At 39.5% G+C, this 144,179-nt stretch overlaps 2 protein-coding genes across 4 annotated transcripts; both read right to left on the reverse strand.

Annotated features, from left to right (window-relative positions):
* Positions 1–53,192: 53,192 nt before the first annotated feature.
* POU4F1 (POU class 4 homeobox 1) lies at positions 53,193–58,231 on the reverse strand. The gene is made up of 2 exons (XM_024231008.2): positions 57,990–58,231; positions 53,193–57,331 (listed from the first exon to the last, which is right to left on the reverse strand). Exons 1-2 carry the CDS (start codon positions 58,110–58,112, stop codon positions 56,183–56,185), a joined length of 1,272 nt encoding a protein of 423 aa, XP_024086776.2. The 5' UTR covers positions 58,113–58,231; the 3' UTR covers positions 53,193–56,182.
* An 8,870-nt stretch (positions 58,232–67,101) lies between these two features.
* OBI1 (ORC ubiquitin ligase 1) lies at positions 67,102–112,909 on the reverse strand. 3 transcript variants are annotated; one of them, NM_001131643.1, is given in 6 exon segments: positions 67,102–71,914; positions 89,548–89,636; positions 93,243–93,491; positions 95,839–95,930; positions 98,567–98,702; positions 112,775–112,862. In NM_001131643.1, coding segments are annotated over 6 exon segments (2,181 nt in total). In that variant the 5' UTR covers positions 112,847–112,862; the 3' UTR covers positions 67,102–70,371.
* Positions 112,910–144,179: the final 31,270 nt, after the last annotated feature.

A 144,179-nucleotide genomic window follows, 5' to 3' on the forward strand; every position in this document is an offset into this window, starting at 1 on the left:
ACACCATAAATATTTTTATGTGTCAAAAACTAACAACATAAAAATAATAACAAGAACAACAACTACAAAAACGAAAACACACAAAATGAATAGAGTTTAAGGTGTGTGTCCAGGATGACTAAAAATAAAGCTGTAAAGATAAGTCATGATGACATTGTGAAGGACCTTATTTGCAGTTCTAAAGAGTTCAGGCTTTATCCTGGAGGCACAGCTAGCCAAAAATTAAAATTTAAAAGTTTTTAAATGGGAAAATGACATGGCCACATTAAATCTTTGAAGAGAAAACTCTGGTGGTAGAAGAAAACACATTGGTGTGGAATGTCAATGACAGCAAGAAGACCACTTGGGAGGCTGAAGCAATAGTCCAAGCTAAAGATGGTTCAGCTCTAGGCCACTGCAGGGTGGAAAAGGCAGAACAGTTTCAGGAGATATTTAGAAGAAGATTTTTTTAATCGATCAGAGGTAGAAGCTGAGAGGGCAAAAGGAGTAGAGAATAATTTTTGTGTTACAGAGATACGGGAATCAAGAGGAGGGCCAGGTTTGAGAAGAAAGACAAGGAATTCAGTACGTGGTGTTTGATTTGGCTGGAGAATGTACAGTTATACAGGAGGTTGTCCAGTAGGCAATTGGAAGTAAGAATCTGGGCTCAAGGTAAAGGTATGCTGAATAACTAACTTAGTCCACCTTTCCCTGAAAAAAATCCCAGCTATTCATAGTCCTTTGAAAAACAGGAGCTGATTCTTTTTCTCTTCTATCACCCTGTGTTCACATCCCACTCTCTTCCAAAGATTTGCTCACTCTGTATATTAGACGATAATTGGTGTGATTAGAATATTTTTATGAATATTGTACAGTAGTGGCAGACTGGGCATTTTAAACATCTTTGTAATTTCAATATTGTATGAGAGGAATGACTGTCTTTCAATACTCCATGTGTAAACAACTCTATTCATTTAAAAGATATGTTTCTGAGTGACTGTTATACACGAGTCACTGTGTTAGGCAGTAGGAATATAATAGTAAGCAAAAATATCAATGCAGTTCAAATAACTCTCCAGGCAGTGGAAGGAGACAGCCCTGACTCAAATAACCACCCAGATGAGATTTGGTGCCCTGAGAGGAATAATACAGTCCATAGTGCTATGAGCACACAGAAGAAAATAAACTGTCCTAAAGAAGACTTCTTTCTAGTCTTCTAAGAGGATATCATAAGATAATGCTAGAGAAGTGGCCAGGAGTTGTAGATCTTATAAAAGTTATTTTTTAAGCCAAGAGTAATAGGAAGCCTGTGAAGGGTTTGAGCAGTGAGATGACATAATCCGATTTGCATTTTAGGAAATAGTCTGTTGAAAATACAAAGAACAGATTTCCTCCCTGTTTGCCGTGGTTAGAAAGTTACCCTGTGCTGCTCTTTGCCCAAATGTAATTTCATTTTTGCAGAATGCTTAGAACCAGAGTTGGATCAAGTTAGGGCAAACCCGAAAATGACTTGCATGAACTCTTGTATGTTCATATAAGAGTCAGGCTGGCATCCTCCTGGTATTGGAGACAGCTTTGTGAGAGTTGTTCAAGTGACAGTGGTGAAAGGGTTGACCACTTAGAAATCCGTGCTTAATGGAGAGTGTGCATTATTAACAAATAATGAAGTCAAACACCTATACATTTCCATAGGCAAAGAAAAACATGTTGATACAATGAAATTCACGTCTCTAGATTCTACATTAGAGCATGTGGACATGTACTCTAAAATTAATTTCATTTGCCTTTTATTTTTAATCTACCACTTAAAATTGGACTCATTATATGTGGAACTGCACACACACTCAAATTTACTTCTCTCTTTATTAGCTAGTATAAATACATTCAAATTTGTCTTTGGGCTCTTAAAAATCTTGAAAAGGTATACTGTTTTCTTTCCATGTAAACCAGGTATGCAAATGATTATCAGACAGGATTGTTGGTAATTTTTTTTAGGATCTCAAATCCATAAGGAATATGTAGCTTATTTAAGCTTTATTGTATTAAATTGTAGAATACACCATAAAATACTGATAGCATAACTTGCTTCAAACAAGTAAACATTTGTTATGGGGACAGTAAAATTTACTTTTCACAAAAGGAGCCTACAGTAATAATGCATTCAATTCTATTTCCCAGAATGCTTCTTAAGTATGTTAATAAAGTCTTTATTGTGTCTGCTTATAAAAGTCGCCACCATTTCCCATTAGAAAGTCTCTGTTTATTCATCAAACATTTACTGACAGTGACTGCTGGGAGCAGCCTCAGATTTCCACTCCATTACACATTTGTGGCATAAAGCACATTAATTATAGATATATTACAATATTCAACTCATTGAGGAAAAATTAGATGATCAAGGCTCATTTTCCTTGACAATAAGCAAGTTAATGAAAATACTAATTACCTGATGATGAAGTGGAGCCTTCAGGACTGAATGCTTAGCATCTGTAAAAGAGTTCTGTGAATCTAGCACAGAATATTAAAGCCAGAAGCATCGGAAACCTATGAGATGGCCCTTGCAATTGTCCAGTGCCCTTTATTCAGAGAGAAAATGATATTCAGAGGTGAGGCAGAGTTTTATAAACCATTTGGGGGAAGTCATTGAAAAGTTGGACTCTTTACCTGAAATTTTCAATCAAAAGTTGCACTCGTTACCTAAAATTTTTAATTAATATTATCTGGAACACAAATCAACTTCATTGTAAATAATTATACAAAGAATAGGCTCTTGTCAGTAAGGACATTGCCATCTACTATTTATTTTGTAATAATGCCAGAACTATTTTCAGCCATTTTAAAATTGTAAGAGAGAAAACATTTATTTAAAAATTTCCTTCTTTCAATTTCTAGAAGTTTAGACTGAATAAACTCCCAGCATAGAAAGTGAATTCATACCAGGTAAGGGTGTTATGGATTCTTAAAAATAGGCCCTTTCCAAATAAGCATAAGAAAAGGTACTTAATATCTTATGTTATTAGGGAAATGTGAATTAAAACCATAATGTGATGCCACTACACACCTTTTAGAATGGCAATTAAAAAAAAACTGACAATACCAATTGCTGGCTAAGATGTGAGACAACAAGAACTTTCATTCATAACTGATGGGGAAACAAAATGGCACATTCACTTTGGAAGATAGTCCAGCAGTTTCTTATAACATTAAACATAGTCTTAATATATAATCCAGCAATCATGCTCCTCGGTAAATACCCAACTGATCTGAAAACTTATGTTTACATAGAAACCTACACATAAATGTTTATATTAGCTTTTTTATAATCACCCAAAACTAAAAGCAACAAAGATTTCTTTTTCAATAGATGAATAAGTTAAAAAAAAACTGTGGTATGTCCTTATAATGGAATACTATTTGGCAAAAATAAAGTAATAAGCTATCAAGCCACATAAAGGCATATATGAATATAAAATGCATATTACTAACTAAAACAAGCCAGTCTGAAAGAGCTACACACTGTATGGTTCCAATTATATGACATTCTAAAAAAGGCAAAACTATAGAGATGGTAAAGCCATCAGTGGTTGCCAAGGAATGGGGGACAGTGAGGATTGAATAGGTTAAACTATTCAGCCAGTAAGGCAGTAAACTATTCTGTATGGTATTGTAATGATTAACTCATGACACTATGCATTTGTCAAGACCCACAGAACTTTTCAGCACTAAGAATGCCTTAATTGTGCAACTTTAAAAAAAATCATTTAGGAGACGGGACGCCAGGATAAAATGCAGAATGTGATAAAAGAATCTAAATGTATACTGATGTATGAAATAATTGAACTGAAGGTAATGGTAGACAGAAGCTGCTAACTTAAGTAACTTTGGAAATGATTAGTGTCCATAAGACTAAAGGCAAAAAAACACCATACATGAGCACAGTATTCTAGTTGATAAAGTTGCTCCCCACAAGAGATAAATGATGGATAGTGGGAGCCAAATTGTTACTGTTGGAATGGAAGTTTACAGATAAGCAAGGAGAAGAAGCTAAAATGATCCATATGGTAATTAATTAGAGTAGGTACATCAATTATAGTAGGTACATATGCTTAGCTTAAGTATTGATACATACAGTTCCACATATATACCACACAAAATTGTGTGTGTGTATATATATATATATATATATATACACACATATATATGTATATTATATATTTATAAAACCAAAACCACAATGATGGGAGTATGTGAAAGAAACACAGGAGTCAATTGAAAGTACTCCCAATGACCAAAGCTGGAACAATTTGAGCAAAAAAAATAAGGTAGTATTGGATTATAACCCAGAGTGTAAAATAATGATCTATGAGTCCACAATAAATACATAAACAAATAACCAATCTCTCAGGCAGAGATGCAGTGCTCCCTTATTGTGCCACTGTACTCCAACCTCGGCAACAGAGTGAGACACTGTCTCAAAACAAAACAAAACAAAACAACAACAACAACAACAACAAAAACTGAAACAAAGCAAAACAAAAATCCCAAAAATGTATGTAGCTACTCCACCCTCAAGGAAATGGCCCGTAACTGCACATAAAGATTTCCTTCTGAAGAGTATAGTATGGAAAGAAGAGAAAAGAGTAACTTTACAGCAAAGGAATCTGACAAACATTCCCTCAACCAGAAGACCCAGGTTAACATCAGTAGTAATAAGTCATATTGATAATATGTACCCTTGATCTATGACGACAGAACTTTACCAGTAGTCTTCCTGTCACTTTACCTCTGTGGTCTTCATTCCAAAAACACAAGGCTCCAGTCTAATCATGAAAAATCCCAATTCAGGGACATTCTACCAAATATATGTCCAGTGGTCCTCGAAACTGTCAAGGTCATCAGAAACAAGGAAAATCTGAAAAGCTTCCACACCCAAGAGGAGCCTAAGAAGAAATGACAATTAATGTAATGTGGTGTCCTGGAGGGAATCCTGGATCAGACAAATGACATTAGGTAAAAACTAAGGAAATTAGAATAAAATGGGGATGTTAGTTAATAACAGTGTATCAATATTGGCTTATTGATTGTGACAAATATACCATAATAATATAGACTGTTGATAATGGGGGAGATTGGTGTGGGGTATAAGGTAATTCTATGTAGTATAGTTGCAATTTTTCTGTAGATCTAAAAGTGTTCTGAAAAAAAAAGATTTTTAAATATAAGCCCTTTCCATGCATGCCTAAAGTATTTCTCCCATTTCTCAAACTGGCAGTCTAAATTAGAATAAGCAAACTGCTGAGTATATCTTCTGATTTCATTCCAGCATCAATTTGTATTTCCCATGCTCTTTTGAATTCAACTAATAGCTCTGCACAGCCTCTCCCTTTTCCTGTGCATTATCCATTGAATGAATTCCAAATGACTCTGCTGTGGAATGACCAAAGACCCCATTTGATGGATGGTCATTTTACACACCTGTTTTTTGGGTCTTTGATTAATGTGCTGGCATACATCTTATATAACTTCTCCTAATAGGGAAGTGAGGAAAACATACATTTGTACAAGCTGCAGTCCAGTGTGCTCCTCATCCAAAAGGCTTAATTTAGAAATAGTTACTTAATAATTCAACATGGACAATTCCTTGATTCCCGTTGACTTTCAATTCAATCAGTAAAGCTGCCTCTTGGATTTTCCATTATTATGAAGACTGATGTATTTTATAAGAGCAAACAGCTGCTCTGGCAGATTAATGTTCCTTCTTGTCACCCTGCAGTGAAAGCTTACTTGGAATTCTTTTCTTGTGAAAAGCAGTTTGGATCCAAAGAATTTAATCGGCTGACCACCAATGATGTTAACATAGCCCTCTGCCCCTGGGTTGGTTCTTATAACCCTTGCCCACCAAAGTACAACAAGATCTTCAGATAGATAGCTCTCCTGAATTAAAGGCCACATATAGTGAGATGCCCGAGGACTTGGAGTTGAGAGAACTGGGCTCTCTCATTTCAGACTTCTCATTTACTCTGGACAAGTCACTTAACCTCTGCAGGCTTTATTTTCCCTCCATTAAATGGGAACAATAATACTTGCCTGGATTTTCCCACAGACATAGGCAAGGATCATGGATTTATTCAATAAATATTTCTGGAGTACCTACTATATTTAGGTCAATGTGGAAAATCCTGAGGATGTAACAGGCAAAGAAAATTGCTGATCTTGTGGAACTTGCATCTAGTAGAAAGACACAGAGAGTAAAAACTAAAATATATGGTACTTTGATGGTTATAAGTAAAATAAAAAAAAAATAGGTAGAGAGATGGAACTCTTTGGGAGGAGGCGAGGTCATTTGTTTGTTTTGTTTTTAGTTTGTTTGCTTGTTTTGAGATGAAGTCTAGCTCTTGTTCCCCAGGCTGGAGTGCAATGGCGCGATCTCGGATCACTGCAACTTCCGCCTCCCAGGTTCAAGTGTTTCTCCTGCCTCAGCCTCCCAAGTAGCTGGGATTACAGGCACCTGTCACCACGCCTGGCTAATTTTTGTATTTTTAGTAGAGACGGGGTTTCACCATGTTGGCCAGGCTGGTCTCGAACTCCTGACCTCAGGTGATCCGCCCGCCTCAGCCTCCCAAAGTGCTGGGATTACAGGGGTGAGCCACCATGCCTGGCCTTTTTTTTTTTTTTTTTTTTTTTGAGACAGAGTTTTGCTCTTGTTGCCCAGGCTGAAGTGCAATGGCACAACCTCCACTCACTGCAAATTCTGTCGCTCAGGTTCAAGTGATTCTGTTGTCTCAGCCTCCCAAGTAGCTGGGATTACAAGTGCCCACTACCACACCTGGCTAAGTTTTGTTTGTTTGTTTGTTTTTTGTAGAGACGGAGTTTCGCCATGTTGGCCAGGCTGGTCTCGAACTCCTGGCCTCAAGTGATCCACCCGCCTCAGCCTCCCAAAGTGCTGGGATTACAAGCATCAGCCACCACACCCGGCCGAGGAGAGGCCATTTTAAATATGGTGATCAAAATAGGCCTCACTGAGAAGTGACATTTGAGCAAATACCTGAAGGAGATGAGGGAGCCAGCCATGAGGCTGTCTGAAAAAAGGACATTTTGGGAAAAGGAAACAGCAAGTGAAGAGTAGGCTAGTATGTTCAAAGAATGGTAAGAAAGGTCTGTGTGGCTGGAACAGAGGGAGCTGTGTGAAGAATAGTAAGAGATGAGGTTAGATAGCTAACGGAGAGGACAGTCCAATTAGGTAGAGCCTTGTTCGCGATTGTCAGGACTCTTGGATTCTACTTGGGGTGAGATGGGGAGCCATTGAAGATGGGGAGCCATTTTGAACAGGGCAGTGACATGATCAGTTCTATGCTTTAACAAGATCCCTGTAGGTGGGAAATACATGATGGGCAAAAGTAAAGCAGTGAGGTTGAAAAGCAACTAGATTCTAGCTATAATTGATGGTATAGTCAATCAAATTTTCTGAAAGATTAGATGTAAGATATGAGAGAAAAAGAGGCATCTCTTTCCAAAATTCTTGTCCTGAACAATTGAAAAGACAAAGTTACATTAAATGGCACAGGTAATACAGTGTGAGAAAGAATTTTGGGGGACAGGGACGAGCAGAAGCTCAGTTTGGGAAATATTATGTTTAACGTGCCTGTTACATATCCAGATGAAGTTTAGAAGTAGATAACTAGACATATGGGTCCAGAGTTTGGAGGAGTAGTTCAAACGGGAGATAGAAAATGTGTAAGTCATCAGTTGATAGATGGTATTTAAAGCAATGAGATGTATTGGTCACCAAGTGAGCCAGGATCGTAGAAAAATAGAAAAGCTGCTCCAAGCATTCAGCTCTTAGAGATTCCAGTGTTAAAAAGTCAAAAGAGGCCATGCGCGGTGGCTCACGCCTGTAATCCCAGCACTTTGGCAGGCTGAGGCAGGCAGATCACCTGAGGTCAGGAGTTCCAGACCAGTCCGGCCAACATGGCAAAACCCCGTCGTTACTAAAAATACAAAAACTAGCCAGGCGTGGTGACACGGGCCTGTAGTCCTAGCTACTCAGGAGGCTGAGGCAGGAGAATCACTTGAACCCGGGAGGTGGAGGTTACAGTGAGCTGAGGTTGTGCCACAGCACTGCAGCCTGGGCAACAGAACAAGACTCTGTCTCAAAAAAAAAGAAAAAAGAAAAAAGAAAAAGAAAAAAAGTCAAAAGCTAGAGAGGAACCAGCAGAGACCACTGATCAGAGGCAATGGTTGAGAATGGAGCCAAAGGAGAGTGTAGTGGTAGTGACCTGCAATCTAAGAGAAGTGTGGTAAGGAGGAGGGAGTTCCCAACCACATGAAAAGCTGTTGGTAGGTCAAATAAGATAAGGTCTGAGAACTGACCTTTGGATTTAGTAATGTGGAGAAATTGTGACCTTGTTTGGAGTCAAGAAAGAATATAATTGCAGTGGGTTCAAGAGTAAATGAAAGTTCATAGTTTTGATGATTGTGTTACAGTTACATAAAATGTTAACATTAAGGAAAGCTAAGTAAATGGCATATGGGAATTCTCTGTATATTTTTGCAACTTTTCTGTAAATCTAAAATTGATTCAGAATGAAAAAGTGGAAAAAGTACGTAGGAAGAAAGCAAGTGGAGACAGTGCTGTAGGCAACTTTTTCATGAAGTTTTCTTAAAGAGGTAAGAAAAAATGGATGACAGCTTGAGAAAATTGGGTCAAAGAAAGGCTTTTTTTGTGTTTGGCTTAGTCTTTTTTGTTTGTTTATCTTAAGCTAAGGACAACAACATGTTTGTATGCCTATTGGAATCATCTGGTAGAAAGATAAAAAAGTGATGATCCAAGAAATAGATGAATATCACTGAAGCAATGTCCTTGAATAGAGCAGATGCAAGCTAGAGTTCCTGTGGGGATGCTGGCCATAGCCATGAGGGCGGGTGGAAGGGTACAGATGCCATTTGCAAGTAGATGTGCGAATCCTGTCTGATTGTTTCACGTTTCTCACCAAAGGGGGAAGTAAGTTCACACATGAGAGTAGGGATGGTGGAAGAAATGCAAGAGTGTTCAAGTTTTAAAGGGAGAGGAAAAGGAGTGAAATAGTCACCTCTAGAGAGTGGGAGAACCAGTGATAGCATTCGAGATACTAGAAAGTGATTAGCATGCATATAAGAAAGAAACACTGGGACCTGGGTGTGCAGGGGTGAACTGGTTGATATTCCACTCTCCTGTCTTCTGATCATTATCAATAGTGGTAATTTGAATTGAAAGACAGGCCATGCCAAGGAAAGTTCTTGAGGCAATGGCAAAGCCCACCTTAAGACTTTATAAAAATCGTCACACACCCGATATTGAACAACTTTCCTCTCAATTGCTAAGAGGCAGAATTAAGATAATATCACACATTCCTCTGTTGGAACTGACCAAGTTACACCTCACAGATAACATGCATTTAATCATATACGCTTATAAATATATAGGTTTTTAAAGCAGTGACTTAATTCATCAATAGAAAATCCAAAAAGAGAGTCCAAAAAGAAATTGAATAAGTTCTATCTTCAGCAAACCAAGTTCTGCCCTGTGATATTAAGTGTCCCTGATAATTTCAGAGGAAGAATATGTTTCCCCAACTACCAGCTTTATCTTAGAAGTAGGGTTGGAAAAGAGAAGCATCCCAGGAGAATTGTCTCTCTCTGCTCAGCAGTCCAGGGGAAGACTCCTAATTGAGTGACATTTCAACCAAGAGTCAAGGGAAATTGTTACCGCCTACCTAATAAAGCTTCTTGTTCTGCAAGCTGGTTCCCTGATCCTTGGGGGACAGAGGAGAAATGTTTGTCTTAAGTTCCCTGAGCTAGTGGCTACATTTGTCTCCGCGGAAGAGAACAGATGAATAACCAAGAATAAAACATCCCAAGATGAGATGGAGAACCTAAACAACTATTTTTGCAGGGCATGGTGGCTCACATCTGTAATCTCAGCACTTTGAGAGGTCAAGTCAGGAGGATTGCTTGAGAATAGGACTTTGAGACCAGTCTCGGCAACATAGCAAGACCCTGTCTCTATAAAAAACTTAAAAATTAGCTGGGGCTTGTGGCAGATGCTGGAAGTCCCAGTTACTTGTGAGGCTGAGGTAGGAGAATCCCTTGAGCCCAGTAGCTCAAGGCGACAGTGAGGTATGGTCCTACTTCTGCACTCTAGCCTGGGTGACATAGAGAAACCATGTCTCTTAAAATATATATACATAATATACTTTGGCCTAAACATACCTGTTTGTGGAGGAAAAAGGAAGTTTGAAGTTTTATGGAGCTCTCAGAGGGAATCAAATTTCCAGATAATTGCAAATTGTTCATGTCAATGCCACTGAAGTAACACGTTTTCCTCAGAAATCCAGATTAAACTGGGTGAAGTTTCTACCCCAGAGATTACTTTATCTCCCACCCCCACTGGCACATAACAGCCTCTAGGAGCCTAGGTTCTTTCTGCAGACAACACAACATAATTGTGTTTCTCACAAGTGTGCTTGTGAAAAGGGAAACCTTTCTTTTTTTTGGGTTGTTTAACTTCTAATTCCTATCAAATTCTATCAGGGCTAGTGGCTGGCCCTAGATATTTGCTAATGTCCTGATTTTTACCTGAGCATTTTTGTATAATTTTATCCCTTAAGCATGGTATGTTGTGGTTAAGTTAAAAAAAAAAAAAAACACTTTGGAACTATTAGAAAGAAATTACAGAGCTGGAATCTCAAGTACCTTCCCAACTGTTACAAGGAGCTAGCTGGCCAAGAAGCCGTAATGCCCCCATTAATAAAGCTATTAATTTTGAAAAGCTTTGACAGCTATAACATCTTTTTTAAGAAAGCAAAAATACTTTTCCTTTATCTTCAAAATGCCTTCTTCTTTGTATGGAGCAGCTGCCTCAAGCCCCCTTCCACTGCCTGTTTTAATTTGTCTTTAATATCAGATGTGCCTTATCGATTTCTTCTGTGTATATTTTCATTCTGAATAATTCAGAGGCAAGATTTTTTTTCCTATTATGGTCAATAGCAGGGGCAAATTTTGAGGATAATCAATTGAGCCCTGACTGACGATTCCTGCTGTTGGTAACCCCAGAAGTGAAGAAGGGGGAACAGCAGGGGATAATACGATCCAACAGTCAATCACAGCTATCAGCAAAGGAGCCAATGCGGGTTTGTGTGAGGAATAGAGATCCATACCACAGGCCCAAAAGGCTTGCTAATAGTGTGCTCTTTTTACTTTTCAACCAACAGCACTCCAGCTGTGCTGGGGAGAGTTATGGTCCATTCTCATATACGTTTTCCTTTCTACTAATGTTTAAAAGCCATGTTTTAAAGGGGTCATCTTTTGTGTGAATATGTACATCTTCCATGCATCAATTCTTAATGATTTGTTCATATTTTAGCCAAGTTCTTTTCAAAATAGGGTAGAAAATTTGGAAAGCTTCCAGGAAATCAGTACAGGGAATAAATAATTGTCACTTTTAAATTTAGATAATATGGTTGAAAATTAATTATCATAGGCCTGACAGAAATAATACAAGTTTGCCTAGTCTCCCCTCACCTGCAGTAGGAACACATTTTCTGTACCTGTTTTGACACTGGCCCTTGTCCAAGTCTTTGACACACTCAATTTACTACAAAATTGGCAACCCTCTGTCTCATAAAGGTAACCAAGTGTAACAATAAATATTGGTCTCCATACACACTATGATTAACATAAGTCAGAGTAGACTTAATCAGTATCAAATTATTTGGCTTCCATAATTTTAGTATTTTATATTTTCATCTCTTTCTTAAGACATTTTTATAAAATCCTGATTTAACAAGATGTGCTAGAGGTAGCCGGGTTTTTGCATTCTCTTAGGGATGTGGAGATCGGACCCAAGTGAGGAAAAGGGATGCTCAAGTTAACACAAGCAGTTCAATTTCAATTATGTGGAGTAAATGGTCTTTTTCAGGTCTGATGATTTTTGAAAACTATTTGAAGGTCTGCTGTGATTTACATGCAGTTTGCCTTGATCTGCTAAAAGAAGGGCTTTCATATTACTTGACTCAAGTATTTGAATGTAATTATGAAATATCTCCTTGCCATAAACAGATATTCCTAAGGAAATATTTAACAACCAACCAATCCCTAAAGAATTGTCGGATATAAAATAAAGGCTACAGAATTAATATCTTCTACAAAAGTTACCTGGTTTTGCTTATCTCCAGAGGAGATTCATAAAATTGCAAAAACATCTCTAGTTAATTCCTAAATAGCTTATAGTTAAATAATAGCACAATGTATGCAAAGTAAAAGAGGAAATTAGAAGTCCTGGCTTAGTTTACCGTAGATAACTTATTTATAAATCTCTGTAATTTATTATTAATATCCTTATACAATAATCGCTCATGCATATAAACACAGTTAACCTTAAAAAATTTTTTCTGATTCCTGTTTCTTTACAAAAAAGGTATTTTGGCTGTAGAACTCATTAGTTTTAAAGGTTTTTGAAGACATTTTAAAAGTATGCTACCATTTAGTTTATGGGGAAAAATAGTGATTCTTTGTTCATGACCTTATTTTATTCATCAATAAATTTCATGGAGGAAAAAATTACTCTTATTAAAAAGTATGGTTTTGTTGGTATTAATTTTGGAGTTAAAGCTTATATCTCAGAAAAAGTAAATAACACATTATTTGTAAAGTTAGGGTTTATTTTGTAAATATCAACAGTGCTTTCATACTACAAATTATAATATCAGTACTCATATGCTCCAATTGCGGTCTTTGAAACAGGTCATCTGACTTGTTCTTGTTCTTGAAGGGTAAAATACAATTTGGAGGTGACAGACTCTTAGAGAATTAGGTGGTGGATTGAGCTGACATGTTGCCTTAAAATGAAGAATAAAACGAACAAAACTGATTTTTTTTTTTTTTGGTAAATGGTTGGTAACATATATAGCAGCAAGCATTTGCTAGCATTGATTATTGATTAAATGCTGATCTTTAGCTAAAATATGTCATCAATAGAAAACTGGCAAACAGCCTCTTCTAAAGCCACAACTAGAGATATTTAACACAGCCAAAATTAGTAATATAATGCTTTCAGCTGGTTTTTCCTGGTCAGCTATAAATGTTAACAGGCTGATATTAAAAGTTGATATCAATGTTGATATCAAAAGTATAGATCTGCCTTACATTAAAATAAAAAGGAAAAAGAATTAGTCTGAGTAAGAAGATCTGGGTTCTAGTGCCATGCTAGGAGTGCTACAAACTTGCTGTATAATTTTAATTGGACTAATACATAACAACAATAGTAGGAGTTTTGTTTGAACCAGAGATCACCTCATTTAATCCTCACCTATGAAGTAGGTATCACTATTATTTCCATTTTGCAGATGAGGAACTCAGGGCATACGGAGGTAAATAATTTGCCTGAAGTCATACATTTAGTAAGTGGTAGAGTCGAGGGCACCAAAACTCAGATCTCGCCCACTCTTAACTACCATGAACAGGTGTTGTCTCTACAAATGTTGAGGGGAAACCAAGTGGTCACGCTATACTTTTAAAATCTCTCATTCCTCCATTTTATATGCATTCTCAAGCAAAGGATTCCCTGATTGATTGATTGATTGATTGATTGATTGATTTTTATTTCCTTCCTTCCTTTCCTTTCCTCTCCTTTCCCTTCTTTCTTTTCTTTCTTTCTTTCTTCTTTCTCTTTCTTTCTTTTCTTTCTTTCCTTTTCTTTCTTTCTTTTCTTTCTTTCTCTTTCTTTCTTTCTTTCTTTCTCTCTTTCTTTTCTTTTCTTTTCTTTCTGAAAGAGACTTACGGTTTCCCATATGCTTCCTGTCACTATGGGGAGGGAAAGAGCAGAGATCCTTCTTAAGAAAGTCACTGAAATGAGGAAGGGGCACCATGGCCAGCTCACTGCCCTCCCCTCAAGAATCTTGGCAAATCAAGAAAGAGGGTCTTGGCAGCAGCTGATGATAATGATCTTGCCATAGCTTGAACATCCTACCTGGACCTTGCTAAAGAGATGCAGGACCGTGACAAGAAAAAACAGCATATGGCAAATAAATAGCTGGAGGACATGCTTTCTTTCCAGCATTGTTCTTGGGTCAAGATAACTCATAGCCCAGGCAGGCTTTAGGCATTGTAAGACTCAATAAATAACACCCTATATAATGCATTTCTGTTCAAAGCAACGTCACTTCTTCAAGAATTAACAGGGAAAGCTCAGGAGACCTAATAGCTTGATCTCAGGCAGAATTGTAAAGTCAGGAAATATATATGGTGGGACAAGCATAAGTTTAGGTCAAACCTTTTTTCCATATCCATATCTTAGGTAATTTATATAAGTTCTCTGAGCTCTGGTTTTCTCACCTAGAAATAAAGTGTAACAAAATCTGTCTCATGGGTACGTCATTAAAATGCATATCAACATAGGGTGGTCATGAGAAATCAGCAAAATAATGGGTATACAGTCCCTGTTACAAAGCAGGAGTTTAATCAGTTATCACATTTTGTATTATCGTGACAGACAGATGTTTCTCTTACTATATCATCAAAGGAAGATACCACCTTGAAAATTCACTCCAAAGTTGAACATCCCTTACAGAGCAGGAAGCTAGTATCAAAGATCTTGGATTGAGAAATGTCAGGAAAAGGAAAAGATGAGATCAAGATTCCCATCAGGTGCCTTAGTTTTCTATTCATTTGTCTGAGCTAGACCTGGAAGCCCAAGCTCAGTCTAAACTGCACTAAAGGAGAGCACGGTACCATGGTCATGTGCCCTGGCCCCCGTCTTAAGGGCCCCATGGACCTATCTCCATATGCCCAATAGGATACATTTGTGTCTGTATATTTCAGTTTATAGTCCTTTAGTAGCCTAGAAATATATTGAAGCATTATGGATAAAATTTCAACAAAGTAAATGACAGATTTTTGTATGTGCATTCAAGAAAGAAAAATGCGTCTCTCATGCAGGCCATAATTGTAGAACTTACGCTAATTGAAATCATTGTAACACTTTATTCATGAGGGTCATTTATAAATGATGTATGAATGTCCATAAATGTCTCTCTTATTTGCTATTAATAGTTAGGAATGCTATTATTTTTACATAAGCCAAGTGTGATTCCTTTCAAGTGGAAACAACAATAGGTATAATGTGTTGGAATGAGTCTACAAATAAAATAAGCATATTTTTGCCTGGTTGTTAACTACAATAAAGTATTTCCACATGGGTTATTTAAGGTTTTATTTAGATTTCATCTTTAATTTGGGAAAACCTCAGGGTGCTGTTTTCAATGAAATGTATCAATCATAACACTTGGAACCCAATTATTAAACTTCAGCTAAATTACTTACTGTGATCTTACCAGTTAAAGTACACTTCAAAACCACAAGTGAGTTGTCATAAAAAGATTTTCTTTTTCTCAGACTCTTTTTTTTTATTATTACTAATAATATTCTTTAATCAAATTTGTTTAAGGGCAAGGCACCATCTCATGCTGACATTACCTGGCACAGTGAGGAGAATATAAAACCCACAGTTACTGGTCTTTTGGTTTGGCCTTTCCAGAAAAGGATCAAACAGGACAGAGTCAAATCCTAACTTGCCCTCTTCTCTACAGAGAGGAAGGATGGGCTGTGAGTAGAAGTGGATGTTCTTGAAAGGTCTGTTGGAAGTTGGCATATCTTGTAAAATGCTCCATTGATAGAATGTCATAAAATGGTTTGTTTCTGTTTAAGAAGAAAAGGTAAATGCTCTGCAGGGTGATTTATCTAAACATGGTTCAGTCAGTATTTTGCACAAAGAGTCATTCACAGGTAGCATTAGCAGCATTCATTCTGCTTTTCTAATTTAGTGCACCCACCAAATGTGGAAGTGCAGGCTTGGGAGGGTCAGGGGCTACAGCCAGTCTTTGGAAATTGGCAGATGAGTCTCAAAGGGAGGGAAGAACCACCTAAATCCTAGCTCAGGATTAAACTGTACCATGCCACACGAGGTGGGAGAGTAGAGAGACAAGAAAGGAGAAAGAGCATGACTTCCTCCTTTTTCTACTTGTCCTAGCTTCTTTGACAATTTATTCTGTCCCTCTGTTCAAAAGGCTGGACTTCAGGTGGGTCCAGAGAAGAGGCTTCCCTGCCCTGCAGATCATCACCAAGCTGAAATTTCCTTTAACTTAAGCCTTTGATGTCCATTTTTAAATGCACAGTACTACAAAAAACAGACACGGATGTTTATAGCAGCTTTATTCATAATCGCCAAAACATGTATGCAACCAAACTTCAGTAGCTGAATGAATAAATACATCCAGACAATGGAATATTATTCAGCAATAAAAAGAAATGAGCTATCAAATTATGAAGACATAGAGGAACTTTAAATGCATATTGCCAAGTGAAAGAAGCCAATCTGAAAAGGCTACACACTGTACTATTCCAACTACATCACACTGTGGAAAAGGTAAAACTGTAGAGATGGTAAGAAGATAGTTATTGCCAAGGGTTAGGAGGGAGAAAGGCATAAATAGGTTGAGCCCAGAGGATTTTCAGAGCAGCAAAACTTCCTTGTATGATACCGTAATGATAGGTGCATGTCATTATATGTTTGTCCAAACTCATGGAATGTACAACACCAAGAGAGAACCCTAATGGAAACTATGCATTCTGGGTGACGATGATGTCAATGCAGGTTCATCACTTGTAACAACTGTACCACTCTGGTGAAGGATGTTGATAATGGGACAATCTGTGCATATCGGGGGAGGAGTATATTAAAAATCTCTATACCCTCCTCTCAATTTTGCTGTGCACCTAAAATTGCTCTTAAAAAAATAGAGTCTAAAACAGCTAGAAGAGAAGATTTTGAATGTTCCTTACATAATGAAATGATAAAAATGTGAGGCAATGGATATGCCAATAACCTAGATTAACCATTATACATTGTATGCTTATGTCAAAAAATCACCGGTACCCCATAAATACAAATAAATAAATAATAAAGTCTATTTCAAGAAGTGCATAGTGCCTAAGAGGGAAAGCATGTTTAGTTTCTTCTGGGCAACACACAGGATGGCAAGCAGCACTTTGTGAGAGCTCATGGGGAGAGTGGACACTGCTGTAGGAGGAAAGATCCCAGGCTCAGAGGCCGGCAGGTAGAAGACAATCTCAGTCAAATTCATATTTTTGCCCTGGGCCAGATGTGTCTAAAAGCTTCACGCTTTTGCACAGCTCCTCCCCCAGGAGTAGCAACTGACGGAGGGGTCACGTGCTTATTTCCCCGGTCTCACCCCCGGGTAAATGTCAGAAGATCTGCTGATGGACCTTTCAATTTCACTTCCTTCCTTTGCCTCCTGTGAAATGATGGTTTGCAGGGAGGGAGGAATTTTAATAACACATGAAACTTTCAATTCCTGTGAATTAAACAGGGAAGGCTTGTCAACTCTGCCCAGGGCTGTCAGAGACATGGGGCAGGGCAGACAAGCGAGATTCTGGTTTGAACTTTGTACCTTATTCCTGGATCAAAGCTTCATTTCTCTGGCTATACCTTTGGAGTTTAATTACCATAATACAAGACCAGGGGAAAGGAAACTGTGCTGCCTACCTGTCATTCTCTACCTTAGGGTACTATACACAGTGCCTAGCACATAGTGGGTTCACAGAAATATTGACTGAATAAATAAAGGATGGATGGATGGGTGGATAAATGCATCGATGGGTGGATGAACTCAATGTACCTAAGCATTGTTTTATTTAATTCTCACAATCCTATAAGGCAAGTGCTATCGTAGCCATGTTTCCTCCCTCCCTTCAAGCCATCATGCACATGAGGCAAAGGATAAGAGAAAAAAAGATGAGGCAGTGGAAACTAATATGTATGAGTTAATATGCATACCCAGTATTTTTACTTCAAAATCCATTTTTTTTGTGAATGTGATGCTTACTGTACTGCCATTTCTCATACACGTCAGGATATCACCTCAGAAAACTGGAGTACGTAAACCCTAATGGAACAGGCTATGATCCTAGTAGTATTATAGGTTGTGAAGATAGAAGGTAAGGAAATGGTTTACCTCTCTGATCACCAAGGAGCCATGCAGAACTCCCAGCAATAGAAAGAGCTGAGCATCTTGGCCAGTCCTCCTGTGTCCTAGCTTTGATGTATGTGGTGTAACTAAAAGAACAGATTAAAGAAATATGGTACCTGTGTTATGGATCATATGTTTAACATCTTTGGTTTGTTTTCCTTGCTCATGATGAAGTCTGTAATAGACTTAACCTCATTTAAATCACTGTGTTTGTGGACAGCACACAATCCTCCCTTACCATAGAAGTTACTCAGATATATAGAATTCTAGTATCTTTAGCTGGAGAGGAAACCTGTGGGAGGCAAGGGCTGATGGGGAATTAGAAATAGAATTGCTGAGAAATTAGATAACTTAATCTGGAGAAAAAAACTGAAAATGCAAACAATGGCATATTGATCCTGTAGAATTAATTGTAAGAAAGATATCATCAAACATTTTTCTCCATTTTTCTGTCAATCAGAATCAGAGTGTAAAAGTAAACTATAGTGGGAGGAATGCATGTAATTCCATATCTGTACCCCTTTGCCACTTGGAAAACTACTTTTGTGCCAAGTTCCCGAGTTACTAGAATGATTTAAATCAAGCTGGTCTCTCCAATCAATATTTTTTCTAAAGGAAGTGTGGGATATAGTGGAAGGAGCTCAGAAGTTCACCTGGGTCTGACACAGAGCAGAGGAACACTAGCTAGCTGGCAGACTTTAGCAGGATCAGAGCCAATGTTCAAAAAAGAAGGAAATAGAACAGGGACAAACGAAGCCCACTGAATTCTACTGTAATCATTGAGCAGAATGACAATAATGGATGTCATGTTATAGACAGAACCCGGCTAAGGCCTCTAATTCCATTACCTCATTTAGTCGTTACAAGAATAATTATTGGTAGGTACCATTTTTTATCTCCATTTTAACAATAGTAAAAGAAGTCTCAGTCATGTTGAGCCTAATCTTTTTTCTTTCATCCTCAAGAATATACAATAAAAAATAAATTTTTAAAAAAAGAAAGCTCCAAAAGGTTAAGCAACTTATTCAAGCTTATACAGTAGGTGGCAAAGCTGTAATCCAAACCCAGACCATTATGACTCCAATCTCTAATCTTGGTTACTAATATATAAATCCAAATAACTAACAAGTCAATCAACCTTATTTTTTCCTGATCTCCATTTATATTGGAAAGATAAAAGCAAACAATAAGATAACAGAGATCTAACTTTAAAACAAATTAAAACACGTCCACGCTGCTCTCAGAGCAGTACAAAGTGGGCTGTATTATTACCTCCATTTCCCATTTATTCAGTCAGTCAATTATTCCACAGAAATTTATTACAAATTTATGTTTAGGCTGAACAAAGATCTGAATAGGCAAGCTTATTATGTCTGTTATATCTGTTATATTATATGCAATATATGTACTGTATATGCCTATTGTACATTTATTATAAATGGGAAAGTTCTACAAAATATTTTAAACACAATGGTAAACGGCCAGAAATACATTTTGAGGAGAGGAGGAGTTCTGCTTTTCTCACAGGTTAAATCAATTAACCACTCTCTAACATTACAGCTTTTTGAGGTTTTACTGTAGTGTTTTATGTGTAGTTATATGATTTGCTAATAACAACTAAGGAAATGTCCAGCTAGTTACCAGGGAAGCTCAACTACCTCTAAGCCTGTCATTACTAGAATTCAATAATACGCAAATCAATATCAAGATAGAAAAAAGAAAGGAAGGCCCAAAGTGTTCCTTGAAAAGACAGCTTCTCATAGAATGATGGACAACAAGGTTTTATTTACTTCGTAGCTAATTTGAAAAATGATTTTGAGGGTTGGAAGATGTTTGAGGAAATACAACTGGCTACTAGCCAACTACAATACTGCTTCCCAAAAGGGTCCACCCATCAGACTAGAATAACGGAGCTCCTTCTGAGGAGTCCAGGGAGGAATTACTGGAAATGGCAAAGTATATTAGACCTAACATTATCTCACAACATAACATGATGTATTAACACTCTGCCTGAATTCAAGATGTTTATTGATTTCTTAAATCTTAACTAGGTTACATTTGCGTTATATAGTACAAAAGAACCATTTTAAGTTATTTCTGTTCACATCTCAGGCTGAGTATTTTGCCTAAAATATTTCTTCCCTGACTGAATTTATAGACTGAACTGAGATGATACAAGTAACCCAAGTTAATCATAAAATATTTACATGCATTAAATACTGCATTTATTCATAGAGGCCAAAATAATGTTTAAATGGGAGCATGTCTGATAGTAATATCAAATTGAGATAAATTTGTGAACGATAGTTTGATTGCATGGAATCTAACAACTAAGTTGAGGTCCAGTGTTATGTAAAAGAAACAAGAAAAACGTTCGGCCTAAATTTTTTTTAAAAGTGAGATTGACAATTTAAATGTGTGTACTAATTTCCTGCAGCATAACACTTGCTCAGAGGTCACGTATCCTGCAAGCCCAACTATCCAGAAAGACAGGACTAGGAAAGACCTCTGCACCATCAAATAAACATCAAAGTTTCATCAAGTTAGGCTGACCTGGGCTCATATTCAGGCACCACCACATTGGAGGTATATTTCACATAAGTCACTTCACTACCTTGAGTATATTTTCAGCTGTACCCTAATTTACAGGGCTGCTGTCAGAATTAGTGTTAATAGAAGTGCCTTGAAAGTGCTGACACATAATAGGCTCTCCACAGAAAGTAATTAGCATAGTGTTATGGGCTAAATTGTGTTTCCCCAAAATTGCTATGTTGAAGTCCTAATCTCCAGTACCTGAGAATGTAACTGTATTTGGAGACTGGGCCTTTAAAAAGGTAATTAAGGTATTATAGGTTATGTGGGTGGGATCTAATTAAGTATGACTCGTGCCATTATAAGAAGAGGAAATTCAGGCCGGGCGCGGTGATTCAGGCCGGGCGCGGTGGGTCACGCCTGTAATCCCAGCACTTTGGGAGGCCGAGGCGGGTGGATCACCTGAGGTCAGGTGTTCAAGACCAGCCTGACCAATATGATGAAACCCCATCTCTACTAAAAATACAGAAATTAGCTGGGCGTGGTGGCAGGCGCCTGTAATCCTGGCTATTCGGGAAGCTGAGACAGGAGAATTGCTTGAACCCGGGAAGCGGAGGTTGCAGTGAGCCAAGATCGCACTCCAGCCTGGGCAACAAGAGCAAAACTCCGTCTCAAAAAAATAAATAAATAAAATAAGAAAGAAAGAAAAAAAAGAGGAAATTCAGACATACGAATAGACACCACGGGGACACATACACAGAGGGACCACCCTGAAAAGAAGCAGCAAGGGGGAAACTATCTGCAAACCAAGGAGAGAGGCTTCAATAGAAACCAAATCTGTGACACCTCGATCTTGGACTTCCAGCCTCCAGAGCTGTGAGAAAATAAATTTCTGTTGTTTACACCACCCAGACTAATGGTGTTTTGTTATCGCAACCCTGGCAAACTAACACGTATAGTGATTGCCACCTTCTTCAACATAGCGTTGTATGAGAGAAGGAAGTCTAACATTTGAGTGACACTTTGATTGATGCAAATTCCTAGACTTTAAGGTTTTTTATGCATTTGGCATTTATACCCACATCTAGTACAGTGGGCCTGGCACATAGTACACTCTCATTAAGTATTTGTTGAACATATTAATGAGTGAATACATGAATGAATGAATGAATATTAATCAGAGGCTCTAGTGCCAGGTATGCTACCACAGACAAATTCACAGAACAATGCCTAAGTGCTTATTATATGCCAGGCACCATGCAGTAAACACTGTAAAAACCTAATGCAAAAATATAACTCCTTAGGAATTTGAAGGTTTTTTGAGTAAGCAAAAATGGTCCATGTGACCCTGTCATTATCTTTGCAAACATGCTGTGTAATCACTGGTCTAGAGAGGCAGTGGTGTGTATGAGAAGGAGCACTAGGCTTAAAGCCAGAACACTTGCCTGCTTTCTTGTTCTCCCACATACCAGAGGGCATTTAGCCATGCTGAGCCTCAGTTTCCCATTTTGTAAAACAGGAGTATTAATGCCTATCTCACCTCTGGCATAAAGCTGTGGTGAAGATAAACCAGAAGGTATGTGTGTGAAAATGATCTATAGACTGTTATATGAATTAAAGGCAACCAGTTCATAATGGTAGCCTTGAATCATTAAGTAAATACTAGTTTATATTCTGCACATTATGTTTTAATATGAAAGTAGGCACATAAAAGATTTTTAAAGCATTCCATTTAAATAGGTGATCTGCTTAAAAAGTTTGGGCCGCTTAAAAGTTTTCTTGGAAAATTCACTTATGTGGAAGGACTCATTCTGGATGATTCTGGATAAATGTAGTCACTCTTCCTTTTTCTTAAGATGGTATTTCTGATGATAACTATTTGAAAGCTTTTTGCTTTGGACAGGTTTGACCCTTAGATTTATGATTTTTATAAGTATTGTAGTAGTATCAATGAACATGTTCCAGTGAAAAATAAAATTTATTCTATTGGATGATAGTGATGCAGGAAAAAAGACATCTGTGCAAACAGCAATGTATTTTCAGTTGTCTTAGCTGTTTATTTTTAATATGTTTATATTTCACTTATCAATTCTAAAAGTTGAAAATGGAAAACATAAAACTTTATTCCATAGACATACCCACAACACATTTAGTCCTGAATTACATACAATCAATAGAAAGAAAAACAAGAATCAAGAAGGGGTGGGGAAAAGAAAGAGCAAAATATAGAGAAAAAACTCAATATGTAGCAAAACCCTGAGGTGTAACAGTAGAATTCAATTTTTTAAAATATTGGCAACCTTTAACTTTGTAATAAATGGTAACAAAAATTTTAATGAATATTTAGATTTCTAATTAAATGTTTACAACACAAATCTTCTCAATATCTCCTTTTCTTTATTTTCAGTTGCGAGAATACCTAGTTTCATGTCGTAAATGTATGTAAAGTTCTATTGCATTGTTTTTATAGAAACAATACCTTAATGTTAATGCACTGACAGCATAATCACATGGTCTATTATGAAACCATAACAAATAACTTTAAAATCTAAGCTGCCTTTTCACAATTGAGGGCATAAGCAGTTTTTAAATATCTTAGTAATAATATGGATAATTGGATTACTTTTTCCAGGGTATTTTTGTGAAGTAAACCTGAAACAAAATTGTAACCCATTCACTCTAAAAGAGCTGGGAGTAATAATTGGTTTTGGTTCTATACTTGTAACCCATGTGTCATCATAGACTAAGCTTCTTCATTAATAAATGGAAGCATAAATCCTTGACTTCTAAAATTAATGTGTGAATACAGTCAGATGATTGGATATAATTGGTGGAGATACCTACGTAACAGTAGGTGCATTCAGATTAAGAAAATAAAAAATGCTTTATAAATGCAATGTACCATTAATATAATGTTCCTGAGTTGGCCCCAAAGCATCACTACATAGACCTGTCTTCAGACCAGGAGGATGACATACCATTTTGTAAATCTAATAAAACTTGCACCCAATAAGAAAAAAAAATCTTATGTATTTTCTAGGTGTCAGCAGTCTTCAGACTGTTTTATTCTATGAGAATTTTATTTCCTTTTGGGATAAGCTTTGTTCCTGTCCTTCTCAACATCAACATATTAGTCAACAATTTCCTATGCCATTATAGATACATTATAAATACTATTGCTACATTAACAATAGCTTATTTTATCATAAGTGTATTATTTGAGTATCTTACCTTATTTCCTGTTTAAGTTTTTTCTAACTCATAAAAACATCCAAGCACAATAACTTGAAAAAGATAATACAATGAACACACATATACCTTCCATTTAGATTAAATAATTGTTAATATTTTTTCATATTTTCTTTGTGTGGATATATGCATAAATACATTCTTAAATATGCCACAATATTATTATACCTAATAAAACTGAAAATTTATTATGTAATTTTTATGAAAAAAATTATTCCATAAATATAGAATATCCCACATTCTAGATCTAAGTAGTTGTTTTCTCACTTTAACTTATACAGAGGTATAAGTCTCTTATATTTTCTAAACTGGAATTTAGGTTAGAGGTTTGATTAGATATGGATTAAATTTTTGGCCAGAATAGTTTGTAAAAGTGATACTAGGTACTTCAAATCTTATTATATAGTAGCAAATAATGTCAGGCTGTTAATCTAGGTGTTATGCTACAATTGACCACGCAGTAAAGGTGATTACCACCCGGCCCCTCCTTTGTAAACATAAAATTTTCCCATTTCTATTAGGCCATGAATATCCTACCCCTCAACAACTTTTCACCCAATGGCTTAGCATCCACTGATCACATGCACCTGAATCAATTATTACATTAGGGACTATAGAGTGAGAATTTTCTGACATTATCATTCTTCCTACATTTATGAGTTAGCATTTTTCTCTCAAGAAGAATTTTTTGGCCGAGCACAGTGGCTCATGCCTGTAATCCCAGCACTTTGGAAGGCCGAGGCGGGTGGATCACGAGGTCAGGAGATCGAGACCATCCTGGCTAACACAGTGAAACCCTGTCTCTACTAAAAATAAAAAAAAGATTAAAAAAAAAATTAGCCGGGCGTGGTGGCGGGTGCCTGTAGTCCCAGCTACTCGGGAGGCTTAGGCAGGAGAATGGCATGAACCTGGGAGGTGGAGCTTTCAGTGAGCCGAGATCACAACACTGCACTCCAGTCTGGGTGACAGAGCAAGATTCCGTCTCAAAAAAAAAAAAAAGAATTTTTCTTAGCTTTTTTCCCTTTCCCATAATTCAATATTCTTTTTATATTTTATTTTTTCATCTTGATAATTTGTCTAATGTAAATATTATTCCTATTTTATAAATGAAGAAACTGAGCCACAAAGAAGTTCAGCAACTTACTCAGCATAACTAGTAAGTTACAGATATGAACATGGAACTTAGATCTCTGACTCTTATTCCTATACAGTGGCAAATATATCACAGTTACCTCCATTGATACGATGCATCTGTTCAACCCCTCAATAACCAAAGATTTTTTCCTGAAGTACTTCAGCTGTGGAACTGTGAATAAGCCTTTCCTTAGAAAATTCCAAGAACAGACATGTAAATGTCCCCAGTACAGGCTGTAGGGTTCGGATAATTATAAATGGAAAATGGGAGCAATAGCAGACAAGAATTGTGATGATATTTCTCACCCCACACTCCTGTAATTAAAAGTCACACTGAAAATCTTGGAAACTTTTAGAGGAGGGAAAAATGAAATATAAACTCATCCAGTTTTTGGACCAAACCCTTGAAAGCAGCAGTTACACAATTTCCAGGTAATTCCCTTACTGGCCTTCTCATTTTTTGACAGGGGAGAGGTGGCTTTTTTCAGCATGAGGCTAATTTTGTTCTATTATAATGAAATCTACAAATGTTGGACATATTTCCACCTGGACAACCAGTACAGTCTCCATCTATGTATTTTCTTTTCTCCTTTTTTCTTTTTTTGCCTTTTCTTATTTCTTTATCTGCAAAAGAGTTACTAATAAGAGCATATGAGGTTATGTAAGATAAATAGCAATCAAAGTTTCCAAATAGCAGGCTTTTTCTACTCCTCTTTACTTCAATTCCTTTTCTTTTTTCTCTTTTCCTCTTTCTCACTCTACTTTGATATTCCTTCCTGAAAAGACGAAAAAATGTTTGGCCACTTATTTTTAAAAAACTTATTTTTTATGAACAAGCATTTAATACTAAGTGCCTGTGATTAGACAGATACAGTAAAAAATCTTAGGGACACAAATAGTAGTGAAAATTTTTCTAGAAAGTGGCAGAGAAAGTATCTGTTATAATGTCATGTCATGAATACAAAAATAATGGTATGTGCACAGTGACTTGGGGAGCTCAGAGGAAGAACTATCCTCAGCAACACGACTCAAAGGGCTTTTGAAGGTCTGTGCCTCCCATAAGCACTGATAAGGGATGAGCAGTTGCTTCATTTCAGTGTAACAGGGGAAAAAATTATGGCTGTCTGTTTATTTTAATTAAATAAGAATCTAAAGGGGAGATTATTATGAACATGAGCTAATCTCAAAGAGTGAGCCTGTAGGAAAAAACGTTGCCTGGGTGATTTGTTAGAAAATGAGAGCAAAAACCCTGGGACCCTGAAAATAATATTCCTGAGCAGAATTTGCAAAATTACAGCCCAGCACAGGCCACAGTAGTGCATTCCCAGAATTATTCTTTCAGCCGTCAGCACATTTACCTCCCATCCTTCAGGAGCAGGGCTGTTTCAGCTCATTTTATTAGATGATCTCAGATCCATATCAAGCCATAATTAAACAACAGAGCCCCAGGATGAGAGAACTCCCCCTAGGAAAGACCCCCCAAGACCCTAAGCCCAGCTGTAGAAAGCCGTGTTCTAAAGTTCAATTGAAGCTGCCTCCTGAGTGAACTTGCTGTGCGACCTTGAGCAAGTCATTTAACATCCCCGTGTCTCAGTTTCCTCATTTGTACAATGGGGACCAGGCTGCTGACCTTCCTCCCGGGCCCACTTTGAGAAACAGCTCATTAGCAATTTTAAAGTACTTTGAAAATGTAAATGCTGAATTATAATTTTAATCAACAAGTCAACCTTCGTGCTTTCCACTCAATCACTCCCTCTTGGGTAAACCACCAAAACCACTGGCTGACCCAGGCACTCTGAGCCCGGCATTCACCCCTAGTACAAAACATGGCTTCTCTAGAGACCCACCAGGAGCCCTTTCCTTCCCCTGTCAACACGCAGCAACTGCTTTTCAACCACTGATCAGGAAACTGGAACCCCAAATGTGAAGAGTATTCAAGTTCATGCTTAAGATATCTCAACCAACCCAAGGAAATTCTGATGAAAAAAATAACAGGCCCATGCCCAGTGATCTGGGAACCATATTTCCTCTGGATTTGTGAAAGTTTCTCAGTTGGAAAATTATCTGTATATTAATTAATTTTCTAACAAATATTTGCTGAACACCTAAAAAGTACACACTGGAATAAAACTCTTTACAGCTCAGCCAGTAGGAATCCTACAGCAGTGAGACCAATGTTCTACGGCCCAGTGATCCCTGCTAGAAGATTAAACCACAGTCTCAAAGCTAGGCAGTCATGTTACAGGCCATCCAATGCCTAACAAAGACCAAGTGGTAGGGAGGAGAGGCTGTGCAAACACACAAGCACATAAGTCTTCGGTGGGTGTCTAGCTTTGCCTGGCCTTCAGATCTCTCAAAGAAGTTAGTGTCAAACATTATCTTTGTAAACATGACTTTAAAACAGATAAAGCAGTCAATCAAGCCCTGGATTCGATTTTAACTGGACACTCCCCAATTCAGAATAATAAGTGTGCCAATTCCTTTAATACTAAATACACTTTGAACTGAAACCAGAGATGCTTCCCTTATCACTTGTTGAGTAAGTTGGGTCATAAACCTAAGTTCTAATAAGTGCAAAGAAAATATCACTAAAATTAATTAATAGTTTTAGACAGAGTAAAACATGGACTCTTAAAGTAGTTGTATTTTCTTTCACATTTAATGTGAGCCATTTAAGAGCTAATACACCTATCTTAGTCATTAGACATTTCAACACCTATTAGTCATAAATTTGGTATGATTGCACCTGTCAGGAACTTGCAAAATAAAGTCAATCTGTAGAATAGGCACTGGGCTAGGAATTAGATAGATTCAGGACCCAAGCAGACACTTTCTAACTGTGACTTTGGGGATCACTTAAATTCTCTTAGCTTGCATTTCTTCCTCTACAAAGTAAGAATAATAATAAGTGTCCTTCTTACATCCAGGGTCATTGTGAGGCACTAATGGGATGATGTATGTGAAAATATTCTGTAAACAATAAACCATGCTCCAAGTTTAAGAGATAATGGTGAGGATTACTTCTATTAAATCTTCATGGGATAGGTGAATTTGGAATCTCCTCACTGAATGAATTTTAAAAAAGGTATACAGATATTAGTATAGTGCCTGTGGGTAGTAATAAATATGCATTGATTATCATGAAGAGAAAGATATGAAAAACTATTTTCCTCAGATTCTGTTTTTGATTAAAAAGATATAACTGGTTTTAGTATGCTTTTCACAGCTATCACATTTATGATCTTTGCAATTAACTTCTAAAATATTCATATTTAAATGGCATGCTATAAAAATAATGGATTCAGAAAATTACCATACGTGGCAAGAGTAAAGAAAAAAACAAAACATCTCTCTCCATCCCAAGAATTTTCAGAAGTTACAGAATCATAGTTAATAAAATTCAGTGTTCTCTCAGACAGTATATACTCATGAATAGAATATTATTTTGAAGATAATTTAACTCCCTGGTATTACCAAAGCCTACAAAATACTGCTACTTGCTATGATTATATACATGACAAAATATAATAAATGGATGTACAAACAGGTGAAATGCAATATAGATTGCCAAAAGAGTCGTGAAGTAAGTGTACAAATGTTAACAATATTTTTGCAAGTATTAGTATAAACAAATTAATGTAAAAATATTAAAATAACATTTAAATGAATTATGGATACATTTTATAACAAGGTAAGTTTAGTCCACATTGCACTTTCTCTGTAAAAAACTTTTTTCATATTTTTCTAAATACCTTTGAATACATTCACCTGACGTTTATTATTTATTTAGCATATAACAATTTTTGCTCTGTGCACAGAGAAGATTTAGGATAATTTTTAATATAATTCTATATAACCAGCCTTCATATACTTGAAGACAAGTTTGGAAGCAAATATGCACTCAAACCAGCCGTCCAAGATGGCTAACTTAAAAGACAGGGAAGTTAAAAAGTCATTGATGAAGTGAAAGGAAAGACAGAATCAATATTCCTCTCTCTCTCTCTCTCTCTCTCTCTCTCTCTCACCCCCACTACCCCTTCCCTCCTCTTCTTGCCCCACCCCTGCTCTCTGTCTATCTTTAGGAAAGTATGCAAGAGAGAACCACTAAGGAGGCCACAGTCTTTTATCCTAATCTCAGAAAGGACATGCCATAACTCTTGCTATACTCTACTCATAAAAGCAAGGCACTAGGTCCTGCCCATACTCAAAGGGAGAACATTATACAGGGTATGAACACTAGGAGGCAGAAATCATTAAGGACCCTTTTAGAGCCTGCCTACCATGAATAGCATTGCATATCAGACTTAGATTACTAGGAAATGCAAAGCAATGCCAGGTATATTTATTATATTTGTGATTGGAATGGAGCAAAATTAATATGATCAGCATAACTGACTCTACCATAAAATGCCTTTGATGAATCTATTTTTTCAAAATAACCCAATTTGGTCATTTTCAAATTGTTTTGCATCAAACCCCTAAACACTAGAGAGCACCTAAGATGTGCCAGGCACTGGGCCCAGTGCTGACAGAACAAAAAAAAAACCAGCCTCTGACTTCAAGGGGCTTTTAGTTTTGAACTTTGCAAATTCTTTTTAAATTTTGTAGTTATTTGGGCTTTGTTTTGTTTAAACAAGGAACAATTGCTCCACTAAATAAATATGGACTTACATGTGACTTTACAAAGAGCTGCAAGACACTCAATTATCAATACTTCACTAAACTTTAGACCTCCTAGATAAATAGATGAAGACTGATTTTGGTTATACTAATAAGCAAAAGAATTAGACTGCCTGTCCTAAACCACAAGGCAAGACTATATATATATATATGAATATATATATGAATAAAATAATCCATTTTACCTGAGTGTCTATCCAGTTTCCTAATCACTAGGTATTACCACATTTCTCTGAGCTCAACAAGCCAGCCAGTATAGGATTATCATTAATTTCACAAACCTACTTATATAGTTCATTCTAGCTCTTTATCCTCTTTATCCCTTGATTTTCTATAATTGCAAAAGTCTTCACACTCTGCAATTCTGTTAGCATTAACTCATTCAGCTTTTCTCTGCCCTTGTTGTTGCCTTAAGGCCTTGTTGTTGCCCTTGTTGTTGCCCTTGTTGTTGCCTTGTGTTACATTTAACTGTAACACCACATAATTGTTTTACACCTCCTCTTTTTCATTCCATAGGATCATGTTTTACCATAAATCTTTGAGACCACTTTCGAAAAGCCACATCAGATGTATTTTTGCTCTTTGGAAGTCTTGTTCTTTAAGGGACTTGTAATCAGTTCAGTTCAGCTTTAAGTTTCTCTTAGTTGACAACAGCCTAAAGGACCATGTTTCCATTCTAAAGGACTTTGATCTTCATCTCATGCACCAAACCAAATCATGCCTATTACAATAGTTCACATTGGAATTTCCAGTGTCTCCAATTTCTTTCCCTTTCTGAAATCAGATAAAGGGATAGTCTGCAGATGACTGATAATCAGCTAGGCAAAATACCTGAGTCCTAACTTAGAATTAGCTCTTTATCTAAAGTAATTTCAGGAGAATTATTACATAATAACATGATATTCTGTAGTCCATTTACATAAAAGTGAATTCAGTTATGTTTCCCATAGTTTAGTAGGACAAGCTGGAGATTACAACAAATACTTAAAGAATACTAACCTGTTCATGTTGCTGTTGATTTGACTTTTCTGTAGTGATATAAGATGCCATACAGAATGCATTTATGGTGTTTGACACCTGCTTAAGCCTTTGACACTTCATCTGCTTAAGCCTTTGACACTTCAACTCTAATTCATGTGAATAAGAAGGCACAATAAGCAATATGACTGTCAGGGATCTGTAACTCCGAAAAACTTAGAGAAAAGCATTTCTGAAGAAAGGACCATAAAATATAGTGATTTACACAATCGAGTTACATAAACATCACTGGATCCATGAGTTGATACCATAAAATCTAAATGTATGTAACAGTGAATGGTCATAGGAACATGAATTGCTGTCACTGACAATTAGGCAATCTGGGACCTGTAAGGAAACTAAATGTGTTCATGGCTTCTACTACGGTTAGTAACATACAATAAAGAGCAAAACGAAGCCTCCAGAGGGATTGTGAAAAAGGTTGTAGACAGATGTTCTGAACCTCAAAGTCCAACAGAAGTGTATTTAGGTCAGGGAAAAAGATTGAACAAGGAAAGAAAGAGCAGAAACAGAATTTGTTGTGTGACCTCTAGAAGCAGTTTCAATAGGAAATAGTCTTGACTCATACTTTCTAAAAAAAAAAATGAAATTAGCTCTGAACTACTGTTAAACTAACAACAGAAATCTGGATCTAATTGGAGTTACATAAGAAATATTGTAGTATTTGAGGGTTCTATACTTAGTCCATAGAAAATGGATTGTTTTTAAAAACAAGATTCAAAGCAGTGTTACTTTCTTAATTAAACAAGGCTTGTTTCATATCAGCCATTCAGTTGAATTAAACTTTCTTAGAAAAGCCATTTTAATTCTTTTACATAGTCTTCCTCTTTTTGACATACATATGAAGATATAGAAATGGATGTATTTAATAGAAACACAAGTCACATTGAAGTTATTGGAATTTACATACATATGGATACATATATGTATTCAAAATTACATTTGATTCTTCAATGAGAGTAAGAAAATAAGAGAAGAATCCTATGTAAACTCAGCCTATATCCTAGATGTAATCTTGCTAGTCCTGTATATATAGAAGGAAGCCATTTGTAGTATAGCTGTCTTCAGATAGCAGACTTATTTAAAAAATTCTACTTACAGAGAATTTACCAAAATTTCATCTCCTTTCCCTTCATTCCAACTTATCACTCTCTTACTTCCACCACTTGCTCTCCTAACCCCTGCCTCACACACACATAGAGACACAAACATACCACTTATTCTAGACTAGATCACTGCCCTAGGCTATGCTTGGCTTCTAAAAATCCTTCAAGAACTACAGGATGATTGTATATTTGGAGTCTATCTTACCCCCAGCTCTCTCCACCCCTGTCATAAAGAGAATCAAAACATCACATCAGTTGTCCTGACATAGGAAAGGATCCATGCAACTCCTTAGTAATAGACAAGAAGGGTCAATTCCTAATTGCACTCATTCCTGCCTCCTTTAAGAGGTGGGCCCAGCAAAGAGTGGTTTGCTGTTTGTTAGGCACTAACTCCACGAAATTGTGCCTCCTACAAAAGGAAACCCATGTACTAGTCTCAGACTGAATTATTTTTTCCTGTTTCTGAAAGGCACACCACCAAAGAAAAGCATCAGAATATCAAAAGGCCACTATCATAGTAAAAGTGGCCTATTATGAGAATAATAAAAATATATTTACACATGTAAACTATATTTCTACTGCCATGTTTTGAGCCATAGAATTTAGGATGGCAAGGAATTATATACTATATCTTTAAAATATAGAAATAGTATAAAAATAATCATCAAGAAAGACTGCATATACCTCTGTTACGATGAGGATACCAACTTGGTTTTCATTTGAAATTTTTGAAAAAGAGTGGCAACCAAAAATACGTCATATTATATCAAACATGTTTCCAGTTTTTGGGGAGATTTTGGGGTTTTTTGTTTGTTCATTTTTTGTTTTTGTTTTTGTTTTCTGAGACAGAGTCTTGCTCTGTCGTCCAGGCTGGAGTGCAGTGGTGTGCTCTCAGCTCACTGAAACCTCCACCTCCCAGATTCAAGCGATTATCCTGCCTCAGCCTCCTGAGTAGCTGGGATTACAGGCACATGCCACCACACCCGGTTAATTTTTCTATTTTTAGTAGAGACGGGGTTTTACCGTGTTGGCCATGATGATCTTGAACTCCTGACCTTGTGATCCACCCGCCTCGGCCTCCGACAGTGCTGGGATTACAGGTGTGAGCCACCACGCCTGGCCCAAACATGTTTAAAGTATGAAATTTTTGCAATTGAGACATAAAGCTAAGGACCACAAAACCCTCAAATCTTTAAAGAAAAGTGAGAGGAAAAGAAAAAAATGACTTCTACCAAACACCAAACTGAGGTGGTTTTTTTTTTTTTCCGTTTTTACTTTAATCGCCTTTTGTGATCCTAGTTTACACATTCTGTCAACCTTGTTTACAAATTACTTTCTTTTCTTTGATAGTAAGAAGAAAGCCCAAAGACAAAACCAGAGACAACTGGCTGCTGCATCGCCCACCCAGTGGCAGTAGTGTGAGCTATGGACAAAAGATCTAAGTCTCCGGGACAAAGAGTTGTGCAGCTGCTCATTTTCCTGTTGACTTCTAAGACTTGGAGATTTTTGTGAGATTGGGACCTATCTACAGAGGTATCACACTCCTCTTGGTCTAACACCCTCTTGAACTGACATTCGTGGTGAATTTCTTTTGTCACTTAGCATATTAGAAGAGATAGTTTACTATAATTTTCACAATCAATCCATAAGCAAGTGGTTAAAGGCCTTTTTGTACTTAGTTATCTCAGCACTGTCAGGGATGGCTAAAGAGAATAAGCATGGCCTCTGCTTTCCATTTTTTAACATATGACAACTAAAATACAAAAAACACGAGTTATAACAAACACATAGTGCTTCCTCTAGACAAGCATTGCAGCTTGGCATTGCACTAAGTGTTCTGATACTAATCCATTAAATTCTCCCACCACTCAACAACGTAGAATATATCAGAGTGTGAAACATGGAGAATTTATATAATTTGTTCAAGGCTACAAAGCTAATAAATCTGGAGCCAGGATTCAAATGTAGGCATTCTGATTCCCTAGTCTATGCTCTTACCCAGCATGTTATGCTGATGCTCAAAAGAGTTGAGTATTACATTAATTTAAATAAAAAAGATAAATTAGAGCTGGAGAGGGTGCAATAGGCTCCACGGAGAAAGTCAAATGGACTTGGAACTTGGCAACTGAAGAGACCATGGCCAGACAAATGGCAAGAAATTCTGGCAAGAAGAACAATAAGCATGGAGTGTCCGCAGCAGAGGAAAGAAGCCAATCTCACTACAGTGGACGGAAACAAGGAGAAATTAAATGAGATCATTAGAATGGAGAAGATCGTAGAAATCCAGATAATTTATAGTGAAAATTGAATTTCTAAGAGGGTGAAGTTAAAATTGGGTTAATAGACACTATCTCAAAAATGTAATCTGTTACATTCCAACAGAAACAAAGCTTCTCATGACATGCAGAGATCCATAAATGACTGTTTTACTTTTGGCAAAATTGAAAAGAGAATAATAGGGACTGCTGGGTCAAGATTAATGCATGCTGATATTTAGGTAACATGGGAGAATGGTATCTAAAGAGCCAGAGTTTCACTACTGGCCACCAACAGTCCATTTTAATGTGTACTCAGTCTTTGTGACCTCTGTCCATTAGAGATATATCAAACTTGTATTTAAACTGAAATGTGATTAGAGTCATGAGGCCTGCCTGGTGGTAAAGCAGGTTGAGAAAAATTTTCTCAGTGACACCTTCTCTATGGAAAGTCTTTCTCAAAGGAAAAGAAATTGTGTCCTACTGGCAAAAAGCAGAAAGAGAAGTGGGGATGGGAAATGGAAAAACATCTAAACCATCTCTGGGGAAAAGGTGATACTAAATATAAACTGGCCATCAACATAGTGAAGCTGAAGAAGGCAAGGGGTGTCTAAATGTATCATCAGAAAAGTTAAGAAACAGGGCAAAGTAAGCTAGCTTAGGAACATCAACAGAATATTGGAAGAAGAACAGGGAGCAATTTTATAACCTCTCAATCATTTCCAACTTCTTACAGTGCTCCAGAAAAGAAAAAGTGTCCTTGATAGAATGATTTATTGAACAATTATCTCTTTCCACCCTCAGCTCTCTAGAACTGGACAACTGACAGATCTGGTGAATTATAATTATGGAGTTCTCCAGAAGAACTTCCTCTCAACGATGCACAATTTTCCAGTTAGTCACGAGGCAGCATCACAAGCAAAATGGGGCTCTCTCTTAATCTCTTTCCACCCTCAGCTCTCTGGAACTGGACAACCGACAGATCTGGTGAATTATAATTATGGAGTTCTCCAGAAGAACTTCCTCTCAACAGTGCACAATTTTCCAGTTAGTCACGAGGCAGCATCACAACCAAAATGGGGCTCTCTCTTTATTTAACAGGGCCTACCTTCTACACAGTTTCTGCAATTTCCACTTCTCCTTATGTGTATCTTTCTCTGCCCTTTCATATGTTCCACTCATGTAGGATTGTTTGCCCCACAGTCACACACAATACAATCATCATGCTAACCCCCTACCCCCAAACTCCCTGTTCCCTTTTCACCTCTCCCATTGCTCCTCCACACTGGTCCTGCGCTGGCCTGTTTGCTCCCTGAGTAAATCAGATCCCTGCATGTGCTGCTCATCTTCCCTCCCTCCTCCTTCCACCATGCTCTCTTCATGTCCACATCTGCCTCTTGGCAAGTGCCCCGTGGAAGAGAGATTTTTCCCAGGCTCTCCTCCCCTGTAGGTCTCTTTGTGCCTCCGTATCCTGAGTTTCCTCTGACTCTTGTTTCTTTCTGCTTCTTGTGACTGCTGTGGTTACAGCTAACAAGCATGGGAGGAAGGATCTGAGGGAAAGTTGTGCTTTTGGTTCACTAAATCCTTAGATTTGATTTGGGTAGTCAGAAAGTGCTAAAAAGTTTGTTTCAATGGAACATCCTGCAGTCCCAAATGGGGTAAACTTATCTTGTTTTTCATCTGCTGTCATGGTTAACTGGCAACTTCCAGGTACAAGGTGACTGTCTGGCATCTCAGGTGCACACATGAAGGCAATTTCAGAAAGAATGCCTACAGATTACAGACCATTCAGCTGTGTTTTATCTGTGGCTTTCTGGCATGGAATATGTACCAGCATCTTAGATCAATTCTGGCACATTATTTTAAAAGTTTTTTGTTCCTGAGTTCCTTGGTACCTGATCATTCCAATATTTTCTACCATTCCTTGGTACCTGATCATTCCAATATTTCCAATATTTACAAAGTCACAGGAAAAACAGGTTTGGAGCTGAGTATTTTCAATCACCACTGACTTGGTGACAGATACTAAACTCATTTCACTTAGGATTATAGGTTGAACTCAAATTGAGATCCCTGAAGAGAAAGACCAGTCCTTTATCCAGTACGCTGAGGAAAACATTTCTTATTTCCATTAACAACCAGAAAAAGAAAGACAGTGCAACAGCTGGAAGAGCACTGCAAATACCAGGGTTATGAAGAGTCACCCAGAAACCTTTAAAATAATTTAAAGTGGTGATAGAACTAGTAACACACTGCACTTCTATTAATGCAGTAATCCTTAACCCTTGAACCTAACTTGTACTTACACTAAGAAGTCAGAAGAACTGTTTTTACTTGATCTACCAAGGCAATTTCCCATAGTTTGATTGGAAATAGTGCTGGTGATTTTCTCATTTAAGTTACCTACAAAGCACTAAAAAAAGGGACTCTGCTGGAATTATCCTTCTAAGAAAAGAAGAAAAAAATAAAAATTACTTACAACTTAGAAATGGATCAAGATAACATTGCTCTGTGAGATTTAAATCTATCAAAGATATGTGTGGATATCAGAGCTATGATTTCTTCAGTTCTCAGCAAGGTAACCAAAGCAATTCCAAGAAGTCTTATTTTATTAGAACTCAAATTTGTTAAGTATGACCTATCTAAGATCATAGTGGGCAGACAACTACCTTGGACATGGGGTTAAGAGAAGATAAAATTCAAAAGTTTGAAAGTGAGTAAAGGATAAGCAAGATTCTTTGAATCATCAACAGCACTCCACAGGCACACAGAGACACAAAAACAGCTAAAAAGGCAAGGACAAAATTAAACAGTAATGATGATTTATAGTAAGATACTCTGAGACATGACAGAAGTCTCAGTACACCAAAAGGAAAATCTTGTTTGCTCAAATTATTTGTTTCTTCTGTCTAATGAATGTAATTCTAATATACAAGTGATAACACTGGCATTTCTTTGAAATGTTGATTCAGTTTAATTATGAAAATCGCCAAAGTATTTTCTAGCTGCTGCATCACTCCCTGTACTAAGATTAATCACATCAACATCATTCATTTAATCTTCAAAGAGGAAGCAGTTGTCCACAAAAGCCTTCAAATAGCTTCATTAGTGCAATTTTTCAGTCTCAAACACTTAGCTAGCAGCATATGATTGAGAGTAAGGTCATTATATTCATCTATTTCCTAATCTAATTTTTGTAATGTTTCTACATTTAATGTAGGAATGTGTAAGTGTGGAGTTTTTGCCTTCTCTTTGTTTGTAAAACAGCTCAAAACATGAAGAAAATAATGATTCTAATTATAAAATATTTGATTGCTATGGTTTTAAGTCATGAAATTTAATGTACAGGCCCATGGCCAGTTCATTTTTTCTTTTTTCTTTTTTTAATGTGAAAAGGATTGAGTGTAGAAATGCTCTATTTTCTTGTCTCCTGTAGACAAAGAAAAACTTAGCGCGTGAGAGACGTGTCTGACTTCAGAAACTGGAATTACAAAAGTCACTGCAAATAAAATTTCTTTGGTGTTTTAAAATGTAAGATGAATTTTATATTTAAAAACAGAAGCCTCACTTATGTTTCTCTAATAAGACCCATTCTTAGCATCCTTTTCTTTGATGAGAGCATTAATATTCCCTTTCCTTATTGAAAACCAACAGGTATCAGAGTCCCACAAAATAACACTGTATTGTTGATGCACTGATCAAATCATCATTTTAATCATTAAAAATTACACAGTTGCAATCAAAAACATTCTCAGAGAGACTTAGAGCAAAGCCTGGCACCAACAGGGTGTGGTGATATAGTCATTTGTAATTACTGTACCTACTCTGAAGGGTTATAAAATGTGTCAGAAAGTAAAATTTGCTGAGCCCCATTACCAAGAAGCAAAACTTACTAACTGGTGCTTTAAATTTTGCATCTTATAAAGGAATGATTTATTTGACTTTTGACTGGTCCACTTGCAGAAATCATTACATTGCAATATTCAGTGACTGTGCAAAGGGGAAAGAAAGGATAAATCATACAGAGACATTCTCAAGTTAATATCTGGCGAGCATATAAGGCCAAATCTGTAAGGCAAGATCTGCCTACGATGGCATAAATAATGGTGTGTATTTGCAGTTTAGGCAAAGGGATAAGGGCTTTTGATCATAAAAATAGTTTATAACCAATTGCAATGAGATGATGCAATTGTAAAAATAATTTTGTTTCCACAAATTGTATAAAGACAATTACGACATTTTAAACATTAACCCCTTTTAAATTGTTTTAAAATAAAATTATAACGGCTTTTTGTAAAACCAAATTCTAATTGACCCAATCGAATTTTAAGATAAAATATGAAGGCAAGAATAACACCAGCTTGAAAATATCAGTTTGCCATTTGTCCAGCTACACGCAAAGTCACCAGAATAAAATGGAATTATATGAAAGAGGAGCAATAAACTACATTATTTACATGTGTTCAATATTATAATCAGAGGAAAAAGTGTGTTTTTAAATATTTGTACACATAAAGTTTTATTATCTACTTTACATAATACTGTGTTAGACACACTGGGAAATGCAAAGATAGAAAAGACAAACTATCTTCTCCTGAGAAGCCTTTACTATGGTAGAAAAGAAAGGAGCACATGTCATTACAATAAGATGCAATGTGAGATAAGTAACAAAAGAGGATTTTTGTCTTAAAAAATCCTAAGTTTTTATCTAAGAGTTTACAAGTAGATTCTTCGAGCCAGAACCCCATGGAAGGTTTCCTGGCATGATGACATCTGAGATTCAAGGAATGGGTATTTTGTTCAAAGCTCAAGATTGGGGAGAGAAGATTACATTTTACAGTTTAAAATATTTTATTTACCTTTCCCAACACTTATGCATTTGTATCTTCTGCAGGGAATGATAAAATTTCTTTTGTTCTCAGAAGTGTCAAGATAATTTTTTATTAAAATAAACAAATAAATTCAAGAAGACTCAGTACTCATTCCAGTTGGCATTTTTGAAAGTCTAAAATACCCATTTTAATGGTTAATGCCAAACATCAAATCCGTATAATCCCTGAGCAAGTGTACTTAATCATATTCTATAAAAAGATATGTCTCCTTTTCAAATAACAAAACAAGTTTATTTCTATTTATGTATATCTAGCTGGAAATAAAAATGATCATAATTTAGAGAAAATGTTTAAAACTCTAAAGCATGAAGTTTTGTGGAGCTTGTATTGTTTCTCTCTCCCTCCCTCCCTCTCTCTCTCTTTCTCCATATATATATATATATAATTCTTTCTTCAATATCTGCCTTGGGTTAGAAGTAGAAGTTTGGTGGCAAAGGTGAATCCCATCAAAAGACCCATAGTAATACAGGAATTCAAATATTATTTGTTGAAAGTAGAAAATAAAAAAAAAATTAATAGAGCTTACTGAATTCATCTAATTCATACACACTTCTAATATGCTGATGGTAATTTCAATTATCATCTTAAAAGAACCCAGCTTGCAGTACCAGATAATATTGGGAAATCAACAAACTAAAATAGGCTTAGGAATAGTGAATGTATATTCTTGTTTGCAAGCATATAAAGGATAAATACAGACACCTTGACAAAATATGAAGAGTTCAGGAAACAGAAATGATCTTATACAAACTAATGTCTAACCTGGGTCCTATTCTGAGCCTCTCAAACGTGTCTTGCTAATGTAAGAATATGCATTGGCTCTTTTAACTCTGAGAGTAACTGAGAAGCCTCCTTCACAGAACTCTAAGAAGCTTAGAATCACCTTTCTGACCATCTTTCCTGCTTCTATATATCCTCATAAAATATTTACTGTTCTTCTGAATGACCACTCTGATTATCCTTAGACTCCTTTCAGATTCCCTGATGATGTCATGGAAATGTTAAACCCATTATGCTAAGTTAGGACCTCCATCTGCAGTGACCTCTTGGCACCCGCTTCGAGGACAGCATGATATTTTTACATAAAAGTTAGTCTTCATTCAAATCCTTGAGGCCTGATCCTGAAAAAACACTGACAGCTCAATCAACCCTAATAAATACTTAACTAGGTCCATGAAAAATAATAATAATACAGTTTCTAAAAAAAATCCATTACACATTTACAATTGAGTCATAAAAATGTCTATTAAATGTACAATTATTTTACCACATTTTTATTGGAAAATAACATTTATCCTAATTTACAGTTTTAACCCAAAGGTGGTACATGACATTCCTTTTCATTAAGCTATTAGGGGAGTGATGAGTGACGGTGCCCAGCTCTAATTATCTTTAACATAGTGTTTCAAATTGATCATGCATAATGCAATTACAAATCATAATTAAATTAATTTATATTAAGATTTTATAAGTTGTTAATAAGTACAGTACAGTATATCTATTTCCACAAGCTAACATTAATATTTTCAAACTGCCAAAGCATTTCCTTCTTTTTGCTCCAATTTCATTCTCAATTAAAAAGTTCACAAATTTGTACCTACTTTATGTGGGTAAGGGCTAACTTCAAAACTGTAAAGGCAGTGTTGAGTATTTATAGAAGTTTTCTCCAAGAAATGATGTCGTATACATTTGTACATTTAGGATCATCTGAATTTAAAAATACATCTATCTCAGAAACACTTTGACCTGCTCCATCTGCTAACCACTCTGCTTGCCATACCTGCCTTCACAGCTTGCTAGTATTGTCCATGCACATAGCACTAGTTTCTCAATACGTGTTCTGATTGAGTGACTGACTCGGGAAAACCAAAGGAAACCAATGTAAATGCAAAAGTCCTTTCCTCGACATTACTGATGGTTGCAGAAGAATTTGGAAGCCAAGGGGAAGCCTAAGCGAACGTTGTCCAGGCAAGAAAGCCTGGGGAGTTGGACCTGTCCACATACTTCCCTTCTCTTCTCACCCAACCACATTCAAGAAATAAAATTCCTTCAGAAATCTCTACATCAGAAGGCAACGTGGACAATCAACGAGTGGATAATTCACACAATCCAAGAACATTTCCTTTCTCTTGTTTCTCTCTAGAACTAAAGGAGAGGTGGAAGAAAGGAGGGGCGTGAGAAAGGGATTGACTCTGAAAGCCCCATCACTGTTTTTGCGACAGAAACAAATATTAGACAAATGTGTCAATTCACTCTGACCGGTTTTTTCACATACTAAAGAATTATTCCTTCACCTTCTCATACCTGAACTATACATCCAGTCGGATTTGTGGCATGACCCTCAGAAACATAACCTGGTCCTTCCACTCTCCACAAGCCTTGGAACTGGGGTTAGGGTTATGTGGATTGTTGCTCTCAAGCGGCTGAGCCTAGAATTGAGGATTCTTCCCGCCCTGCCACGGTGCCTTTCTCTGAATGTGTTAAATGCCTTAAGGTCCTACGAGGGGAAAATGAAAATTTAAAGTAATTAAATTTAGGAGGGCCGGCTTGCAAATGGAAGTGACATGTTTATGAGAAAGGTACAGGTATGGTTATTATAAGGTAGAGTTTCCCGGAACCCAGCATCCTCCCTGTAAGGACTGGTCACTAACACTATGGGCCTGCACGCTCTAAGCAAGTAGAGGCAGGAAGTCTGCGAAAAGCCCCAGACAGCTTCTGCAGTGCCAAGTGTGCTGCTCACTAGCGACCCCTCTAGGTCTTAGAGGGAAGAGAGCACATGCAGAAGAGCACTCGGGACCATTGCCCGGGACGAGAAGCCCACCAGGATGACTGCTCCATTAGGGAGCATCGCAAGCTCGGGTGCGAAAGCTTCCCGGCCGCCAATCAGCCAGCCCTGCCCTGTGTAGACGGGTCGCCAGAGCGCGGCTCGGGGATCGAGCTCCGAGTGGCCCAGACGGGGAGGCTCAGAAATGCACTGGGAGAGCACTCCCCTAATCATAAGACAGAAAAAAGAAAGAAAGAAAGAAACTCGAGGTCTCGGGGATCCCAAGCGTGAAATGAATGGGAGAGAAAGGTCTGAGGAAAAAACATGCGAACACCGAAACTCAACTGCAACTTGCGCGGGACTTCAAGGAGCAGAAAATCCAGCGCAGAGCTAGGGCGGAGGCAGCGGGGGTCAGAGACCCTCCCTGTTTATTGATCACCTTTGGCATGAAATATCTTGTATATGGGTTCGGACCATCGCGAAGGTTTCAGATACAAACAAGCTACAACAACACTTTCTCTGCGCATCACCTAGTTATTGAATAGGACACACACACACGCACACAACACACACGCGCGCGCGCGCGCGCGCATCCATGAGCAAGAAGGCAAAAGAGAATCCAAAACTTGAGCAGGTCGCCAGGCCCTTTTCCTCTCTCAGCCAAAGTATGCCCAGTCTACATCCCCGCCCCACCACCCCAGCCACGCGGGCGGGACTGCGTCCAAAGGACGCACCTCGCAGATACTGCAGCCTCCCTCCAGTTGTTCCAGCTTCCCGATGCCCCAGTTGTTTCAGTCCCATCGCCAACTGGCAAAAGCAGTTTCCTAGTCTGCCTTCTGAAGACGTCTCTTTTTATCCATGTACTTTTGCCATAATATATGGGTAGTGTCTCACTTTCCCCAACTCTACAATGGACTCGAATAGACTGTTTTGCCTCTCGCCAAAGATTTGAGAAAGATTCTTGAGCTGTGGAGAGGTTTTTGCACTAAAAATATTCCTGAAGGAGAAGGAGTAGGAGAGAAGCAATCGAATATTTTCAAGCAATATCCAAACAGGCTGCTAGACTGGAGAATAAAATTAATTCAATAAAATATAACACATTATTTTCCTTAACTAATAATACTCAGAGATGGTGATATGGATTTCATTAGACTTGAGTTACAGTTTGGTTGTAGACTCAACGCTGCATGAATTCTGTGTGCGCTGTTCCTGGGATTGGGCTGAAGCCTTACCCTCCAGGAATTAGAACATTTTCGGGGGAAGGTTGGAGAATCCATTAATAGAAGAACTATTTTAAAAAAAACTCTTGTTTTAATAAAGTCTTCCATTTGAAGCTAAATTTTAGTATTTGTCTGAGAAAAGTGGGTGGGTTCGGTTGTGTGTGTGTATGTGTGTGTGTGTGTGTGTGTGTTTTCCTTTTGGCATGGGTATGTGTGATTTGCAGTCCAGGTTGTTAAGTTTCCAAGCAGGAACCAGTTAAAAATGCATGGATTCTATTATATGTACAATTTAATCACAAGGTATTTAAAATAGACATTTCCATCTAAAATCCAATCCGAAATCAACACAGTTCCTCCAGGCATTAGATGATCATCTCGATTTTGCATTTGTAAACTGGGAGAAATAAATGTGACTTGTGGATACCAAGAGGTCAAGTACGGCTGCTCAAATATTTTTCTTACAAAATGACGGATTTATTAGACAAATAAGTAGCCCGGCTGATGCAAAACCCCCAGTGATTGAATTTTGACGTTAAGTCAACAACAACTCGAACTACATCAGTGGTTCAAGATTTAGTTATGATAGTAGAGATTACTGAACAAATAAGAGCCAGAAATGAATACAGATTTCTGAGGATCTGCCCCTGGCACCCTCTTCTTGACATTCTCCTCCATATGCTCCTCCTATTCATACTGTATTATAATTAAAGGGCTTAGCTATGCCTTGCAATTGGAAAGGAACTTTAAAATAATTAGGCATATTTTCCTGTTTTTTTAAAAAAGAGCAGGCTCAGGGAGAAAACCAATTGAGTTTCATAATAAATTCCTTCTTGGCCTGAAAGTCACCCACCATTAGAAGAGAGGTAGCATTCAATGGGTGTTTTTCTTTCTCTCTCTCTCTCTCTTTTTCAGGTTTTATTTTCATTTAATTTTGATAACCTACTCTTTCTCTACCCCAGCCCCCACCGTGCCCCCATCCCTCTTCCTCACTTTCCTATGAAACATCACTTTCTAAAATATTTGAGGACTTGGGCTTTAGTATCCCACAGAAGATCAGAATCCACTGCTAAATAATTAAATCGCCAGTAGATTTTTAGGAGTATTTAGATTTCACCTCTCCTGGGTCAATGGCTGCCCTCCCGCCCGCTCTCCCCTTGACCCTCCCTGGAGCTGGCCGCGGTGCTGAAAACCTTGCGTGACTCTTGTGAAAAGGGAGGGCACCACTCGTGGAGGATTTGGAGGAGTTACTTATCTTTGCTCTTCATGAAAGGAGGCTTAAATAATTGAGACTACATTTAAACATAAAGCAGTTCATTTCTCATTTTTCATGGAGAAAGGGACTGATCTGCTCCTAGTGTGAAAATCTGCCTTTTATTTATTCTATGTGTGACTTCCTTATTGTAGTGGAATAGTGACTCAATTTTCATTTAACTCTTGTGGAGCCAGCCAAGAATCCATTCCTTACACCTTCTTCTCTTATTCTGCGATTTTTCAGTTATAGTTTGGTTCCCTCTAGTTCATGGAACTGCTTATTTTGCAGGGACAAATCTATATTTCATTTTAAGAATTCATCTGATCAAGGTCTTGAAACAATTTCTCTTTGTAGATAGAAATTTGTTCTTTGGGTATCCAGGCACAAACCGCTAGAGGCAATAAAGTGGTGCCAGATTTTTATCCTAGATTTTATTTAAATACAATAATAATTCCACTCTGTAAAATAAGTTGTCCATCCAGGCTTCTCTCCCAGTTTGCCATATATCTCTCCCATGTATGCATATACTGCTAATTTGTACAAATGTTTTACTTGTGCTGGGTTCTAAATCATCTATTGCATTGGTTGCTTTCCTGATAAATAAACCTGGACATCCAAAATTACTAACCATCTAATAGTAACAGAATTCACTAAGTAGAAAGAAATGTTTCATAATTATTTTGCCACTCCCCACGATTAAATAATAAATTGTGAAAATGAAGCTCTTCTATTAGTGAGGGGGATGTCGTTCTCTTTTCTTCTTCCCTTTAAAATACTGAATAGTATCTTCAGTCTAACAATACATCTGTTTACAGTTTGCCTGAACTTGTTTCTGAATTTATATTTCAATGTGCTCTTTAGGATGCAAAATTCCTGTCAAATTAAAGAGTGCTCATGTCTTGCCCGCTTCTAGCAAATCACTTGCAGCACCTAATAAATCCAGCTGGGGTTCCTTCCATGGCCTGATGCTGCTGAAATCATTATTGTCCTGCCTTGTTTCATGTCAGAGGCCTCTTCGCCTCATCTGTCATGAAACCAATTTCACTTTATTTACATCCATTTGCTAGTTTAATTACTGTGCTGATGAATAGCCTGAAGGAATTAAGTTACGAGTCTTTGGAAACCCAAAGCGACAGATATATGGGCTACCTTTTAACTACAGGGAAAGAAATGAAGGCTAGTGGCATGCACCCAAATTTAAAGATAATAAGTTTTTCTCCCTACCTGCTACTGTTGAAATTCAGGATGATTCTTTCTTCATGTATTCATCATCTCCTGGATGAAATATAGTGCTTTAGAATCTGTCATATTTACAGATTGACTGCAGTTCTCTACAACACAATTTTCTATTTTTAAAATGTCTTTTTTTTTTTTTTTTTTTTTTACCAAAAGAGTCACAGATAATTTACCAGCCAAACGCAGTGGTGTTTTTAATTAAAAACACCTATCAATAGTAACCTGTCCCTGTAACTGAGCACTTACTTCTATATAAAGACGGACAGGTTCCCTTGTGAAAATAAAAAATATTTAATACTTCCCATCTAATACGTAGTACAAAATACTCCACTTTTATACTGTAAATATTGTAATAGATCACACTATATAATTTTTGTTTCTTACTGAGTACAATTTCACAGTTATCTTTTTTCATGTAATCTTGCACTTTCTAACACAATTATCTTCTTTAATGTATTTTTGAATCATAAAAACATTCTGCTGCCTGTCTCTTACATGTCCAATACAATAGAGCACTATCAGTCTTTGTTAATGACACAGGGCTTATGGGGTGGGTGAATAATCTGTGTTCTCAATATATATAAGTAGTCAACATTTACATATGTATGTTTTAAACCTAAGATCAATAAACTTTTTAGTAATTCTATTATCTTACAAATTAACTACTGAAGTGTAAGCCTACTAATTATGACAATATTAAAAAGTCATTTTCAAGGGTATTCTTTCTTAAATGCTATCAATAATTATAGATTTTTAAACTTAAAATTGATAGTCCAGAAGTTAAGTATTCTTGTGGCCCATCATCACTTACTGCCAATTAAAACAATAAGTAAATATGCTTGAATTGACTTTTTATTTTATATTTTCTCTATCCTCAGGTAGCATTGCACATGAAAAGAATGTAACTTTTAAATCCAATAACCTATATGTTTTCCTTTCATTGCTCTGTTTCTGATATAGGTCTGATATTTTAAAATCTGTACTTCCATTTGATTTCCCTAAAAAGAATTAGTTTAAGACACATGACAAATATGGTCATTATTTCAAGAAAGAATTCAAATATTTTTCTTACACACTTAGTATACTTACTCATTCATGCCCTCTCCATGCTGAGTATATAATTACATCTAATATTGTGCAAACTTTCTAAACTAGTTATTTAACTGAAAACAATTTTAAACACTCAAAGACAAGAGATATTACTAAACAACAAAGAAATGAAAAAGATGGAACTTTTAATGTTTTCTCATTTCTTCTCCTTCTAAAAAAATTAAGTACTGTTTTCTATCCTGTATATTTTGCAGTTTCATTTATCATAAAGCCAGCCTAAGGGAAGAAACAAAAATCTTAACACATTACATTTACTCTCAGAAGAACTAAAAAAAGTGAAAACTCTACTTTCCATGCAGATATATATTAATAATTATATATTCATTACAAATCCCCCAGGCACCTCCCTCCATGACCTTCTTACATCCCCTAAACATACAATTTCCGTATTCTCCTCCCACTACTTTTAATAAAGCATTTACCAAACAATGTACCTAACAAAAATAACTTTTGTGCCAACAGAGTCTTGCCTATAGAAGTTTTGCAATAAAGCAAACCCAAATAAGACCTTTCAGGTAAAATATCTATCTATTTCAGTAGAACCAAATGCTATGCTAATTACTTAGTAGACATTTATGAACAGTCTTTAACTCAACAGCAGAAAAATTTTATTGATGGAGCCTTCTTTAGATATTTTTATTCATTTTTTATTTTAAAAATGAAGACGTGAGTTTTAAATGCTTTTTCTTTTCCCCTCCTCCTCCCCCATCTCTCTCATTCTCCCCCTTTCTGAAGACCCTCTCTTTCCTCTCCAGCTCTTTTTGATTAATAGATCCATGTGGCTAACGGCCTGACATATGGTGTGCGAAGCAGCTTGAGATAGTACCTTAGGCATCCCCTACGGCCATTAACATATTAGGGGCTTATGTGCAGTCAGTCAGACCTCATCGAGAGCCAGCATTTTCAGAAAGGCTGAACCCCAGAGCTGTTTGATAGAGAGTTTCAATAATGCACCACTCTTCAGTTTTAAGGGAGTTGCTTCTGGTGCTGAAACACTGGGACAGAACCAGAATAAAGTTTAGCAATAAGACTCAGTTACATTCAACAGCAACAGTAAAAAATGTGCTTACATCTGTTTGCATATGGATATGCACGTGGAGGCACAGCTTCAAGCTCACAAACATACACCAGCTCCTGAGTATTATCAGTAAACAGGCAACGTCAGCTGCCTGGATTTATTTTGTTTAAAGATTTATTTTGCTTAAAGTCTTCTTTATACCCAGAATACTAGCATTGCAGTAACAGTTCAGTTACTGATAGAGGAGATTTAAAAAGCAAAAACAAAACACAGCATCATATTTAAGAAAGACACTGCTCTGAATCATGCAGTTTGATTTTTTCTCTAGTAGAAGAAATTAGGTGCATTTTTACATCTGTCATAGCCTCAAAACAAGAAAAACAGGAAGAAAGTAATGAAAATTTAACGTTAAAGAATGTGATCGTGTTTTAAATGCATTTACAGGTCAAATCCATGGAGAGGTAATCAATCTTATTCTGCAAAATCTGAAAGTTTACAAACAAAAAGTCTTGACAACTCTGAAAGGTGCGAAAAAAACTCTAGGATGGGGTAGGGGTGTGTGTGTGAGTGTGTGTGTGCGTGCGCGCGAGCGCGCTCACATGTGTATTTGTATATATATTATTTGTATATATGTATATAAATTTGGGACGAGGGAAATGATATTCAAAATCAAAGCATATATCACACTTGAAGATTATTTAATTCACTTTAACCTAGTAACTGAAGCTTGAAATTCGCTTTGCCCATGTTCTTCTCCTTCCAGCCTCCTGCTGATAAACCACTGTACCCCTTTTGAACTGTACTCTAGCTGTTTGCTTGGCAAATAAATGCTGTTCCGCCCTATTAAACCTTTTAGGTAGTTTCATCTTCGGATTTCTCAAATACAGGACTAATAAGGAGGTGCTTTGATGCTGTTTTACTTTCAAACTATAGCCCCAAGGCGTTAAAACGTGCAAAAGGTAACTGGAAAAGTAAATTGCCACGAGCAAGGCGCACCCTCCCTTTCAAAACCGCTCCAACCCTCTGAGTGCACTGCGTGGAAGCCGAAAATCTCCCTGTTCCTGTGCAGAACCACGTCCCGTTGGCAGCCCCTGGGGTTCTGAACCGGTGACACATTACCAGGGGAGTGAGGAGAAAGGAGGCACTTTTAAGTTTAAAAGCCCTGGAATCCCTTGAGAGAAGGGAAAGACGGAGGTAGGCACCGGAAAGCTTTACAAAAGTTGATTCTGGGCAAACAAATATCAGGTGAAGATTAGGAACCGGCAACTTCCTTAAGCAGCCAGTATTAAAACTTTTGCATAAGGCGTGGCAGTGGTGCGCGAGAGAGCCCTCTTCTTGGCTCTAAGGCTGATTTCAAGCCTCCGGTTCAGATTACACTTTGGAAAGAAGACCCCGGCGCGCACTCCCGCGTCGAATACAATGGACTCCCTCTCCCCACAGCCAACACACACACACACACACACACACACACACACACACACAATCCCTTAGTTTAATATAAGCAAATGAAACAATTGAAACCTATCTGTTTTATTTAAAACTGGGATGAAAGCCTCTGTCGCTCAAAGGCGTCACAGTCCGTCGCATTAAGATAAATTTTCAGAAGAAACGCAAGCCCTCGGGAAATACCTCTGCCCAGAGTCAAATGGATCCTACCTGCTTTTTTAAATGCCTGCATTTCCATTGCTAACTCATAGAACACATTTTACAATTGTGCAAAGTGAAGGACAGTTGAGCCCCAATGTCAGCCTCAGAGCTCCTTGTCACATTCAGCTTCTTTTTCTTTCTCTTTCTTTCATCACAACGCTATGGTGAAGTCACATAAGTGATCAAAATTAACATAGATCATTATTAGTTATTAGGATTTGCTCTAAATTACACTGTGAATATCGTACCAGCCCCATCTGCCGCCCCTGCTCTCGCAGCAATAGATTGCAGATAAAATAAATGTCCTTACCCCATTAGAAGGTTCCTGTCTCTGTAGCCAAAAGCCAAACAAAAGCAATAAATACCGGGCTTTTTCTCTCCACTATTCAGCTGTGACTCTTTTCATCAGCTCTTCCTCTAGAAAAGCTCAATAGCTGCCTGAAAATATTGCATTTTATATCACCAAAGGGCGATTAATATTGCATTAACTGTATTTAACATTTTTTAAGCGCGAGTAATCTACAATGAGTTAGTTTTCGGTTAGTAAGGACAGGGGGTATCAGAACTACTGCAGACCACTTAAGATATTCGTACGATTGTATTATTTGTCTCACAAGTAGTTATATATATACATATTTAGAGTGTACCGCGATGTTTGAAGTGGAAGAGGCCGTGCTAATGGTCTGCTTAAAGTATTCTGACACTGTCTGGAGACAACCAGGTCTCTGCCTTCATTAAATGTTTATTGTCAACATATGGTGGGGGCGGGGAGAAGGAGAAACTGGCTTAAGTGAATTTCCACGGCTGGAAATTGACAACACTTTGTTTTATTCTAATCTATGTCTAAAAAAGTTTGTATATATTATGCTGCACTGAGGCCAGGCGTAAGAGTTATCAAACAAACTTTTGTTTGTAATTCCTTTTACCTGATCAATGCGAGGAGTCTCTTCCTCCACCACTCCTTTTGACAACTTTCCTTCCACGCTTTTTTTTTTTTTTTTTTCCTCAATCTGAAAGCAGCTATCTTTCACCATTGAGGCTTGGGGAGGGGACTGGGACACGGGCGCTTCTTCTCCCCAGCACTTGGTTCGCGGGAGCAGGATGCTGGTCTCAACACTAGGGCTATGTCGGCTTCTCACCGAACCGAGATTTTCAACTTCAGCTTTGCGATTCAGGATTCCACTTGAATTCCCCAGGACGAAAGCCTAGCGGCCAGGCTGCATTTCGCCCCGGGTATAAATCCCTGCCGGATAAATTCAAATCTGTAGCAGGGTTTTGGTAATATGCACCTTAGCAACAAAACAAAAGCCAACCTCGTATGCCTTCCAATTCTTTTTAAAACGTGTACTGCAGCTGTGAAAGTTTTGTGGTGCTTTAAGGAGACTGTTGACTTATGCAACTGGGGAGAGGGTTTTTTTTAACTGCTTTGAGATATTGGTCCATCCCTTTTCTCTCAGAACGTCCTCAAGGGCACGGAAGAGTTGGAGGGGACCTCCGGGAGCGCCTAATTTTAAGTCGCGGAACTTCGGCCCACCTCTCCGAGGGGACCAGGCGCGCGCCAATACGCATGTGCGGGCTCAGCGCGCTCTCCGCGCGCTGCGAGCGCGCCTCTTCCTTCCCCACTCCCCGCGGTGCGCACCCGCTGGCCACTCTGCGCACGCGCGCCGGATGCCCTGGCCTAGGTAGGGCAGTTGACCTCGGGTTCTCCCGGGCACAGCCGAATCCACGCCAGGGCCGGCAGGCCGGTGGCTGTCCTGCAATCCGAGCGGAGCTGCGACCTCGGGCAGCTGGAAGCCTGTGGGCTGCTGCTTCTCCAGGCAGGCGGCGGAGGGATGCAGGCAGGATGAGCGGCGGTCCCTTTGCCGCCATCCGGAGAACCGCGGCTAGTGCCCTTGAAGGCGCTGGGATGCCTGGGTTGGGTGGGTGGGTGAACGAGAACCCTGCGTGAGTGAGGGGAGGGCGGGTCCCCTCCTGGCTTCAAATTCAACCCAATCAGCTCTGCCGATGGTTTGAAACTGCACACGCCGACCCACCCGCCCCGAAGTCTGAAAGTTATGCCCGGGAGACCTGCGAGCTGCGGAGTGCCGCTGGAGAGGGAGTTGCCCCACGAGGCGGCCTCCAGAATAACTCCCGGAGTCGGAACAGCGCTGGGCTGCTGAAGTTTGCAGCCTCCGGATCCGCGCCCCGCCCTGCAGATCCACCGGATTTCGGGAGGGAATCGGGGGGCTGCCCGTCCTCCCGTAAAGCTGACTTGACAACAATTACGGAAGTTTTTAATTAGCTCCTTATTATAATTCATTTTATTTCCAGAACTCTCCGACCATAAATTATTCAAAGAGTAAGCCAACCCGAGTGGGGCGGCCGCGCGCCTTCCCCACACGCGCCGAGCTGGCTTTGGCCGCTCAGCTCACCCGATGCCCCGTGAGCCAGCCCCGCTCCAGAAGCCGCGGTGGCAGGAAGGTTTGATCAAACATTAAATAACGTAATGTTTGCGACAAGGCTTATCTCGCAAGTGGAAAAGAGGTCCTCGTGAGAATTAGAATTCGGCTGCTATTTTAAAAAATCAATTAAGCTTGCGGTCTTTTTTGAAACAGCTCGAAAGGACTGCGTGGCTGTCATCGTGGCGCTAAGACTGAGATGGCAATAACACCGATGGCAGAACTGTACCAGTATTAATTGTCATCACCTTTATCATCCCGCTGGCCACCAAAGCCGTTCGAATGGGGTGGGAAACGCTAGTTTTAGCCAGGATCAGAAGCCCCAGTTCCAACTTCACGGACGAAAAACTGCGAAAGCCTATCAACGTGAAAGATGAGTAGGGATACTTCACGCAGGTGCCAGGTGCGATCAGGAGAGGCCGGGGCGGCGGGGCAGAGGCAGAGGGCAGGGCTCGCTGAGTGAGTCCTGCGGGCTTGGGGCGCCCTGTGCTCTCCGTGCGCTGCCACGTGTAGGAGGAACCGGACCGAAGTAGTCTCAGTATCACAAGAAAACAAAAATCGATACAATCACGGCAGTGGGTGCCTACAGTTTATTTATGAAACTGCAATCGAAGTTGAGAGCAATTTCAGAACACGCATTAAACAAAAATTATTTAGAAGTTAGTTGATGGGTCTTGAGGACATAATTTTTTTAGACCTACAGAAGGAACAGGACCTGGAGCTAGAACTGGGGAAAAGAGGAAATTTAAGACAAATGGATGGCATAAATGTGGCAGATGCTTTAATGCTTATTTGTCTTTTGCTTTTCCTATTCCACCCCCGCCGCCGCCTGGATTTCCTGAGAAGCTGAAATGCAAACGGAGCCCAATTTTCCCACTCAAACTTATTTTGAGATTATTCTTTAAAAGAATCCGAGACACACATTTTATCATATTCACCCCAAAACTGGTGGAGGAATCCGCTTAGAGCGAACTCTTCAGAACTAGAAAACTTTGAAAGGCCAAACTATCACTGATTGACACCCACTTCAATGATAGTTTGGCCTCTTCAGGAGGTCCCTTTTTGTTTTTTTCATGGATTGACAGCTAAAGGCGTCTTAGAATAGTCTTACTACTCCTTCAAGCCATATATAGATTCACTTACCAGAAAGCAAAGCATTTTTTTTTGTTTTGCACAGTTTCCTACTACATAAAATAGGAAATTAATTTTCATGATGTTTTATTAACATAATACTCTTATTTTTACTTGGTAAAGGTTTTATTTAAAGCAAATCCTTAAATTCTTCATACCTACATTGATCATTATTATATAATACACATGTATTTGCCTGCAACATTTCTGCTTGAGGCAGACTTAAAAAAAAAAAAAAACAAAAAACACCCTTTGTAAATCTTTTCATTTGTTCAGTCCTGTTTTTCCAACAATGAAATCCAGTCATACTTTTCTAGAAAATAACGGGTTTTTTACAATTGCATTTTATTTAAAACTGATGATGTTTCAAGTCAGTAACAACAAAAACAAATCAACTTTTTATGGAAGAGTTCTATGTTTAAAAATACCTCTAGTGCTTTTTTTTTTTTTAACATTAACAACTGTTTAAAATCACAGCTTTTAAAATGTACTATTCTTTTTGAACATCAAGTGTTTTGCTTCACAGATGTGCCGGTGAAATTAAAAAGATTTGGCTAAAATAAGATGACTTCAGATGATATAATCTCAGCTCTTAAGAAACTTTGTACATTTGGCATCTGATCTAGTCCCAAGTCACCAAGAAATAGAGGCTCTCTAGTCACTCTGGAGCAGTAGGTGGCACACTAAATGTTTTAAAATGTATTACCCTCCAAAGAAAAGCCATTCAGTTACTAGGTGTTTTTAGGCTAGAATATCACATCTAAACCTCCAAATTCCTCTGTCCCTGACCCTAAATTTAAATGTTGTTTGGGTGCCTGGTTATTTATTGGTTTTCACCACTCTGGATCAAGTGCTGTGGTTTAAGAGTTTCTGCAGTTAAAAAATAATAATAATAACTTTTATAAACACAGGCAACTAATATAGAATTCATTTTATTTAGAGCACCACTTTTCACGAGTTATCTGAAAGTGAATTCTGATTCAGCAAAAAAATACATCATTCTCAATCTCTCCCCTTTTCATCCCCCTTCAACACCCTACCCTCCCCCCATTTCTCTGTGTTTTCTTTTTGTTTGGTTGGTTGAGGTTTTTTTGGCTATATATCTCATTTGTTGAAAGGTTCTACCAGGACCTGGCCCAGTATAAACACAAAAATGCACCCAAATCATAAAACTGCTCTTCTTTCAGTTATGTTTTATTTGTAAGTGTACTGGGACACATCCCCCTGTTGTATTTTGGCGCACAGAATTGGTTCTGATAGAAGTAGGGGAGGAGAAAGGTAAAAGAGAAAAGACATAACCAAGGAGAAAGCTCAGCAGACATACATGGACAGGTAGATCAATCCGTGAGACATTTCAGGATGAACACTGGCAGTCTGTTACCATTGTGTGAATGTGTGCATTAAATAAAATATTTACAATAATCTTTTTTCCTTTTCCTTTGAATACAAGAATATGACAAAAATGTTGTGTTTTCAGTGGAAACAGGCAGTAGACTGTGAAATCGCACTATCCACAAAACGGTCTACCAGAAAGCTAGCCCAGTTTAGTGTTCAGTTTCAAATGCATAGAATGTTTGCCCTGCAAACAATGATATACAACATAATTAAATAAATAATGCCTAACCAGAGTGAGACCTAATTGTGTTTCTTTCCACACCTTTCAGATCATGCATGATTTCAGTCTTGTTAATCGGCAGGTTTTTTTTCTTTTCTCATTTGTTGTTTTCAATGTTTTAGTTATGATTAAAGGATGGTAACAAACCATCTCTACGAGAGATCCAAAGAGTATCTTGTACACAAAGCAGGCATTTTCCTAACCACCTTCAACTATCTTAATTTTTTAAAATCCACCAGCAGCTTGTAAGGTACCTGATTATTACTATGAAATACTATACATGATTTTCTATTTGGGAGACTGGTAGAGCAAATTAAAGTTCTTGCTACCCAACATTTATCCCCAGTAATAAATGACTCTTGAATAATAAGAACAAGTAAAAGGAAACACAGTTGTTCTGTTTTCCCCCAACATGCAGACCTCTTTGAAACAAATGGGGGTGGGGGCACTTTAAATCTGTCTTCCTCTTTTCTGGGATTTAGGTGATTTTCTCACAGCCAAGTTCTACCGCAAAAGAAAACAGGAACTTCTCAACATTTCTATAATTTCATGTTCTCCAAGAGAGGAAGAAAGGGGACCTAGAAGAGCAAGATGAGTCTCGTTCAGTGTTGAAAACAGGAGACAGTGTCTCTCCTAATAACTTTCACCCCATCAGTCTATTTGAATCAACAGGAAAAATCAGTAGTTTAAAACTCTCTAAAAAAATAAATGAATAAAACTGAAAGGGCAAGTTAAAGTTCTATGAGTGGGAACAGCTTATTTTGAAATTGTCTAAAACTAGATCTTCGACATAAGAGGAAAAAAAAACTGTTGTTAAAATTGTTTCATTTTCCTAGAATAAGATATCTTGAAGCTCCGGAATTCTGCTTTTTAGTTAGCTCAAAGACTATGCCCCTCTCTCCAAAGACCTCCACCCCACCAGGACCAGGCCACCAGAGTATAGGCAGGGCCACGGGAAAACTTGGATTCCACCTAAGCAAGCAGCCAGCCTCCCCCTGACCCTCTCTTTTCAGCTGTGCTCCCACTCACTTCCCAGGATTGGAGAGCAGCCATTGGCATCTCATTGGAACGGAGGAAATAAAGAGGATATGGATGGGGTGGAGGCGAGAGAGGGAAAAATTAAACACGCAGACAGAACAACTTGATACCCAGAACTTCAATTTCTGGCTCGTTTGCTTTTCGTTTTTCGACTCAGTTCGTGTGTGTAGGGTTGGGGAGGTGGTAATAATGGTGGTGCTCTTTTTTCTCTTCCATGGGGGAAAATGAAGCTGCAGATTATGGCTCCCCGGAGTTAAAATTTCTAAAGCATTTTCCTTTGCTTTTGTTCTGTTTTGTTTTAGTCTGTCTTTATTTGTCTAGTTTTTGGTGGTTGGTAGGTTTGTTTTTGTACATAGTTCCTTGGTCCCCAGGATATTTAGGTAAGTGTCTCTGGTCAGAAACAGTCCATTTTCCTACCCTTCCCGCGTCTCCCCCCACCCAAACCCCAGAACCATCCTCCTCCTTAAAACCCCTGCTCGGGTCTCCGCTTTCCTTCCCCCAACTCCCCACTCCCCCGAATGCTCCCCCCCTTCTCCCCTACCCTATACTCCAATCCCCACACCCAGCACCCCAGTCCTCAAGGCTGGGGGACAGCAAAGGCAGGAAAATCAGAGAAAGGGTGGAGGAAAGAGAGCGAGAAGGGACTCCCCAAACGCAGGCAGGATAACGGACACTCCAAATCCGAGGGGAGGCAAGCAGAGGAAAGCCCCCCAAAAATGTCTCCTCAGCTCCCCACTCTGTCCCGCCCGACACTTCCCAGCCCCCTCAGTAAGTGGCAGAGAATTTCATCCGCTTCTGCTTCTGTCTCTGGTTGCAAAACCACACCCGCACCACGTTCTTTTTGAGGTCCAGTTTCTCAGCGATGGCGGCGATCTTCTCGGACGAGGGCCGGGGCTGCACGGCGAAGTAGGCCTCAAGGGAGCGCTTCTCGGGCGCGGCGATGGAAGTCCGCTTGCGCTTCTTCTCGCCGCCGTTGAAGAGCTCGGGCTTGTTCATTTTCTCGCGCTGGGCGCCCTCGGCCTCCTCGAGCCACGCCTGCAGGATGGGCTTGAGCGCGATCATGTTGTTGTGCGAGAGCGTGAGCGACTCGAACCTGCAGATGGTGCTCTGGCTGAGTGAGCCCACGCCCGGGATCTTGAGGTTGGCCAGCGCCGAGCCCACGTCGGCCTGCGTCACGCCCAGCTTGATGCGCCGCTGCTTGAAGCGTTCCGCGAACGCCTCGAGCTCGCGCGGGTCCGTGTCCGAGTCGCAGATGGACGCCAGGCCCGCCGCGCCCACCACGGCCGCCGCCGCCGACGCCGCTGCCACCTGCCCGGCCGCCGCCGCCGCCGCCGCCGCTGCCGCGCCGTGGTGCGCCGCCGCCGCCACCAGCCCGGGGTGCGGCAGCCCGGACGGCATGTTCATGGCGGCCGCCGCCGCGGGGTGCGACAGGTGGCCCAGGCTGTGCATATGCGGGTGAGGGTGCGCGGAGCCGCCCAGGAGCCCGCCGCCCGGGCCGCCGCCGCCGCCGCCCCCCGGGCCGCCACCGCCACCGCCGCCCCCCGGGCCGCCGCCGCCCGGACCGCCGCCGCCGCCCGGGCCGCCGCCGCCCCCTGGGCCGTCGTGGGCGCCACCGCCGCCGCCCGCCGCGCCCGCGCCGCCCGCGCCGGCCATGAGCGCGAGCGACGGCGAGGAGATGTGGTCCAGCAGATCGCCAGGTTCGAGCGCCTGGTGGTGGTGGTGGTGGTGGTGGTGGTGGTGCGCCAGCGGCACCGTGGAAGTGGACGTGCACGGCACGCTGTTCATCGTGTGGTACGTGGCGTCCGGCTTGAAAGGATGGCTCTTGCCCTGGGACACGGCGATGTCCACGGCCGCCAGCGCCTCGGCCCGCGCCAGCAGCGTCTCGTCCAGGCTGGCGAAGAGGTTGCTCTGCAGCTGCAGGCGACACAAACCAAACCAAAAAAACCACAAAACCAAAAGAGCAAAACAAAACAACAGAAGAAACACACACACAAGCCGGAAAGCACAGCATGCGAAGGGCAAACACAAAGCAACCAAAATAACAACGGGTTTGGGGGCAGTGGAGAGCGGGAAAGACGGAGAGGGGGTACATTGGCGACCAGGCAGGGAGCAGACGAGAAGGGATGGGAGCGTGGAGAGGGGGACAGAAGTAGGGAGAAAGGGGGACACAAGAACACATTCCGGGAACGGGCGTGGGAGACGAAAAAGAAGGGGGAAAAGAAGAAGAAATGGAAATGTAACTCGCAGCTGGGAACCCGTGTCACACACCCGAGCACGCACAGAGACCGCCTTTCTGAGGCGTGAAATTAACAGAGAAAGTAGAGGGAAGTCGAGAGTCCTGGCCCCAGCGCTCCCCACTCCGATCGCAGGCGCCTGACGCGGAGGCAGAGGCAGACAGGAACACGACATTAAGCGCCGCCGGACAAAACGTGCCTCGCAGCGGGATTGCTCTACACCCCCTGCCCGCAGTTCCCCGCACCGGGACCTGCACACACCAGCCCCCGACATGCAGCGTTTCGGAGACGGGGAGGGGCGGGCGCGCGGGCCGGGGCCGCGGGCTTGGGGCGCTTACCGGCGGCGTGGGCAGGCAGGCCCGCCGGATGGCCTCGGAGCTGGAGTGCAGCGACGGGTACTTGTGCTCAGGGAGGGTGGGATGCATGGCAAAGTGAGGCTGCTTGCTGTTCATGGACATCATCGTGAAGGCTTGGCATGTATATCCACAAACACTCCGAAAGTCCGCGGGAAAGTGCGTACGCCGGCTCACCCGGCCTCCCTTCGGAGGCTGCAGCCGCGGCGGTCGCGGCGGCTGGCGGCGGCCGCGCCGCGGGCTGCTGTTGCTGCTCCTGCTGCTGCGGGGCGCTCCCTCTGACCGCGCAGAGCGCCGCGCGCCGGCCTCGCAGTCCCGCTTCTCCGAGAGCTCTAGCCCCGCGCGCCGACGGGATGCACTCCTCTTACACCTGAGCCCCACTTCTCGCGGCCGTCCCGGGGAGCTCTCGCGAGAGCTCGCGGCCCCACCGCGCTGACAGGCATCAGCTGTCTCCGTCTGTCTGGCGCGCGCTCTCCTTCTCGGCGGCCCCGTGCGTCTGCGCGCGCGCGCGCTCGTCCGGCCGCGACCAGAGCGTGGGAGCAGCTCTTATAGTGACCACCAGCAAGGACAGCGCAGGTGATGCACCTGTAGCTATCCGGGCATGCGCACTGCCCGCCTCACCTTTCCCACCGTGGTCTGGAAAGATCAGAAGGTCCAGCTATTGTCTAAGGGTGGGCACCTTTTAGAAGAAAAAAGACGAGATGCGCGCACGCCCTTCTGTGTGTGTGTGTGTGTGTGTGTGCGTGTGTGTGTTTCTTCCCCCTGATCGCAAGCCTTGAATATATGCGCATTACTTAGGCATTCCTCCTCTTCGGGATGCCTAACAAGCTGTTATATAATGTATACAGCTGGACATTTGTATGTTAAATTATGCCCGCGCATTCCTCTGTATACAGTATAAATAACAACACAGAAATGCAGAAGGTGCTGTCTTTTGCTGCAAGAACCTGTTTCTTTAAAGGTTTATAAATAGGTTCCTGGAGAATAATCGCGGTGACAGACATTTGTTTGAAGCAGTCAGACGCTATTGATTTCCATATAATTTAATTTCCTCCGCATACTTTTTTGTTGTTGTTGTGAATATAACTGTGTCAGGCACCGCCAGTGACAGCCACTTAGGAGCCACAAGGAGCGTGTGCTTTCTACTCGGGAAAAGCTGTTGAAATGAAATTGTGCATTTCTCTTATTGTTTGTCTCCTTCAACCGTGTACAAACCCACGTTTCAAACGAGCTCCGGGTGATCTAAGCCTTCTAGTAATCAAAAGGAAAAAACAGTTAACAGGGTGTAGTTGGGATCCTTCCTCCCCTCAGCGTACACACACACGCACACACGCACACACACACACACTTTATGCTGGGAACTCCAGGAAAACTGCTTCAGAGAAAAGGGAATAAGATGTTGAAAAGAGAACTTTCTTTTCCCTTCCATCGTTTTGGCTTTTTGCCTCATATCTCTGCTTGCTTATATATATTTTTTTCAATAGGAGACAGATCAAACTAACTTACAGGAAAGCTTGATTCAAAAATATTAAATCAAGCCAGTTTGAAAGAACGGGTACAAGCTCTGGTCCAGTTTTTAAATTTTTTAAAAATTATTGTGAAATTAAGACCTAAAAAGAATAAATCAATTAGCCAACCTGTTATATGGCCCTTATGTGACAGCAGATCAAGAGCCTCCCAGGGGAGCCACAGTTCAGGTGCCAAAGTCCCCAGGGAAAGAGCACTTGCTCGCGGTGATAATAACCTAACAGCCCAGATGTTATCACATCTGCGGTAAGAGAGCTGGAGAGCAGCAAGGGGCTGCTTATGAAAAGCAGAGATCAGATAAATAATCTTTCTGTTCTCTCCCACACCAAGGAGGTCTGTATTTCCACCAAAGAGCAGATCTCATTTCTATAAACCTAAATTTGCGTCCCCGTGGATTTTTATCTTTCCTCTGCACAAACGCATGTGTGTTTAGCATACCCACTCACCTACTCAGATTCCAAGAAGAGCCCACAGGCGTCACCATGGCTTTTTCTTTCTTTCTTTTCATGTTTTCCGCCACCCCCTCCCTTCCTTCTAGCTCCAGAGGGAAGTGAGAAGGATGTTCACTTGCTGGTGAGAGAAGGAGCTGGTTCCATCCATTATGCAGTCCCCTGGGAGCGCTAAATGCAACTTTATCTCAACGGGGAGTGGACGATGAGCAGGACGTCGCTAGAGGGAAAGAGTGAGTCCTGCGGTAGTCATCACACCGGGAGTCCGGGCTTAACCTAATCCTTCCTGACACCCCTGGTGGCCGTTCCCTGCGCTCTCTCTTGAGGGGAAAGAAAAGGCCCGCACAGAGGGTGAGGGCCCGGAGCCTGCCCCTCCGCTCTCAAGGAAGCGCTGGTGGACCCTGAAGGGTACAGGGGCGACAGAAAGGCAAACAGTACAGGTTTGTGGCCGGGTGGGGCCTCTGAGAGCCAGGTGAGCTCCTGAGTACCCAAAAGGCACCTCGGTTCACCCTCCAACCCTGGGAGGCTTCCATTAAACCCAGCAGAGAGATGCCACCTTAGCCTGAAGTTAGGAGTTAGTCCCACCAAGATTTCCTTCTCTGTTTACCTCTCTTGACAACAGGAATACCCCACCTTGGGGTGAGGCCAGATCTTTGCTCAGGGTATTGGGTGTTTTGATGGTACCAGAAACATGAGGGCTATGGGTACAATCCTCCCTCCCCCTCCCACCATGGATAGGAAGCCAATCTAGGATACATCCATCTTCACTATAGCACTTAGTGGAGAGTTTGTCACAGGAAAAGTACCCCACCAAACAACACATGTGTGTAGGAAGGAAGAGAGGCCAGTTTCCGGTAGCCTGGGGGAGAGGTGGTTGCCTAGGGGCTGTTCAACAATCCAGGGCTGGTTGGAGATTGCAGGAAGATCCCTGGGTGGGGGTGTGGGGGGCGTCTACATTCTCCTTAAAAAGAAGAGGTGGGTTTTCCCCAGGCAGAGCTGTAAATTTTGATTCCAGCCTGTTCTTTTTCAGGAGCCAATTATTTCACTCCTCCCTCATTAACTTGCTACCTTATCTTCCTTCCTCAAATGCTTGCTGAGCAGTAGTCTGGCCCAGTACAAGACACTGGAGATAAAATGAGGTATACAATATAAGTACCTGCCCTGCAGGAGGTGACAGTGTATGTGCATGGGGCAGCCACGGATAAAAGGCATCTATGACCCCGGTATAACAGGTGTGATGAGAGGGATGTGTACAGAAATATGGGGCGGGTGATGCTTGGACAGTTATCATGCCTCATCCTTGTTGGTTCTCAGCCCCAGGCTAAAGAATAGGGCATGCTGGCACATCTGCAGGCAGTTCCCTGGACCATATCAAGCCTCTCCCTTCTTTCCTCCTGATGTGTAAAAGGAAAGGGTGGCGGGCTTGGGCTCAGCTTACCCATATGTCACTGTTTTGTTTTCCTGGTTTGGCAACTGCTGTAACTCGTTGGCCCCTGCCTGTGCTAATGATACCCACATGGGGTCTGAGCCTTGGCATAGATTCCTGGGCAATTTTTTTTCCTTCTTATTTAATGACCAACACAGACCTCCTCCTCCTCCTCATCTCATAGCTTTGCATTTTATCCAGAGAAGGATAATGAATGCACAGCTATTGATTTCCAAGGAATTTCCGCCCCCAGGGACAGGGAGTCTATCATCTGGATCAGAGAGACATTTCTTTCCCTCATTAATTAATTTTCTCCTCCTCCTTTGGCAGGCCTCACTTCCCGTTTCCTTTGGCAGCGCCCTTTTCCCGACCTAAGGGAGCAGACCTTCGTTGGTTGGCGTGAGGACTGGCGGGAGAGGTTTTGTGCGAGGATCCGCACTGTCTGGGGTGAACGCTCCTCACCTTTGACCTGAACCGCCACCTTCCCATCCTCCACTTCTGGAGAGCGCGCCTGATAGCTGCTGCCCACCTGGGCACTGACTTCCTCCTTCCAACGGGGTGCGGAGAAAGTTAGTATTTTACTCCGCAGCCACTACTCGCCCCACCTTCTCACCTCCGGGGGGTTGAACCTGAGTTGTCTGTCGGGGTTTAGGGACTCAGGATCGGGTGTGAGGGACGTCGACATAAGTGCGTGGAGGTAGTGGGTATACAGGGGAGGGGGCCGGGCCCCTCGCTCCTTCTGGAAACCGGAGTTCTGGCCCCACCTGCAGGCCCGGCCACCTTGGGTTCTGGTGGCCGAAGCCGGAGCTGTGTTCCTCGCAGACTCGGGGAGCCACATTGTGCGTAGGCAATTGTTTAGTTTGAAAGGAGGCACATTTCACCACGCAGCCAGCGCCCTGCATGCAGGAGAAGTCCCCAGGGCCCAGGGTCGGCTGGCTTTGGAGGCCACTTAGGTTGTTTTAAGCACGTGTGAAAGGGCAGACAGCGGGGGAGCAGGACACGGGTAAGAGCTTCGGGTCTCGGAACAGAGGCTGCCCTTGGGCTGTCCCGGCGCCCTGGGCTCTGACACTGAAGGGTGGAATGGAGGAAGGAATGGAGAAAGGACGGTGGAACTTTCGCTTCCCCTCTGGGCCGCCTTCCCAGGGTCATGCCTGAGCTGCTTTGATCCCAGTGTCGCAAATCTTGGTCCCGGGCGATGGCTACTGGGCTCCTCGCTGGCCTCACTGGGGCCCATCCCGGGCAGTGGCCCTGCCCTCCGAGACCCGCGGGACCCAGCCCAGAGCTGAGGTTGGAGTTCCCCGGGCCGCGCTCCGCGTCGCTTAGGCTCGGAGATTTCCCGGAGACCGTCGTCCTCCCTTTCTGCTTGGCACTACGGAGCTCCCGCGGCCTCTCTCCTCCTCTGGTCCCTAAGGCCCGGAGTGGCTGGCGGTACTGGGGCCAGTCGTCATCTCCGCTTCTAAGGCATTCAGACTGGGCTCCAGCTAGGACCGGCAGAGGAGGTTCTCAAGGAAACCGGTGGGAAATATACTGTTTTCTTTCGTCTGGTCGTTTAATTTAAATGCAACTTCCCGTGGGTACATTTTCCTGGACGTTAACCAGCTCACCTTGAGATGTCGTTGATGACCTAGTGACCCAGATGATGCGTCCCAGGAAAGTTCACTGCTGACTATTGTCACTTTTGGCGTTATATCTATAGATACAGACCTATGTATATATCTCCACCCTAATCTCTCCGTGGACATGAAACCCACCTACCTTGTGAAAGCCCTACGGGTGACACATGACTACTACGTCTCTGTCCCAACAGGGGCTGGGCCTCCTCTGCCTAATAGTTGCCAGAAGTTTCGCAGCCCAAGTGAACAATGTCTTATGGCTGAACATGGCCACGGACCCCTGTGATTTAGGTCCCAGGAGGAGCAGAGGCGTCCCCGCCCCGCCTGGGCCCTGCCGCATTCCGAGCTGCAAGAAGGCGCTGATCAGAGAAGGGGCTTCCGGGTCCTGGGTTAGAACAACAACAAACAAACGAAACTCCACAACAGACACGCCTGCCCATGACCCCACGCAAGGACACGGGAAGTTCTGTCGCCTTCCTGCTCCGCGGATAGCCGCCTGCCGGCTGCTGCCACCAGAACGCACGGACGCTCCGGGTGGAGGGAGCTCTGCGGTAGTCAGTGGGCAGCAGGGGACCCCCAGCCCCCACAAGCGCGGCTCCGAGGACCTGGAAGCGGGTGCCTGTCGCTCTCCGCAGGCTCCGCTCTGCCTCCAGAAGCAAGGTCCCCAAAAGGGTCTGGAAGCCATGGAGAAAACCGCAAGGACGCGAGTCCAAACCCGGGAGTGCGGAGCTGGGTCCTGTCGCCCGGCTCCAACGCTCCCCGGCGCCGCCGCCAGCCGCCCCTCCTTCCCGCCGCCCGCACAAATCAAAGCCCCTTGCGAGGGACTGGGAAATAGTTGCCTTGTCATGTAACACATTGCCCTGATTTATTATAAAATTTTAACGAAATCATGCATATTTTAACAGCCTTTAATCACTGCATGAAAATTTAATTCATGGACTGTAGCGCGTTTAAATAAATGAAGTGTTAATTCATTAGGATTAATTAATTTGTTAAAGGATTGTGTGCAAGGTTAAGGTGGAAAGAAAACTCTTTGTTGGTTTCGAGTCTTAATCGCCAGGTTTCACGAGTAGTAATAAAATGAAAGGAAACCGCAGGGCGGGCCGTTCGGGTGGGGCTTGGGCGGGACCAGCCGGGAGCGCCCCCGAGAAAGTGGGAAAGTCGGGTTGGAAGGGCTAGGGCGCGTCTGTCTTCCCGAGACTGGGGAGTGGGGGTCCGGTGGGGACTAGAGGGGAAGGGAAGAGCGGGAACCGGCGGCGGGAATCCGAGAAGGCCGAGTTCGCTGGAATCCCAGGGAGAAAAGAGGGCTCAGAGCCGAGGCTGGCGGGCCGGACCCCATCTCCCCAACCCGAACACAAAGATGACCCGGTGGGTTAGGCGAGGTCGCCCCTTCCTGCCCTCAAAAGGTCAAGTCTCGTCTTAATGGACAGATGATGGGCCAGCTCGCCACCGCCTAAGCCTTCCAGCGCCCAGGGAGCCACTGTCTCGCCATCAGGCCGCCGGCTCAGGAGGTTGGGGCAAGCCCAAGAGCCTCTGGGGACTCCGAGAGGAGGCGGAGCAAAGCCAAACGTGTAAACCCAGGCTGGAGCAATCCGGGAAAATTTTTTTCACATAGGAGCCCTGACGTTAAGGAATGGTTTCTTCAGCACCTCTTCTGAGACAGAGGCTACATAGGCGTCCCCTCCAGCACAGCCCGACACGCAGGAGAGAAGTCCTCTTCCGCGCAGAACTTTCACCCTTTAAGACCCAGTACGAATAACACGTCTGTGAAGACGCCAGACTTTCTCATTGCTCCACGCTATCCCCAACAGGGGCATTTTTCTACTCACAAATAATGTAAGTATCAAAATGCATTAGAATTGCATCCTCCCACCTCCCAGTAAGTCTCAGGAAAGGGCCAAGCCAAATCTCTTGGGAAAAGGATCTTTACATCCCCAAATTACAAACGTCACATAAGGCCCACACGTCTACACACCAATAAACTAACATTTATTAGACAGGGTCTGCTCCTTATTAAGACGCAACACTTAGAATCTAGGATAATGAAAAGAAAAAGACACAGCAGGCCTAAGAATCCGCCTTCTTTCTGAAGTGGAGCTGTAACTCAAGGCATTCTAGACTGCCTCAGTCGTATAAAACTGAAGATCGCCCTAACTTGCGCTCCAGGTGGGTTCTGTAAAGAAATCTGCATCTTCACAGATGCTTCCTAGCTGAGTGGGGTTCCGAGAATTAGGCAATAAATGTTCACTGTGCACTCTGAGATCATTGCTTAAAAGGTTTTCTCTGCCAAGTATTAAAAGGATCAGGTTACATCGTGATCGGCAAAAGCTGTGTTGTAGGACTCCCACAAATGGGAATGAAAGACCTTCTTATGAGGCTCTGGGAAACCCTTCTAATCTAATAAAGTACATCCCATGAACAGTTAATCTCAGTTTGATTCTCTCTACAAATATCATCCAAAGGTACAAAAGGGGGAAAAATCTAGTGTATGTATTTCACTTTGAATCATTGAAAACCATTCAAGTAGAAACAAGAAGTTCCTGAAACATCATAGATTCAAGACCAAGTTGTCTTTTTCAGTAGTATTTTCAAACCAATGTAGATGGCCAAGAGATGATTGGGAAACAAAGCAGACCTGAAATTAAGGGACTGTAAATCTTACTGTGCCATGTTCTTTTTTGTGTCAGCTAACTCCATAAAACAGGAAAAAGACTTGTCATTTTTGGATGGAATGATTTTAAAAATAAAAGATGAATGCTAAGTCATGACCAAAAAACAAACAAACAAACAAAACTGCTAGCATCCTGTCACATTCCCATAGCCAAAGCATTTTAAGCAGTCAAAAGATATTTTTCTAAAAACATGAACTGTCTGCTTCCTTATCATGAGTACATCTTTTTCTATCATAGCCTTAGTGAAATTAACCAAGACAGGAAGGTTAACTTAATCTAAATGTCAGAGTCAGTGTGAATCTCTTAAGTGGCACACGCACAACTCCCACCGTTGAGCTTCTGTTTAGTAGTCAGACTCAGGAACTAAATGCTACTGTAAAAGAAACATGCTAAGCCCAAGAGGTCAAGGCTGAAGTGAGCTGTGTTCGCACCACCACACTCCAGCCTAAGAGCGAGACCCTGTCTCAAATGTAAAAATAAAAAATAAACATGCTAATACTTCCAAAATACTTTAAAAATAATTCTTAGAAAATTTCAAATCCCTTTGTCCTTTAGTCTATAAATGTGAATTCTTTATTACACAAGGGAGAAGAGCAGAAGCTGAAGAGCCAGAGACCCAGCTCCAAGATATGGTTCATATCTATTCCAGCTGTGTTATTACTCTTTCTCAATTTGTTTTTCTGTAAACTGGGGACGATAGTACTTGGTTCACAAAGTTTTAAGAAGGGATTAGATGAAATAAGGAATTAGATGAAATAGAGGTTAGCTTAGCAAGATACTTAGTTTTTAGTATAAGATAGGGTTGTTTTTTGTTTGTTTTTGCCTGGAGTGTGTGTACATAATAGATATATTTAAAAATCTATGAAACCACCATATTTACCATGACATCACGTTATGGTAAAGTGGTAAAGAGTACAAAATGAGAATGTGTGATTAAAATCAAATCCTACACAGATTAGACCCTTTAAATAAATGACACACATTAAATACGTGGAATACTGTTTTAAGGAGAATTGAGGGACGTTTCTGAATATAAGCAGTGGGAAAATACCTTAGTCCAACATAGATGCTTTCAGCTAGGTTAGTCATTAGTAAATCAGGTTACACACTCCAGATATCCATGTCACAGTGTGTGTATTTGGACTAAAAAGACACATCCTTGATTACAGACAGAACTACAATGAGGCTTACCCCTTGTCTTCGTCCATCCGTACTGCTATGACGAAATGCTTTGGACTAATTTTTAAACAATTCAATTTTATTTCTCATTGTTCTGGGAGGTCCAAGATCAAGGCACCAGCAGATTCTGGTGAGGTCTCACTATCTGCTTCAAAGATGGTATCTTCTAGCTGTGTCCTCCTCACATGGCGGAAGAAGCAGGGAAACTACCCCAGGCCTTTTTTTTTTTTTTTTTTTTTTTTTTTTTGCAACCTCGCTCTGTCACCCAGGCTGGAGTGGCAGGATCTCGCCTCACCGCAACCTCTGCCTCCCAGGTTGGAACGATTCTCCTGCCTCAGCCTCCCAAGTAGCTGAGACTACAGGCACCTGCCACCACGCCCAGCTAATTTTTTGTGTTTTTAGTAGAGATGGCATTTCACTGTGTTAGCCAGGACGGTCTCGATCTCCTGACCTCGTGATCCGCCCGCCACAGCCTCCCAAAATGCTGGGATTGCAGGCGTTGAGTCACCGTGCCTGGCACCCAGGCCTTTTCTATAAGGGCACTAATCCCATTCACAGAAAGCAAAGCCCTCATGACCTAATCACCTACCAAAGGCCCCAACCTCTTAGTACTATTACCTTGGGTGTTACAACATGTGAATTTGGAGGAACATAGATTTAGATCATACTACCCCTAAATTTAACCTGTGACACAAAAATTTTAATTTCTATATTTGAGTTTCTAACGTGTAGTCATATTATCAAAGACATTTAAAGTGCCAATAGCTCTGAATGTATCCATTAGCTTTAACATATCAGAAAAATGATTGGAAAATATGTAACATAAAACAAAATTCTGCTTTAAATTAGCTCTTTCTGGCTTTTCTTTTTTTTTTGAGACGGAGTTTCACTCCTGTTGCCCAGACCGGAGTGCAGTGGCATTATCTCGGCTCACCGCAACCTCCGTCTCCTGGGTTCAAGCGATTCTCCTGCCTCAGCCTCCCAAGTAACTAGGATCACAGTCATGTGCCACCACGCCTGGCTAATTTTGTATTTTTAGTAGATACGGGGTTTCTCTGTTTTGCTCAGGCTGGTCTCGAACTTCCGACCTCAGGTGGTCCGCCCGCCTCGGCCTCCCAAAGTGCTTGGATTATAGGCATAAGCCACCGCGCTGGCCTCTGGCTATTACTTCTGTTAAGTGGAGGACATGATTCTTCAAATTACAAATGTGAATTTTCACTTTTATGGTTTCATTGAATCCTCAGTCTATTGTAACAAGGGTCGGCAAATTTTTTTGTAAAAGACCAGATGGTAAATATTTTAGATGTTGTAGGTAATATGTAAACAAATGAGTGTAACTGTGTTCAAGTAACTTTATTTAGAAACAATGAAATGTGACTTTAATATAATTTTCCTGTGTTATGCAATAATCTATGGATTTTTAAAAACCATCTAAAACTGTAAATTCCATTTTTTGCTCACAGGCCTTTCAAGGGAGATTTTTAAAAAAGATTAAAATGCATAAAATTGAATTTTATGATTGGCCAGGTGTGGTGGCTCAGCACTTTTGGAGGCTGAGGCAGGAAGATCACTTGGGCCTGGGAATTCAGGACCAGCCTGGACAACATAGTGAGACGCTGTCTCTGCAAAAACTAAAAAATCAGCCTGACATGGTGCGTACCTGTAGTCCCAGATCTGTGGGAGACTGAGTGGGGAGGATGGCTTGAGCCCAGCCCACCCGAGGCTGCAGTGGGTCATAACTGTACCACTGCACTCCAGCCTGGGAAATAGCTGCAGGCCAGATTTGCTCCATGGACCACAGTTTGTTAATGTATTATAAAATCAATTAAGAAATGGTAGTTTTTTGTAATCCCAGCACTTTGGAAGCCGAGGAAGGAGAATCACCTTAGGTCAGGAGTTCGAGACCAGCGTGGCCAACATGGCGAAACTGTCTCTGTTAATAAAGTACAAAGATTAGCTGGGTGTGGTGGCAGGTGCCTGTAATCCCAGCTACTCAGGAGGCTGAGGCAGGAGAATTGCTTGAACCTGAGAGGCGGAGATTGCAGTGAGCAGAGATCGTGCCACTGCACTCCAGCCTAGGCGACAACAGCGAGACTCCGTCTCAAAAAAAAAAAGGTAGTTTTTCCTGGTCTTTATAGGCTAATTCAATATATGAGACAAAGAATCATCATCAACATCAAGGAATACAGGGCTTATGACATTCTTTATTCAATTCACATAGAAAAGCATGCAGTATTAATGTAAAACAGTACAATATTAATGTAAAATGTTCAGTGCACATTAAACAGCATACAAACCCATTTTTAAAGGCCTATATAGGCATACCAAATACGTTTAGAACAATACACTTTTTCAGAGCCTAAATTAAAAATTGTGCTTACCTCTTACCTATCTTCACCCCCTCAACACTTTACAGAAAAGTTTTGTCCTACATAAAAGATATTCTATCAGCCAACTGAAACCTCTTTTTCTTAAGTATGGAAAACACAGCAAGCAAAAATGCTACCATGCATAGTTTCCACAAAGAACAGTAACATGCAAACAAGAAACATACTACTCAAAAGAAGACTCCCCTGGAATGCAAGTGGATCAAGAACTTGGCGATGAGGTCTTTCAAACCTGTACATCTGGAACAATGAAGCTATGATGTTTTAGGTTCCTCTAAACCCAAGTGCTCCATGCCTTCTTTCCATAGTATGCTAAATTTCTGATTTTACACACATACACACACACATACACACACACACACAGAGGAGAAAATATAAGCTACCTAACATAAAACAAATGTTTTCATAAAGAAAATGTATTCTTTCATACTAGTAGAACATTTTCACAAAACTGGACAAAACACAATGCTAAAAAATGCAAACATATACATAAAACCTAAAAAAAAAAAAAGTAAATCAATATTGGACTAAGGCTAGAGTGCTATTTCTCCATCATGGCCCTGCAGAAAAACTAGGCCATCATCACTAAACATAAATAAAAAGGGACAGGTAAAATAATTTCCACCCTAGGAAAAGCTTAAACTCAAGTGTCTTATTGAGCAGCATATAGACAACACTAAAAGTTTTATTTAAGAAATCCAAGTTCTGAAGACAAGTGGGGCTTATCAACAGGCCACTGTATCTAACAGTTAAATAACATTTTTTAAAAAACAATGTACATCCAACCGAGATACGTATCAAATTCAGTAAAAAAAAAAAACCAAAAACAAAACCAACCAACCAATCAACCAACCAACCAACCCCAAAACACAAAAATAACCTCCTCCCTAACTTCTCTGGTCACAAAGACTCCCAAATAAAAATGAAAAGAACAAAGTCTTTTCAAAATGAACAAAAAGCATTCTGGGTACAGGTTAATCCACCATCCTGACTTGATACTTGACTAAAGATTATCAATTCCAACTTGTATAGAACTTTTATGAGGAAAAAGGTAACTTTAACAACTTTTCTATTTCTCTCAGGACAAAACCACAAATGACACCTTTCTAATGAGTCAACTTTTAGTTGCTTTTGATGGGCTGGCATTGGAAAGGCTGCTCTGGATTTTTCTTTTTGTTGATTGATTCACATTTTTATTCCTCTTTTCAGGCACAAAGGAAGTAGACCAAGGAGACTGAAGATGGTTATGAAGACTGTGCATCTCTGAGGACATCTTAAACAAAGATGACCCAAACCTTTGATCTTCAAATAGTCGATGTGAACTGCTTAACAAAATGCCCTGGGAAAACTCTGTCTGAAACAAGCAGCTTGGGGGTTTGATTTCATTAGTTACTGGACAAGAACTGGAATGGAGTGAAAAATCTTCATTCATTTCTTGGTCAGATGGAGAGAGGAGAAAAAAAGAAGTGGGTTTCCATTCACTTCCATTTTCTAACTGATCATTAGTTAGAGAACCTTTGGAAAGGTTTAGCTCAGTTTTTTCTTCCAACTTATCAGGTTCCTCAAGAAATTCACTGCCTTGAGATGACTTTGATAACCCATCCAAATCCAGTGACTTAAAACCATTATTACAAGGGCTCTTGCTGTTGTCTGACTCTGACATCATTGAATCCAATTCAGAGATTTTGTCAAGGTAAGCAGCATCCATTGATGCTTCACTGGATGTTCTTGTCCGGTTCATTTCAAAAGAGCGAATAGAATTCAACCTTTTGGATACACATGAGCCTGATTTCTCACTCAATTTTGAAGATATTTCTCCAACAGAATTTGCTATCGTGTTCCCCTCTGAACTTTCAAAATCTAAGTTTTGGGCATAGCTTATGGAACAACAGTCCCAAAATGCTGTCTTTGGGGAAGAAAAACATTCTGATTTCTTTTCATTTTCACTTCTACTTATATCATCTTCTGAAGAATCTTTATTAGAAACATTTGAAGAATCACAAAAATCATCAAACACCAATTTTCTGAGATGGTTTGAGTGCTTTTTGGAACCTCCTGCTTGGACCACAGGGCTCTCTCTATTTTCTGGAGTACTGAGCTGAAGGCAACTAAGGGACAAAGGAGTACAAGGAGCTGGAAGATCATAAAGTTCTTCATCTTTGTAGGGTACACAATCACTTGGTTTATTCCCCCATTCTCTTTCCAAATAAGTATCCATACTTGTATCTGTCACATCTAACATTACTTCTACCTGTTCTTGATATAGGTCTTTGTTCTTAGAACAGTTAAGTTCTGCTTTGCTGGTACTTTCCTGCCTTGCAGAACTGGTGTCACACAGTCTGCTGCTGGAAGGCTTTGCTAGGTGAGAAGAACTGGAGGTGGATGAGCTAGGCTGCTTTCTGGCACTATCACCTTGATTCTTTGATGCCACATCCTCCTCACTGCCTTTGCTCCCTTTGCCATCTGCAGGAAGTGCTGTCTGGCAAATGGAATTCATAGCTTCCTTCTCTTCACTTGAATTTTTTAGCTGTGCAACTTGAGATTCTAGTTCCTCTATATACTTATCACTTCGTTCCAGGGCTTTCTTGAGGCGACTGGTTTCACGCTCATACTGTTCTACTTTGGACTGAAGAGCAGCAACTGCAAACCTTCCAAACCTACAAAGAATGGAAAGACAGTTAATCTTATAACTCAAGCTTTTTTCTTTTCAAGGTTTGAGAGTGCAAACTGTCCCAGGCTATTCTAATTTCACCTAACAGTGACATTTCAGACCACTCAATGAGTAGGGCAAAGGCCAGATATATATTTTCAAAAAATGGTTTCCCCACTTACATAATAATAAACATATGATAATAATAGCAAAACCTAATAGGATATTTTTGTGGTTAAATCAGACCTATGGTAGCAGAGAGGCAGAAATGTGCTGATGATTTCCCCTCGAAGAGCTGGCTCTATCAATTCAGCTCATATATGCATGAAGAGTTATCCCCTAAAACAATGGCAAAGATTTATAACATTTGAACAGTGGTCTACATCTTGAAATATTTACATTCAATCATTTTCCTATCATACAGCAGTGTTTTACAATACATTTCTTATACAATGTCACCTTGTCAAACAGAAAATGCCAATTTGAAATTCAGAAATCTTAGCAGTCCCAGGAGGGGTGACTTTAAATACTTATTTGGGCCCTTTCTATTACAGCCACCCTTGATCTGAAGCTTTTCTGTGGGTTTTCAGAGCACTGGCCTTTAACTCATGTCAGCACTACTTATTTTTGGCATTTTACAGCTGTGTGGGACATCAATCTCATTTCTTTCAACTTTGAAATACGAAGTCAGTGCTTGTGATTCCAATATACTAGGCAAAAAAAAAAAAGGAAAATTTGTACACTTTCCGAAAGAGAACATTTTGGACAGTGACTGAAAAAGAATTCCTTTATTCATAAAAAATCTACTCCTTTTACACCGGGATTATCTTGCTCTTATTTCCATCAAGAATGAGTACTGTGTTAAGCTCAGGAAACAATTTTTGAGTACCTAGTATAGGTTAGGTGGTATATTTGGGGCTGGGAACACAAAGATAAAAAAGACTGTCTAGCTCCAAGGGACATAAAATATCTACCTTAAATTCAATCTTATCACCAAAAATAAATTCTATCTTTCAGGAAACTTCTTATGAGCCAATAAATAACATAAGCCTTACATTCTAATCCCATGAAAAATACCTTATCTCCTCCAAAATTCTTTTCAAAGCCTATTCTTAATCATCTTTTTGATGATTTATATATTGGCCCATTTCTAAGAATTAAGGGATTGTCTGTTTGGAGGAAGCTATGAGAAGGTGACTTTGAAAAATTATTTTTATCTTTGGGTTTATCTTTTTCTTCCTTTTTTCCCCTAATTTGAAAAATAATTACAATTAAGAACATGTATTTAGTATTGAAAAAAAAAACTACAAAAAAAGCAGAAGCCAATAGCAATTGCCCCTCTTAGAATCAACCACAACATGTTTTCAACTCCCACTTAATGCCCATCACCTCCTAAACCACTAGCCCAATTCATTCCCCATCTCAACCCCTACATAATCCCTGCACTCTTATCACTGAAGGAAAAAACAGAGGCAAAGGTAAATATAGAATCATAAAATCTCAAGATTAGAAAGGGCTTTAAAAGACATGATTGCTGAATATTGATCTACTCACTGCAATTAACTGAACCCCCAGAGAGAGCACACTCCCTTCAACTTCTAAAAAAAACAGCAAAAACCACAGGTATAACAAAAACAAAAGCAACTATAATAACAAGCCTCCCCATTTTAAAGACAAATTTTACTACTGTGTTTGGTTAAATGAATGATGGGAATTTTTCTTCTTTGTTAAAAATGTTTTGGCTTATAAATGTAGTACTTCACAGAGTTGTAGTTCTGTAAGAGAACTTTTAAAAAGTGGGCAAAGACCTTTCAGTACATTAGGTACAAATGTTTGTGAGTTCTTGATTGTAACTACTCTGGCATAATCAAATAACCCACGTTTTTAAATGGAAAAACTGTGTAGTATGTTTATTTAATGCAAATAAGCAAAAGTGACAGCCTTACATTTGCTTATCAAGATAAATTTTTTCAAGTAAAATTTTTTATAATAAAGGTATCTCCTCAGATAAAAAAATCAAATGACTTAAAATCAAATAATGCTACTAAATAGTCAGTCAGTTGCTACCAAAGGATATCTTAGGGAACTCAGAGGCCTACACACAGAAAGACTACTCAAAAATAAAGAATGCTTCCCAAAATATTATCAGCTTCTTGTTTCAGGGTTTTAGCTTGGAATTTCAAATACAGTATCATCTTAAGATACTGTATTTGCCTCTATATTGTTTTTTTTTTTTTTAGAAATTATGTTTTTAAAAGAAGTAACATATGGTTTGGAGTTGAAGTCAATTACAGCCCTAAACATAATTTTTGTGTTATTTCAGAGAGAAGTAACAAAGGCCAATAGCAGATCACATATGAGAGGGACAAGCAAGCAAAAGTCACTGATGGAGTCAGGCTGTTTTCTGAAAGGCCACTGCCCCCAATTTCCTTAAGTTTCATTTCAGTACTCTATAAATCGATAATACTTTCAGTGATCAGGCCCTTCTCCCATGCTAATAAGGGACATGTGCTGGTGGGCAGTCTGACAGAAATGTATACTAAAAGCCATGCAACTGATCAATTAATCAATTCATGTAATTTATTTGCTTGCTTTCTCCCACGTTAGACTAGAAGCTCAAGGAGAGCAGGTAGTTTGTCTTATATTCACTGCCAGATTCCTAGAACAATTCCTGGTATACGGCACTTGCCTGTTATGTATTTCTTGAATAAAAGTCATTCTCTTACTTTAAGATACACTAGTGCCTTACGCTGAGACAGGGTTGACACCACAGGATAAGCTAAAGGTCCTTGGCCTTCTTTTACATGTTAAGTATTATGACAGTCACTGTATTACTAAACTAAACATGTTTAGTTTACTACATTTGACTGTTTATTTCACTGACACCCAGGAAAGCAACAGAGACTGACATATATACAGTACAGCCTTTTTTGCTACAGGCTTGGCATTCTATACTGCTCTACCCCAAAAAACTTCACCTTAGTAAGACTGCAAATAGATGAGACTTTTGACATGTGTCAGGAAATTTTCAGCTTATCCAAGATAACTATATTAAATTTGGCAAAGGGCAATTTACCTTATTATAGAGAAATAACAATTAGGGATAAGTATCTGATGCTATACTTCCATAGAAGGAGGATATGAGCTTATTTATCTTTGGGTTTTAATACTTTTGTATTAACACTAATTCTAGATATTTCCAGTACACAACACTAAATGAAGCTATGCCAAGGCAAGCCAGAGGGATTTCTAATATCATTTACCATACTTCCTCCTTTTCTTGAGCAAATTTCAAAATGGAGTATTTTTATAAACATTCCATTAGAGACCAAAAGGCTTTGATTTTCAAAGTAGCAGTGATGGCCAAAGGCTTCATTGTGCCAGAAAAAAACACTGTAGAGCAAGTTTGGGAGCTACAACTGGTATCGGAAGTGTATTCTGCCAGAATCTAACAGAAGCTTAAAGGATTTTTCAGCTTGCAATATTAACTGATACATACATTCTGGATGAGAGAAAAGGATGCGAGTTCCCCTTGTCCAAATAGCTCTAAGAGATACAAGATCATTTCTGTCCCTAGTAAAAGAGAAATGGAAGTCCTATTGGTATGACCTTTGAGGTGGTATAACTAAACTAAAGAGCATCTCTAACAACAAAAAGTTCCTAAGACCATATTTTCTTATAGTCTATCACACAGAAAAACAGAACGTGTTTGAATAAAACAAATGTGGTAAAAGAATACCACACCTGAGTATCAAAAAACTAATAAGCTCTAGTGCTATGCTACTATCCTTGAGCAATTCACTTTGCCTTTCTGGTTCTCAATGGCAATTCCAACAAAATGGGTAAATGCAGCAAGCCCAGTGGGTGGCCAAGACTGCCAAAATTCAGAAATGCCTTCTTGAGGAGGAACAAGGGGGACACTGGGGAAGTCAGTCCACTTGCCTCATCAAACTTTGACTTTATATGTTTTCCTCACTTGGTAGCTGAGGTAATGAAACAAAGTGAAAGCTATCTTTGGACCTGGACCAGCTTTTGTGGTCTGGCCTATCTGACAGGTTTTCAGTGTTGATATCCTTGCTTTATATGGTTCCAATATGCACAAATTTCAGTTACCATGGTTTAATTTACCAGTCACCCAACAACATGGTTCAAATTTCAGTTACCACACCATTATTAATGAGTAACTGCATGAAGTAACACCTTCACTTCTAGCTTTTCAGTTCAAAAAACACTACATAAATAACAGACGTGCTTCATGATCAGTGACCCAGCAAGTCACTTCTTTCAAGGTCAGTCAGTGATTAGTCACTGTGCATTTACCTGTTTTTCAGTTAACATACAGATAGCAAAGTGTGCAGCTGGGCTGCTCCTTGTCTCCCAGTAAAAACCCACATGACATTTCACAAAAACAGTTAATAAAAAGACAGAACTGGTCAACAAAGATGAAGGTGTAACAAAGAAATAAACAATGATAACACTGGAAGTGAAATTGAAATCAAATGTAAATGTAGTTACAGAAGAAATCACTGACTGCGGGAATATTACAACAATGTCAGTCCATTCAAGAAATTCTAGATATGCCAGAAGCACTTTGTAGAGGCAAACTTATTGACATGGATGAGAAAAGTGGTGGTAAAAAGGATGAAGATGTCTAGAGAAAATGACAGGCTGACAAAACACTTCACACTAAAGCAATGTGGAGCTCTTTCACGATATTGAGGGCAAAGGATAAAATGTTGGAAGTTGATGCAAACTTAGGAGTGTGAAAATTCATCAAGGTATCAGAAATGATGCTAGCTTCATATCATAAATTATATGAGAAGGGAAGCACTATTCAAATTATTCTCCAGAAGTTTTTCACAAAAAAACCACTAATTCTCAATATTTCTCATGTTTCAAATTGTACTGCACAAGTATCAATCTACTAAATATCACTTTTACTGTTTCTGCCTATCCATATACATATATAATTGACAATAAGAGTTAAATGTTTCGACAAAGTTGCTAAAGGTCATCGAACAATTGTGATTTTTCCCATTAATTACTAAGATTGCTTTGGTCCATGGCTCATGCCTGTAATTCCAATGCTTTGGGAGGTGAGGCAGGAGGATGGCTTCAGCTCAGGAGTTCAAGACCAGCCTGGGCGACATAATGAGATCACGTCTCTCCAAAAAAAAAAAAAAAAAAAAAAATCAGGCACAGAAGCATGCGCCTGTAGTCCCAACTACTCAGGAGGCTGAAGCTGGAGGATCGCTTGAGCCTGGGAAATCAAGGCTGCAAGTGGGCATCATAAAGTAATGGTTGATTGATATGGGACAAAAACAAATAAATTTATGTGTCTCAAATATTTTTCTTTAAAAAACTGCCACTTAATCTGAGAAAGAATGATCCATTCATAGAATGGATTTTATTGTGGACTTGCCTGTCTACATAGCCATAGTAGCTTCTCATTTCCTGAATTTCAGAAATATTAGGAAAGTATCTTTTTCCTAGGAAAGATAGGTTTCCTTAGGAAAGTAAGGTTTCAGAGAGAAGAGCTTTCCATTTGCCCTTTCCTTTCTTAATTATATCTCCCAACGCACAATCTACCAGTTTCAGATTCTCTGAGTTTCCTAACTCCTCTTTTTGATTACATTTAATAAGTGAGTAGCCTTAACAGGAGCTTTGTAGAAATCTGAGTTTTGACAGAAGTGGGAAGAAAAATAAAAAGGTCCTGGTACTGGTATCTATCTCGTGTACATGTGTGCAGGGTGGGTGGGGCACATTTTAGGAAAAGCGGACAGGGAGGACCAGAGCTGTAGGAAACTCAAAACTGTATTTAGGTGGTGGGGGAAAAGTTCAAAGCCTCTGGCATCTCTTTTCTCTCACCTGCTTCCTATGGATCATTTGTGCATTACCCATCCTTGTATACGTGTTGGGAGGGTAGAGAGGAAACATTCTGTCTTTAAACTACTAGGGAAGTTCTGGGAAGCAACCCATACATTTATACTGTTGCTGAGCTGTATAATTTGCCAATGTTTCCTCAAGAGAGTTTTCTCTTTTTAAAATTAAGCTCTCAGTTACAAAACTGCTACATTCCTAGAGATTTGTTAATCATAAAAGTACTATCTGTGGTCAATCCTAGTCACACGTGTTGGTTCCACAAAAATGTTAAATGAGATATACTGAAAGAGAACATTTAAAAAAAAAAAAAAAAAAAAAGGAAAGTGAACTTTTGGCTGGAATTTACCAAAAGTAAGTGTAACAAATACATCTTTAACATTGTATAACTGACTACTATTGACAATGATGATGACAAAAAGAAAAGCAGCTGCCACAATTCATTAAGTATTTACTTGGTATCAAGCACAGTGCTATATGCTTGATATATATTATCTCATTTAATCCTCATATCAACTTTATGAAGCAAGATCCATTATTCTTATCTTAAAAATGAGAAATGAGAAGCTTAAAAGGGGCTTAGCAGAAGGAATAGGATTTGAATCCAAGTCCTTCTGACCCCATACACCATGTTTGAAACCATATTAAATACTTGAACATAAGGCCCTTCTTAAATAATATCAGCACCTATTTATATTTCATATCAAAATGTAGACTGGATTTTTCTAGGCACAATGTGTATACAGAGTCAATGAACTAGCATTCTTGTGCTATTTATCGGTACATACACTGGCTAATAGAAACACAGAGAGGAAATACAAAAATTGTAGGAAGACATATAGTATGTATGCACAAATTCAGTAAACATTTATCAAACAACCACCATATTTTAGGCATAAATCCAGTAATATTTTGAAATTTTAAAAGATCATTTATTAAAGTGGACTTGCATGAAAGTAGCATTGACAGACCACCCTGGTAAATGCCAACCCAAATATTTAACCAGAGATATAAAGACTAAGTTTGAAACAGAGCTGAAAGCATAATACTTAAATGTACTATGTATAGAAAGTATGTATGATAAACTTGCCTGGTTCATGTACAATCAGCAGGTATCTTCAACTACAAGTAAAAGATGTTTTTTATATGAAATGAGAAAAACTAAATACAAAATTTTAAGGCCTAAACATCACATGGGTTATTTCTCAGGGTATAATTAAGAGAAATAAAAAAATACAAGCTACGTTATGTTGCATCTTAGTTTTATCACAAAACAGAAAGTGTTCCAATATTTGCAAAAATAAAAAACGCCAGAATTTCACCCTTAAAGACAAAGTTGATAAAGACAGGGGAACAAGACAAAGAATTATGCCCTTGCAGTAATTCCTTATCCCTCCATCTTCTAAAAGTACCATTTAAAAATCAAAGTAGAGTTTGCTTTTCAAGTTTTCAAATGAAGAGCAGGGTTAATAATTAATAGCTCATATTATTAACACTATATTATTCATTTATTTTTGAGACAGGATCTCATCCTGTCACCCAGACTGAAGGACTTGAGTACAGTGGCATGATCACGGCTCACTGCAGAACAAAATTTTAAAGGAAATTCTTTGTGTGTTTATCTTATTAAACCAACTATGCATTTGTAGTTAAAAACTGTGGTGAAAATTCTAGCTGAGATGCCTTAGAAATTAATAAAAATGACCTGAGTGTTGAACAGTATATGTGAACTGAAGAGGAACAGACAGGTCCCTTTTGTGGTAAGCCTCTAAGGGCTGACCCACATAGTATTGGGTCAGCAGATGGATAAGGAGAAATAAGAACTAAACTGTGTTCCATGCTGGCCAATTTCACCCTACTTGCTTCTATGGCAATTGGAACATGGTCTCTGGCCTTCTGTTTGGAAACTGCAACTAGTTACCCTCCATTTCCAAGGCTTCTTTCCTTCTCTCTGGGCAGCACACTGGGCAAAGCTGCTCAAAACAGGATGCCTAACTCTAAGTACTACTTTCTCTGCATTGCCTGTGAGGACAGACTACTCTTTTTACTGTGGAATAAATTCTATTCTATTTGACAAATATATCTCATTTTGATTCCATGCAGAAATGCCCTCATTTTCTCCCCTCTGCTCCCTTCAACCAACCAAGATCAGCCTTGAAATTTGCAGGACATTAACAGGGATCCTAATCTGTCATGGAAAGGAGAGAATATTAAGACATGCTATTTCATATATTTTTATTTCTAAGAGAAATAAAGGACTTACATATTTTTCCAGAATAAAATAACCTTAACAACAAAATCTCAATACTGTAAAAGAGTGCAACTACTGTTGAGTGATAAAAAATATACTTAAAAATCTCTGGATTAGTATCTACCTGTCTATACATTTTCCACCTTAACTAAATTATCTCTTATTCTCTCTCAGCATGAAACAAAATCTGAAAGAAAATGAAACAAAACAAAAAACTGATCTAGATACCCTGTAATTATTACTCAGATGACAGTTATTGAGGACTAATGGGTGCTCAGGGGCTATGAAGAAGGAAAACGAAGGAGAAGTGATCATTCCTCTTCTCAAACAGTTCATAATCTCTCTGACAACCTTACTGTTTAGTCATTAGCATGCACTGCCACCTCCCCAAGTACCTTATCAATACAATAAAGACAAACTGACAGAAAACTGCAGTACCTGTCTATCCCCAATTAGCTGAATACCCAGAGAAGGGTCCCTCAGGCAGCCAAGGGGCCTGAGCACAACTGGCTGTCACAGTCTGGCCCCAGGGTATCATCAGGCTCCCCTGACAGTCTACAAGTTCCCCTTCTGGGAAAACCAAAGGGCATAGCAGAATCAGTCATTGGATCAGGCTAGGGTCAAATACTAGGAATCACCACAGTTGTCAGAGAAGAATCGTGATAAACAAAAAAGGCCAGAATAGGTCAAGAAGGGACAACAGCAAGAGCCAGCCAGACCAGCGGTATTGATGAGGAACCAAAAGGTTAGAGCATTACTAGCATATCTTGAGACATAGTTTAGAAAGAGCAGACCTGTGAAATGGAACTGCACAGCTCACAGTCAGCATGGAGACAGGTAAAGGAAGGAAAATCTGGCTCAAGTAAATAAATGCAGACAAGAAACTCAAGACTGTAGCCAGGCAAGTCCCTACTATCACCTCCTCTGTTTCTAACTCTGAATCTCTGGCATAACTTAAAGAGGAAAGCTTCCAGAAATCCTTTGCTCTAATTTGTAGAAAGTCCCAGGAATCTCTGATTTCCTGTTCTCTTACATCCTTTGTACTTTAAGCTTCAAGTATTAGAGTACAAAGACTCTTTCCTTCTGTAAGACTCCATAAAAGGAAGATACACACACATATATACGTATTTTGTACAAATACACAAATGTGGATTTAAAAAATATGTCTTGGTACCAAGGAGCTGCCAGATTAACTGGGTACGACAGTCATGCAAATGATCAATATACAACATGATCATTAAAACAACAGGGTAGAAGAAGAGTAATCGAAAGAACAAGAGGAAAATGCTACCTTTGTCTGGGAAAATTATGGAAAGCCTCACATATAAACCAACAACTGGGCTAGATCTCAAAGGACAGACAGGGATTAACCAGGAAGAATGAAAACAAGAGAGGCTAATGTGGAGAACCAGGGAAAATACAATATGGTGAATGTGGGCCCAATGAGAAATTCAGCATAGCCAGAGCAGAGCACAAGAAGGGAGGGGCTAGAGAAGAGGCAAGGATATTAAACTGAAGTTATATAGTAAAGATCCTTTTATACTAGACTAAGAATACTGGGGCCAGGCATGGTGGCTCACACCTGTAATCCCAGACTTTGGGAGGCCGAGGCAGGCGGATCATGAGGTCAGGAGATCGAGACCATCCTGGCTAACACAGTGAAACCCCATCTCTACTAAAAATACAAAAAATTAGCTGGTCATGGTGGCGGGTGCCTGTAGTCCCAGCTACTCAGGAGGCTGAGGGCAGGAGAATAGCACGAACCCAGGAGGCGGAGCTTGCAGTGAGCTGAGATGGTGCCACTGCACTCCAGCCTGGGTGACAGCACAGGAAAGAAAGGTAAGCAGTAGAAAGGCTGTTACAACAGGCTAGGCAAGAAATAATATGGATCTAAACTAGTGAAAATGAGAAGATCGATTACAGAGGCATTTTAAAAAGGTAGGCTACAGAGAACATACTAAAGTACTAAAGTCATTAAGAAGGACAGGAACAAAGCGGGTCTTTTGCATGGCATGAGGGATTATGAATATGATTTTTTAGACATACACATTCCCCCATCCCACCTCTACCTGTTTTATTTATTCTAAAAAAAAAAAAAGGGATACATGTGCAGAACATTCAGGTTTGTTACATAGGCATATGTGTGCCATGGTGGTTTGCTGCACCTACTGACCCATCCTCTAAACTCCCTCCCCTCAGCCCCCACCCCCTAACAGGCCCTGGTGTGTGCTGTTCCCTTCTCTGTGTCCATGTGCTCTCAATGTTCAATTTCCACTTATAAGTGAGAACATGTGATGTTTAGTTTTCTGTTCCTGTGCTAGTTTGCTGAGGATGATGGCTTCCAGTTTCACCCATGTTCCTCCAAAGGACATGATCTCATTCCTTTTTATGGCTGCCTAGCATTCCATGCTGTATATGCACCACATTTTCTTTATCCAGTCTATCACTGATGGTTATCTGGGTTGGTTCCATGTCTTTGCTATTGTAAATAGTTCTGCAATAAACATATGCAAGCATGTATCTTTATAGAAGATTTATATTGTCTTCCCATTCTTTATACGACACATTGTGTCAAGGTAATAGATTTCCTTTAATCCTCACAATAACGCACCCTCATTTTATGTTAAAAAAAAAAGACTTCAAGATTAATTTATCCAATGTTATTTACTTATTTATTCATTCAATTATTCAAAAAATATATATCAGGTATCTTCAGATACTGGGGGCTTTGAAAATGAAGGGGATAGGCAGCAAGGAACTTAGAGTTTAGAATGGAGGAGACAGACAACAAACAGGTCACGCAATTAAATGAACAAGATAATTTCAGATAGTGATAATGGCTGTGAAGACAATACTATAATATTAATTGCTAGCTATGGACTCTGTTAAAAGGGTATTTTAAGTTTCATTTCATTTAACTCTTACTATTACTTACAAGATAGGTAGTACTATTAACCCTATTGCACAGAAGACAAAAACTGAGATACAGAAAGGTTAAATATCTTTGTCTAAATCACAGAGCTAGTAAGTAGACAAAATTAGTGTTCGGTCATACGGAGTCTGGCTCCAAGATTTGTGTTCATAATCACCATGCTCTACTGTTTTACCCAATCATGATTTTATTATTATGGTCTTCTGTTAAGGCAGTAAAAGGTGCTGAGTGAAAGGGCTGCTTTAGATTGAATGATCAGAAAAGGCTTCCCTTCATCTGAGGATTGAAGGAGACAGCCATGTAAAGATCTGCAAGGAGAATATTCTAAGCAAAGGAAATAAACGCAGCATGTTTTAGAAACAAAGTCTAGTAGAACTGGAGTAGGATGAGATGGAGGAGTTAAGAATTAGACGAAGAAGAGGTGGCAGATGCAGACTAGCCAGTGAAGAGTCTGGATTTTATTCTAGGAAAACACTGAATAGTTTTAAGCAGGAGATTTAAATAATTTGATATGTACTTTATTAAAAGACAGTTTTGAGTATGGTGAAAATGAATTGGGTAGGGAAAGGAGGAACAAAATGGAAGAAGGGAAATTTGAATCCAGGAAGTCTGATTCCAGAGTTAAGCTCTTAACCACCATGCTCTGTGGTTAATTTGAGGTATAGAATCTCTGGTAAAGGCACAAAAAAGATAGATGAAAACATGAACCTGCAGTTCAGGAGAGAATGTGAGGTCAAAGATTTTGATTTTGTTTTGTAATCTCTGACATATAGGCAGACAATTATTAAAGCCCTAAGTTAACTGATTTTAAATTTCATTTCTGATGGCTCAAGAAATACAAATAGAGCAAAAAAGGAAGCAAGCCCAGGTCACAATCAATGAAGTCTATTCCTTCCTCTTCAGAACACTTCTGTTCATATATTAATAACAGAAAATATTACTTACTGCCCAGAGTATCTAGAGCCTTTATCCTCCCCCAAAAGGAGCTGAGGCATTGGTGAAGACTTGTCCATAATGACAAGCCTTGGGGTTGCTGTACAGTAAAATGAATTGCACTCAGGGAACATTATCAAACCCATAGATCTCACTAAAGACACAATGACAGAACACATAACATTCCTGCATACATATTTATAGAAAGAAAAGCCATTAATTCAATTATAACCAAGTTTGATATAAATGACCTAATAGTATATCCCATACTATTAAGGTGAGTTAGTAGCTGAGGACAAAAATACCTGCTCTACTAAATCCTCATAATAGTTGGTGACATAGCATGATCCCTGCCTCAAGTGGCTAGAGAAAAAAAAAAGTGGCACAACTGAACAGAGACATGGAGAGAGGGCACAGAACTTTCAAATGCTTTACAAGTCAATTCTTCACATCTCTTCAAGTTACAAAATCACTAAGGAACTTCTAACTCTACCAAGGGTAAGTATATCCACATTGCTTGGCACAGTTTAGGAGTAGTAATTAAAGTCAAGGGAATTTAGGAATATGAGAAATCCAGTACTTAAGTGTTCCCTTCAGCTTCTTCCCTTTCTTGATGTTTCTTACCATGTGGAGGTGTGACACGCTTCACATTCCCCACTAAATATTCAGACTGAGAACAGGCCCTTCCGCTTAGAGTAGAAAGTGGTGGATGTAGTGGAGTCATGCTACCAAGCTATAAAAATAGAGCGATGTGGTCACAATAGAGAGATGTAAAAATTACATGGACCTTTGCTTTGATAAATTTGAGAAGAAAGCTACTGTGCTTACTGAGTAGTACCATGATATGTGGCTACTACTACTGGAGAAAAAGGACTGGGGCTGAAGGGACCACTTAGTACTCCTAACAGCACATGCTGTTTTCTCTCACTCAGAATGCCTTTCTCCTCCCTGAAATCTCCATCCTTCAAAGCTGGGCTTAAGTCCTTTTTGATAATGATCTTCCTTATCCCTGCAACCTAACCACCATTCTCTGAACCCATACTGCTGTCTCAATTATTTGGCTTAGTACCTGTTTAGCATTTGTTTCATATATTTTCATGTCATGCCTTCATTAGCTACTTTTCTGGAAGCAGGGACCATGTTTTGCTGGGGTTTTTTCCTTAATATAAAAAATTTTAACCATTCACAGAAGTAGGGAGAACATAATAAACTCCCATTTACTCATAACACATATTCAACAATTATCAAGATTTGTGTCTTATTTCCTTTGTATGTATATCCTTTGCCTTTTGCCGAAGTATTCTATAGTTCATGTTTTAGGATGCATTTCCAAAAGAAAATATGGTGCCATAGACTAAATGTTTGTGTCCCCCATAAATTCTTATGTTGAAACCTAATCCCTAAAGTGATGGTATTTGGAGGCTGGGCCATTAGGAGGTGACGGTATAATATTTAAAGGTAAGGGCTTCTGGGGCCTATAGGTCAAAAGATTCAAGCCCTCATAAGTGGGATTAATGCCCTTAAAAAGATGTCCCAGAAAGCTCCTTTGTCCTTTCTGCCATGCGAGGATACAGCAAAAAGACACAGCTGTCTATGAAGCAGGAAGTGGGCCTCACTAGACCAGCTGGCACCTTGATCTTGGACTTCTAAGCCTCCAGAACTGTAAGAAATAAATTTCTGTTGCTTATAAGCCTATCAGTTTACAGTATTTTTTTATAGCGGCCCAAAAGGACTAACATAAATGGTGTTTTCTTAAGTAATCACGATACCTAAACAAAATTAAGAGTGATTCCTTACTATTATTTCGTTTAACACTTGCTTCATATTCAAATTTACCCAGCTGCCTTTAAAATGTCTTTCAACAGTTTGTTACTAATCAGTATGCTAACAAGTCCACATTGCATTTGGTTATTATGTTTCATAGTTCTTTTTTATTGTAAAGCAGCACCCTCCCTCAATGACTTAATGAAGAAACCTAGTCATTTTTCCTATTGAGTATCCCACATTCTGGATTTGTCTGTATGTTTCCTCAGTCATAAGAGTTATGCTTTTTTCATTCATTTACTCAGTAGATACGTAGTAGGAGCGGCATGGGAGCCAGAATCCTATAAAACGCAGTAGCTGCAATAGTGACTACATATTATAGCCCTGGCTCAAACAGAACAAAGTCATAAAACAATTACACAAAGTGTTAATTATTAGCAGTTGTGACATTTGCTAAGGGAAAGTACAGGTAATAAGAAATCACAGCAAGGGAACCCAACCTTCTTTAGGGGTCAGAGAGAGTATTTATTTTGTTCAAAGCATCTAGCACAATGTTAAGTAAGGAAAAATTCATTATTTCTGGGTTGGCAAGTGGAGTAAGTCTTCTTCACATATTACTCTTGTAAACTTAAAGGTCATATCACCACCCCTTGAGCTCTGAAGAGCAAATCCGAATCTCTTAGGAGTCCAAGTTAGGGGAAACTGAAGGGCCAAACAGGTGGTTTCCTCCAGGTGAAATAAATTTAGAAGCACAGTAAGAATTCAGAAAGTGGCTAAATAGATAAAGCCAAAGGAAAAGACTGCATTTTCTGGACCACGAGTTTGGATATTAGGACAATGAATTTTTGGCAAGGAACAGGATGAATATTACTGAAACCTAGAAGAACATGCTTAGTAGGCTATCTGCCACATTGCTCAAGAGGGCTTTTAAGTTAAAATTGAGGAAGGAAAAACGTCCAGGTACACCACAGCAGAGGAGACAAATGATAACCAACACCTTCATTTTAAAAGATTATGGTATTGGTTTTAAAAGATTGTATGTAAAATATATTCGTTTTTATACAATACCATGTTCTTGAGAACAATGTAAATCTCCTTTGTTCATACCAGATTTTAGTCAAGTTTTTGGAAAATAGCGTGGTATGTGTTGGAGCATCTTAGAAAGAAATATGTTCTGTGATGGACTGAGCCATGTCCTCACCCTCCCCTCCAAATTCGTATGTTGAAGCCCTGACCCCTAACATGTCTGTATTTGGAGAAAAGGTCTTTAGGAAGCAATTAAGGTTAAATGAGGTCATTACGTGTTCCTTTAAGAGGAAAAGAGGACAGATTTCTCTCTCTCCCCCAACCATATAAAGACATAACAAGAAGGTAACCATCTGCAAGCCAGGAAGAGAACCGATATCACAACCCGACCCTGCCAAATTCTGATGTGGAACTTCTAGCCTCCAAAACTGTGGGAAAATAAATCTGTTGTTCAAGCCACTCGCCTATAGCATTTTGTTATGACAATCTGAGCTAATACACCTTCCTAATATTTTTCCCTCTCTAGTGTCTAAACTTTAAAGCTCTCTCTTCTGTATGATTTGTAGAATACTTCTGCTCAACTTGTAGGATACATTGGAGACTAAGGCCAAGTGTATACAAAAGTATACCCTGACACCTAACCAAGTAGAAAAGAGAAAAATAGTTAGTCAAGGCATTTCCTAAACCAAGGGATTAAAATGGAATGGGTGATTTTTACTTGCTTGCATTTATTTGTGAACTCTTGAAATGTCTTATTCTTTTCCATACAAATAGGAGCTCTCCTCAGGTGAACCAGATCTGGGTATTTTCAGCTGTGGTCAGCTTCTCTCTGAATCCCACTAGGGTTTGGTGATGCAGAGTAAACAAGGCTATAAATCAAATGCAATGCATTTAATACCTCAATGCATTGCAAATCGATCTGGAATATGGTTTCCAGCTCAAATCGCTTTTCAAGTGAACTGTTCCCTTCCCCTGAAGGGAAGCAATGGAAGTTAAAGACGGAAAATCCTAAAGTTATATTGGATTCAGATGTGCAGCTCCTTTTCTGAGAGTAGACAGAGGCCAAGTTTCCTCAGGTGAGATTCTTCAGTTCTTTATCCAGTTTGAGCCATGGATATTTTAAAACACACATCCTTGTGGCTGGCATTAAATGTGAAACCTGGTGGGCAAGTTTTCAAGAAATAAGAGCTACAAACAAAATAGCTTTCGTTCCATTCAGCATGCTGTGGGAAATGGCTAATGGACAAGCATTACTGTGACTGGCAAGGCAAGTTGCCAATAAATGATAGGCGTAGAGATTCAAACCACTACATAACAGTAACACTTCCTAAGCTTATTTCACTAATTTGTCAAAGTAGGACATTATCTGAAGTGAAAGAAAAATGGGGTTGGAGAGCACAGGGGAAGAAACTATTTAAACGTAAAAGCCATGCTTCTTTCTCATTGGTTAGTTATCTCTGCCTCCAGTAATTATGGTTAGCTTCTGCCATTTCCTAATACCACATCTGGTTTTACCAAGGGCAACATTTCCTCCTTTTGAAATGACAAGCAGAGAGCTATTTCTGGTAGGATAAATTTCCATTGTTTGCTTACTCCTGCAATGTCTTTTTCCATTAGAAAGAAATGAAGTCCAGTGGTTGGATGGGAAGAAAGTGTGGCGTTCTCATGTGCCCTCCCTCAGAGAGGTTGCTGGACATTGGGGGCCATATTGTCTTCTCATTTGTCATCTTTTTTTTCTAGAAAAAGAAGAACCTTAAGTGCTGTCTGCGATCTTTTCTCCATTTGCAACCCTTAAATCTCAACTCTTTCTTAAAATATTGAACAGACAAACTGTTAAGCAGTCCAATGCTTTCAAATTCTTATCTTCTGGAATGGAATAAAAACTACTCCACAAGGGAAAAATAAGTTCACTTAATTGTATAGTTTTAAATCAGCAAAAAATTCAATGAACAATGTCCTAAATTCTATTTCAGATAGGCTTTTTAGTGTAATGGTTAAGAGCACAGACCCTGAGGCTGGGCTATCTAAGGTCAAATGCTATTTCTTTTTGTTGTTTTTGAGACAGAGTCTCGCTCTGTCATCCAGGCTGGAGTGCAGTGGCATGATCTCGGCTCAATGCAACCTCTGCCTCCCATACTCAAGTGATTCTCCTGCCTCAGCCTCCTGAGTAGCTGGGATTACAGGTGTCTGACACCACCCACAGCTAATTTTTTTGGATTTTTAGTAGAGATGGGGTTCTGCCATGTTGCTCAGGCTGGTCTCGAACTCCTGACCTCAGGCAATCTGCCCAACTCTGCCTCCCAAAGTGCTGGGATTACAAGCATGAGCCACTGCACCCCTGGTCAAATGCTATTTCTAACACTTCCACTTGTGAAGGTTTAGGTAAATTAATTTAATCTCTTTATGCCTCCATTTTCTCATCTGAAAATAGAGAATAATAATAGTTCTTCATTACAGGTTGTTGTATCTTGCAAAGAGAAAGAACTATATGAACACTAACTATTACTAAGACTATCTAAGAAAATAGCTAAAGGGCATTACCTTAATCTCACTACTATGTTAGTACTATGAAACAGTTATATGTAAAACCAAGTCAATGCTCACTTGTGTTAGGTCACATTATTCACCAGATAAGAAAAAAGTACAGGCATAAAATTCTTTCTTTAAAATTAGCCTTAACCGAGACTAAAATTTTACCAATAACACGAAGTATAAACTTGGCTTTTAAAGGCAAGACATTCTACCTAAATCTACATGATTAAATGAAGAGTCAAACAAAAAACAAACCCTCACAGCAGCCTAGTCTAAAATATTGACATAATCTGAAGCATTGCTCTGTGAGCAAAATACATACTTTTGAGGTGATCTGTTATCAACTTCAGCCTTCAGTCGTAAATTCTCCCTCACCAGACCACCATTTTCCAATTTCAATTTTTTATTTGCCTAAAATAACAAATCGAAAATAAGTAAGCAAAAGCTACAATAAAAGTGCCTTGTAAAAATTACAACATAAGCCATCTGTATTTTTTAGAGTGATAATACCAGAAAACTGAATAGTAGAACATGGCCTTCAGAAACTTAAAATCACTACTGGGAATGACTTCAGAAACTGAATACTACTGAGCATTTTAAATCCATATTCCCCAAGCACTTTGCAAATATCCTATCCAGGGAAATAAACGAAACTATGTTAGTTAGCTTAGAGTCATTAAGGGACCATACTAATGGCAAATATATGTGTGATTTTTTTTCTTTTTCACATAACTGAATATTCTAGGCAAGGTTACATACCACATGCAATATCGGCAAACTAATACTGAAGAGTTAATTCTTGAGCTTTGAAACTGATTTCTGGGGTGCTGTTTAAAAATACGTTTTTCTAGTAATAACAAATCTAATATGATTTAACCACTTGATTTTTTTTCTTCAAAAAGGCTTTTCCAATGTTCTGGCTCACAACTTCTAGGGCCCTCAAAATTGGATCTATCTATCTATCTATCTATCTATCTATATTTTTTGAAAGAGTCTTGCTCAGTTGCCCAGGCTGGAGTGTAGTGGTGTGATCTTGGCTCACTGCAACCTCCACCTCCAGGGTTCAGGTGATTCTCCTGTCTCAGCCTCCCGAGGAGCTGGGACTACAGGCGTGTGCCACCATGCCCAGCTAATTTTTGTATTTTAAGTAGCGACGGGGTTTTGCCACAGTGGCCAGATTGGTCTTGAACTTTTGGCCTCAAGTGATCCACCTGCCCCAGCCTCACAAAGTGTTAGGATTACAGGTATGAGCCACTTGCCAGGCCTGGATCAGTATTTTCTAATAAATTCTATGAATTGTTCTTTGATTAAAAAAAAAAAAACCTTCCAAGTATGATTTTCTTTCTTGAATTGTATAACACCTAAAAATTACCTAACAGGACACTAATTGCTAGAAAATCTAGAGGCTCAACACTGATTCTGGACACACTGAAAACTAGTGTGCTTAAATTTTAGAGTCTTAGAAGCTACTTCCTTTAAATTCCCTACTCATTGCTTTTACGTATTACAAAGAAAAATAACACTCCCTAGACTGGAAAACAACCTCACTAACCTGGGAAAGGGAAATTCTTTGACCAGAACAAAGTGAATGGGTCACAAGAATAACTGTCACCAAAAAAGGTTTAAACCAAGAAGCCTTTAAAACGTATTTCAAAAATTTGGCTATTACTTTGATGAATTTCCAGAACTTCTGACTGTATTACTTACTTACCCACATAAGCTGCAGCGCAAGGATCACAGGAGAAATAAGGTAGAGAACATTATTTGGGGGCATAAAGTCTAACTCCCTTACTTAGACCCATCCAGGTTCCCTCTGGGCTCTAGGCACCTGCTTATCTTCATGAATGCACACCAACCAGGACTGTGGAGAGTTAATTCTTTAAGTGATTGATAAACACCATTACTGCTTCTCTGAAGATATAAGGAAAGCCATTTAACTTCCTCATATATGCAGACAATGAATTAAGCTCTCAAGCACAGCACCATAAGGGGAGGCACTTAGTGAATGCTTTTTGATGATGATGACAAGCTTAAATTAGAAACTCATTTGATTTCCTTTCCCCTTCCTTGCCCCCCACCACTACTGTATGGCTATGTTTCAGTCTCTCAACAGTCCTTTGACTCTCTAATACTTCTCATTATAGGCTGGCTAGTTCCTCAACTATCAGAGATCTTTTCAAGTTCAAGAGGGTTAGGTGAGTAAAAGTTATGAAGGGCAGAGTTCTGCCTACCTTTTGCACCTAAAAGAATAATGAATATTTCAGCTAACTCTTCTGCATTCTCAACACTGATTGGGTAATGACACTGGCCTCATGACGATTCAAAACTCAACCATTCCAGGTAACATCAGAAAAAAAGTCCACTTCATTCATGCTAAGTAGTCCTTTATTCTGAATCTTTTGTATTCCTGTATTTGATTATGTTGAGTATGTTATTACTCCACACTTTAGTTTTTGTCTCTGCAGTCCATGTTTTTTCATTCACTTATGTCCCAGTTTATAGCCTATTACCTACTAGCATCACTAGGCATAGAAAATGGGCTTATTCAATATCCCAAAGAATTTTGAAGTCCCAGGGTAGCTTTGAGTATTGAATTTAACATTTGACCATTAAAAGAGCAAAGGAAAATTAACTGTGCTTTATGTATTCTTCAATATCCATCCCTCATATCACCCTTATAAGCCTCATGTTCTAAGAAATATTTACTGCCAAAACTTTAAACGAAGTTTAATAACTACAAAGGAGAGATCATATAGTGCTTACCAACGGCTCAAGAAGAACCAGGGAAATTAAAGGGAACAAGGCAAATTGATAAATACTGTAATTTCCCAGTTAGCATTCCTTTTAGTATCCTATTGTCTTCTAACAAATCAAGGTACTAACACTGGCCATCAATACCCAAAGAAACTATGCACTTCCCCCTCCTACACACTTATAACAAACTCAGTACAATTATGTCTGTAGTTTCTTTTTTATCTAAAAGCACTAGGTTCTCTCTTCTCCTCACCCTGGCCTTTTCTGAGCCCAAACAACAATTATTTTATATGTGGAAGATGGCTTACATCTAAGTTGCAAGTATTTCTCTGCTACTTAACCTGAGGACCTGAGAGCCAATATACACGGGAACTTCTTTAAAATACCATATGGAAATCATTAATAATTTTGAAAGATAAGATTTAGTAATTTCACACGGGAATAGTATTTTAAGGAAATGCAAATAGTTGAATATGTGATTGTAGAACTGAGTACTACGAAGCCATCTCCTTTCACAGCACAAGAGGACTCCACTGTGGATAAACTTGAACTCAAGCTAAAGGCTGGTCACTTGGGTCAAGATGGTGTTGTAGGAGTTGACCGTAACATCTAGTGCTGATGGCATGGATCTTATCTCCCTTTCTAGGCTGAAAAATCCTAGAGGTTTGCCTTTTTCACCATGCTGTATCTTGTTCAAAGAATAACTGAAAAAAATGAACCAGTTTCATAAATCACACCATTCTTTTGCATGAAGTAGTCTAAAGCAGCTGCTTATTGCTGTCCTGGAATTAGTCACTAAGCCTTTATCTATCTACAGTCTTAAAAATAAGAGAGTGGTAGCAATAGAAAAGATAAGGTCAAAACTCTTCCTTTCATTGGTGCGAAAATGGGTATGTGTTTGTTTTTAGGTACACAGGGGAAGTCACTGATATACTCTTAAAAAACCTATGGCAAACCACAAAGAGGACGAAACAGAAACACATCCTTTAAATTGGTATTACTCTTCCAGAAGAAGATGCAATCTTATACAGAAGCACAACAGTCTCTAATTATAGTCACACATGGAACCACCTGATATTTCTTGGCAGTTAATGATATTTAAATGAGAAAAAGTCTTCTTATTGCATATAAATGCTCATCCAGAGATTCTGTCCTTTCCTCACAAATCATCTGATGATGAGTCAAGATAATATGGCTATTTATGCTTTTGAAGGTACTTATTTTAAAAACAACCATAATAGATTTTTAAAAACCACAACTTACCTCCTTTAGCTTATCCACATCATCTTTCACTTTTTCATAGATTTCATTAGCTGTTCTGAGTTTTTTCTTCCACTCTGCTACAGTTTCTGGGTTAATTTTACTTGGATTATCTGTGACTAGATGTTTGTCTTCATTCTGGTTGCCCTGCACCAAGGTTAAAGGATCCAGAATAGTTTTGATCTGTGACTCCAAGCTGAGATTTTTACTCTTAAGCTCTTCTACTTCTTTCTGTAAACAATCTATTTCGTCCTGAAAAAGCATTGCATAGTCATGAGGCAGGCATAGACACTAAACACATACAAACATATGCTAAACTGACGCCAACACGGTTTGAATTTTGTACTTAAAATTCTGTAGATACATAGATTCTTTACACATCAAAAGAGTTTAGCAGGGAGAAAGTCACATACAGTTTAAATTCTCAAAATGTGGCCTGACTGATAAAAATTGGGATTTATGTTGCCTTCATTTTAATTCAATGTTAGTTGTGATTTTTAAGAACGCCAAATCTTTGATTCTATTTAAGATATCATCCAGAAAATAAGAAAAGTCACATGAATTCCAACAGGGAAGTAGATTCCATTTCAAAAAAAAAAACAAAAAACTTGAGGCATATTAAACTGCTTTACTGAGGGGAATTTAAAAGTACATTGAGGCGGGCCGGGTTAAAAAAAAAAAAAAGGTACAGTTTGTCCCCACCTCATCCCCACATCTACAGGGGATTGGTTCTAGGACCCTTAGGGATACCAAAATCCATGGATGCTCAAGTTCCTGATGGAAAATTGCTAGTGCTATATTTGCATATAACCTACGTACATCTTTCCATACATTTTAAATCATCTCTACATTATTTATAATAACTAATACAAAGTAAATGTCATACAAATAGTTGTTAAACTGCATTATTTTTATATGTATTTATTTTTTTAATTTTCAATCTTGATTGTTTGAATCCACAGATGATGAACCCTTGGATATAGTGGGCTGACTGTACAGTTATCAAGATGATCGTGCCTGTAATCCCAGCACTTCGGAAGGCCAAGGCGGGTGGACCAGCTGAGGTCAGGAGTTAAAGACCAGCCTGGCCAACATGATGAAACCTCACCTCTACTAAAAATACAAAAAATTTGCTGAGTGTGGTGGCAGGCACCTGCAGTTCCAGCTACTTGAGAGGCTGAGGCAGGAGAATTGCTTGAACCCAGGAGGCGGAGGTTGCAGTGAGCTGAGATCATGCCATCTGCACTCCAGCCTGGGTGACAGAATGAGACTCTGTCTCAAAAAAGAAAAAGAGGATCGTTAGGGTTTTTTTTTGATATTTATATTTTCACTTCTATATTTGAAGTATGAGTGAAACCATCTACCATTTCCTTCTACTTTTCATTCCAGAATAATATCTGTAGTTAATTTTGAATTTTTAACTTTTCTGGATTCTGGTTCTTCAATTACTACTGTGACTATTGCAAGTATTAGCTTTCCCACTCTGGAACTGTTTATTATCTTAAAACCAGTCACTAAACATTTGGGTTAGAACTTCTTACTATGATGCCATTTATTCATCTATAATAAATATGTCACCTTAAATTGAGGTTGTTAAAAATTCTGTTAGAAAATAAACTCCCAAGTAGCTCAAGTGATCTCCCAAAGGATTAATTTGTTTACTATCTGAGTATGATAAATATTCATTATATAAAAATACATTTTAGCATTAAATGTCACACAGATAGTACTATTTTAAATTGCAATACATTTCAACTTAAATAGCATTTTCATAAAACAAGCAAATTCATATATGTAAGGAACACATATATGAATAAACATATATTCAATCATGTATTTATGCCCCACTGCATTCCAAAAATTTTTGAGGCAGTTGAGGCACCTTCCATGTATACAGTTAAACTGAAAGATATTTTGAGTCAAGAGGGGATCGATAATATCTCCTTCTTCAGTCAACATAAAATGACAACTGGGCTTAATGTGTGCTATTTAAAAGTGTATGTTTTCTATTAGCATGAATTTATTTGTAAAAATAGCACCACCATGTCCAATCATCCTGTTCATTCACCTTTAGACAATAATTAGGAAACAGCATGTTTCACACTAAAATCTCTGTGCTGGCAGTTGACATAAGGTATAGTATTTACTTTACTAGAATTGATCAGGCTTATAATCACCAGTAACTTCATAGGCGGAAGCAACTGATGACTGCAGAAGTCGGACTGGCTTTCACAAGGAGATTTCCTTTTTCTCCCAACTTCTTGAGGAAGCAAATACAAAATGGCATGTCTGTAGAGGTACAAATTTTAACTTAAAAAAAAAAAAAAGAAAGAAATGCTTCCATCTGTTCCTTTTTTTCTGGAATCCCATTCCCCCTTTCCTTGGTACTTAAAGAAAAAAAACAAAACAAAAAATCTCTTTCCTCTATTTAAAATACAAAAGGAAAAAAGAAAAAGAATTTATCAAATAATTTCTTTTTATAGGCTTTTAAAATAAAGTTTCATTGGATATTTACTCTAAGAAGTCTGGGGACTGAGATAGGTCAGTTTTTACCTTGAATTCACTGCTAACATAATTTTAAACTTTGATTATTTTTTACCTCATATTCTTTGTGTAGTAATTCAAGTCTAGTTTTCCAAAGATGCTTCCTGACTGTATGGCTTAGCATAGGTTCACTTTCACTTGTTCCTCCTGTAGGGAAAAAAAAAAAAAATCCTAATTTTTCATTCCAATTCGGGAAGAATGAAAATGATCCTTTTTCGTATTGTTTTATATAGCTTCCCAGCTTCATAACTACCCTTCCCCTTACATACACACTTGGGGCTAACATTAGCCCTTTTCTCTATCCTAATCTTGAGGAAAAAATAATATATCAAATAACATCATAAGAAATACCTTCAGTAATACATCATATTGTGTTTACATATCTACATATCTTATCACAGCAAACTCAGTGGAGGAAAGGGCTATATATTATCACATTTGGACTACTTCAAATTCTGAAAACTAGACTATATTTAAATAATAAAACCAATTATTACATTTACATTTAACCAACAGATTATATAAAAATGTATTACTGATTGGGTGTGGTGGCTCACGCCTGTAATCCGAGCACTTTGGGAGTCCAAGGCAGGCGGATCACGAGGCCAGGAGATCAAGACCATCCTGGCTACAGTGAAACCCCGTCTCTACTAAAAATACAAACAAACAAACAAAATTAGTCGGGCGTGGTGGCTGGCGCCTGTAGTCCCAGATACTCAGGAGGCTGAGGCAGGAGAATGGCATGAACCTGGGAGGCGGAGCTTGCAGTGAGCCGAAATTGCGCCACTGCACTCCAGCCCAGGCGACAAAGCGAGACTCTGTCTCAAAAAAAAAAAAAAGTATTACTGCTATATACCTATGTATATAGATTAATGTGTCTTTTCACAGATTCTAACAGGCTAATTACAATGGACTGTAAGTCATGGCATTAACTGTATGTCATGACTTGTTACAAATGCACTCACAATGAATTCTTCCTGAGAGCTCTTCACTGATGCTCTGGTTACCTTCTTTGTACTTCTTAGTATTATAATAATAGCAAAGGTATTTTACAGATGTTCTTTTTCAGGATGTTCTATCCAAATGCAAAAATGGATGAACTATTTTCCTTGAGAGAATTTATGAAATATCACTTAGGTATGAATGAATAAAGGTAGGATATGGGATGAGAAGAAAAGCTGGGGGAAAATATTCAAATCATCAAAGTTCATATTCTGCAAGAAAAGACTTGACTCCTTGGTGAAATTCAGCAGGTAAAAAAAAACAGAGGTTAACCCCGTAGCATGCAACACAGCAGAGGACTAGTCCTCTACCAGACTTCACCCAGGTACCAAGAACCAACTCTGACTGTTCCTTCAGATCTCTTATTTCCTAAGTCCTACTAGTTCTTCTTTTGCTCTGTAGCATACATATTCCTTTCTATTTCCTTTGTAAAAATCTTGGCTGGGCACGGTGGCTCACGCCTGTAATTCCCAGCACTTTGGGAGGCCGAGGCGGGCAGATCACCTGAGGTTGGGAGTTCGAGACCAGCCTGACCAACATGGAGAAACCCCGTCTCTACTAAAAATACAAAATTAGCCGGGCGTGGTGATGCATGCCTATAATCCCAGCTACTTGGGAGGCTGAGGGAGGAGAATCGCTTGAACCCAGGAGGCAGAGGTTGCGGTGAGCCGAGAACGCGCCACCGCACTCCAGCCTGGGCAACAAGAGCGAAACTCTGTCTCAAAAAAAAAAAATCTTATTTAAGTCCATTTTCCCTAACTTGGGACTACTACAATGACTTCTTAAGTTTTCTGAAAAATGTTTTCTATACTTGGCTAATTATAGATTCACTTTCAATTTTTCCTATAGCAAAAATAAGTAGAAATCATTTTAATTTTTGCAACCTAAAATAAATAACTGAGTAGAATAAAAACCAAACTCTTTAGAAGTTTTCCTTTTCAAGGATCCTCTAGTTCCAGTTTTACTCCTCCCCCACCCCACCAACATTAATGTGACATGGAATTTGTTTTTTACCCTTAATCCAAACTTACATTTTCTATCACCTAGGCAAAAGCCTCCTACCAGACCTACTCACATCCTGTCTACTCCTATAGTCCAACCTATGTATTACCATATGAGTAATATTCGTAAAGCACATTTTGGATCATACCACTCCCTTGCTCAAAACCATCATGCCCAATTCACCCTTCTTCTTAGTCCTAGAGCAAGTCCCTGATTTAGCTGTCATTCAAGGTTCTCTGCACTAAAGTCTCAATTTACCTTTTGTCTTATTTCAGTAGTCAGACCCAAAGTAGACTACTGATCATTTCTAAAAACATGCTCTGTGTTTTCCTGTATCTAAACTTTAGTTCATGCTATTCTCTCTGCAGGAAATGCCCTCCTTAATTTTCACCGTTGAAATGTTATCCATCCTTAAATTTAAATGTCCAGCTTAAAGGCCACCTACTTTATGAAGCCCTTCTCAGTGTTCTTAGCTGAAGTTTCTTGCCTGAACTCTCTGGGCTTTTTTTGGGGCCCTTAGCACTTGCTGCTTTTCTTTTGGTTCAGTTGCTAAGAAAATGTAAGCTCCGTGAGGCTCTCAGGGTTATTCCTCTTAGCACCTCTCAGTGCCTTGTGCCCCAGTTGCTCCACATATACATTACACAAATTACTCATCCACTCAGTATTATGTTGGCCAAATAGCATCATTGAAAATAGTCTATTTCAGTCTTCCCCAAAATATACATTATTTGGAGATTGTTTCAAACCTATTCCTATGTATATATAAAACAGGCCCTTACCTATAATTTCTTTGCAAGGATTTTCAGGAGTGATGGGGACTCTGCAAGCTGGACACTGGCTATTATTCTTCAACCACAAATCAATACAAATCGAACAAAATACATGGTTGTTGATGCATATGACAGGCTGACGTACCTTTGAAAAAAAAACATCACTTTTAGTACAGGACAACAATCATAATTAGAAGATCAAATGGTTTAGTTTACAGCAAACTGCTTCTCTAGATTATGGCAGAGTAGGTGTTTAAGAAGGGATATCTACGGCTTTTAAAAACACTGCTTCTGTTGGTCAATTTTCTTTTTACACATGTTTAACAGAGATACTAGCTGAGATACTGGATCATGGAGACTGAAACTTTTGACATATAAAATGCTTTATTTTGTACCTAAACCACAGAATTCATGCCAAAAAGAAAACGCTTTTTGTTCCACTAAGGCTGGGACAATTTTGCTCAAACTCTTCTATTTTAGCATTATAGAACAGCAGGATTAGGTTTTTGAAAATATCATTTAGCACAATCATCCATCTGATGCCCGAATCCTTTTCTCAGTTCATTCCACTGTGTTACAGAGTAGCAGAACTATTAAGTATTGTATTGATATTTTACTAGAAATTCCCCAAAACCAAACAGTAATGAAAGCTAAAACAACACAAAAGGCATGAGCTTCACTCTCAAGTAGTTTATAATCTAAACAGCAAACAATGCAGACAGAATTACTGAGATACACCAAATACACAAATCTTTGACTCCAGGCTCCATTTAAACAAGCACAAATAATAATACCTTACATTTACAGCCTTTTTTTTTTTTTTTTTTGAGACGGAGTCTCACCCTGTTACCCAGGCTGGAGTACAGTGGCACCACCTAGGCTCACTGCAACCTCTGCCTCCTGGGTTCAAGCAATTCTCCTGTCTCAGCCTCCTGAGTAGCTGGGACTACAGGCGCCTGCCACCACGCCAGCTCATTTTTCTATTTTTAGTAGAGACGAGGTTTCACCACATTGGTCAGGCTGGTCTCAAACTCTTGACCTCAGGTGATCCGCCCGCCTCTGCCTCCCAAAGTGCTGGGATTACAGGCATGAGCCACAGCGCCTGGCCTGTAGTCATATTTTACAAACGGCTTTCACATGTATCTTTCACCGCCCCAACCCTTTTCCATCTCTCTTTTTAAAAATACCACAACTTGGTGAGGTAAACAGGGTAAATATGCTTTACAAATAAAACAAAGGCATGAAGAATTAGGTAGCTTGCTCAGGGTTAACTGGGTGTGTTGACTGTTTATAGTTGTTTTATCAGGAGGAAGAAAGAAAAGAGAAGCTGCTTTGGTTATCTCCACAGCATTTATATTACCTGATATTATACACATGTTTACATATTTATTGTCTATCTCCCTTATCAGAATGGAAACTCCATGAGAGCAAGAACTTCTTTACTCTCATTCATGACTAAACCTTTAGTGCCTAGAAGATAGCTTGGTACTTAGCAAGTACTCAACAAAGGTTTGTTGAATGATTAACTGCTATTAACATAATATTAACATTCAACTAGTTGGGAAAGTTGTCAGAAGGAAATAATGATTTAATATTTTTTCAAATAGCACAAATTTAACAATACAAACAAAAACAGCACAGAAAAATGTAGTCTTTCACTTGATTTACATGGTATCTTCACAGTGGGACTCAAAACATTACATAGCCATTTTCAATATTTCCCTATTAGTAACTACAGTATAGAACCCTTCTGCACTAGGAACTGGAAGACTAGGTCAAGGGAAAGCAGAGTAAGTAGAGGGAGAATGAAGAGGCAGAACCACCACAAACCACTTTTCTCGGAGAAAATGCTTGTGCTACTCTATGTCTGCCTTAAAAGGATGCTACTGAGTATTCATTAATTTAAAAGGGGCCCCCACCTCTCAAAGAAATAATAGATGCATGGCTATTCATGACTGTAGGGAAAAGAAAGAGAGATCAGACTGTTGCTGTGTCTATGTAGAAAAGGAAGACATAATAAACTCCATTTTGACCTGTACCCTGAACAATTGCTTTGCCCTGCGATGCTGTTAATCTGTAACTTTGCCCCAATCCTGTGCTCGCAGAAACATGTGTTGCATGGAATCAAGGTTTAAGGGATCTACGGCTGTGCAGGATGTGCCTTGTTAATAAAATGTTTACAGGCAGTATGCTTGATAAAAGTCATCACCATTCTCCATTCTTGAGTAACCAGGGGCACAATGCACTGCGGAAAGCTGCAGGGACCTCCACCCAGGAAAGCTGGGTATTGTCTAAGGTTTCTCCCTATGTGATAGCCTGAGATGTGGCCTCATGAGATGGGAAAGATTTGACCGTCCCCCAGCCCGACACCCGTGAAGGGTCTGTGCGAGGAGGATTAGTAAAAGAGGAAGGCCCCTTGCAGTTGAGATAAGAGGAAGGCCTCTGTCTCCCGCCTGCCCCTGGGAATGCAATGTCTTGGTATAAAACCCGACTGTACATTTGTTCAGTTCTGAAATAGGAGAAAAACTGCCCTGTGGCGGGAGGCGAGACATGTTGGCAGCAATGCTGCTCTATTACTCTTTACCCCACTGAGATGTTTGGGTGGAGAGAAGCATAAATCTGGCCTACGTGCACATCCGGGCATAGCACCTTCCCTTGAACTTATTTGTGACACAGATTCCTTTGCTCACATGTTTTCTTGCTGACCTTCTCCCCTCTATCACCCTGCTCTCCTACTACATTCCTCTTGCTGAGATAGTAAAACAGTAATCAATAAATACTGAGGGAACTCAGAGACCGGTGCCGGTGCAGGTCCTCCGTATGCTGAGCACCGGTCTCCTGGGCCCACTGTTCTTTCTCTGTACTTTGTCTCTGTGTCTATTTCTTTTCTCAGTCTCTCATCCTACCTGATGAGAAATACCCACCAGTGTGGAGGGGCTGGCCCCCTTCAATGATGGGCAGGTAATCATTTGAGTCTCATTACAAAGAGCTCTCTGGTCTCAGTCTGGCTTTCTGAACATTCTGGTTCTCCCTTGATTATGAACACTAACCCAAGAAAACTAAACAAAGATAATTTGGAATAGATTTAAACTTCTTGGAGAAACTTAATTCTAATCATTCATTTCAACTGGTTTGACAAGATTTAAAAAAAAAAATCATGAACCATAATGTTTCAAAGTCTTCTTCCAAAGTGGTCCTACCAGCAGCCAGGAGTGAACGCTTATCTATAAAGTATTCCTGGTCAGAGTCTCAAATGGCAGACAAACCTGAACTTTCTTTGCAGGTTCTATTTTTTTTCTTAAAAATTCATGTGATTTGCAAGTCCAGACCATAATATATTCATATGTTTTAATTTCATCTTTATGTCATGAAATCTTTTAAGAGCACAAAAATCCCAAACCAAGAAGATATTGCCTTATCTATCCTGTAACTTCCCCCAAACACACACACACACACACACACACACACACACACACACACATATCATATCCCTGCAATATTCCTAGAAGTACTATATGCCCCAAAATTAGGAAGCTCAGGTAAAAAAGTAAGTTATCTACTGGTATCTACTTTTATAGTAAGTTATTTTTTATAAGTTATAAACTCATCTGAAAATGGATAAAAGCCAATGCTCAAGACACAGAAGTGTGCACATTATATGAGAGGATTCAAGATGCTCTGCCAATCTTTCCATTAAAAAAACACATTTAAAAGCAATCAGTAGGTCGGGCATGGTGGCTCACTCCTGTAATTCCAGCACTTTGGGAGGCCGAGGTGGGCTGATCACCTGAGGTCGGGAGTTTGAGACCAGCCTGGCCAACATGGAGAAACCCCATCTCTACTAAAAATACAAAATTAGTAGGCCGTGGTGGCATGTGCCTGTAATCCCAGCTACTTGGGAGGCTGAGGCAGAATAATCACTTGAACTTGGAAGGCAGAGGTTGCGATGAGCTGAGATCGTGCCATTGCACTCCAGCCTGGGCAACAAGAGCAAAACGCCATCTCACAAAAAAAAAAAAAAAAAAAAAAAAAAAAAGCAATCAGTATTTTTCATGTATTTGCTCCCACAACAAAGGTTAAATATTATCTCCCCAATCTATGAAGTGGTTTTGAGCAACTCAGTAGTTGGTGTTATTATATACTGAAGTGGCAAAGACAAGAAAAGCAGATTTCGCACAAGGTAAAAATCAAGAATTCTGTTTTAGCCATGCTAAATTTGTGATGCTAAGCCCATTTTTAAGTGGACAAGTTCAGCAAGGCAGGTTTTGAGTCACTGCCATACAAGACATGAGGATATAAAGCCACAGGACTCGAGGATATCCCATGAATGGACAAAACAGCCGGAGAAAAGAAGGCACTAGAGCAAAAAAAGGAAGAGGAAGAGCAACCAGCAGAGGATACTGACAAGGAGGGGTCCTGTGATGTAGGGAAGGAGAATATGATATCACAGAAGTCAAGGCAAGAAAGTTTTTCAAGAGAGAGGCAGCGGCCAGATAAGTAAAATATTGATGAGAGATTGAGTTTGATGTGCACTGAGATGTGACTATGGGATTTAACTGCTTGGAAGTCACTGTGATCAGTTACCGACAAGCACTGTTTCAGCAAATGTTGGGGATGGAAACCTGACTGGAGGTTGAGAGACAATGAAAGATGAAGAAGTGAAGACAGAAAATACACACAATTCTTTCATGTTTTGCTGTAAAGGAGAGAGCATAAAAATGAGACGACGGTTAGGAATGCCAATGGGAATGATAAAGAGAGGATATTAGTGATGGAGGAAGAGTGATGGGGGTATTATAGCGATAGGCAATAAAGTCCCTAAGAAGTCAAGAGGGGAAACGGATCCAAAGCACAAAAGGAGATTTTGGCTTATACAGGAGTGAGGGTTTGTCCTCTTTTGCAACAGAAGGGAAAATAGGGTGTGTGTGAACAAATACAAAGGGGTTGGAAGATCTGTGGATAGAAAAATGAGGAAATTCATGTTCCAACTATCTCAGCTGCTTATCTTTTGTCATCAAATATGAGGTGAGGTTATCAGCTGAAAACGAGAAGGGAAGTGGGTTACAGATTTGAGAAAACAGGAGAATAAAGCAGTAATTTTGAAAAGTGAGAAAGCAAATTTACTAGGGATAGGTAGCAGATTGCTATACATTGTTGAGTTGCTTTTCCAGGTCTGTGGTTTCTAATGCAAAGTAAGATTAATTAACGTAGGCGTGTATTTTTCTTATCAATATTTAGCTGTGGAGACTCAGGCAGGAAGTAGATGAGTAGTTTGGTTTACCCAGAGTTGGGGTTTTGCCAAGGAGGAAGAGACAGGGACTGATGATAACAAATGACCACGAATAATAAGGGAAACAAGTACATAAGTGGTAATGATGACAGTGAAAAAGTGATAGGGTCAACAAAAACGTCTCGATTAAGGTTGAAGTAATGGTAGAGAATAAGTATGATAGAAACAGGATCAGAGAGTGGGATGCTTATAGTCAAGATACTAAAGGTGGTATAACTGCTTTCTCTGATGTTTTGTTCTGGGCCATCTTATCTGATGTGTTCTATTTTCTCTCTCAATCTCATGTGTCACATGGCATTAACATCTATTCTATGCTGACAACTCCCAAGTCTCCCTCTGTAACTGGACCTCAGTAAGTGGCAGAGCTTAGGCTCTGACAGACAAACCTGGGGCTAACTCCAGTTCTGCCATTTATTGAGCAGTCTGACCTTGGGTAAGCCCTTTAGCTACTGTGGGCATCAGTTTCTGCCTCTGAAAACTGTGGTTTAACCTAGTAACCTTTTCATTCAGGTTTAAGATAACAATGGATGTCAGCACAGACACTTCTACATAGCAATCCCTCAAAAAAAAAAAAAAAAAAAGGTAATATTACTATATCCAAGTGCCTAGGAGCCAACTACATATGAGGATCCTGCAGCTGCCTCAACCATAGCATGTCCAAAATCAAACTTCGCCTCCACTACACACTTGCTCCTCTTCCTGCATACCCTCCCATCTAAGTTAATGAGATCACTACTTCTCCACTTGAGCTACAACAGAGCTATCTCTGAATCACTCTTTTTATTTATCCTCACCATCCAAACTGTCACCAGACGCTGGTATTATACATTAAGTCTAAGAAACCACAGATTTGAAGATTCACCAATATTTTATGTATCACTAAGAATGAAAAACTGTCAATTACAATTGTTAAGATACAATCAGATTCCAGAGATGTTATAATTTGAAAAAAAAACATGTACATCTCAGAATAGTCAAAACATGACAAATCTACCTCCAAACATTCTTGTCCCCTCTCATCTATCCTTTCCTTTGCATCTTCACCCCAATGAATTTAAGGTTCTCATTCTTTTATCTTTGATCTACTGCAATGACCATCTCCCAAGCTTCCAAATGTTCATTTCAGTACACCTTTCACAATGATGCCAGAGCTACCTTCCTAAAATATGAATAAGCAGCTTTCACTCCTCTCCTACAAAACAGTAATGATTTTTTTCCTGCTCATAGTTCGAGGTATAGCCTTCAAAGAACATAATCTAATTCTTAAACAGCCATTTCCCTTGATCTACCATTTCAATATTTGACACAATGCACACTTCAACCTCATAGGTCTACTTACGTTCACCAATAAGAATATGAACATTGGGGGCTCCCTGTTTATGGGGCTCCCTATTTATGGAGCTCCCATTTCTCAGCCTGATGTATCCTCCTGGTCTCTCCATCTTCCTGACAGTAATAATAAAAAAAAAAAAATCCTTCCCTCCTTTTAAGATGCAAATAAAATGCTACCTCCTCTGCAAGTCCTTCATTAATCTTTTTCAGAATTAACCAAGTCTTTGATGGGGCGCACTCTATTCATTTACTTAATGTTCACCTCTTTCTGCATTGTGCTGTACTTAGGAACTGCTTACATCCTGTCTTCCTTATTAGATTTCAGGCTCACTGACAACAGGGTGAGTGTCCTTCTCATCTCTAACAACAACTGTAAGATTAATAAAAGAGAATTTTGATGTACTATAATGAAAGGCTGAGATAACAATCCTAAAAGTGGTTCAAGCAGCAAAAGGTCAACAGCCACTGTCAAACTGTAAAAAAGCAAAAGTTTAACCTCCCCATTTAATATGCCAAAATGATACGGAACCACCAACACAGGCCAACTGCTTGGCTCTGTCTGCTAAGAGTCATTAACAGTGTCACCCACAGGAAAATTTTCTGCACTGTTGGATACCTGGTATTATCACCACCTTTGTGTTGGGACGATTTTGGAAACAGGTGACTAATTCATTTCTTTGGAAATGAATGTTGGAATGAGTATTTATCAGATGATGATTTCTAGACAACGGAATCAATGAATTTATCTTAGGAGAATAGAAATTTCTAAAGAACTACTAAAACAAGTTACTTGTTATATATTTACACAAAGAATCTAGCACCCATCCTCTTCTACCCAGATCCTGCTCTGGGTAGAACAAAACACACACATAATTTTCTTTAATAAGATCTTCCCAAGACAAAAAAAAAAAAAAGATCATCATTTGTCACATTATTAGACTTTCTATCCAATTTACTCTCAAATGAGACCTGTGACAATAAAACAGTACTCATGAAATAAAAATGCAAGACAAAAAAATGGCAATGGTAAGTAACATACAATTCCAAACTCATCTGGGGTAAGCATATTAAAGTGGTATCCTAGGGAGCGGTCCCCAATCTTTTTGGCACTAGGGACTGGTTTCGTGGAAGATAATTTTTCCACAGACTGGGGGGGTTCCACCTCAGAACATCAGGCATTAGAATCTCATAAGGAGCACACAATCTAGATCCCTTGCATGCACAGTTCACATTTGGGTTCATGCTCCTATGAAAATCTAATGCTGCCTTTGATCTGACAGGAGGCGGAGCTCAGGTGGTAATGCTATCTCACTCCCTGCTCACCTTCTGCTGTGCAGTCCTGGTTCCTGATAGGCCACTGACTGACCAGTACCGGACTGAGACTGGAGACTCCTGCCCTAGGGTATATCCCCCAGGTGTAAAGGATGGGCTCTTCTTACTGGAATGGGCCTGAGGGGGCAGTTCTTGGGGCAGATATATTAACCTCACAATCTGTTACTCTGACATTTCATTTCTTTTAAAGATGTTCCAGTCTTAAGAGAGTCCACTCTACCACCAAATCCCCTTTCTTAAAAAAGCAAGTATACTTGGGCAGAGACATGCCTAAGGCTGTTGTTCATTAATATCCATATCATCCTAGACTCACCCACTAGGAGTTATACATTGACTTCAAACAGCGTTTCTCAACTTTGACATTACCAACATTTTGGACTGAAGAAATTTTTGTTTTAGGTGGTTCCCTGCATATTATAGGATGTCTGGCTAGCAGCATCCCTGGGCTCTACCCACTAGATGCCAGTAGCAGCCCCTTGAAAACAATGAGAAATGTCTCCACACTCTGCCCCATGTCCCTGGGGGACAAAATCTACCTCCACCTAGTTGAGAACCACTAGTATGGGATATTCAAAGGAATCTTACTAATAAGCTAGTGGGGCTGTTAGTATCAAATCCATTTTCAGTTGTGGAAACTGAGACTCTAAGAAATAATGATACGGGTTATAAATGGTAGAGCTAGCATTTGTACTCAATGTGATTCAACTGCAAAATCATGTGTTCTTTCAACTAAGAAACAGTTCTTTCTTCCTTGGAGCAGGGTTAGTGAACAATAATCTGGGTGAAATAAATACAGGACGATGTGCCTGAAGGAAGTGAGATCCTGGACACTGATGGAGGTGATGGGAGTGAAGACGGTATTGATGAACTTTACCAACTGGTCTTGCAATTATATCTATTATAAAACCAACTCCCCTGCTCTTCTGGCATCCTCCCCTCACTAGAGACAAGAGCCAAATCTGCTTCTAGAAAGAATATTATTCTTTCTTGCACCTTGTCAAAACTTTATCGGTTTCTCTAGTGAAGACCTGGAAAGACTATGAAAAGGATTAGTCTTCAGTGTAAAAATGACTATGGTAGGGGCACCACCACTTCAATATTAGGAATTTGGAAACTTTCCAAAATAAAATTCCTGGATAGCTCTTGGTTACGTTTTAAGAAATCCCTGGCTCTGGGCCAGAATTTAGGTCCTATAACTTAAGGAAAAAAAAAAAAAAAAAAAAAACCTGTGTGAAATAAGTCACTTAATGCCTATAGAACTGGTTCCCCATTCCTGTCTAGGTAAAAGGAGAGATGATACATCTCTTCTCTTCTACCTTCATCCCTACCATGCTTTAGGATAAACTGGAATTGTATTTGTCAAGTAAGTATGTCAGCTATCACATACCAACCCTGATAATTACTAGGATACATCTATGATTTTTAAATCAATTTATTATACACTATGTATAAAATGGAATATTGTTATACTTTTCTGAAAGTGACTGAATCCTTCAAACTTATTTTAAACTGGAAAAAAAAGAAAAATGTAGAACTTGCAGTCCATATGGCTTTTTTTCCACAGCAAATTACTTATGACAATTATGTACAAGGCTGGTTCTTAAATCCACTCCTGGGAACTGAGAGGCAATCAGGACTCAAACACGGGCTCCATGTACTGACGTGGATGACTTGCTGGTCAATCAACAGCTCCAAGTGAACAGTGATTAATGAATTTTGTCATCCTAGAGTGAGGACTCTAAGTTGCATAAGGCTTTGTCTCTAGCCCTATCTTTTCAATATTTTAAATAAACAATATGGGTGAGAAGCAGAGAGGCATCCCTGAAAGAAGGGATCCTTTTGATAGCATTCCTTATGGGAAACAGTCAGTCTATTAGAAGATACTCCAAGACACAGGAACTCCTGCATTATAAGGAAGCTGATTTCATTTCTGGTTATTTCAGCCAGAACACTTGCCCTTAATATTAAGTAGAAATCATAATTTTATGGAGCCACACAAGGCTTGAGTCCCTTCCAAATGAAAAATATTTTAATTATTTAAAGATTCTCTATCATATCCATTCATTCCAGCACTATTCCAGTCCACCTACATTCCAATCCCAATTTCATTCTCCCCCAAATGCTTTCAAAATACTCTGGTTTATTGTTTATCTTAAACGGTAGGACCCAAAAGTGGACTCATGGTCAAATGAGAAATAACTGAATATGATACATTAATGCTGAAAAGCATTAGTTGCTTTGCATTTCTCTTGAGAATCTCCTTCACCCTTTCATAAAACCAACTGTGGGCCACATTTGGCTTTCACTCATGGCAAAATGCATGCACGGCCAATAAAAAGTATTACACGCCATAATTTGGTTTCACAGCTTGAGTCCCAATTGAAAAGATAAACCCTGGAATTATCTAGAGGTAAACTGGTTTGTAACAGCCTGGTGGCACTATCAAAATGTCACTTAACAGATACCCTGGGATAGATCATTACTACATTTCTGCTTGCTGGCCCACTAGTCTAAGAAACAAAAAAAAAAAAACAGGGAAGAATAGGCAAGAAAATATGTTATGCGTAAATCATCCCATGGGATGGTACCTAACTTCTTCAGGCCACATAGAGCTCTTACGTACAATATTGGCAAAGTAACTAAAAACATTATCGGGTAGAGAAAATTCACCTTTAAGACTGAAGTAGAGACAGAGGTCTAAATTTTCCAATTTTAAGTGCAAAGACAAAGCATTAACAGGTGAATACTTGGGCTCTCTCCTTCCTCTCCATCCCCACTGGCATCTATCTCTTCAGATTTAATGCCCTTCCCTCATCTCTCCCCCTTCATGGTATCCACTTTGTGACCCTCCAGGAATAATGGTCCCTAATTCTGTTGAATAATCAAAAGAGAAGATGCTGACTGTGAGATCTGCGGACATATGGTGACAGTGGCACAAGAACAATTATCTTTAAAAAAGAACTAGGCACGAAGGACCTTAGGACCATTCTTAGAAGTGGCCAGAGATGCTCTATGTCAGGGAAGCAGAAGCGAACCTGAGGACACGCCATTTTTAGTATCTCACAGTATAATATGTGTAGGAGGGTGAGCAGCACAATCATACTGAATTTGCTTTCACTATAAAAAAGAAAAGAGACATGGAACCAGCTGAAAATTCTGGATGTACTGTGGCAATTTCCAGAACAAACAGGTCTCATTTGGTTGGGAATGCAAATCTTCATTTAGAAGTGCTCCAGCCTCACAAAGCAACTGGGAAGAACAATTACTGGAAAAGGCTGGTTTCTTCAGTTTGAGGGCTGGCCTCAATGGCTACAGTAAAAGCTAACAGTTATTAAATATTATGTGCCAGACTTTATGCTAAACTTTGCACATGCTTTGTTTAATCTTCTGAAAACTGAAAGGATGGGGAGTTGATGTTATTACCATATTTTTACTGTTACAGATAAAGAAACAGGCTCAAAAGAGTTAAATAACTTAAGCCGGGCGCAGTGGCTCACGCCTGTAATCCTAGCACTTTGGGAGGCCGAGGCGGACAGATCACCTGAGTTCGGGAGTTCAAGACCAGCCTGACCAACATGGAGAAACCCTGTCTCTACCAAAAATACAAAATTTGCCGGGCGTGGTGGCGCATGCCTGTAATCCCAGCTACTCAGGAGGCTGAGGCAGAATTGCTTGAACCCGGGAGGCGGAGGTTGCGGTGGGCCGAGATCGCGCCATTGCACTCCAGCCTGGGCAACAAGAGCGAAACTCCGTCTCAGAAAAAAAAAGAAAAGAAAAGAAAAGAGTTAAGTAACTTGTAAAAGGTTGTATGACCGGTAAGTGGTAGATTAGATTAGAACCCGGCTAGCCTGAATGTAGAACTCAGGCCCTCAGTCACATCACCTTTCTGCTTCCATGGTACCTGGGCGGGGCGGGGGTGGGGGGAAGCCTGTTTAAAAATCCTTAATTAATTAATTACTTTTTTTAATTTTTTAATTTTTTTTTTTTTTTGAGACAAAGTCTCACTCTTGTCGCCCAGGCTGGAGTGCAATGGCGCGATCTCAGCTCACTGCAACCTCCGCCTCCCAGGTTCAAGCAATTCTCCTGCCTCAACTGGGATTACAGGCGCCTGCCATCACACCCAGCAAATTTTGTATTTTTAGTAGCGATGGGGTTTCACCATGTTGGCCATGCTGGTCTCAAACTCCTGACCTCAGGCGATCTGCCCGCCTCGGCCTCCCAAAGTGCTGGGATTACAGGCGTGAGCCACCGCGCCTGGCTTCAGTTACTTAACTCTTTTGAGCCTGTTTCCTTACCTGTAACAGTAGAAATATGGTAATAACATCAACTCCTCATCCTTTCCGTTTTCAGAAGATTAAACGAAGCATGTGCAAAGTTTAGTATAAAGTCTGGCACATAAGATTAAAACAAAAGTCTTAATCTTTTTATCTTTATTATCTGATTTTTATTTTAGAATAAAGTTAACCAATACAGGAAAAAAAAAAAAAAAAACACTAAAAGTGCCTGCTGTCATGGATGAACTTAGGTGAGTGTTTTACGAAGTAATCTGAAGACAAATGGTAATAATGATAGAGGTTCAACTATGAAGACTCAAAGCCTTAGTATTCTGAAGACACAAATGAAAGTATAGAGGTTCAACCACAGACTTTAAGCTTTAGTATTCTTATTTTAAAAACGGAAAAACCAGCCCTATCTTAAAGCATTGGTGTGGAAAGTAAACAAAATAATATATGCATACAAAAGCACTCTGTAGTCTGCAAATCACTATATTCTACGAGGTATCACTCTCGTTAAATACAAAACGTATATAGGTTTGGTAAATCAAACAGAACACTGTCAATACAGTTGCAAAAGACAGCCTATAACTAATGGAAACTAGGTATAATGTGTACAAAATTACTTCCCAAGAATATTTTTATCAGCCTTTAAAGCCAGTGTTGGAGGAAATTAACTCAGAATTTAACACATATTTCCAGGAACTTTACGTCAGGAGCCAAATGTAGATTGTGGCAAATAGAAACATCGCTTCTTCCCTCCCCCTAGCCATGCGTGCAGGCACTAAGTATTAGCAAATGCCAGCTCAAACACCACCCTCGATGAGGCCATCCTTGATCTCCAAATTGATCAAGCCATCCCCAATACACGATCTCCCAGCACATTTGCTATTTATTTCATTGGCATTTCATTCTGACTGCTATCAAAAATTATCAGTTGCTTCCAATGCTGACTTTCTTCTACTTTTTGAACCCAGTAAATTCACATAGAACTTCAAACACCCCAGGCAGATCGTACTGGCCGGCACTCAAATGCTTGCTCTAGAAGTTTGTATTTCTCAAATCTAAGTCTCCGGCTGTAGTTTCAGTCTGCGCTGGGCGGTAAACACACATCCTGACACACCACAGACGTAAAAATAACTCAGGGTGGAAAAAAGTTGGTGGTTGTATCTTTCCCCTTCTTTATTTCTTTATTCGGTAAAGAAATGCTCTTTAAAACATCGAAAGTGAGGCACAAATGGAAATGAAAGAGGAGAGGAATGCATTAGAATATTCAAAGCTCCGTTTCTAATTCAGAACCACTTTCCCTACCTTGTTTCACAAACACATTAGGCACCTCTTGCATCACAAAGAGAGAGTATTCTATCTCCGGACTGACCCATTCTTGGAGTTAAAGGCCACACCTCTTATTCTAATACCCTCCAGGAGCTCTTACTATTTACTTTTCAAATTAGGAATTCAGAGCAAAGCTCATCCTCAAGGCCAGGATAAAGGCAAAAGGTCTTGGAAATGGAAAAGACTCAATACACAGCACCGTAGGCCCCAGAAGATGAACACTAGTTACAGAGGACTAAGAAGCCCGAGGTGAGGTTCCCAGGAAATGTGTTTTAATGGGCTTCACTACACGCCACGCGAGGCTGCACAGGGAAGTTAAATATCCCTGCGATGAGTTTCTGATGGGGCCTCCTTCGAGGCCGGCGTCTTGCCAGTGTGAGGCCGCGGGCGGTGGCAGGGCCGTCTCGCCGCCCTCCCGGCAGACCACGGGCCGCTGTCACCCTCCTCCGAAAGGCGCCCAGATGAAACCATTAATCACGGTGCGATAACCCAGTATCCCAGGACGCGGCCTCCCATCAAGAACGCTGGTTAGCGTTTTCTCCCATCCCGGCGCCTCACGCCCCTTCCCCGCCCCCGCACGAGACCGCCCTCGGCCCCGGCGAGGGACTTCATAGCCAACCCCGTTTTGTAGCTGTGCCCACAATCACCCATTACCTTCCCCAAGCAAATGTGGCACGTGATGGGCAGAGTGAGCGACAATGTAACATTCTGCACGGTCTGAGCCATGGCAGCGTTCAGAATCCCGCCAACACGGAAGTCCCGCCGACCTACCACTACTCCTCGCCAAGACTGGGCACGCGCGGGCCGGCTACGGCGGCCCGGTAGGGCCATAACCCACTCGGGAGAGAAAACGAAAACGCGCTTTCGAAACGCGCGATCTCCAAGGCATTTTCCTTTCATTAAAAAAAAAAAAAAATTCACTGATTAGGGAGCTGCAAGGTTCCTGCGAATGTATAGGAAGGTAGTTTACTACAAGTATCGAGGATCTTGGAAAATCTAAAGGAAAGCGTAATAGTGGAGACAGAAGAGGAAGATACGGAAAGGCGATTTTTTAAATCTCCAAATTGTTTTCGGGGATTGGATGGGGTGAAGGATGGAGAGTTTTTCGCCTAATTATTAAACCCCACACATCCGCCAACACAGCGCAATCAAAACATGAAGAGAAAAGACGTTATCTACACATTTCAATTTTTTTCAAAACAGCTTTCCGCCTCTGTCAGTTCTCTTTCCACTCAAATAATATAATGTGCTTCCAGAGGGCACAATAATTCACTTAAGAAAACAGTGATTGTCTCCTCTCTGTGTCCGAGACGATCCGGATACATTTAATCGCAGCTTTCCCTGAAAATACATTTTTACTGTGGGCTTCTCTGGGTTTTCCACCAAAAGGAGATGTAACGTTTTAACGTCTTCATTTCAGGTGCATGGTTGCATATGAAATGTACGGCTGTGTTGTTGAACCCCAAGGGAGAATTTGTGAGGTTATAAGTTGCGTTTCCTACCAACAAAAAAGAAAAAAACCTAAAAGTTCCTAAATTTATCTTAAATGCAGTATAACAGATTTGGAGTTTATCTGCAACTTACTTGAAGCGAGGAAGAGCTGATGTGATAAATTATGCTAACAAGTAAAATCTGTGAGTTGAGAGATTTAAAGACAAGACCATTGGGACAACTTTTACTAATCTTTCTGAAAAAGACGCAGTATGACTTCAAGAAGCAGCCTCGTGGTTAAGAGAAAGGGGTTCTGGACCTGGGCTGCTTCAGCGGAAATCCCTGCCCCCAACAACTTCGTACCTAAATGGTAGCTCCATGGCTTCAGGCAACTTTTGTTTTGTTCTTTGAGACAGGGTCTAGCTCTGTCACCACTAGGTGCCAACACAGCGACCTCCCAGGCTCAAGCGATCCCATCGCCTGCCTCAGCCAGCCTCCCGAGTAGCTGCGATTACAGGCATGCGCCACCATGCCTGGCTAATTTTTGTATTTTTAGTAAAGACGGAGTTTCACCCTGTTGGCCAGGCTGGTCTCCAACTCCTGACCTCAAATGATCCGCCTGCCTCGAGGGTCAGGGAGTGGTTTCCTCATGTTGCCCAGGTTGGTCTTGAGCTCCTGGGCTCAATGGATCCCCCCTCCTTGGCCTACCAAAAGTGCTGGGATTACAGCCGTGAGCACTATTCTGCTCTCTACTTCTGTGAAATCAACTTTGTTAGATTGTACATGTGAGATCATGTGGTAATTGTCTTTCTGTGTCTGGCTTGTTTCACTCAACACAACGTCCTCCAGGTTCATCCATGTTGTTGCAAATGACAGGATTTTATGATTTTTTATGGCTCAATAGTATTCTATTGTAAAGACATTTCTTTTCAAAACATTTCCCATTACTTAATGGGGCAAGTCCATTTCCTTGTAAATCATCTTGTTGATGGGTGTCAATATGTAGTCATAAAGATAATTTTAAAAATCATATCCTGCATTTTAAGTAAAGTATTAAAATCTGGACTATCTCTAACATCTCTTTCCACATTTCATACCACTGTCACAGCTTCTCAGTGTTTCAGTGCACAGTCCATACAGCTATTTCTGTGCTGATGACATTGTATTATAGTTGGTGATGTGTTTGTCCCCACAACAGGCTATGTTTCTTGAGGTCAGGGATTGCATCCAATTTATCTAATGTCTGTAATAGGTTACTGTTCCACAAATAGTAATATTCTCATTTGCTACAGCCTACCTTTATAATAAACCCAGGCTGTTTTATTTTAAACAATTTCTTTACTTGTTTTTAATCTCAAAATGGAAGATTCTATTGCTTTTTGAGAATTATAAAAATAACACATGCTCATTTTAAGAAAAATAAGCCATTAAAAAGTATATAAAATAATAAGTAAAAGTTCCTCCATATTTCTGCCTCACCTCTGTATCCAGTGTAGAAATCACTATTAACATGCTAGAACGTATCCTTAAAACATATTAATTCATCTATTACTGTATACATAAGCACAAACAAGGTCATAGCATAACATACCTGCTTTATTCACTTAATGTTTTATGGATCAATACACATACACCCTCACACATGCACACACATATCCAAATAATATTGTTAGCAATATAGATTGATTAGGACTCTTCCTCAGTCCAGATGAATGCCAGGCTAGTTCCCAGGCTTTGCTTTTAATAATGCAAGTGGCTTAAGGTCAGGAATTATCTCTTCTCTGCTCTGTGGAGGACATTTCCTATTTTTTGACAATTCATGTTCTAAATAGATGTCGTTTGGCCCAAATCGCTAAATGGTCCTACCATTACCCTAATAGAAAAACAAAAATTACGTGGTTCACTGCTGCTTAATTTTGATCACCACATCTTAGTAGCTTTATAAGCAGCCCTGTGATCTGACGAGTTCTATTACATTTGACATCTGGAATGGGCTAAAGCTGTCCTACATCCTTAGAATTATAAACATTTAGAGCTAAAATGGCTCGTAGGGGTTGTTAGGCAGGCCTTTCCTTTCACAGATGAGGAAATCAAGGCCTACATAAGGTAAATCACCAGATAACAGTAGAATTGGGGCTAAATCCTAGATCACACTTGCTGGACTCTCTGAGAATGTTGGCCCAATGCCTTTGTGTAAGTGCAAGATGTATTATTATTAATAAAGTGTCTCAGTAATAAAAAGTCAGTCATAATTGAATTTCTTTGCTAAGAAAACCATCAAATAGCTATGGAACACATTTTACCCCATGTTTAAATCAGATTCATTTTGATGATAAATTATTTAAAAGCAAGTTTAAAAAAATATAAAATCTTAAGTGCTATTAAAAATTGATTAGGAATGCATTATTCTTTCATTGACCCAGTTTGGATTGTTTTTTAATTTTTTTGGTCAAAGCTAATAAATTTGAGTAGATGTTTCAGACAGACGTTTTGTAATCATTTGGTCATCAGTCAATTAATTACAATTTCATAAATATTGATTTCAGCTTACATTTATTTTTCATTCCTGAAAGACTTTTTTTTGTTTGTTTTAAATTTGTACACCCCACCTGGATTGTGGTTAACACTGAGAAAACTCATAAAGATACATTAAAAATTAATCAGGGGTGCTGGCCCAGTAGCATGAATGTCAGGTATTGTACTGTCCTCTCACAGGCTGGGACTTCTCAACTAACGTGTCTCAAGAGGTTGGCATGAAAGATACTTGTTACTGCAGCAGAAAACTTGGGTTTCTCTTAAACAGTGGGTTTCAGTTTTGGTTTTGATTTTTTAGAATAGATTGACACATGTTGTCTGCTTTCACTGTAAAACTCCTAGAAGTTAGCAGTCATTCATTTAATGTATTTTTATTAAAAGCGTTAAGGCACAACTAACTCAGACAAAGCTCCATCTCATGGAGCTTACATTTTAGTGGGAAAAGTTATGTGGCACTGTTTTGGAACTAACACTAGCCTCTTGAGTAGCAGTTGAGGTTTTAATACTGAACCCGCACATCAAGTTTTTATGTAATCGCAGTATAGTAATTGCTAAATAAATAAATAAATAAAAGTAGTTATTTATGTGTTCAATACACCAATATTTTAAACTTCTTTCATATGCCAGACATTGGTGTAAGAGTAGGTATACAAATGTGAATCAAACAAACAAGATCCTTGCCTTCATTTATTCATTCAACAAATATTTTATTTACTACCAATGATGTACCGGCCACTGTACTATTAATGAACCACTTTGTAAATGTAACAACTGAGCCCAACTCTTCTATTCAATCATGAAATGCCCATTTGTATAGTAATTTCTCTCTGGATGCTCTTATTTCTCTCTTGTTTAGCCTCTGGCCATTGTGACACAGCAAGTTATAATTTTAAATATTTTTAAATGTTGCAAATTGGGTGATTGTTTTAAATTAGGTCATTTGAAAAAGAATATTTTAGTTCTACCTAAGGCTAAGTGGTGCTTCACAAATGTTTGTTGAGTGCTGGAGAATAAATGAAGGAAATATCACTTCTAGGAATATTGTAACAGGAACCACCAAGGCAGAGAAGTTGTGGGGCAAAGTAGCAGAATAGGGAACCCAGCTCTGAGATACCGACTGATTTTGTCTCTTAAGTTGCCCATCAGAGCATATTCATTTTCTTCCTATCTTATTTTATGTGTGAACAGAAATTCCAAGGTGCCGCTCCGCCGTAGGAACCCAAAGTCCGTCCCCTTTTAATAAAACTAATGTTTTCATTCTATTTACTGAAGCTCTACAAATAATTGCATTCTGTCTGAGGGTACCACTCCCACAAAGCCATGCTAAACTTGACCATGGAGTTCTCAAGTTGCTTTTCCTGGAAACAGGGCTCAACACCTCTTTTATGCACTCAATGCTACCAGTCATTGTGAAGCAGACTCGTTGTCCGGGGTAAATACCAAGGTTCTTGATCTCACGGCCAAGGAAATTGAAGTTGCGGAAACACACGCACACACACAGTGAGACTGGAGCAGGAGTTCGATAGGCAAAAGGAAATAACAGCTTTCTGTCACAGAGAAGGGTCCCAAGCGGGTTGCCAAGTCGTGGTAAAAAAGGTTAGGGTTTTTATAAATGGGCTAGTGAGGAGTAGGGGGTGCGGAACTTATCTTCCTAAGGCACAAAGTTTTAGTTGGGGCCAGATGTGCTGTCTGCATAGAGCAGAGATTTCTATCAGCTCTTACCCCATTCACCCCATTCCTTGATTATGTAGGCAGACTCTTTTCTTTTTTTTTTTTTTTTTTGAGACGGAGTCTCGCTGTGTCGCCCAGTCTGGAGTGCAATGGCGCAATCTCGGCTCACTCTAACCTCCGCCTCCCGGGTTCAGGCAATTCTCCCACCTGAGCCTCCCGAGTAGCTGAGATTACAGGCACGCGCCATCATGCCCGGCTTTTTTGTGTGTGTTTTTGTAGAGACGGGGTTTCACCATGTTGGCCAGGCTGGTCTCGCACTCCTGACCTCGTGATCCTCCTGTCTCGGCCTCCCAAAGTGCTGGATTTACAGGCGTGAGCCACCGCGACCGGCCGATAGGCTTTAAAACATAATTTATGGCCAGGCACGGTGGCTCACGCCTGTAATCCCAGCACTTTGGGAGGCCGAGACGGGCGGATCACGAGGTCAGGAGATAAGAGACCATCCTGGCTAACACGGTGAAACCCCGTCTCTACTAAAAATACAAAAAATTAGCTGGGCGTGGTGGCAGGCCACCGTGTACTCCCAGCTACTCGGGAGGCTGAGGCAGGAGAATGGCTTGAAACCGGGAGGCGGAGCTTGCAGTGAGCCGAGATGTGCCACTGCACTCCAGCCTAGGCAACAGAGCGAGACTCCATCTCAAACAAACAAACAACAACAACAAAAATAATAATTTCTCTCTCTCCAGTCATCATTTTTGTTAAAAACAACTTATGATAGGACTGAGCTGTTTGCAAAATAAACTTTAGTCTTATACTTGGCCTGATTATTTGCATAAAGTGCAGCAAGAATAATTACCTCTATACAGGCCTTTTTGATTGACTTTGATGGAACTCTGTTCCACAAGGAATCTTAGATAGGATTTTTAAAACCAAGCCCAGACATGGGTTTGTACCCTTAAATACACATGAGTTGGGTAAACTTTCTTCTTGAGGTTCCAGAAGCATGGGGTTTTTGGCCTATTAGAAAGTGACATTCTTTACTTACCACAGGTCAGGAATCCCCGTACAGAGACGGTGTAGACAAGTATGAGGTCAGTTTTTTTAAGGGGCTTTCATTGGCTTTGCAAGTCAAGCTTGCTTCACACCCTTCCAGTCAAAACTTTGGTAAAACAACCAGTTTTTCCCATTGTGTTTTGTTGCAAAAGAGAATGGATTCTTGTTGCACTGATGCAAACAACTATATTGTTGTAATTTAAGAATACTTATAACTAGTTTCCAAATGTTAGAGGAACTAGGCAGAGAGAAACAAACATGCTTTAAATCTTGTTTATGGGAGTATAACTTGTTTAGATGTTGAAAACTTTTAAGACAGTTTCCTTGACTTTGAAAAACAAAATAAGGATTAGCAGCGTTCCAAGCATAAATTAAGAGTATTGCCTTAGTTTTCTATTAGTTTAGTCCATTTTGTTAACTCTTGTTCTGCCTGATATTCATAAACATTTTAGTTTTTATAAGTCCTGTACATTTTTCTGTTATTAGAAACCAGCATTTATTATTAGAATTATTAGAACACCTGTTAAAGTTTCACAGCTTGATTATAAACCATATTCTGAAGAGGATTAAAACAAGACAACAATTGTCTGTAAATGACAAAAATGTCCAGTTTGGATACAGTCAGAAACACAATTGACAAAGAAATTTGGTTATTTTTGTGGTTGACAATAACACAACATAACAACCTTAACTGTGACTGATAGCACATATTTAGACATTAGACACCCCATACAGTTTTGGAACACATGTTAATATTATTCCCTAAATATAACCTGAAGAGTATTAGACATTATTTTGGCAATTCCATGTACCTAAACATGTTAAATAATTCTGTTTATTTTTCTTCCAGATGCTCCAGGGGCCCTCTGTGGCACCCAAAAGCTAAGGGATTAGGAAAGACAACCTTGAGGCTAAAGTTTGATTTGGGAACCCTGTTAAATATGTTTAGAATTTAAAACACTTGATATTATGAAATAGAATTTTAGATTACCATAAGTTATTTGTTTTGCCAAAATAATGAGTCAAAAATTTGAAACAGCAAAAACCATCCATCAGCCTTTTGTATTACATGAAAATCCTGTTCAAGAGAGAAAATTAAATTTCACCTTTGCATTAGTTTGCTGTTAATGTTAACCCTAATTTTTAATGAAACCTTATAGACAATCCTATTTAATCTTAACCAGTTTGACTATGAAGTGAGATTTTCACAAACCTTTTATAACTCTCTGCAAGTTTTGCTAAAGAGCAGATTGGCATCTTAAGAAAACCTTGGGCCAGGTGTGGCAGCTGACGCCTGTAATCCCAGCACTTTGGGAGGCCAAGGTGGGCAGATCACGAGGTCAGGAGTTCGAGGCCAGCCTAACCAACATGGAGACTTTCTGTCTCTACTAAAAATACAAAAAATTAGCCGGGCGTGGTGGCGTGCGCCTGTAATCCCAGCTACTAAGGAGGCTGAGTCAGGAGAATCACTTGAACCCAGGAGGCAGAGGTTGCAGTGAGCCGACATTGTGCCATTGCACTCCAGCCTGGGTGACAGAGCAAGACTCCGTCTCAAAGAAAGAAAGAAAGAAAAAAAAAAACAAACAACAACCTTGTTGTGCTTTTATTTTAGTGTTTAATTCACAGGAAAAAAACATATAATACCCTTTTGAATTTAGTTAATATGTTCACACACAGTTTCTTTTGCAAGATTAATTTTTACAATCTTTTCACAATTTGCTTAAACCCTTCATTTTATTTTATTTAATTTAAGACAACCCTTTATTTCTAGGCAAAATGTACATTTCCATGCCTTTTTATACTCCTTAAATAAAAACACCTTTTACTGGTTTTTATACACCTCGCATGTAGATTTATATTCAGTAGTTTCAATTACATGTCATAATGGTAACTCTTAACAATTTTCAACTTTAATGTAAAACCCGGTAGGTTGTTTTAATTATGTGCTAGATGTAGATAAAGATTGACTTCTTTTAGCATAGTTAGGGGCATGGTTGCTTCCATATATTCCCAGGCCTTATCAATTGTGAAGCAGGCAAGTTGACAGTTTTTAAAGGCTAAAGAAGCAGTTTACAATCTCAAAACATTTAGCAAACCTGTAGTATCTGACCTGCCTAATTTAGACCACATTTTTACACCTTGAAGACATTTTTATTTTACCGATAATTTCTAAAACTATTTTTATTTTTAAAGATTAAAGTTACGTGAACTGAAAGGTACCACAGCTTTTACTTTTCCCTTAAAAATATTTGATTTAAGCACTTATTGTTCTTAGCCCAATTAATTAGAGCTTTTTTAAAATAGACCTTACATACATAACACATATATAACCACACAGACCAACAGAAGAAGATCCAGTTCTTATAAGATTTTTTATTTGCTAATTTCTCAATTGGATTATTGGCCTCCCGGAGAGACCCTTTAAGAAAAGGGCTAGGAATACAATTTCCAGGGCCTAGCAGACAAGCATAGCCGGAAGACAAAGACAGATTTTGAGAGGTACTTATTCACCTCTAATTCCAGGGGTTCCATGAAGAAACCAGATTTTTTCCAAAATGGGATTTGTGGTGCCTTTTCTGTTTTCCCAAGGAGTCCTAGGCCACCAGAAGTCATTCTATGGTCTTTCATGCATGTACCAAGAGTGGCAAGCAACAGTGAAAAAAGTAATTCAGTTGACAGAAAAAAACCTCTTCCACAAAAACAGGATTTATGAAGAGAAAAACATAAAGGCCTTTTAAATATACCCATTAAAAAGAAAAGCCTTACCAAAGACTCCCATATCCTTGCTATCTGCCTAAGTGATTTCTCCTTAACTCTTATATCATAACCCCCAATGTGAAAGTATCTGAAGATAGTATTTAGATAGTAATTAAAGATAAATGAGGTCATAAGGGTGAGGACCTCACCTTATAGGACTGTGGCCTTCTAAGAAGAGGAAGAGAGATCAGAGCTCTCTTATTCCCCACCATGTCAGGATGTACGAGAAAAGCAGAAGAGGGCTGTCTATAAGCCAAGGAGAGAGCCCTCAGCAAAACCCAACCATATTGTCACTCTGAAAAGACTTCTAGGCTCCAGAACTGTGAGAAAATAAGTTTCTGTTGATTAAGCCATCCAGTCTATGGTATTTTGTTATGGCAGGCTGAACCAAGACACTTTTTTCTTTATTTATGTCTTTTTCTTACTTATTTATACTTTTTTCTATTTATGATTTTTATTTATGCTTTTCTGACTTTCTTAAACTTAAAAATTACTTTCATAATCACAAAAGTTTTAACAGTTAAAAAAAAATCAACCTTAAAAGGATCATCATTATACTACATTTTACTAAATATGCTACCTATGTTATCTTTCTAGTGAGCAAAATTCAAGGAAAATCCACATGAAAACCAAATTTCAATTCAATTTTATGGAAATATATTGAGGACCTGCTGGGTCTAGCCAAAGCCCTAACAAGTGCTATACTTAACGGCTTCACACAAATCTCATACCTGTCTTTCAACAGTTATAACACACACCATTTCTCTACTTCATGAACTTACGTGGTGACTTGCAGAATTGTTTTTGGTCTCCCTAGAGTGTTCCTTGAGATTAATGTAGCTGTGAAAAATTTATAATAGTGGTCACCAAAATCTGCTTCTCCTCCCCTTCCTGGAAGACAGTTATATTTACAGTCCTATTGAAGTTGTCTTGATCATGGTGCTTTCTTTGGCCAATGAAATATGAGTAGAAGTAATACAGATAGGTGTCTTCCACATTCACTTTAGAAGTATGTGTCTACTTCCTCATGCTCCTTTTTCTTTTGCTGTGAGTACTGGAAGTACGTCAGTAGAGGCTTCTCTGTAAGCCTGGCTCCTACAATGAAGGCAGCATAGAGAAGAAACTCAAGCCCCATGCAACAGGCTTGAAACATAAGTTAGAAATAAATCTTTACTGTTATAAGCCACTGACATTTTGGAGTGATTTTTTCAATAGCTACAAATGCTAGCTCATCCTTCCAATACAACAGCCCTGCCCTCTAAGTGCTCACGTTTTGTGAGACCATATGTGTGTCTCTGTCTACATATACAGTACAGGCTAGCCCTTTCTTGGAAAAATATGTGCTGAACACAAATAAACCACATAGATTTTATTTCAGGGGGATCTTGTTGCCCCACTTGTTGGGAGAACTGTTAGCAGACACTCTTCAGCCTTCATCCCCTTCAGGGTTGACCTCAACTACAGAGAACTATCTCAATCAAGGTCATATTCTTCTGGGGGTGGCTCACACTTGAAGACTAATGGAGGCAGGGATATAAAGGCTTGGCTATTTGGAGACAATGCAAGACAACTGTAATGGGTGACTTTAGCTGTAGAGCTCCCTGTGGGATCTGATGAAGTGTTGATGGGTCTGCATCCCAGCTTGACTTCTTTCTGTTCCCTACCCTACTTCCCTCTCCTACCCTTTCACTGGTATTGGTCACGAGGGCACTTCCTGACAAACCTCCTGCATGTTCAACTGCGCCTCAGAATCAGCTTCCCAGAGAACCCAACCTGCAACAATATACCTTGATCTTGGTTTCTGGTACATAGGATATGCATGTGTGTGCATGCATGTGCTCATGTGTGCATTAATGGACACGAATGTTTAATTATCTGTGCATCTAATCCTGGCTTCATGGATATCTCCATATTATTCTATAAAGAAACAACTGGGTTTAAGAAACAACAATAGGAAAGAAGAAAGGAAAGGAAGAAAGGAGGGAGAGAAGAAGAAAGGAGGGAAGGAGAGAACAAGAAAGAAAGAGAGAGAATGAGAAAGAGAGAGATTGAAAGAGAATTGAGAGACATTTCCAGCCCAAAGTTCTCTTCTTTGTCCTTGTCCCAAATTCTACATGGATGTATTTGACACTGGGCTTTTACCTCCCATTTCTCCTGGCTTTCGCTGGAATATCCTACTTATCTTTATGCTTTCTCTCTCTGACCCCACTTTAGGACAACCTAAACACATTTTACTGTAAGGGTATTGACTACACATTCGATTCTCAGCAGTCTCAGCATTAACTACTCTGGGAATCCAGGAGGTAGAAGGTTACCTTGGGACCACACCTTACCTACCTGCATGACAGAAGGCAAGTCATCGCACCTCTGTGGGCCTCAGTACTCTCAGCTGCATGTCAAGGAGATTGAGCAAAACAACCTCCAAAGGTTCTTTCAGGTCTTAAAAGAAGCCGAAAACATTGAATCTAATTGCTAAGTCTAATTATAGCATAAGAACAGCTACCAAATATAGAAGTTCCTTTTATAGTTCTAGGGAGGGTATAAGTGGCTGAGGAATTCCAAGGGACCACTGGGACACCCAAGAGCTTTGGGACATGGATAGAAGCATCAGAAGAACACTGTAAATGGTGCCATCATTCTTCACAGTTGGCATTATGTTGGTAAACTCAGCTTGCTTCAGATTTGACTCTCAGCTTTGAAAGTCCAGAAACTGCAATATATCAGTTCAGTCCATACTTACCAGGTTCACTTTAATCAAACTGACCACCACAGATACATAAAGAATAATGCAAATGCATGAATTTACAAATAAGGAAACCCCTTTCTGGTGACTTGCACCTTTTATTTAGCAGCCGTTACTTTAGAGCAAAGGAAAATGGAGAATCTGGAGGGTATGCTGTTTCTGGGGTGCAGAGAATTCTATAGAGTTAGGACCAAGGAGACTTCTCCTCTCTGATCTTTGCAATCAGTAGCTCTCTCTGCTGGAGTTGGTTGGGCACACACCTACTGAGGAGGTGTGTGCCTTTGTGCCTCAGGGTCTTCCCACTTTCCTTCTTTGGTTACCCATTTGTTCTTGAAATAGGTCGTTATTACTGATTAGCTGCAGCCCCTCTGCTCCTGTGGGCCTCAGAGACTATCTTCTTCTAGAAGATATGTTAGAGGTGCAAGTTTGTCTTTCAGAAGGAGACTTGGTTTTTATGTTGAAAGTCATTGAGGGAAACTCCTTATCAACTACAGGTGTATAAGAAGGACTTTTCAGAAGTTAAAAGGCAGGGCCCCTTTTTTGGTTTTTGGTTTTTATTTTTTAAGCTCCTCAGTATACTTTTTTTTTAATGAAAGAAAATGCCAACACAGTATTACAGTATTGTAGTATATTTTGAAGATTTACATTTAACAAATGAATTTCTTTAACACAAAAATATAATGTAACAAAGTTAGTTCACATTTTCCGAGATAATTATAGGATTTGTTGTAGAATATTAAGTCCTGGGCACTACAAGAAGTGCTGTCTTGGGAAGTTTTTGGGTTTTTTCAATCCATGGGTCACATCTCCATCAGTGGATCATGAAATCAATTAGTGGGTGAACAGCAGAGCAAACAAGAGCAGGTTCAGGTGTAAAAAAACTCCTTCACCTCTCTCCCCCAAGCCAGGGTGGATGGGTTGAAAATTTTTATGTGGGATTTGTATTTTCTCCTCACGCCCACCAGCCTGCAGAACCTTAGTAATTTATACTCACTCTATCCACCTTTCCCATCCCCTCACCTTCACCTGATTGCAACCTATACTTTAAGAAACTTTCCAGAAAAGAGAATGGAATACAAATACACAGTGCATTGCATGTGGTAATGGTAAGTATTGCTTTGTGCTGGTTGTGATGTACAATAAATTTCTGACTGTGGTTTACACTAAAAAATTTCAGAGCTGGTATCGTAGTATACAAGTTTAGGCTTAATGATCAGCATGTCCCTACAATGAAGTATTTACATTCTTTCTGAGATGATGTTAAATGTCAAAACTTGGTTCACCTGATAAATGCAAGACTTGGGCCAAATTAATCTTCTGGTATTCCCCCACCCATCCACCCTAAGCAAGAAGGTATTTTACCAACTCAGTGCTGCCCTGATTAACCACTTTTTTTTTCTGTCCCCATTCTCTCCTCGTCTCACCCCTCCACCAAAATATAAAGTTAAACATTATATATTTTCAAGAAATAGTCTCAACTTTATTGCTCTGACTTTGCAAAAACTGAGTGCAAACAAAAGAAAAGAGTATGACTTTTGTTGTAATTTGTTTCTCAGACACAAAATTCTAGCAGTGCTTGATATGGTTTAGATGTGTCCTCACCCAAATCTCATCTTGAATTATAGCTCCGATAATTCCCACATGTTGTGGGAGGACCCGGTAGGAGATAGTTGAATCGCGGGGGCAGTTTCCCCTGTACCGTTCTTGCCGTAGTGAATAAGTCTCACAAGATCTGATGGTTTTATAAGGGGAAACCCCTTTCACTTGGTTCTCGTTCTGTCTTGACTGCTGCCATGTCATACATGTCTTTTGCCTTCCTCCATGGTTGTGAGGCCTCCTCAGTCAAATGGAACTGAGTCAATGAAACCTCTTGTTCTTTTTCTTTTTTCTTTCCTTTTCTTTTTTGTTTGAAACAGAGTCTCGCTTTGTCACCTAGGCTGGAGTGCAGTGGTGTGATTTCAGCTCACTGCAACCTCTGCCTCCTGGGCTCAAGCAATTCTCCTGCCTCAGCCTCCCGAGTAGCTGGGATTACAGGCACAGGCCACTATGCCCAGCTAATTTTTGTATTTTTAGTAAAGATGGTGTTTCACTATGTTGGCCAGGCCGGTCTCAAACTCCTGGCTTCAAGTGATCTTCCCAAAGTTCTGGGATTATAGGCGTGAGCCACTGTGCCCGGCATACCTATTTTTCTTTATAAATGACCCAATTTTGGGTATGTCTTTATAAGCAGCCTGAAAACAGACTAATACAGTACTGCAAAAGGTAACCCAGTGTGAATAGTGGTTCAGCCCAGCAGACATTCTGCAGTGTGTACTATGTGTTCTTAGCAACAAACCTTATAGATAGTCATTCTCTCTGTTTTATAGTTCAGAGAATTGAGGTTCAGAGAGGTAAAAAAACTACATGTTAAATGCCATTGATGGATTTTCTGATATGTGTTCCAGTGGCTGCTCATTCACCAATCATTTGTCAAGGATGCACTATGTCCTGAAAACTGTGTATTAGGAAACCTGGAAAATGTTAAATTGAGACATAGCGTCTGCCCTCAGAGAGCTTGAGTCACTCTGTGGCTATAGATACATTTCATACTTAATCAAATATAGTAAGATAATATTGCCATAACAGCCATCACTTAGGAAGCATTAACTTTGGGCCAGGCATGAAGTCTGCATTGTGCTGTGGGCATCCTGTGGATAAGTCTCCTTTAAGGGTAGGGATCAGGTAAGTTTTGCCATCTCTAGGAAATAGTGGTTAGAATATTCAGCAGCAACCAAGGACAGCAAAGCCCTCAGGACAGAGGAGACTGCCTGTGCAGAGAAATTGGCTGGGTAAGAGAGTGCCCTTTGTCGTGGGGATGCAAGCAAGGGAAAGAGAGTTGGGAAGATTTCAGGATTACTAGCTTGGACAACAAGTGTTGGGGTAAGACATAAGCAATCACTGAGTTTTGTAAGTTTACTCAAGATTCAGTATTGTGGAATGATCTCACTTATCTGTGGAATCTAAAAAAGTAAAACTCAAGGTCAGTGGTTCCCACCTGTAATGCCAGCACTTTGAGGGGCTGAGGTGGGAGGATCGCTTGAGCCCAGGAGTTTGAAGCTGCAATAAGCTGTGATGGTGTGATGGCACTCCAGTCTGGGTGAGAGAGCAAGACCCCATCTCTCACAACAAACAAACAGACAGACAGACAAAACAAAAAGAGAGAGCAATGTAGCTCTGCTGTAAACAGTTGGGAAACAGCTGCAACTGATAGTCCCTGCTAGTATGCTGCTATTAAGGACAGGCATGCTCAGTACCTGGAGAAGCCATGTTGAGGTTTGCAAGGCTAAGTACTGGGGCATGAGGCTTTGCAGGCCAGGCCTGAGATAGACATAAGAAAGCAGGCCTGTTTCTGCTAGTTAGTTTATTGCAATTCATTTTTGCAGCATGGAGAAAATATCAGCAGGTTATCTTCCTTGCTCTCAAAAGGAGATTAGGAAGCTCCATTTTGAATTTCTTAGATTTTATATGCTACTGGTATGTATACAGCAACCTCCTATAATTGGCAGCCTTTAGTTTATTAGTGTGTTTGTGCTTTTAAAAACTGCCAAAGTGTTGTTCAAAGTGGTTTATCTTTTACATTTTCACCCACAATATATGGGAATTCCAGTTGCTCCACATCCTCACCAACAAGCAGTACAGTCAGACTTTTATAAGTTTAGCCATTGTAATAGGTGTGTAGTGCCATCTATTATGCTATTAATTTACATTTCCTGAAAGGATCTTTTCATATGTTTATTAGCCATTCATATGTCTTCTTTGATGAAGTGTCTGCTCAAATCTTTTACCCATTTTTAAAATTTCATGTTTGTCTTCATTTTTAGTTGTAAGAGTTTGTTATATATTCTAGATACATACATTTCCTTTATCAGATATATGTTTTACAATTACTTTTTCCCAGTTTGTGATTTGTCTTTTGATTTTCTTAACTGTTTTGCAGAGGAAAAGTATTTAACTTTGATGACGTTGTTCTTTCTCCTTCCCTATCTCTTTGATTCCTTCAAGTCTAGAAGTGGGGCAGATTCTTTCAGCCTACCTTGGCTGATATGTGAGCAGGATCACCTCACATTGTTCCCTATTTTAGCTCTGGCATTCCCCCTTTCTGTAAGTTTTTGATTCCCTGGTTTCTGTAGGAAGGAATTAAAGCATAGAGTGAAGGAGCCTCAGGTAAGATGAAGGCTTTATGGGACAATCATCAGAACTTAAGTTCACCCCAGACCAGCACTCAACCCACTCCAAAGGATTCTTTTCTGTTTGTTTGTTTTTTTGAGATGGAGTCTCATTCTGTTGCCCACGGTGGAGTGCAGTGGCATGATCTTGGCTCACTGCAACCTCCACCTCCTGGGTTCAAACAATTCTCCTGCTTCAGCCTCCAGAGTAGCTGGAATTACAGGCACATGCCACCACATCCAGCTTTTTTTTTTTTTTTCTTTTCTTTTTTTTTTGTACTTTTAGTGGAAACGGGTTTTCACCACATTGGCCAGGCTGGTTTCAGATTTCAGACCTCAAGTGATCCACCCACCTTAGCCTCCCAAAGTGCTGGGATTACAGGCATGAGCCACAGTCCCTGGCCTGAATTTTGAGAGAGCTTCTCTTCTATTCAATGGAAGGAGATTCTTTGACAAGAAATTTTCTCCATAACTCACATTTTGCAACGATGTAAAATGTGAGTTATGGAGCAAGCCAGTGAAGATTTGAGTCTGAGCTGTGTGACTTGTGGTAGTAGATTTCTTTAAAAGACTCCTCTAGTGATTTTAAAGTATTGAATACTCCTGATCTATTTGCCTCATAACCTAAAATCTTCAAGTTAAAGCGACAACAAGTTTTCTTTTTTGAGTAATCATTATTTAGAGAGAAAGTCAAGATAAGCATTAATTTCCAGAAAGATGTCTGGAATATCCTTTAAAAATAATAAATTGTGTGTCTCTGAAAACTGTTTCTAAAAATATGTTCCTATGTCAGAATCATTTGAGTAAAAAGAGCTATTAGTCTCCAACCCCCAACTTAAAGAATCAGAATTTCTAGGCTACCGGTCTCCATGTGATTCTTATGTACACTCAAATTTGAAAATCATGGACAGAAATGTCATTTCTTGTATGTGTGTTTAATTATATAATGTGGATGCTGGCCTCTGTGCCAGGGCCACAGTGTCATTGGAAGGCAAAGTCTATGTTCTATCTCATGACTTTTACGATAAAAATTACATGCTTCTAAAGAAAGTGTAAGAAAAAGAGAAAGAGATTTCCACACCTGCCTCTGGGAGAGAAGGAGCTAACTTGCAGGATGATAACTAGCTGGGCCAGATTATTACCTGCTTTAGGCAGGAATGCACCTAAGTCTATTGGCTGCAGGCAACAGAGTTCCTAAGGGGCATGGGGCAGAGGCATGCGTGGTTGGGAGGTATTATTTACTGCCTATTCTGCAGGACTGAGAAAAGTGAGTGTCATTTTATTGAAGTCAGAGGAGTAAAGGAGAATGGCAGAAGACATTTCCTAGAGGTTTGGCCTATGGTTGCAGAGATATAATACATGTTAAAGAATGGCTTTGAAATTATTTTCTAACAAGATAAAAACTTTCCTATAATTATTTATAGTAACCATTATGTTATTACAATGCTAAAAAGAAATGGTATGTATTAGTCCATTTTCACAAAGTTGATAAAGACATACCCGAGACTAGGAAGAAAAGGAGGTTTAATTGAACTTACAGTTCCACATGGCTGGTGAGGCCTCAGACTCATGGTGGGATGCGAAAGGCACTTCTTTCATGGCAGCAGCAAGAGAAAATGAGGAAGAAGCAAAAGTGGAAACCCCTGATAAACCCATCAGATCTCGTGAGACTTACTTGCTATCACGAGAATAGCATGGGAAAGATCGGCCCCTGTGATTCAGTTACCTCTCCCTGGGCCTCTCCCACAACACATGGGAATTCTGTCATATACAATTCAAGTTGAGATTTGGGTGGGGACATATCCAAGCCATATCATGGTATTTATCATGAAATACAAAAAAAGTGCAGACAAATAAGACATGTCTTACATCCATCATGTAAGACCATGCAAAGCCAATAAAACTTTCCAACCATATTGGACTTACACTGTCCTTTCCCACCTCCTTACTATTTTCCATGTATTTCCCCCTAATTCTTATGAACATTCTGTTTTCCTTTCAAGGATAGATTTGAATACCAAGCATTGTCTAACTTAACCCCATCCACAAACCCCATCCTCTAGCTTGAAGTTTCTCTATATCTTGCTACTGTCTATTTTCAACCCTTCCTTTCTGCTTCCTTCCTGCAGGAGCTCATTGCTTTGCTCAAGTATGTCTTCTCACTGTCTTTGCAGTGCCAGGCACAATCTAACATCTGTTTCATTGTAATTATCATTCTTTCCATGGTCTAAAATGTTTTCCTCTTTTCTACTGTTTTAACATGACCTATATTTTAAGATCAGAACAAAGTCCATGTCCTTCTCAACTCCTTTCCTGGCTATGAAAGTCTATCATTATTTCAGTCTGTTCAGCTACTTTGAGTCTATAACTCTTCTTTAGCATTTTTGTTATTTGTATGAGTTATTATCTTTTTAATGAATTTTATCTTTCCAACTCAATTATAAGGTTTTTTATAGGCTGTGTGTCTTTAACTTCTTCATATTCTCCTATGAGTCTGTAATAGCAGTCTTCTAATTCTAATGTTTCATGGTGAAATTCAGTATACGAAGGAAAGATTCTACAGGCTGGAGTAATACACAGAGTTATATTCTAATGTGCAGCTTAGTTCAATATCTGGGTCATACTTTCACTTCTGAAATCTCTCACCAGATGGTGAGCATCTAGATGGCAAGGTGTATCATGTATCTTTGTATTCCTAGTTGAGAGTAAATTAATATTTGTTGAATTAATGATTAGAAAAGAACTTTCTTGCAATATCAGAAATCATGATATACTTCTGCTCCAGCCTCATAGCATTGTGTCCTTTTTTTTTTATTTTTCTTGTTTTTTTTTTTTTGGATGTGCTTTTAGAAACTGTAGTATCAATAGGGCTGCTTAGAACTGGACATAGCACCTCGCATATACCCTGTTATTTCATACCTCTATGTCTTTGCTCATGCAGTTCCTTCTACCTGGAATGCTCTTTCCATCTTTCTTTACTTGGCCAGCTTTAACTCATTCTTCAAGCCCCAGTTCAGAGTAATCTCCTCTAGGAAATCCTACCAGAACCCTTAGGAGTTGTCACTCCTCTATATTTTCAGAGCACCCTCTACACACCTGTATTTTAGCACTTATTATATAGTGCTGAAATGTTCTGTTCACATACCTGTCTCCCTTATTAAACCAAACACTCCTCCAGGTTAACACTGTGACATGATCTGACTGTTGTTTGTCAGTATAACCCTTACTTATCCCCCATCTTGCACAGAGTCTTGTATAATATCATAGGCATTCAATAAATGTGGTTCTTAACCAGGAGTGCTTTTGTTTGTCAGGGTTCATTTGGAAGTGCCTGCATATATTTTTGGTTGTCACAACTTGGAATGGGTGGGAGTTGCTACTGGCATCTGGTGAGTAGAGGTCAGGGGTGCTGCTAAATGTCTTACTACGTACAGGACAGCCTCCACTCCCCTGGAACAAATAATTACACAGTCTAAAATATCAGTAGTGCTGAAACTAAGAAATTTTGGCTTAAATTGTGAGGTGAAAAAGCATTGTTTGATAGAAGAAATGCTTTGGAAATGTTAGAGGACACGCTCTCATCTCTACATTATTTGTTTTTCAGGAAGACTTTTAGGTATGCATTAACAGTTGGGAATGAACATCTAATAACAGCAACTTCTGATATGCTAGTGAAATGGCTTGGTGTCTAAGTGTGATCAATGTTGGAAATTAGAAGTTAAAAGCTTTTGTTCATGCAGGGTTCTGTAGGTTTCCTAAAAACCTCTCTACACAACTCTAGGAGTTAGATTCAGCTGAATTTTAAAAGATCAAATCTTTGTATGTGAAAAATCAATCCCACAGGGATTTAGAATAGCTTCCCCTGGTCATTTATGAACTGAACCAGAGAACTTTGTGAATTTTATGTACTAAATGTAGCCATACTCCCACATAAAACTGCAGGGGAACCGTACTTACGCAGGAGAGACTCTGCTATGTAAATGCACGCAAACACAGCTTTCAAATGACTTTGACTCACCTACTTAGACCAAAGAGGCTGTCAGTTAATTTAACAAACTATCCCTGTTCCCTGATCTTTGAGCCATAAAAATTGTTCATCTGCTCAGTCACAGGCCATTTAATTTTGGATGCATCGTTGCCAGTTGGTTACAGTAATTAGCATTCCCTATATTGTGGCAGCTTCCCTGAAGCTATGCTAAGTAGGGTTGCACTTTTGTGTGGAAACATAAGCTGGGTTGTGCAAATGAGCCTGGCCACCCATCTTAGAGACAGAAGCCCTAACTACCGTCTTCTTGGCTCGGGGTGCCTTCCAGGCCCACCTGCAGATCTTATTTACTGATTATTAATGACGAGAACTGTAGGCAGCTGTGAAAGGCACAGCATGGCAACTCAAAACTGCAACTCAAAACTATCCTCTGTGGGACTGTAATTTTCTTGAATGACACCTGACTTCATTTTAATTTCTTTCTTTGCTCCAAATGCACTTGTGCTGGAGAAATGCAATAGAAATTCAATGAGCTCCATGTTTAATAGACAGACTTGCAACATTTGTTGGTGCATCTGTTAGTTTCCTGGCAGAAGTGGGGCATTTGGAGAGGAAACACACATTTGTGTTTGTTCCAGAGTTGGCACACAACCTATAAGGCGATGATTCAGCAGGGCCTCTGCAGAGGTACCAAAGAACAAGGTTACCTGGTGGTTCACTAGTTGCCAGTCTATGGAGATCCTATAATACATGGCTTCAAAAATCAAATTTGACTGAATAAATGTTCGTCTTCAAACATCATCAGTGTTCATGCTTAGGAGATCATATTTTAATTTCAGTTTAGAGGGACACAGTTTTCTGCAAAAATGTCTGAAAATCAATTGGTCTCATTAGGAATGAAAACTGGATTTAGTTTTGTGAAATACCCACCTCTGCATTTTTGTTTGTACATCTGCAGAGTTTTGGTTTCCTGGGAAACCACCATGCAAGAGTTTGTAAGAAGGGTTCACCACATGTTGCTTTATATCCAGGGTGGTTTTATTTCTTTTCTAATATACTAGAAAGTAATATTTCACCAGTGGAATTCATTTTTGCGTAGTTAATTTTCAGATTAATAGGACAAACACCTTGAATGTAATTAAAAATAGGTTATGTTGTCTTCTTCTATTTGACGGATGCTAATGCAAATATGGGGCTTTAGCTCATATTAGTTGCTTTCTTGTCTTTTACTGCAAGGCTGAATTGTTCAAATGAATAAAAGCATCTTAAGTTGAAAGTTTGGGGGTAAGGAACTTATACATTTTATGATGGATTAGCCATTTTGCTGTCCTATTTAGTCATCATATTCTGTAAGCCTGGTGAACTCCATTAATTAAAAAATGATCTACATAGTCTAGGTACAATTAATCTTTATTTGCATACGTTTTGAGGTAAAATAAACAGTATAAATAGAGAAAAGAACCACTTTCAGCACTTGGTGATGTTGCATGCAGTGGGTGATTATGACTGACCAGATGAAGACGAGGAATACGCTGGTTAGTGTTGTTTTACTTTACATTTCTTAATAGGAATCTACAGAGGACTATTTTCATAAATGTGAACACAAGCACCAAAGCTCAATAAGACCAATGGATTTGGAGAAGAAAAAATAGACCCAAGTCCAGTAATTTCTTCTTTCATTTGTTACCAAAAATAAAGGGAAAAAAGGAAAGACAGGGAATGCCCAGCAGCAGGAGGAGCAAGGAGAAAAAGGGCTTCAGGATCCCATTTTGAAATTCCTTTAGACCACATCACAAGAACTACAGTAAGAGAAAAAAGTGGAACAACTTCTTATTGCCCATGATGTATTTCTGTTAGAAAGGGTATCTTTTAATATCATACCAGGATAGAAAAACTAAGGTCTGCTTCCAATTGCCTGCTACCATTATTCATTTTTTTAAGGCAACAAAAACAGTCTGTTTTTGATAGGGGAGGAGGAAAGAATGTAAAAACTTGTCTAAGAGTATTGTGGTAAATGGCCTTTGGAAAGCTTTATTGACAAGCTCAACCTCAATTATAAATGAAGGGAGAGGCAAACTGTTTGTAAAGGCAGTCTTTTTATTGGGGTCTCCCAGCAGGTTATTCTGTTCAATGTCCAGAATGAATCAAGAAAGTAAGGAATTCAGAGCCTCTAAAATTCTGTGCTTCATTCTGTCATCCTCAATGGCTATGGAGGGTGGGGGGATAAGACTCTCTGGAGAGTAAGCAATTTCTTAAGTGATTGCAAGGAATTTTTATTTTGGCCAAGAAGACTTTTTGTAGGGGAGTCAGTGGGATAGGAAGAAACAAAAATTCTGATTTTTGAACTTCACAAGGCTATTTCTTGTATTGAACAATACACTTATTTTGCTCAGTCTCATCTGTTATCAATAACAATTCATACCTCCTAATAGTATCTCAGTAAACTGTATCAAAGGTGGTGAGAAAATAAAATGATGGTAATAGTCATAAAATTGTGTAATGTAAGAACTGAAAGGAATCTTTAACATCGTTAAAACACAGAAAATTAATTAATAAGAAGTAAGTTTCTTCCCAGTAAATAAGTAAAACATAATTTTTGCTTTATTGTGGCTTGTTTTCAAAAATTCTCTGAAGTCAATGCTTATCACTGCAATTCTCTGTCAGGGTTTGGGGGATCTAAATCTGGCCCAACTTCCCATGAGGACAATATTCGATACTGGAAGTTATCCTTGGAAGGCAAATCAATTCTCCAGCCATTCTGGATTTTCAAATCTATTACCATGTGGATTTGGAGTGGAAGTGGGGAGGGTTTATCCTTAATGAATACATTTGCACTCTGATGGCGATACTTTGGTTGGTGCAAATTAAAGGGAGTATTTATTAAAAAAATTAATCTGAGACAGGTTTGACTTGCTGGCTGGTATTAAAGTGTACCTGGTACTTGTTTTAATCATGTATAGTAAGACCAACAGATCAGGAGAGGACTGCCATGAAGAAAGAAGTTTTTTTGTTTGTTTGTTTTTTTTTTTTTTGCTAACAATTCCCTAGAACCAGGAGACACAGCACATAGGATCATATGGGGAAGCACCTGGGTCTTCAGGATGCAGAAGAAGGGAGGGAAAGCATGGTCCCAAACTTTTATTGTGGTTTCTGTGGGAAGGGCAAGGCGGGGGTGGGTAAATACCTTAGGGTCTTAGTTTGAATAATTTTGGTGGGCTCTGAGCTATAGTCATCCAGTAGCTGGCCCCGGAGTGATTAAGGGTGAAGGAAATACTGACTTGGTATGTGAGAGTTAACAAAGGTAGTGTTTAGGGGTATGGGCATGGGATGAATTGGTTTGCCTGTGAAAGGTGTTCTAGTATTCTAGTGGGCAAGTTGTAAAGGAGTGAAGGATGTGCTACCCCAATATATGACTAATTAATATATTATTTTGAGTTGAAAATGATACAAACAGGAGGCAAGGAAATACTGGGCATATGAGGATGGTTCCCTGGTAAAAACAGGCCTTACTCTCAAGCCTGGAAACCCACGGCCTTAAATGGGAACAGCCATTCCTGTGTGCCCAAATGTTGCCTTTTGGCCCACTATGTCCCTCTATCCTATACCCATATAAACCCCAAACCCAGGCTCCATGAACAGAAGAGCAGACGAACAGAAGAGTGGCAGAGCAGCAGAACAGCACGGCAGAGGAGAAGAGAAGAGAAGGAGTGTCTGAACGTTGAAAAGAGATTGGCTGAGGATGGTCGGAGAGGAGATAGGCTGCTGGACAGCCAAACTCCAGGAGATGGTCACCTTCCCACTCCATCCCCTTTCCAACTCCCAATTCATTGTGCTGAGGGACACTTCCACCACTCAATAAAACCCCAGCATTTACGATCCTTAAAGTCCATGTGTGACCTAATTCTTCCTGAACACTGGGCACGAACCTGGGTACCAAGAAGGCACTGAGCTGGCTAACACTTAAGCTGTCTGCTGATGGCAGAGCTAAAGGAGCAATGTAACACACCCACTTGGGCTTCTGGAATTGCAGGCACCCACTCCTAGATTCTACTCTAGGGCCAGAGCCCAAAAGCACTTGCCTCAGCTCCTGCATCTGCCCATCTGCATGCTCCCCCTCCCATAATGGTTGGAGCATGGGGCCTGAACAGACGAGCCACACCTCTGTCACATGTCCTGTGAGGGGAGCCAGGGAACTCTCCCATTTTAAAAACGTGGGAGAAATTGTAATTTCAGAAAAAGTGAGCTGACCTGTCTCTTCCTGCATGGAGCAAAGTGATAAAGATTCCTTTGGGAGAGGTACTCTCTCCATACCAGCGTGAACAAACAGCTTTTATCACCAGAGAGTTGGAATTAGAAGCTAAGAAGGACCTGAATAAACATACTTAACGAAGTAATCCTTATCTTCCACCTGTTGTATACTTTCCCCACATATATTTCCTAATGACACCCCTAGAAATTTACTGCCCCAGCCAGATTTTCTTTATTCTGTCATTTCTTCTCAAATTTATCACTTTTTGTCCAAAAAGTACAGAAGCATCTTGCTTTAGCCACTTCTTCAGACTTCACTCTCTTATGAAGATCCCCATGTACATGTACACCTAACAAAATCTACATGTTTTTCTCTTGTTCATGTGCCTGGGGTCAATTTGTTTTCTAGATCCAGCTGAGGAGCCCACCAAGAGCAAAAGGAGGGTTAGGAGTGATCTCTGACTCCTACATTTGGTATCTCCAGGAATTTGCTAACTCTGGGAAGGGCAGTCTCTTCCCTGGTCTCCAAGTCTCCCAATATTTCAAAGCATAATGAAATACAAAAAAAAGAGGAAAACATGACTAATACACTGGCTCTGCTTCATTCATGAATCCCTATCCTGTAGGGCTGAGCTGCATTCGAAAGGTGAGATCTTGAAGTCGTCTAGATGTTCAGCTTTCACGCAGAAGGGGAAGTGGAACCTTGATAACAGATGGGAGATTACTTTAAACGTTTGACCAAATAACACTCAAGGGAATATAATAATAATCACAATGATCTATTGATTCATCACTCTGTGTCAGATACTATGTTATGCGCTTTGAATATATTATTTGACAACCTCACAATGTAGGTACTGATATCTCCATTGTAATATGAATAAACAAAAGCTTATAGTGGTTTAGCAACATGTCTATGGTTATTTTACCAATAAAGAGTGGAGGAGCAGGAATTTGAATCCAGCCCTGACCACTGAAGCCAAGATGTGTACCCTTAACCTCTACACCCACACCGATATTTCACAAAGCAGTAAAAAAGAAATAACAACAACAAAGATAAAGGGACTGACTGAGAGCTGACAGCATCTTAGTTTTGCAAAGATAAACCATTTCAAAGAAGGCAATTTTAATATGCTATCCAAACAAAAGAAAGGACATTTTAAAGACAGAAAAAGTAAGAAAAGATACAATCTCAGAATACAAAGCAACTTGTTTCCATAGAAATAAACACGGTTTTATGAAAATTCACTACAGTGCCTTTACTTTTCTCCTTCCACTGGGGATGGTCTGATGGGCATGAGTCTAGGACTGGTGCTGGGCCACACAGAAGTGCTGAGTGGTGATGGTGGGCCCTGACACCTATTGTCACTGGTTGGGATCTGTTATCAGGTACCCCAAGAGGCCATCTCCCAGTGTTGTAAAAACAGACACAAAGTTTGAGTGGCAGATGGGAGCTATCTAACCTTTTCTAGAAACACCGTTTTCAGAAGTCCAGATGAAATTCTCAACAAAAGATGAAAGGAATTTGAGGAAAATATGAAGAGAAAGGAAAGGATTTGGTATTCTGTTTGAGTGAAAGGCAACAAGAAAAATGGTTTGTTCATAAGATAAAATTTAGCAAAGCTGATGAGAAAAAAGGTGAGGGATGATTGAATAAGGCCATGTGAACTTTTTGCAAAGATGACTGGTGACCAAATGTCCTACATCCTCATTAAGGACAAAAAGGGGACATCGGCTAAAATAGCAGCAGGGAGGTAATAAATCAGACATAAAGAGCGCATGATGACTCTAAGATTTCTGAAATAGTGGAATTAAGAGTAAGAAGCCTCGTTCTGACTCCTTGGCCTCATTAATTCTTTGCTGTTGACCAATATGAACGACAGAATTCATTTTTCTGATCCTCTCATTGCTATTTGGAGCTGAAGTTGAGTTCTAGGACAGGTCTTTTCTATTTGTCACCTTGCATTTTTCACTCTGATAATTTTTTTTCATCTCTTTTTCATAACTATCTGCAAGATTGGAATAAGGAACTTTCTTTTTTAAAGTTGCAGGAGACAAATATGGTATATTGGAGAGGAAGAGATCCTACCTACGCCTCAATTCGGCCTTTAGAAATGATAGCAGTAGTATGTCTATAGATACATAGACTAATACTAATCTGTGACTGCAACATTATGTCAAGAAATACATAATTCAACAATTCAGGAAATGGCTTGAGGTGGAGGCAAGTCTGAGTTTTATGATAAGGGTCTAGCAAAGTCAACTACAGTGTGTGATAGTCTGGTACTCAGGAAACCTAAGTTCTTGCTTTTGCTTTTTCTCCATCAATAGTTTTGGGAATGTTAGCTTTCTCTCTGCACATTTACACCTTTGCACTTATCTTGTTTTTTTTTGTTGTTGTTGTTGTTGTTGTTTTGTTTTTTTGGAGATGGAGTTGCCCAGGCTGGAGTGCAGAGGTGCGATCCTGGCTCACTGCAACCTCTGCCTGCCAGGTTCAAGTGATTCTCCTGCCTCAGCCTCTCGAGTACCGGGGATTACAGGCATGCACCACCATGCCCAGCTAATTTTGTATATTTAGTAGAGACGGGATTTCACCACGTTAGCCAGGCTGATCTGAAACTCCCGACCTCAGGTGATCCGCCCGCCTCGGTCTCCCAGAGTACTGGGATTACAGGTGTGAGCCACCGTGCCCAGCCTGCACTTACTGTGTTATCCACTTTGAGTAGTAAGGTCACTGTCTCTTGTTAACAAATATGGTAGAAGTCTTAAATTGCCTTTTTCCTGAATTTAGGGAGAAAGTGTTATTTCATCATCATGTATAATGTTAGCCACAGTGTTTTTGTAAATGCTGTGGATCAGGTTAAGGTAGTTCCCTTCTATTCGTAGTTTGATGGGACTTTTTATCATGAAGAGATGTTGAAGTTTGTTAAATATTTTTCTGTATGAATTGATATAAGCATGTGAGTTTTTAAAAAGACTTAATATAATAATTACATTGATCAGTTTTTAAATATTGAGCTAGCCTTGAGCAATAATTTTAAAATATTTCTTTTGCATTTAAATTATACATACAATATGTGCTTATTGTAGAACATTCAGAAAATATAAAAATTACAAAAAATTAACTAAAAATCACCTGAAATCTCCCTACCCAGTGATAATATTGTTAATACATCCATGCAGTTTTTAAGGAACATTTATGTAATTATATTTTTAAAGAGTTAGGATTAAAACCACATACATGTACAACATACATCTTCCTTTTGTTTAAGTGATGTTTTATCTTGAGATTTTTTAAAAAAATTGTTAAAATATTTCAGGTATGCTTTTGCTTCCTCAGTTTTGTACTGTCTTTAGTGTGAAATGCTCATTGACAATTAGGTTTTGCTTTGTTTTGCTTGCTACTTGTTTTTCACTATTGTAAAGTTGTACTAAGCATCTCCACACATAATTTTTACTACGTTTTAAACAAATCACTTAGTATTTATTACTAGAAGCAAAATTATGGGCTCCTAGCATATCAATATATTTAAAGTTATTGATACCAAATAACTTTGGAATAGCAGTTACAAAAGTGTTTTTGTCATTTTTCATTAATGAACTTTATTTTTTAGAACAGGTTTGGGTTCACAGCAAAACTGAGCAGAAGGTACTCATCTGCCCCTGTCCCACACATGTACAACCTCTGCCACTATTGACTTCCTACACCTCAGTGGTACCTTTGTTACCATCAATAAATCTACCTGGACAAGTTATTATCACCCGAAATCCATAGCTTATGTTAAGGTTCACTTTCGGTATTGTGTATTTGATAGATTTTGGCAAATGTTACTACCTTTTAAAATATTTTTATCAAATCGATATTGCTGTCTCATATTTTAAAATTTACAGTTTTATTTCTACTTAGGAGATTTTTATATATCCTATTGTATTTTTTATGTTTATTTACTTTGTCCATGCTATCAAAATGCTTTTGTTTGTTATTCAGTTGCAAAAAAACCTTTTTGTATATTAAGCCTTTTCATACCTTTTCTATTCTTATTTATGTTTTCTTCTAATTTGTTATTTAATTTTGCAGTTTGCAGTATACACACACATATTTTAAATTTTCATTTAGCCAAATATTAATTTGCTAAAATTTTAAATAGTTTCAATAGCTTTTCTATTGATTTAAAATGAGTTTTCTGATCATCTTGCAATCTTCAAATGAGGACAGTTTTTTCTCTTCCCGTTCCTTTCCTTTGCAATATGTACACACATCTTGTTTCTTATTTTTCTTTTTGCATTGGCTAAGGTTTCCAGAACTTTGTTAAACATAGCAAGGATAGTGAACATATATATTTTATTTCTATCTTTAATTATCAAGTGTCTTACCATTTAGAATGATCTTTATCATTGGTACCTAATTTTTCACACAATGAGAGTGTTTCTTTCTATTTCTAGCTTACAACATGCTTTTATCAGCAATGGCTCATTCCTGATTTAAATGGGAATACCACTGATTTTTGACTCTATTTACTCTCAGCACCTATGCACTAGGATGGAACCTCAAACCATTTAGTTTAGTTTACTAAGTAAGCATGTCTTAGGATTCTTTTTGGTAGCAGCCAAAAAGAGGGACCTATTAAGAGTCCCTCTCTGGTGTTTTTGTACTCTTCAGCAGTACATCTAGACCACAAAAATCAATCCAGACTTTAGCTGCTGAAAGCTGTGTATTCACGAGAAGGTCCAGAGAAAAAACTAAGTCTTCCAATTATCAGAGGCTTCTACTATTGCCACCATGTGGCAAAACTCTGAGAACCAGATACTCCTGTTTTCCACTCTTTTCCCCTTGGATTAGGAATCCCTCAGGACAACCGCTCCAGTCTCTTGCTTTTCAGGGCCCAAATACCTCCCACCACCCCAGTCTACCTGGGGACTGCTGATATCAATTGTTAGAAATCCTGTGGCCAACTAAATCTCTGATTCCAGTCCATTTGGAATTGAAGATTCTTCTTCTTCTTCTTCTTCTTCTTCTTCTTCTTCTTCTTCTTCTTCTTCTTCTTCTTCTTCTTCTTCTTCTCCTCCTCCTCCTCCTCCTCCTCCTCCTCCTCCTCCTCCTCTGCCTCCTCCTCCGCCTCCTCCTCCTCCTCCTCCTCCTCCTCCTCCACCTTCTTCTTCTTCTTTTTTTGTGAGACCCAGAGTCTCACTCTGTCGCCCAGGCTGGAGTGCGGTGGCACAATCTCAGCTCACTGCAACCTCTACCTCCTGGGTTCAAGCGATTCTCCTGCCTCAGCTTCCCAAGTAGCTGGTACTACAGGTGTGCCCCACCATGCCCAGTTATTTATTTTTAGTTTTAGTAGAGACAAGGTTTCACCATGTTGGCCAGGCTGGTCTCGAACTCCTGACTTCAGGTGATCCACACGCCTCGGCCTCCCAAAGTGCTGGGATTACAGGAGTGAGCCACCGCACATGGCCCGAATTGAAGATTCTTAAAGGAAATAGAAAAATTGGAGGTAGGAAGCAGGTAAGCCATTTGATTATCTCAAAAAGCATCACTGTACCAAGAGAGATGACTCCTCAGAATTCTGGAAATTATAGAACCTGCTTTACTGAATAAAAGGAGTAGAGAAGAGGAGAGATGAGGGTATTATCCAATCTTTTGTCAGATGAAGAGGTTTGCTCTCTTTCTTGAAAGCCATTATGACAAAGTGGGTAACAACAAAAATCTGGGTGCTGAAAATATGAGTTTGAATCCTGTCTCCAACACCTTTAAAAAAAGAGATACCTCCAATTTCAAATTGGAGTTTGTGAGTAGAAGCAATTTCTGTATCTCAGCTAGAAACCAGTGAGAGAAGAACAAGGTCTTTATTGAAGTCAAGACCTAGGTTCCCCAGAAACTCAGCTATTTTGCTTTATATTCTCCATGACTTTAAAGTGCTTTTAAGACTGGGTAAGATCTAATGTGATCTGTGTTTGGCACTTTCTAATGAATGTTACTCGAGGTAGAAGAGTGATGCGATATAATTACCATATTATAGAATATATCCAGTGTCTCTCATTTTAATCCTTGTTATTTTCATAAAGCGATGGCAGCCCAGAGTCAGTGGAAGGCACCATGTGAGTGGTCGACTGGGAGAGCTTCCACTTTCAGTAACCAGCCTGGAGGCCTTGGCTCAGCACCTGGGTGATGGGCCTACATCTTAAAGAGCATCGGTGGAGCTGCTTTGAGAAAGACCTATGCCCACAAAGTTCCCTAAGTTAATTTTTTTTTTTAAACTACTGAGGAGCTGCCCTCATTTGCATTGACTCTCAATGACCTACCTTCAGGCAAACGTCCACCTGCAGTCAGAGGTGTGGTTTAAAATAGAACTGTGTATTTAATGAATAACAATTCCTATATATGCGTTTTGGTGGTATTTCTTGCAAGAATTTACAAGCGTGTGGTCCTGGATCAACTAGGCTGCTGGTAGAAACTGGCGCAAGTTAGTTGGTAGATGAGGTAGTGCTAATGATAACAGGGCTGCTACTCAAAGCCTTGTGGACTTTCCTCCTGAAACCTCCCTTGTTCATTTTATTAACGTGATTATAGCCTTTTCATTTTTTCTTTTACATACTCACTTGTGACTTGGATCATTAGCACATGCCCTTTGCAACAGGGGATGCTGACTTGAGGTGAGAGAGAAACAGCAGGAGAAAACGAACTTGTAAAGAAATCAGACTTCATGGTAGCCTTGCAGTTTGAAAACAGACACAGAAAGATAGAGACAATATCACAAATAAGCAAAGGTATTGTTGATTCGAAATTTTGCAAATAATTGCCTGGATGTAGGCAATTCTTAATGTAGAAAAATGTCCTTAGGGGATTGGGGAATAAAAGGAAGCCACCTGAGATATTAAAGTTTAGGAAAACAACTATTTAGCATGCACAGTGGCTACTTTTTATTCTGTATTCTAATGTATGGAAATGTAGTTCATATTGTAACAATACTCTCATAGCAAGTCCAAATGAAGGCAATATAGGTGGCACTTACATGTTGTCTTGATTTGAAATTACAATTATGAGTCGTGACAACATACAGATAGTGCAGGGAGAGCATATTGATTTTTTTATACTCATTTTAAAATAGAGAAAAGTGTTGTATTCCAAATGATGTGATTAGGCTAACTATTAACATCATAAAGCTCTCTATAAGACTTGCTTTTTATGTGTTTTGGACAAATAAATCAATATTGAATTCCATTGTTAGTCTGCTGTATGCTTGTATGTTTGGGCATTATTTAAATTAAATATTAAGAAAGGAGGGTGAGCTCTTGATCTTACATAACCAATTCAAAGATATTTTTTTCTAGAGCCATTAAAATTTATTTCAACATAAGTCTTAAATATGTGCTGCCCCTTAACTTGATCATTAATCTTTTTTGTGCATCTATGGTTGTAATTATGTTGTA

The sequence above is a fragment of the Pongo abelii genome, chromosome 14 (genome assembly GCF_028885655.2).
Source record: "Pongo abelii isolate AG06213 chromosome 14, NHGRI_mPonAbe1-v2.0_pri, whole genome shotgun sequence".
Lineage (NCBI taxonomy): Eukaryota > Metazoa > Chordata > Mammalia > Primates > Hominidae > Pongo > Pongo abelii.

Bases quoted from the DNA above. Each gene is read 5' to 3' on its own strand.
- POU4F1 (XM_024231008.2), bottom strand. From the start codon at position 58,112: ATGATGTCCATGAACAGCAAGCAGCCTCACTTTGCCATGCATCCCACC. The intron at 57,332-57,989 runs GTAAGCGCCCCA...TGTCGCCTGCAG, and splicing joins CCTGCCTGCCCACGCCGCCG to CTGCAGAGCAACCTCTTCGC.
- OBI1 (XM_054528627.2), bottom strand. From the start codon at position 95,907: ATGCTAAGCCATACAGTCAGGAAGCATCTTTGGAAAACTAGACTTGAA. The intron at 93,492-95,838 runs GTAAAAAATAAT...ATGCTTTTTCAG, and splicing joins TACTACACAAAGAATATGAG to GACGAAATAGATTGTTTACA. The intron at 89,637-93,242 runs GTAAGTTGTGGT...TTGTTATTTTAG, and splicing joins ATGTGGATAAGCTAAAGGAG to GCAAATAAAAAATTGAAATT.